This window comes from Rhinolophus sinicus, chromosome 8 (assembly GCF_057876585.1).
Source record: "Rhinolophus sinicus isolate RSI-liver-muscle chromosome 8, RSI-T2T, whole genome shotgun sequence".
NCBI classification, from domain to species: Eukaryota; Metazoa; Chordata; class Mammalia; order Chiroptera; family Rhinolophidae; genus Rhinolophus; species Rhinolophus sinicus.
Genome location: NC_142508.1, coordinates 69,856,372 through 70,000,550, shown reverse-complemented (window position 1 = coordinate 70,000,550; position 144,179 = coordinate 69,856,372). Strand labels below are relative to the sequence as shown.

The following is a 144,179-nucleotide window of genomic DNA, read 5'->3' as shown; positions in this document are numbered from 1 at the left end:
GTGTTTTGTACACATGTAACAAATGAGAAAAAGGAGGTTATTTTCACAAAAAGATATAAAAAAATCTTTCTGCATTGGTGACAGAACCATAGTTAAACGTCAGAATTTAATTATTTGCCTGATCTTATATACGTGCTTTGTTTTCTCTGTGACTTAGTTTCTTTATTGGAGAAGAAGTGAAAGAAGCTAAATAACATATAAGCTTTTTCTATCTCTGAGATTATGTTATTTCTTAAGCATTTTTGCCAATTTTCCTTCAAAATCCTGTAGTTGGCCTCTGATTGTTGATCTCATATCATCACATGTTAGAGTAATTGACTATGTGTTTGCAACCGTCTCTTGAGCATTTTGTAGAGTGATTGATAGGCTCTCATCTCTCCAGTGACTGAGTGCTGGCGAGAGACTCTGATAGTCCTTAGAGCTAGAGGAAACCAAAACTGTTAAAGCATGTGGTCCTCATCTTTCTTGACCATAGGTCTCATTTTCTGGGTCACGCCTGGATCTGCCTTTCAATCGGAAGCACACACACTTATCCATTAATCAGCTATCACAGGAGAGTGAGGGCAGAGCTCAGACTATCACTCTCTTTCTCGTTAGCAGACGTTATACTCTACCCTTCGGGTTTATTTTTATCATGATTCTTTTGGTAAAGGAACATCAACACCTAATTTCTCTGTTAATATTGATGTGTCCACATTCTTGAAACCAATTACTTCAGACAGTTAAAGTATTTAACCAATGCATAGAAAACCTCAAGGAAGTTAACATCAGGATCTGTGAAAATGCTTACGTGATGCATGGTGGAAGGCGTCTTGATCATTCGACAGCTGTAGGGACAGAGGTGTTTCGTAAATCATTGCTACTCTTTGAGGAAACCGATTCAAGAAAATGTCATTTGAGTTTGTATTCAGTGAAGGGTGCAAAAACTCAAATAGTACTGTTTCCCTTTTCAAGATAAGGATCAGAGAATGGGTCGTTCTTGTCGTGTAGGCATCAGCTCCAACCCGACTGTTCTGAAAGTACTCAATTACTAAACGCCTCCAATTTCACTTAGCAAATGTATCTGGAATCCATACCAGCTCTTCATCTCTACTACCACTCCCCCCATCCAGCCTACCATTAATTTTCACCCAGCTGTGGCAATAGCCTTATAACTAACTTATTATCTCCAGTCTTGGCCCACACCCAGCATTCTCTACAGAAAGGCAAACGACTTCTATCATGTCTTCTCCCCTGGCCTTGAGTCCTTCAGTAGCTTTTCATTTCAGTGGGGACTCTGGGTCTTGCCTCTGGTTCACAGTGGCCCCTAGGAACTGCCCTGCCTGCTATTCCATCCTCACGCTGTTGCTGCCAGCCCTGCATTTACTGATTAGCAGGGCATCGCGGCTCAAGACAAAAGCGAGGAGAGCATTTTGTGTGACCTCATCACTTAGGAATACAGCTAAACTAGAGAGATATGTCCCAAGCTGAGCAAACAGCTTGAATCCCCCAACAGCAAAGCATCTTCAGGAAACAAGAAGAGACTTTGTGGTGCTATAGAATAATCACAAAAACAACGTGGAGTAAATAAAGCCAGAGACATAACTAGAGGACAGATGATGAATCAGTTTAGAAGTTATAATAAGGAATAGATGATAAGATAGTGTGTATCATTGAAACGATTTATGTGGATAAACATTGCATGCCTGTAGACCAAGTCCAAGAGCGTCCTGCCATTATCAGAAACCCCCTCTGTATGCCTGAGGTCAGAGCAAGGGATGTGGGTTGCATCAGACTCTCCGAACCCTAAGTCTCTGTGACAGAGACATGTCTGCAACCTGGATGCCACCCCTTACTCCTCTGGAACCCTGCGCTTCATCTGTAGGCTCATCCTTTCCTTAGACATGGTGATGTCATTTATGCTATAATAGCACTCTTCAAGCCAATTTAACAAAATTTCCTTTGAAAAATCTTTTAAAGCATCTATTTCGTGGGGTAGTGTGCCACAGTTTTCCCCTAAAAATGTCCCCCGAGATGTGTGATGTGGTCATTGTGAAGTGAGCCCCCCTTACATGCTCAACCTTCCTCCTCACACATAAATATGTCGCCCGGCCCTTCCCACCCAACAGGGATTCATCCCAATCTAATGACTGAGAGAGGGATGAGATGTAAACATTCCGATAGTTTAAAAAAAATGCAGAATATAAAATCACTGTTGAAGAAAATAGTAGAATAGATATTATCTGGCAGCTCCTGATAGATCACTACGTGAGTGGCAGTGACAATAATTACAGTAGGATTGAGACAGAGGTCAGCGACGTCTTTTTTAAAACGATGGAATTGGAGCTGGGTCTGAAAATACAGGCAGTATTTGAATGGACAGAGAAGAGGGGGTATTCTTGGTAAGTGGGTCTGCATGCTCACCTACTTTAAGCAGATGATAAATTGCATCTAATATACAATGAGATTCACTCTCAGCCAAATTATGCAGCCAGCCATTCCAATAGGACTTCCCTAGCTGTCAGGGGTGTCGGGGGTTCCACAGACTGAACAAGTGATGGGCAGATTAGAGGAGACAACAGTGAAAGGCCTGTTTTCTTGTTATACTCAAGAAAGGCATCAGGCTGGAAATCTTCAAGGGAAAGATGTCATTAGAATGGGGATAAGCTGTGTGTGAGGCCTCCTGACATGGTCTTCTCACTTCCCACATTCTCTTTGTGTTTAGCCAGTACTTACTGAGTGACTACTGTGGGCTAAATTTGGGCATCATTATTCTTTAGCTGCATCTGAACATACCCTGCTAGATCTTAGACAGGTAACACTCAACTTAGACACGCTTTCTTTCATCACTTTTTCAGTGCACGTTTTATCCCACTTTAAGCGCAATGAGAATGACGAACAGCAATTGTCTTTGTAAATAGCCCTTGACTTGAATCCTAGCCCTCCCCCCTATTATCTACATTATTATCTACATTACCTCTATTAATTTCTTTATGACCTCTCTGAATTTCAGTTTCCTCATCTCTAAAAGAAATATTTAAAAAAGTAATCTCATGCATCCTATCAGCCATCTTGATGGGTAAGCGAGTTCTCCATCATGAGTGTACATAAAAATGCCTGGGAAACTTTTTATTAAGATTGAGGCTCATGCCCCATCTTCAGAGATTCTGACATAATTGAACTGGGTGGGTCCTGAGCATCAGCATTTTTTACGCTTTTCTCCAGGTGGTTGTAACTTGTCGCCAGAGAGAGAACCATCGAGATAAAGTACATAAAGTGGTGAGTGCAATGGTTAAACACAGAATCTCAGTAAATGCTAGCTAGCGCTCCTTACTTTTTTCTCCTTTTGATATGGTGACTAGAAAAAAATAATATTTGAAAGCTGTTTAATTCATAAAAGATTTGTGCATCTGGAATGTATAAACACTTTCAATTCAGTAAGACAAACAACCCAATTAAACATGGTTAAAATAAATAGATATGTAGATACAAAAAATGAAATACATGGATAGAAATGCACAGGCAATTAATAGACTGTTAATGCAATTAATAGTGAATAATTATCCATTACAGAAATACAAATTTGAACCACTATGCACTATCTGAAATAGCTAAAATTAAGAAGACTGACCATACCGACCATTGATGAGAATGTGGAACAACTGAAACTCTCATACACTGTTGGTTGGAATGTAAAATGGTCTAGCTACTTTAAAGAACATTTGGCATTTTCTCAAACTGTTAAACTTTCATCTACTGCTTTTTTAATCCTAGGTATTTACCCAAGAGAAACAAAAGTATCCATTCACACAAAGACTTAGTACTATACAAATGCTCAGAGCAGATCTATTTGTAATAGCCACAAATTTGAAGCAACGCAAATTTCCACCAATAGATGAATGGATACAAATATCGTGCTACACACCCACAAAGAAATTCCACTCAAAAATAAAAATATTGATACACACAACAATGTCAATGGATTTAAAAATAATAATGATAAGTGAAAGAAGACCAACAAAAAGTAATATATACTGTATGATTTCACTTATATGAAACTCTAAAAATGGAAGTTAATATAAAGTGACAGCACATCAATGGTTGTCTATGCAAAGGGTAGGGAAAGAAAGGGAGAGGAACAGATTACAATGAGGAATTTTGGGGGATGACAAATTTATTCATTATCCATTATGGTAATGGTTCCATGGATACATTCAAATATCAACACTGATCATTTGTACATATCAAAATGTAACGCAGATGGTATGTCAATAATACCTCAATAAACCTGCTCAAAAAATAAAAAGACAAAAAAAAAAAAAAAAAATGCCTGTGGATGAAGTGCTGGGGTTGAAATACAGGGAAAAGACTCATCCACATAAGCTGCCTACCTGTTGCAATTATAATGGTTTTCAAAACCACTTTTTGTACTTACATTGCTCTTAACAAAACTATTATAAAATGAATAAGATGTATTTTATAGCAAGATGTTTTAGTTATCTATTACTGTCTAGAAAATTGTCCTAAAATTTACATGCTGAAAATAAAAAGACTTATTATCTCCGCTCAAAACCTGAGACTGGCATCGTACACCCTGGGAGTCCTGACGCACCAGGCAAGAAACCCAGCTATACTGAAGCAATAATGTTGCAGAGATCACAGGGAGATATGTTTTAGAGAGAGAAGGAAGTGCACAGGGAGTCCCAACTGTTCCAATTTCAGTCATTTGAGTCTTTCGGGACCAGCAGCGCATAAACAAGCGAGAACATCTTCTGATGATTCTAGTCCCACCCTTGGAACTGACCCAGCTAATATCTAATGGAACAGAGATGAGCTGTCTCTGCCAACTCTGGTACACGTTAGCGATTCATGAGCAAAATCAGTGCTGTTTCTGTTTTAAGCCACCACACCGCATGGTAAATTATACACAGCATTAGATTAACAGGAAGATATTTTGGTACATGGAAGTAGGATGACACCATAACAAAACCTAAAATATATGGTTTGGGAACTGGATGGTAAGTAGAAGCTGGAAGAAACTTAAGGAAGCAATTAGTGCATATATAAAGAGCCTAGAAATGGCTGTTAATGGAATTCTGACAATCCCCTAGAATGCCTAAGATGGGGCAGAGAGAATTCACTAGGTCAAGAGCTATATATGAGGTGCTGGGGCCAGTGTTCCTGGACTCCAGTCAGAGAAATGAATAGACCGTCGTTAAGAATGCAAATTTTATTCTAACTTCAGTGTGAAGCCACCAACCAGTTTGAACAATGACTGTAAAAAAGCTGTGGCATAATTTATACTCTAGAAGGATTACGCTGGCTTTTACGTGGAGAATAGGTCTAATTGCTTGAATTTGAAATAGACTGGTTAGGAGACTGGTGGTATTCCAGGTGGGCCATGCTGGAGCTCTGACTATGGTGTTATTGAAGGGAACACTGATTGGATGGATGCCCTCAGGATATGTTTTGCCGATAGAGACAGTCTGGACTTGATGATCAAATGAACATGTACCAGAGAAAAGCACCTCCTTTTATCTGAGTGAGTCTTGAGAAGGTTACATGAAATAATGGGTGTGTAAGGGCTTTGTAAATATAAAGCTTTTTGGAAATTATCATGACGTTTCCTGACTATGAACATGTCAAAAACTCAAAGCAGCTTTGCCTGACTGTGCTTCCAACTTGGTCCTCCACAGCACAATGCGTCTTGTTCAATAGTCTTACTGCATCCACGGATGCCATATAATGCTTTGCCTGCTTTATGGTTGAATACTGACTATATCTAAATGGTATCTAGATTTCCTTTGAATACTCCAAACTGGTATTTGATCATTTCATTTTCCTACAGAAGATGAAACATTATGATTTTCAATAATCCATAAAGACAGACATTTGTTTCCTTTGTGAAACTGTTCCCTTCAATGATTATTCCTCACATTAATCATAGTAAAAGCAGTGCTTAAGGTAATCTCTTTCTTACTGCAGATAATAAATGTCCGCTGTTGACAGCCAAAGTGTGGAAAGGTGAAAGGCAGGGTGAGCTCTCTGTGTTTGTGAGATAAACAACTGTCAGCATCTCCCACGAGCGTCGTGATCCTGTGAGGCCAAAGTTGCCTCTTTAGATAACAATGACAATAAAACTAATTTTTTCTCTGCCTGATGATTCAAAAAATTGCACTGGGGATATCTACCCTATAATTTCTGTCCAGAACTCTAAATTTATTAAATGCCTGTACATTCATAGTTCATCTCGCTACACTGAAGAAATTAGCATCTGGAATTGCATTTCCAGCTACTCTCCTTAAAATCATTGCTGACGTATTGGCCCACTGAAGTCACACAGTTCTTTCCTAACCAGAAATTACCAAGATCCTAACCAAATGTGAGTTTAATCTAGAGTGCAAAAGGTATAAAATGCATTTGAGTAAGAAAAAATAAGTGTTTTCAAGTACCATTCCTGAGGGCACACTTTAATGGTTATATAGCAATGCATTCCACTTGGTATTGCTTGCAAGCAATGAGGAGAAGGGGACTAACATTTATTTAATGCTCATTAGGCCATTGCACTTTATGAATGGTTTCCATAGATTGCCTCATTTCATTCTGATAAAAGCTAAGCAAGTTAGCTGTCGTTATAAAGCTTTCTATGAGATATTTTTTACATGCGATTTGGAAGCAGGACACGTGGCTCTCATCGGTCATGAATGTTTTGGAGGTTTTTACAAATGTTGCCATTATTAAAGATAGGTGTGTCTTATTCTCAGCTCCTGCTTTCTCTATTATGTCAAGCTAGACGATGCGTAAAGATTTCAATGGGTTTTTAGGTAATTTTTTAAAAGGAATTTTAACAGTTTTAAAAATAATGTTTTGTTCACAGTGCCACACATGTACCACAAAATGTCTAAACTCCATGAACATATGTCCCATCTCCTGCTCTAGAATATGCCTGCCTAGAAAACTCTCACACATTCAAGACCCAGATCTCATGACCCAGACCAAACATGTTTCTTTCTTGGCTGACTTCCCTAACCCCTGCAGAAAGAGCTTACAGTCGACCCGCCACACACACCCTCACCACACACATGCACCCCACCTGTAACATACTGCAGTAAATTAAATAATTGTATGACAACCTATTTGTGTCTCCAATCTTACTGGGAGATCTTCAGGGAAGGAACCATGCATTATCCAACTTTGAATCTTCATGCCTAGTAAAAAGTCTAGCACATAGTTGTTATTAAAATAATCTAAAATAGTCTTTGCTTACTTGATCAATCAATAAGCACATACTAAATTTGAAATATTATAGTGCCTCATATATCTGATATAGCTTTATTTATGTATAAAGATCTTTAGCTGGGTAAGGAAGACAACACAAGTGCAATCAAAGAGAAAATGTTTATTTTGTAGGCAAGGAATATGGCCCTGTTCATTTTGTAGGCAAGAAAGTGCTCATTTTGTAGGCAAGGAATATGGACATTTTAGATGTTTTCTAACATGCAGAGGGTGCCAAAAAAATGTATGCACATTTTAAGGAAGGAAAAAAATAACTATTAAAATTGTAATACTCAATATATACTGATAACAAAAGATGAATACAAGTCATGTGGATACATTTTTTTGGTACCCCTGGTATGTGAAAGTCAAAATCTGTGCCCTAAACAATAACATAAATGCATTTTGATGAATATATAAATGAATGGATGGATGGATGAATGAATGAATTGATAAAATTCTTATACAGAGTGAGACATATGTAAGCTTAGTTCTAATCACTACAGATACCAGACATTACACAAGAGACACATCACTTTTTTCTTTGGAAAAAATGGAATAAATATACAAAAGTCATGATAGATTAAATACTATGAAACACACTCATTACTATTTGTAGCAAGGAGTTGCCATGTTTCTTTTCTGACATATGGAGTATTAAAACAATATCTTTCCTAAACTGAAAATTCTTTTAGGAAATGTGAACAGTTAAATACTCCTATCACATTGAGTTTCAAGGGAGGTTGAGAGGAATTCACTAAAATGGCTAATCTTTCATTCACCAATGTTAACACTAATAATGATCACTCCATATTATACATATCTTAATCGGTGCTTTAATGCACAATTTCTGATCTTTAAATAAGATAACTAGCATAAGTCATGTATTGTAGCATATGTGGATGAAAAAATCTTTTTCAGAGACATGAAGTGACTTGCTTGGGGCTATGCTACTTATAAGAGATAGAAGTCTCTGTAGCTATAACAATAAAGACCATGCAGAGAGATACACAAGGGAGCCAAGGGAAGAGAAAAGGAGGAGATTATGGGTGTGTTCAAGATCAGGAACTACTTCCTAGCAGACTGATGTTCCCCATGGGATCAATCCCACAGGATCAGAAGTAATTCACCAGGAAAAAAAAGAATGAGAAGGAATTCCAGGCAGAGGAACTACCCTGTGCAAAGTCACTGGTGCATAGGAACAATGGTGAGCTAAGAACCTTCCTGAGTTCTGTTACCCTGGAGACAGAGTGGGCAGATAAATGATGGTGGATGATGCCAGAGAGGCAGGGGCAGTTCTCAGAGGGTCTTATATGCCATGCTAGACTTTTTCACATTTTACTTTGCTATCTGTGAGGCATCAGTAAAAGGTTTTGAGCAAATTATATTGGTGTTTTAGAAAGGCTATTCTGGTAGCATGGGTGAGTGAGGGAGGGGTGGTGAAATTAGGTGGTAAGGGGGTCACTTAGAAGGGTATTGGAAGGCCAAGTGAAAAAAATTGACAGGAGAAAATCATCAACACTGAACCTTGGAAGTACTTGTAGGTAACGGAAGGACAAATGGGAACTAGCTTTAAGAGGGAAATTTCACATGAGTTAATAAACTTTTATATGGTTGAAAACAGGAAGGAGACATTTAGGAAGTACCCTGAGTTTCCACATGGGTAATAGCAGAAACCTTCACTATGTATCAGGTGAAAAGTTAAAATGTGGTAGCATTCAGATTATGTTTACAAGTGCACATCCATCCTTTAATTTAAACATGTGTAAGATATTTTAACCATTTTATCAATGGTTAGCAGATATCTGTGACTACAGAAAAGAAGAAATTGGAAAACTTTCTAGCTCTTCTCAAGGCTTTTATTCTGCACTTGAAACACGAAAGGCCTTTAAATTGTACTTTTTGAAGTGAATTTTTGTGTTCCACCTTTCTGAAGTGATAGTCTGAATTATGCGCACTAGAGATACTTCCTTTCTTTCAAGATTGTTCTGGGGTTTTTTTTGCCATCAATGTCTTATCCACTGGCTATCTTTATCTTTTTTTTCCCCACCATGATTTAGTCCAACTAACCTTTTAAAACAACCCCCTTTCTGTCAATTCCAAAAAATGTATTCAATTGCAGGTATTAAATAAATATTTCTCAACATAAATGAGAGGTGTTAGTGCATCAGTTTCCTTTGAAGAATTTTCGGTGGGAGGAAGGAGATGGGATAAGAAAAAGGTTGTGACCTCTACAATCTCCTGATGTAGCTACCAGCAAGAGTTTATACCAGGAGACTTATCAATAACTCTTTAACTTTACCTATTGTTTTCCATTATGTATCCACCAATAATCAATGGCTGGGAAATGACACATTTGGGCACAGTTGTTTCCTTTGCTTCTTTTATTTTTAAAATGACTTTATGGTGAGCACACCTGGCTACTTGTTCAGAGTTTTCAGTGGTGGCTGCTTTAGGTTAAGCTGTCTGACCGTGTCTGTACAATCAACAGTTTGCTTGCAGGAGGACACACGTAGTAGTTAATTTAAGTTCTAGGAACTTGATGGATAGACATGTGGGAGATAGTGTTCAACTGTCGCACTTTATGAAACAGCCAGGGATATTAATTGAAAATCTAACACATTACTTTATTTTGTGTAAAATATACAAATGCTCTTTACAACTTTGACATTTTAGTAATCACTTAGAAAAAAAAATCCTGAGCAAATCATACGGGAAGATAGTCATCTTCCATCCTTAACAAATCTGACTGCTTTGGAAATAATCAACTCATAAATATTTAGCTAATATACACCCAGAGCAATGGATTGTGCAAAATTAAATGCCTCATTGAAACAATTAATTTCAAATGCTATGATTTATTAAGCATACTTTACTGGAAATTTAATAGAAATATGGACTCAAAGTGATTTGAGCAGAGGATGTTGGCTCTGCCTTTGATTTCTGGCCAACATATATTTTTACCCTGCAGGTAAAGCTCAAAAAAAGAGCAAACTTCCAGTAAAGCTCTCTAATTGAATGTGTGGGTCAGAGTTTGATGAGAGGAGGCAATGGCCACAGGTTGTAAAATAGACTAAATAAATAAACAAAAATGAAGTAATCCTTCCGCATTTCACATACCTCCTGCAGTTAAGCCCTCAGAGAGGGAAATGCCACTTCGGTAAAAGCTTGTTGTCATCATCGGTCCGTTTCAACAAAATACAGCTTATGCTCCTAGAGCATCAATAAGCAAATATATCCCCCAGGCATCTGTGAAACATTCAGTCCTGCAATTTCCCGTAAGAAGATTTGTGCCTGGCCTCCAAGCAAGTGGGTCACACAGCATTGGAGGCCTCGTGAGTGGTAATGAAGACCCTGTTGGAAAGCTGGAAGGGTGAGGGTGGAGTGGGGACAAAAGAGCAGCAGGGGATGGAAAGGTGTCTACTCCGTTTCTTGGTTTGATCCATCTCACTTGGTGTAACAGAAAGGGCACTGAGGTGAGACTCTGAAGACATGAGTTCTAGTCCTGATCTAGCGGCTGTTGATCTATCTCAGGAAAGTCACTCTGTTAGACTCGGTTTTCTCACCTGCGAAATGAAATGAGGCAAATGGACCAGATAACTAAGATTTCTTCCAATTCAAGCACTGATTGACTCTCTGACTTTGAATTATAATTTTCTGTCTTCAGTTTTACAAAAGTCATTCTTTTAAAAAGATTAGGCTTAAACACAGCTGATTTTCAATTTCTAAATGTTTATTAATGATCAGTGAAGAACTAGATGAGTCTTGCGTGTGGTATGTTTCTCTTTTGTGTTCTTAAGTCAAACATTTCTAAATCAAACCAAGCTCTCTGATGATTTTTATTATGATTTCTGAAACATATTTTTACAATAATTTCCCCAAAATATTTTAAATCACGTTTTCAAAACTTAAGATTCTTTACTAGATCTAAATTTTGTTGATATTTAATGTTTTTATTCTTCCATTAATATGCTGCATCTGGGATACAAACCCGTTTCTGGCTCTACAACCAGTATCTTAAGCACCAAACAAGATGCATCTATCTTACCTGACACTGGCTGAGTGTCTTCTTGCCAGACATGGGGTGGATGGTCTAGGCTTTACTGTTTTCTGAGTGAATGACTGAATGTGAATAGATGTTTGTTTCCAGTGACCTCACTACTTCCTGAAAGTTAGTAAACATAACCGGAACACAGGTTCCTGTATGACTTAATGATGCTGTTTTTCAATTTACCTAAACAGAAAGTTGTACTGTTAGTTCTAAACTTTAAGCATATGGGCAAATAATGTTCTCTAATCTCCATTGCAAGGAGGGAGATGCACAAATATACACACGCAATCACACAGAAGTGGCTAAAGCGTGGGAAATGTGGGTTTGACCTCTTGCTTACTGGTTATATATACATGATTTTTTGTTATACAGTTTCATCTATTTCTATGAGTGAATATTTTGTATTTTTTTTTTTTTTTGCTAAACAGGTAGGGAAACTGTGTGTGTGTGTGTGTGTGTGTGTGTGTGTGTGTGTGTGTGTGCGTGTGTTCAGTTTTGGGTGACACTTAATGCTTAATATAGGATATTCCACCAATATCCACATCTAGAGTTTCTCCGAGTTTTCTTTTAGGAGAGCAAAACATACTTCATAGTATAAGCATGAGGCTAATGCCATTGTCACTAGTGATGTCATAACATTTTTCTGTTAGTTGGTTTTGATGACACTCATTAAGCTTAAATCATCAGGTCTGAATTTTAATATGGTGAACAGAAAAAGGTGTACCCTTGCTTCTTAGCCCTTTTCCCCCCATAAAACTCTTGAGATTAGGACTTTTGTACAATAGACTCTTGTTTGAGAAGTGATTCCAAGGCGCAACAGTGGAGGAAAGGAATGCGCTGATGATGAAGGAAGAAAATCCAATCCAAAGATGTATTATTAAATTGGTCTACATGGCAACAAGGGCTCAGGTTTGAAAGGTAAGCTCTGAGGAGCTGAGCAGAATATGCCTCAAAATTATCAGCCTAGAGACAGAATACAGGCGTTTTACCTACTGACTCCTACTCTCCCTTACTCAAAGATTCTCCAAGGTTTATTTCAATCCTTTGCACTTTCAGGTTGCTGCATGCTACCGGGCATAGCCAAAGCTGGAATTAAAAAGTTTACTGGGACAATGTGAGTCAGGTAGAAGAAGCATTCCACGTCTTGTCCATATTAAATAACCTAAAGTTCATGCTCACTATGCTTTAATTTTTTGTGCCAGAAACGATGTTATGCGTTTTATTGATGTTCTGAGGACTGAAACATTATTATTCCCATTTAACAGATCATGATCCAAGGCAAAAGGAGAAAGATGAGGAGGTGGAAGAAAAGGAGAAGTTAGATAACTAGTCATAAAAGTAAGCTGTGGAGTCAAGATTAAAACTCAGGGTCCAGAACTCACCTGCTTGAACACAACACTACACAACACTACGTCATAGTGTGGTTTATGAGAGGTGAGATATCATAAGGGAAGAGACTATCACTGTCAGTCAGAAGTGTCCATGTGTTACATCATAGATAAGGCATAAGCCACTGAGCTATTAGGTTGGTGCAAAAGTAATTGCGGTTTAAAAGGTTAAAAATAATTGCAAAAACCATAATTACTTTAGCACCAACCTAATAGAAAGTGGATTCAAGTCACGACTCTAGCACTTACCTGTTATTTAAACTCTCTTAATCTGGGAGTCTTCCTTCATGTTATATTCCTTCAGAAGCCTTTTTCTGCACTCAAATTATTGACTCAATAAACATTGTCTTTATATCTATTGTGTGTAATGCATTAAGTTAGAACATACCGTGTTTCCCTGAAAATAAAACCTAGCTGGACAATCAGCCCTAATGTGTCTTTTGGAGCAAAAATTCATATAAGACCTGGTCTTATTTTACTATAACATAAGACTGGGTTTTATAGAATATATAATATATAATATAATATAATATAATATAATGTAATACTGGGTCTCATATTAATTTTTGCTCCAAAAGACGCATTAGAGCTGACTGTCTGGCTAGGTCTTATTTTTGGGGAAATGTGGTAGTGTTCCACCTCAGAACTCTTGACATGTAGGGCCAGATGATTGTGTGGGTAGGGCTGCCTTGTGTACCGTAAGATGTTCAGCAACATCCCTGGTCTCTACCATGTACATGCCGGTAGAACACCATCTTCATTTGTGACAACCCAGAATATCTCTAGACATTGCCGTATGTCCCTAGAGGGTAAATACTAGCCTCCCAGCCCCAGGAAGAACTGCTAAGTGGTACTCAAGACACAACTATGACATAAATGTCTCCTGAAGCTTGTTCTCAAGAAAATTAATACAGTTTTTGCAATGTAGTCTCCAACCAGAATTTTGGATGAACGTTTATCTCACAATATAGTAAAAATTAAACGGCTCACCAGAGGTTCCTTAGCACTAAATATTGATCAGCAAAGAAAATGAATTTCGTTTGATGCATTCAGATCCTGGTTATTTTATTATTTAGATTCCCCACCCAAAGCTGCATGATCTGGAGTCTGTCATTTCACTTTCATTATTAAACAAGTTGGGAAAATAATAACATTTTCTCATTTAACCATCATAACAAAACCCTGTCAAGTAAAACACCTAACTCTGTGATTAACACACTGCTCAATAAATGATGAGTATTGTCGATAACAATTACTGTGCTTCTTAAGAGAACGAAATATAATTTTGAAAGCAATGTCTTTTACGTAAGGATTTTAGATACCTTCTCGTCCTCTAGAAATTTTGTGGGGTGCTTGCAGTCTGTCTTTATTCCAGAATAAACTCAAGCAAAGTCAATTTGATTCGATACACCAAGTAATCATTAGTTACTTTCTGTTATGAAGATTAAATGAGCTTGTGTCAGGCATGTGCTAAAGCTGTATATACATGAAGTAACTCTCCACAAATGCCAAAGGTGTTTCGCCTGTTTCTTCTCTCCTTCCCCTTCCTTCCCTTTCCAACACAGGGTGGGATACTTTGCGAGGTATTTTAGGACATCCACAGCTGAATAATACCTGGGCTTTTATGGAAAGGAGTCCGTAGTATGGTAAAGGGATACTTCTCAAATTCAAATTTACACATGAGTCAACTAGGATCGTAATAAAATGCAGATTCTGGTTTTGTGGATCTGAGGTAGGGTCTGAGATTATATTTCTGTCAAGTTCTAAGTGATGCCAGTGATGCTGGTCTGAGGATAACCCTTGAGTCATTCCGTAGTAGAGGACAGTAGTCATGCTCTGAGGAAGAAGATGATCTATCAGTCCTTCTAGCTGGAAAGATGGATCATGGCTTTGTAATCTCATCTTCCTGTGGCCGCAGACCAAATTCAGTTAATGCCTGGCACATGGTAGGACCTCCGTACCTATTCAATGAATAATAAGATGAGTGAAGATTAGTAGATGTTTGATTAGTTAGTTAGTTAGTTAGTTAGTTAGTTAGTTAGTTAGTTTGTTAGTCATGAAATCATGGCAAAGGAGTCCCAGGATGTGTCCGATGAGGACCCTCCGACACGGGTGTCTAGAACAGTGGTTCTCAAAGCCTGATACACTAGAGCAGCAGCATCTGTGCCTTCTGGAGACTTGTTAGAAATGCACATACTTAGGTCCCAGCCAAACCTCCTGAAGTGGACCCTTGGGGGAGGGGCCCCAGTAGTTGGTGTGGTAACACATCTCCCTGGTGATTCTGAAGCATGTTAACCTTGAGGCTTGAAAATGCAGGTATTAGTTCAGATTATCCGGAGTTTAGCGTATATGAAAAGAACAAAAAAGCCTAAATGGAATTATAACGTCAAGGACATAACTGGTATCTCAAGCATCCCATTCATTCTAATCATAGGGCTGACATGACACGAGATTCCAGATTTGTTTTCTCCCCTCCCTTCATTCTCAGTACAGGAAACAATTTATGTCTCCCACTGAGGTACAGTCTTGCTTCGTCATAGATTTACTGGGATAGAAATCCCTCATGAGGACCAGGGAATTGAGACCAAGGAGAGCAGGACCTCAGCTGAGCAGAGGCAAGGAGAGGCTCAGCAGAAATACTGTAATCAGGCATGATTTACAGATGAGAGGATGGCTGAATGAACCAAACCAAGGGATGGATCTTGGGAATACAAACGTTATTAGCCCAAAGCCGGAAAGATGGAAGAGAAATAATAGAAGGGCTGAAGATAATTGTCAATCTAAAAGGAAAAGATACAGTGGCTTAGGAGAGGAGGAGTCTTCCTGACCTGAAAGGGACATTAAGTTGAAGATTAACACTAAGCACTGTAATTCCATACTCAAATGCCAGGAATCCTCTCTGTGTCAAACCTGTCAGCAGGAACACAAAGAGTCCTTCATTAATAGACAATAAAGCACTTGTTACCCTCTTATTGTTAAGTATAAATGGAGACTCTTGTTGTTCAATTCTGAGTAACTTCTTTAATAAAAGCTACGGAGAGTCTTAATATTTAAATTACTCAAATTCATACATATGAAATGTTTCCCAAATTAGCAGATGGCTGAAATGAATATTTTCTAAAGAGCTTGGGAGCGAAGAGGGGGGGCAAGGTATAACAGTAGTGAAGTAGAAAGAGACCCATATTAAATAATATAAAGAGTGGTAACCCCAGTTTTGCCATGGTCCCTGACTATTGGTGAGTTGCTCTTCCTGTCTTGAAGCTTCTGCGTCCTTTCATTACAATGCAGGTCCTTACTTTTCTACCAAGCCTTAATGTTAAATACGACACTTCAGAGAATTATTTTAAGATTGCAAAGGCCCAGGCATAGTTTTATTGGGAAAATTAACCTGAAACCAATCTTACCCTTTTCCCTCTCCTAGCTGTTCGGTTCTCTGATCTTCTGAATTTTTGCTAAAAATTCATAACTTAGCTATATAGATTTACACACTTATAAATTATTATCATTTCTTTTGAAGTTATTCCCCTTGAAATATCTAACTATTTTTCTTCGAAAAATTTAGGCTATCACAATCATCAGTATCATCAAGTAAAATGTAAAATCTCTATCATTCTGGGAGAAATGTATGATTTATTGATGAAACTGCAGGCTCTACATAATTTTTTCATGTTTATTTATGTGTCCTATGTCTTTATTATTTATTGATAAGTAAATAAAAGGACAAGTTTTGTTATCTTTGTTATGTACTATTTGCCTTGAAAGAAGACACTGAGCCTTTTGTTTCCTCATTTACAGCATAACCAAAGTGTTTATCATAAGAAGAGCTAATATTTATGAGTGCCTATGTGTGCACTTATTTACATTTATTTAAATGCAGTATTTTCCCAGACTCATCAGATGGTGAGAGAGTTACTTTCCAAATCTTCTGGATGAGTAAGCCATCCAGATGCTTTTCCTGGAGTGTTTTTTCTCTTCCCCATAGCACTCTGCTTCCACTTCTCATGGGTGTTGAGCTATTAAAGCACTCGCTGAGCAGTCTAAGTCCAGAGTCTTTATTCTTAACCACTACGCTATGGTCTGCATGGAATTAATCTTATCAAAACTCTTGCTTGTCAATTTGTTCATTGCTTCCTTTCTATAATGTGATACGTATTTTCTCCAGCATTCGGCATGTGTAATTCCTAGTATTCAGTGGGGACTCAGTAAATGAATATTGAATAAATGTATTAAATACTTATAAGACAGTCTCTAGGTTTAAGGAGAGTGACAAATTAGGAAACAGAAAATGTGTGATCATTTCTGTGATAGAGAGAAGTGCTTTAGGAACACATTGAAGGGAAAATTGATCATGCGAGGAATGACGAACACCCCATTCTTCTCACAATCAATACCCTGGGAGTCATGACCTCAGACAAATAAAATAGATGTGGCATTAAATAATTCAAAGTCAACACAAACATATGGTCCTTCACTCAATTAGCATCCATTAGAATATATCTGAGCTTTGACTGATGGGTTAGAGTTAGCCAGTAAAGAGAGGGGAAGGTCCAAGCAGACACATGGATGCATTCATGCGTTGGAAATTTCATCTAACAGCCTGGTTTGGTGAATGATGCAGAAAAAAAGTAAAAAAAAAAAAAAAAAAAAAAAGAGAGAGAGAGAGAGACAGAGAGAGAAAGAGAGAGAGATGGTAGGGAAAGCAGGAAGATGTTACCTGTCATTGGTAAAGAATTTAAACTGTATTCTAGAGATCAAATGTTCCAGGAGAGGAGTGACAAGCTCATAATTTGGATGTGTGAAAAATCACTCCAGGAGCTGTGTGCAGAATGGATGGAAGAGGCTAGGCTTGACATGGAGAGTATGAAGAGAAGGCTATTAAATCGGCTCAGGTGAGAGATGATGGAGTTTGGAATTAAGGCAGCGGCACCAGTAAGAATGGAAAGAAGGGATGTGAGTGAAAGGTAGAGGTATATATTTTTGTTTTTCATAAAAGTATCATCCCATGCCCAGAGGTAAGAATAGAGGAAAATGGTTGACCACGCTACAAGAAATGTCCCCCAAAGTGCTGATAACGCACAGTAGCCGATTCCTTGGCCTGTCGCCTAATTACATTTTACAGTCTCCCTTATTGCCTTATTAATTGTCCCTACTCTTTTTTAGCAGCATAAGGCAAAATGAATTTCAAAATCCAGATGTGTGGAAGAAGTATCACTAACCAGAGCTTCAGCAAGTATTAAACTCCTACTAAACATATTTAATTTAGAATTAATAAGGTTGTGGTATGGAAATTAAATCCCCCATGATTGCCGAGGAAGAGCACCTATCGAGGTATAAATATATGAAAGATAAATCTACTTGCAATGTAATTAATTCAAATCTGCAGAACCAATAAGTGTGTGACGATGTTCCTATTATTACATTACACTTGTGAGGAATGCTCTGGAATTTAATTAGCATTTACCCATACAACTAAAGAAAATGAGATATTAAGCCTGCTATCTAATTAACTAGCTATAGATTGCCTGTTAAATAAATATTAAATGTATAAACACTTGAGACCAGGCTGAAAATGTGGCCCTAACTAGATATCCATTTTCTCATGAGTCTTTTTTTTTTTTTCTTTCTTTTTGTAACAATTATAGTTAATTCCAAGAACAAAAACACACAGAGGCTTCCAGTGGGATCTGTATGCTGTGTTTACATGGTGTTTTGTTTTGTCTTGTTTTGTTTAGCTCAATTAGACCTGGCTCTCACCGCTCTCTCCAAAGTTAGGCTGCAATTTGAACTATGAGATCACATGCGTTCTCCAAGCACATTGTCACAACACTCTGATCAGCGATGTTAGGATGTCAATATCCCCATTTTACAGGTAATAGGCACTGAAATGTGGACATTTCATCATCAATATGATTTGTCCAACATCATGCAGCAAGGAAGCGGTACATGCTTTATCACTTCATCCCTGCTAAATACCCCCTGCCCATACAAAGCAGCCATAACGATCCTGGTCAGATGGCATGCCTCTCTCCAAACTCCCCAGTGACTTCCCATAAAGAGTATACGCTTTCATCTGTAAGGTTCCCCATGATGTGTCTGCTGTTAATGTTCCTTCTGAGCTCAGATCCATTACTTGACTGACCTCATCTCCTGCAACCGCGCCCCCCTGTCTCCTTGTTCACTCTACATCTGACCTTCCGTTTTTGCTGTCCCTACACCATTCTAGCCCCTCAGCATCCTGCACTACCTCACTCTTTCTGGTAGTTCACATCTCTGCACGAATGTCACCTTAGCTGTGAGGGCTTCCTTGATCACTTTTTATAAAAGCGCGGTCTCATTCCCACCGCTGCCTGTCATCCTCACTTGTTTATTTTTCTCCTACCATACGATGTACTATAAGCTTTACATATTTATTTGTTACTTATCCACCCCCCTCTCAACTCCAATAGAAAGTTCACAAGACCAGGGAGTCACGTTTGTTCATTACTGTGCCCCTGGCACATAAGCTGGTGGTGCCTGGCACATGGCAGGTGCTCACTGAATATTAGATGAACAAATAAACAAATGCTCTGTCAACAATAGCATTTATACCACACTAGACGGTTCGAATGCCACGCTACCTCTCAAAGGTTGAATCGTACAGGCCTGGTTTGTATTCATTATACCAAGTTGTCATTTAAATCCAATTTACCGACTGTTTACCATCCCTAGAATGCTATGCCTCCGGAGAGTATTTAGTTCACAGCTTAAAAATCACTTCTCAGCAAGACTTCTCTGGGCCACCCAACAGGAGAAACGACCTGTTTTCTTAGGTTGGAGTTCTAGGGCTTCTGACTCATTGCTTCATGCGCTTTCTCATTCTCTCTCTGTTGTCATCCTGTATTTCTGTGCCTCACATTACCTATAGAATAGGTGTTTGGCACTGATTTGGGAGGAAAGAAGCAAGAAAAGGAAAAAAAAAACAACACCCAAAATATATCAAGTCCTGATTGTGAATCAGACATCATAGCGTGTTGATATCATCTGAACCTCAGACCAATCCTGTGAGGCAGGTGTTACTGGTACCTCTTTACAGGTAAAGATATGTGATGCCAAGAGTTTAAATGGCTCGGCCAGAAGTGACAGCTAGATCCAAGAGGTGCACATTTGTCTGATGCCAGAACTTTGTTTCAAGGCCCCACCGCTTTCTCTCTAACTTCGTAAGTTATCTGATTTTTAGTCATAAAATGCTGCTCTCCAATATTCTTTTTCTCTTATACTATTAGGTTTTATTACACAAGATAGGCTGAATATAGAGAGGATTAAATCCTTGCTTTGAAACACACAGAATGGAATTTAAAAAAGGAACGGAATTGCACTTTGGCTCACTGTCCAAACCATCATTCTGGAAGAGAGAAGGAGTCCATAGATCAGAATTAGTAGAAAAAGTAGACCAGATATTGATTCATCTTTCCTAGGCCACCACGATCTGGCCCCAAACCTGGGTATCAGTGAAGTCTAGGTTCTTCTGACTCCTCCTGACCCCACATTTATGAATCCAGCGGGACATGGCAGAGTGGGGGCCTTGAGGACTGCCTCTTTCCTGCCAGCAAGAAAATTTCACCAGTGTTTTTCTTATCTGAAGAGAGGATTAAAATAAAACTATAGCTCTTTAACAGGCATATGATTCCAATATGAAAACAAGCAAACACCTGTAATAAAATGGGAGAAAACCCCATCATGCTAGACGCCGTGACAGTATCGTCTAGAGTACATTCCACCACCTTCCAGCCGCCACTCCACACACACACACACACACACACACACACACGCGCGCGCGCGCGCGCGCGCGCACACACACACACACACACACACACACACACACACTGATTCCTTGTGGTATGGAGATAAGGTCTTTTAGTCAAAGGAGGGATATAATACATACAACTAGTAGACTCAGAGAGCAAAGCTTCTTTCATTGCAGTTAAGTGCCTTGGCCATTTAATGTCATCCATTTGGGGACTACGGATGCCAGTTTCATTGACTTAGTCAACATATTTATGGTCTGTCTATACTACACCAAAACTTTTGACAGTATCTTCATTTTGACCTGTATTTCGGTGCGGCCCCGTTCCTCAGTACGAATAAAGCACATACTATTTATTTTTTCGTTGTGGTGCTAAATGCTTGATGCTCATTATCTCATTTATTTGTTTTTATCCTCAGGATGTGCATAATGGTTAGTTATTATTATCACCATTTGGTAATGAATATACATCAGCCCAAATATATTAAACACCTTGCTTACGACTGAGCATCTAGTAACTGTTGGAAGGCTAGCTCAGGTCTGTGTGTACTTGCAATCACTGCCCTCCCCACATGGGACTTATCCTAATCCCATGATGCATAATTAATATTCTTTACAGCTGTTTTATTTCCTTTGCACTCATCTGTCTCAACTATATGAGTCCCTTACTAGACTGAGAGTTGTAACAGACTACTGATACACAACCTAATAGGATGCCTGAAACAGAGAATGCCCTAAGTAAGACAATCCGTTTATTATTTGCCAGGGTTATCTAAAGGAGATACATAGAGTTAAAATGTTTAGAGATGACATAGGAGTGATTGATCTTCATTTGCTGTGGAGCAATTGAGGAAAGCTTTTCAAAGCAGGTGGCATTGGAAATGAGCCTTGAAGAATGGATAATGATCATAATAATAATCCGTAATGCTCGGGAAGGTGGAAACAGTGGTTAGAACAGAGGCAGGCTGTGTTTAAAAGGGCATTCTAGCGCCCTTCTAAACCAATAAACAAACAAAAATAGTCTACCAATGCTGAATTTCCCAATGTATCTGTCACTGCACTTCAGGTCTTTGAAAGTTAGTGTTTATAAAGTGAAATGCTGGAAATCTGAGAGCTGTCAGGAGTGAGGTGGAGAAACAGTGGCGTCTCTCCTGACCCAGCATAAACTAGAACACACAGATGGGGAAAAGGACGTGCCGATTGTTGGCTCGAACGGTGTGCAGTGAACCAGAGAGTGATCCAGTGTGACAGCCTGGAATGTGTCAGAATGGATTAGGGACACAGGTCAAAAGTGGCCGCAGAGTGTCTCACTGGCTGACAGTTCCAGAGCAAAAGTCCAGGGGACAGCCCCAAGAGGTGCAAGGGAGGCAGTGGGACCCGCAAGCTATCCTGTGAAGGCTGCAGCAGGTGGGGCGGTCCTGGCAGCGTCTTCCCAAATATGCTCCGTGCATTTGCCTGAGGGCATAAGCACATTCTCATCAGAGGCGTTTTTTGTTTTTTTTTTTGGTTTTGTTTTGTTTTTTTTTAAAGAAGCAGGGGGTGAGGTGGTAATCAGGTACTATAATTAGCTAGATTTATTTACTCTTCTAAACCTTGAAGCCGGACTCCTTACAGAAAAACCTCAATAGTTTCAGATACCACTCATCTCACTTTCTACAACCTAAACTGTTTATAAGGGGAGAAAACAAAACATGTTGGTGGAGGAGGAGATGAAAATGTTGGCAGGCATAAAATTGGAGGCAGCAAATGGCAACTTTGGTTTGAACGCTGTCACGGCAACCTGTCTCCGTTTAGCTAGGCTTCACCAAGTTATCTTCACCGACTTTGTGCTTGTCCTGATGTGGAAGTGTCCCTTCTTTCTCCCCAGCATCCAGGGGCACCGTGATCCCCTTCACCTCACTCAAGTGCTCCAGCATTGAGGAAAATATTCCCTTCTGTGTTAACGTTGGGTGGGTTACTTTTTCGGGCAGGTGAGGGTAGAGATTTCTAAAGGGAGGAAACTAAAATCAAACAACCACCAAAACAAAATGGAAGTAGAGAGCAGAATGCCTCTGCACACAGGACACCTTAACCCTGAGACAGACTGCATGGCCCTTCAGCCTCACACAGATTCCACATTAGGGGTGTTTGCATGCTAAACGTCAGGTCTGCCCTTCCTTTCCAATTCAGTGTTGTTACAGCAGCAGCCATTTCCGACAATTTGGGCCTTGATGGTTTCTCTTCTCTTAGACTGTATATTTTCGGTTGGCTTGGTGGTACTGGTGGTGTTTTTTAACAAGGAAGGAAGAAAAGCGAAAACTGAATCTGGCAATCAGCTATTGAACATCTCTTAATTGTCAAGCAGTATGCATGCTAGTGTTTTGTATATGTTATCTCCTCTGCTCAAATTCAGTTTTGGGTGCTGAGTTATATAGAAGGCTCCATGTAATTAATTGATTACAATATGCAAAATGGAATATGTATGAGTTTGCATAGCACCTCAATGAATATTTAAAATTTTTAATTTCCCCCTGTGTATATAACTTTACAAAGTTTTGTAGGGCAGTTTTGCCACTCACAATGCCAAGCATTTGGCTTAATGATCATCTGGGTTGAGGTTTATAACATAATATAGAAGATGTTCTTTCCTTGAGCAATTACACACACACACACACACACACAGTCACACACACACACAGCAGGGATGCAAAAAATGTATACACATGACTTGTATTCATCTTTTGTTATCAATATATATTGAGTATTACAATTTTAATACCGTTTTTTTATTTCTTAAAATGTGTATACATTTTTAGATATATAAAATGTGTATATATACTTGATATATAAAATGTGTATATATCAAGTGATGGATTGGGGACAGAGTTTTAGACTTAGGTTTGTCCCAAACTCACTGTATGGCCTTTGACAGAGCTCTTAATCCGCCTGCACTGCACATACAGTAAGGATGAACTATGTAATTTAATCCACGATCCCTCCGTGAACAAATAGCTTGCATCATGAGCCCCAAACCCTCAAGGCGTGATGCACTTATGCTTTCTTGTGATAATGCAGTTAGATGAGTAAACAGCAAAAGCACTGGTGGAAGTGAGAGAAGAAAAGAGAGGCCGGGGATAGATAGACGGGTGAACGAATGAGCACTAACATTCACTTAATGTGCCATGGACTCTCATCCTAATATTTTTTTCAAAGCATCACCATGTCTCCATTTTCATGTTTCTTACGCACAAACATACCGAAACTCAGGGAATTTAAGTTAACCCGACCGCACACAAAGTTGTAGTCAAGAGGGATTCAAACCCTCCTACTGATGGCCCTGTAAGCCACTCTCAGGTGACTGTTGACCGCTGCCATTTTTCACTGGAAAAGTACTGGGGTGCTATGCGAATGAGAATTAGTCCCTGTTTGTGAGAATTCTAACACTCACAGGGAAAAAGTTCCATGAAAATTCAAATAAGATAATAATTTCTTTGGGTGATAAGATATAGGAGAAGTGAGTGGCTTTGGTAAGAGCAACATACGGAAAGAGGGCACCCCAAAGTACAGAAAATATAACACTTTGCCTTGGTGGTGGGGTAATATTTCTATGGATTCTTGAACTTTGTGGAGATGACTGTAGAGCTATTTTTTTTTTCCACCCTGCTTGGCATATCTTCTTTCTCATTCTGCCAGACTCTTACATAGTAATTAGGCCCACAGAGCCCTTCAGTGTGTTACATATGCACCCCTTCCAGCTGAGGATAGAGAGCGTTGCATACTGGAGAGCCAGTGGTTCATAACTCAAGGAAACATGCTTCTGTCGTGTTGCCTTACGCTGGGCACAGACAAAAGTCTGGCACAATATAAACTCTGCTGTATAATGGGTTATGTTACATATATCAAATTACGAAATGCACAGTTCTTTTTAAATTTCTCTAAAGGGCGCCCTCTTATCATTTTTTATGCATTCGAGGGCTATGGTAGATATAAATTTATCATTTGAAATTCAAATGGTTATAGTTATAAAGCTGCTGACTCGTAAAAACAGGAAATCTAGCATATATCAGGATCTGAACGCAATGCATGAATTGCTGAACTCTTATGATAATTTCAATAAATTATTGAATTAGCTCTGTAGTTTTACAAATATGCTTGAAAAACGTTCAAATGGTTATAGCAATGAATAAGACTTTTTTTGGTTTTTTGCCCTACTTGGAAAATAAATTTCAGCTGACAAGCAAGTTTGAAACATAGAAGCCACTCATCAGAGAACAATAAAATTCAATTATTTAAATTTTGCAAGGTTCACTGGAAAACTAACTTAAACTTATTATTAGCAGTCCGCTTTTTACTGCTCTTCAATAGTCGAAATGTTTATTGACTTCAACATTTTTTCACACACACGCACAAAATAAAAAAACCTTTAAAATTAAATCTAAAGTTCATGCAAAATAGTTCAGGCTGATGGAATTTTAAAGGATTTAATTGTGACCATAAGAAATTGGAATTGGAAAGAGACCCGGGACTACAATGACAAATGCGATAGAAACGCATGTCAGAGATCATTTAATATTTTGCTGACATCTGTACCATCGATTGGTTCTATTTAAGTAAATATGGACCAATTGGGTCAAAACGTAAAGTTGATTTGAATCTGTCTGTTCCCTCTCATTTTAATGTGTAAGCAATATGCTAGGTTTTGCTAACACTTCTGAGTTTGGATGACTCAGGGCCTCCGACTGACTGATTTTTTTCACCCGAATTATTCTCTCTTGCACGTATTTTAATAGAAATACTGAGCTAATTCAGCATATCTGGTTTAGGAACCACTATTTTTCCCTTTGTGGCTTGAATTCATTAGGTAACTGCTAATAGCCACATCATTGAACAAATATCTCCCGTCTCTCTTAGTTAATGCATTTATTTTTCACTGGTATAACTCTACACCACAAAACAAACCCTTACAAAGCACCTCCTCTGTGCAAGAGATACTTTGACTTGCCATTACCCTTAGACTCATTTGCATTCGCCATACCTAAAAGCTGAGCTTCCTTCCTACCCCATTTTTATCCTTTTATCCACTTAGGTGCTTCTAAGAGTAATATGTAAGTGAAACATTTATCTTAATCAGATGAAAGATTATATTAGTGGGACTAAAGATGTCACAGTCAAGGACAAGGGTTATTTAATGTGTTATTTAATGTAATAGTTTTATTTAAATAAGTTCAAAGTTTGTCGACACAGCCACTGGCATGAATGTTGGAAGTTGATCCATTACGTAGTTTTCTCAAGTCTATGAAGGAGGCAAGAAATAATTTTCTAGCTCCATGATTCACTCGAAAACGTTTTAGTCCAGGAACTTTCTCAAACTCCCATTTGGCAAAAAACAAACAAACAGGATGCTTATTTAAATTTAAATGTCAGATAAACAAGGACTAATTTCTAATGTAAACATGCCCTGCACCATATTTGGAATATTCTTATACAAAAACAGACAAAAATGTGTCTAATATTTATGTAAGGTTCAGATTTTACTCGGATTTTGTATTTTATCTGGCAACCATACACAAAGTCTAAGTAGAGTTATAAGATTCAAAGCGTATCTTTTGATTTCAAATCCAGGATACTTTCTATTATGCAACGCCATACTGGCTTAAGCCATAGCAATTCCCAGCCAAAAGGCTATAGCAACTTAATATCTGTAATTTTGATAATTAGCAAAGTGGAAAACATTGGTACAGTTACGTAAACAATACTACCTGCATCCAATGAAAAATAATTATAAAGATTCAGAGTAGGCCCTCTTTCAGTGTGATCTCTCCAAGGCACAATCAGATAGCATTTTTCATCTCTTTTCATCTTGAGTGTATACTCCATTATCATTAACAAATACAGTTGATTAAATTAGTACAGAATTTGATTAATACCTATTACAACCTAGGGAAAAATATAATAACCTTGAAAATCCACAATGTGTTTATCATTAATTTATTAGTAGTATATATTAAATCTATTTATTTGTGAATTACAATATAATTTATTGCTTGTTAGGGGACCGTGTTTCCACCTGAAATAAAATATTCTGTCCTAAGCGACAAGGCCAATGTCTTCTCTTATATTGGCATGCTATATTAATCATCGTTCACCACCATGTCTCATTTATGAAAAAATGTGTATAGTTTGTTTTCAGTAAAGCACTCAATGCCCTGTTCAGAGCACACAGTTTTGATTATGTAATAAAAGCTCTGTCTTCATTTTTGATAAAAGTTTCTCATCTTTTTCTATGTCATTAACTTTAATATCAACTCCCAACCCATTGTGTCCTTAAAACATTCTTTGATGTGAAACGTTGGCCTTGGACAGGAACCAGTATTGCAGCGTGATTAAGACAACGGCCTGGAAGGTAGACTCTTTGGCAAATCTGTGTGCTTGTGATTTCCATAGTGTGCCTTTGGCGAGTCAGTTAACGGCTCTAAATCTTAGATGCTTTAGATAAATTAGACATTAAGACCCTACTTACTACAGATACTGTCTGACAATCCTTGCAGACAACCCTAATGGAAAAGAATCTGCTCCATAGTGAGCACTATGGTCATGATTTTTACTATCTTTCTTCACCTTATGGAGCGAGATTTGTTCTTTTTTTTCTGGAACTCCTCTGTAAATTCACTCATGAACACAACACCTTATTTATTTATCCTTTCATTCTATTGGAATAATTTCCTCCTGGTTTCATTTATTATTATTATTATTATTATTATTATCATTATTCTTATTTTCTGCATTCTGACCACATCCATTCGATTATTAATAATATTAGTAATAATAGCTAGATGAATGCGTAAATAGGTTTTTGTATTGGGCATCAGCAGAAGGGAAATAAAATCTATTTGTTTATGTCCTGAGAACTACTGATTATCTGTGACTCAGTAAATGATAGCTACTATACCACTCAAACAGAAGAGAGGTCTATCTTAAAGGGCAGCCCTGGGATCCTAGCCCTTCCCACTCCTTTTCCTCAACCCCCTTCCCTAATAGCAGTCACTCAATCTGCTGCACCCCCAAGTATACTTTTCAGTGTAGCTCAGTTAGCAGTAAAATAGAATTATATATGGAAAGGTAAATTGAGCCCCCTCATAACCCAAATAGAGTTTGTTAGCATTTTTTGAAATTATAAGTTTTTAAGAGTTCTAAGGCCTTAACGCAGGTAAATTATAAATGAGATTTGCCTTCTTGGGACAACTAAATTGAACACTCCATATCAACTCTTAAAAGAAAGAAGGAAAATACAATATTCAATGAGCACTCACAATATGCTAGCTCAGTACCACACATGGTTACACATCACATGTCACAGGAAAACAAAACTAATGAATGAGGTGATTCCTTCCTATCTTAAAGATGAGTCAGATAAACTGAAGTCAGTCATTTGTGCACATGGAAAAGGGATTCTCTCCACCTCATAGATAAAACATGGAGGGGCAAGGAAGTAAAGAAATCTTCACAACCTTTGTCAGGTAGGTGTTAAACAAGCCTAATATATTATAAGTATCAAGCTCATAGAAAGGGACCCAAAAAAGCCAGTTCCAACCCCAGGTACTTTCCATATTCATAGCGGGCACACTCTGCATGGATTACTTCCCCCTCAAAGGGTGGGTGCACATGCCTTAAAATCAGGGGAAATGGCTCCCATTCGGAGCATGTCAGCAGCAAATGGGGTGTTTTCAGGAAGTAGAAGCAAACCACAGAGTATGCATAAGTACTGTGCAAGCCAAAAGCCTGGCAGTGACAACAGTCACTCCTGCATTGGCATTCAGACAGAAAAGTGCTTGTCAAGATCAAAATGCTAATCAGAGCTTGCTGGGAAAGTCAGTTGTTCCCAGCTGCAGTCAAAGCAGCAGTCGCTTAAAACAGCTGTACAATAAATTAGCACCTAGTCTTAATTGGACTCTCTGTGCAAGAGTGATCAGAAAATGGTCAGAAATAAAACCAAGGAAGTCTATGTTGCATAAACATCAGTATTACCACAATTAGTTCTAGAGAGCTTTACATTCCCAGGAGGCATTTAGGTGTGATGCAAAGAATTAAGAGCCAGACTGAATGGGGTTCAAATCTCAGTAATAGTTTTGCCTCTGTGGGTACGGAGGTAAACTTTTATAAAATATCTGTAACAAACATGTATAAGGATAAAAACTAACTCACATGTGTTAGAGATTTATTGCTGTGTAACAAATTATTCTGAAATGTAACAGCTTAAACAAGTACAAACATTTACTATTTTGCATCGTTTCTGAGGATCAGAACTCCAGGAATGGCTTCGATGAGGGATTCTGGTTTAGAGTCTCTTATGTGATTGTTGTGAAGCTGTGAGAGGTAGCTCCAATCATTGAAGACTTGACTGGAACTGGAGAATGTGCTTCCAAGCTTACTCATGTGGCTGTCAACAAGACTTATGTCCTTGCTCACTGTGGAGTGAAACCCCAGTTCCTCATGATGTGGGCTTCTCCATCGGGCAGCTCACCACAGGACCACTCACTTGTCCCAGAGTGAATAATCCTAGCGAGAAAGAGGAGCCCAGATAGTAAGAAGGGGCACGCACAGAGTACCGTAGACGGAAACAGTATGACCCAATCTCAGATGTGGCATACCATTACTTCTTCCATATTCTATTTATTTGAAGTGTCATTAAGTCGAGTCCCACTCAAGGGCAGGAGATGATACAAGAGCATGAATTCCCTGGAGTTGGGGATTATCGGTCTGTTTTCGAGGCTGCCTTCCCTAGCATATAGTGCACCTAACACATAAAACATAAATGTCAGCTGAAATCTGAAAGCACTTTGAAAATGGTTTTCTACACTTTTGTTTAAATATGCAAAATGAATGTGATCATTTTTAGTATGTGTTTTTTTGAGTTTATGTAAGCTTTTATGTGAAGTTAAAGATTTATGGTGGGTACCTAATGAATATTAATTCTTTTCAATCTTCTCCCTCATAAATTTCAATATGCCTTGACCTTAAAGTATTTTTATAATGTATTTGTTGTAATATTTAGTCATCCTTTCAACAGCCTAAATTAACCCACTCATTCTCTGCATCCAAAAAATATCTATACAGAGGGTGCCAGAAAAACGTATACACATTTTAAGAAAGGAAAAAACTATTAAAATTGTAATATTCTATATATACCGATAACAAAAGATGAATACAAGTCATGTTTGACTTCTGCAATTACAGTGAACTACTGCTTGAGCAACGTTGACTAAAGTGTCCACCTGTATACATTTTGTTGGCACCCCTGATATACACACACACACATATATATACACACACACACATATACACACACATATATGTATGTATTATGTTTCTCTTAAATGACTATAAGGAAGAAATCAAGATTAATCCAATGTACAAGTTTAAAGTTCAAAAGAATGAGGGTTTTCTCAACCATCGTTGTTTTAGCATTAATGTCTTGTTTTAATCTATAAATAAATCCTCACCTTATTACATAGGTTATTTTTATCCATGAAAAATGGTGATGTTTATTAAACTCTGCACCCATAAGTTTCAAATCCAGATGAATGGCTCTGTCCAATACAATTCCCTCGTGGAGTTGTAGGTAAGGAGAAGAGGATCCCAGGATGCAGACAATGAAGACCTTGACATCATCACCTTGTCAACACAATGGCTCTGGCTGAACCCCTGCCCCTCACCACGGTATTTCTTATTTCACGGAACAGCAGCACCATTTGCCTGAAAATGGTGTTACCTAGGACTGCTCTCTCATTTTCATTCCTGACATCCAATCACATCAAGTCCCGCTGACCTTATTGTCTGCGTTTTACTTAAACCCATCACTTTCTTTGTCCATCCCCAGTGTTCTTTCCCCAGGAAGGAACTAATTGTAGTGCGAAGTACATAGAAAAATTCTCTAATTATCCCTCCTTCCTGTAACTGTTTTGCTCTTTAATCCAACCTCCATAGAGCTGCCACTTAAGCCATACGAAGACACTTGTTGGATACAATCTGTCTTAGTTAAAAGGACTTAGCCCCCACCCAATCAAACTCCATAAGATGACATGTAAAACATTACAAAATCTGGTCCTAGACTGTCTCTCCAGCTTTAATTCCACTACTCAAACAGAACACACACACACACACACACACACACGCACACGCACACACACACACACACACGCACACGCACACGCACGCACCCCTTTTTGCTACAGCAAAACTATACTGCTTGAATTACCTGATTTCACCTCACTGCCTTATTCTTTATTTCATTTGTACATGCAGTTTACTTGGGCTAGAATGTCACCCCTTTGCTGTGTCCCTGGTAAACTTGTATTCTTTCTTCAAAACCCGATAGATGTGTGGATGTTCCTGTTAAGCATGCTGGACTGCTGGACTGCTTTCTAAAGCTGAGAGAGTAAACAACTCCATCCTCACTCTAATGCTATACCTTGTAAACATACGAGTATTACTGTTCTTCTAAGCCATTGGTAATGTGTTGGCTCTAAGACAATTTTCTGTACAAAAATATTCATTTTGGGATTAATAGCATATTTAGCCTGCCTTTAATATTTGAATGTAATAGATGGCTATACATGTTAGAAATATTAAGTTGAACCATATAAAATTTTTGTCTTTGAAAGTAAAAAAATAGTCAAATGCTCTGGCAATTTCATCTGGTCACCACATTAGATAAACCCTTCTTTCATGGTGCCCTGGGGGTGTGTTGTCTACAGGTCAGAAGGCACATTATTTGGTAAAGAGTTGGGAGGTGTGTGTTAATATTTTCGTGTCGTCTTGTGGAAGAAAACCTGACTTATTTTAAATAACATTCATTTAAAAAGTGAACCACCGAGGTCAATAGACACAGGTTATCTAGAGATAGATTGTATACACACACACACACACACACAATGGAGCTTTAAAGGAAACAAATGGTATGAGGTGTGCGTGTGTATGTATACGTACACATATATATTTGCTGTGGGTGGGTGGGTCTTGTGTTTAAGAAGAGGTTAGTTGGCCACATTCAGGGTATACTTAAGAGGATAATAAAAAGTTAAAGTCACCATGAATTATAATGTTTATGCTCTAAAAAGGTATTAAGCACCTACATAAGATGCTTTTTCAGAATTCTCATCTTACAGACTTCAAGTATCCAGATGGTATCTACGTTGAAAACTCCATGAATGGTTCTGCTACACGCCCGTTTACATTCATCGCTAGTCTATAGATAACGAGAGAATAGCTATAATAGCTATCTCTATATCAATAGATATAGTTATACCAAGCTTCATCTATATTTATAAGTATGTCAATATATTAAATGTGATTCTAGTTTCAGCATGAACTCCTTTTTAATTCAGGAAGCAAGAGACATACAGTCTGGTTAACCAAGCTGCTGGAAAGTAGCCCAGCCCTGTCATATGGGTTGGAAAATTTATTTGAGGTGGGGAGGAGGGTGTAGAACTATTTCTTCTTATCCCATCAAGCCATTTGGCTGCCCATCCATCTGTAAGGTGCCTAACAAACATCTCCTCCCTGTATCCCTCCCTGAGGAGAATCTCATGCTGATCAAAAGCTTCTCAAAGTCCTCGGCTCTTCCTACCCTGCAGGGATGCCCCTATTTGGCCAGGCACTCAAATCAATTTGCCTTTGCTTAATCCTCCAGGGAGGTGCCATACAGGGAGTCATTTTCTTGATGCCTGAGATTCATCCAAGGATATGACACAGGTTCAGTATTCCTGCAAGTGACGCATGTGCTTGGCTCCCGTTTACAGTGGGTTTGAACTGTTCATTTTCTGTCATGAGGTTTCTTGGGTTGCTTCTGGCTCCAGATTTGCTTTGAAGCTGATGGACCATGCTTGCATTTATTTGATAAACATTGAGCTCCCAATACATTTATAGAATGGAACTATAAGCTGTGGGCAATTAAAAAAATGTTTTGAAAAAATGAGTTATATGTACTCCATGACCTTAAGAAGCATTTAGGTGCCTATATGTAAAACATTATTTATTGGTAAGAGTAAGGCTTAACAATGTAATAATGTAGCATACAGTAGGCTTCAATAACTGTTGAATAAATTAAGGAGGTACTAGAACAGAACTGCCATCATACTATTGTAGAAAGCTAGAGGAAGACGCTTGTTTTAATGTTGTGGAACAGAAAACACTTCTATCTTCACTTCTCTAAATGTTGAAATCTAACATCCCTTGCAGGCTCACCTTAACCATAAATGTGGAAATGAAATATCTAAGCAGAGGTTTTTGCCTGAATAAAGTAGAGACGTGGAAAAATGATAAAACTGGGAAATGATGAACAGATTGTGGAATTAGAGGGGTGGGAGGCCATCAGGCAGAGTTAGTCTAAATATAAAATCATGAGATAAAGACAGATGGGGGAGGTGACAATTAAATAACACATCTCCTACCAAAAAAAGGAAAGAAAAGATACTCAACCACCAGTCCCTTAATTTCTTCTCCATTATGTGTTTCCTCATCTTCAGTAAGGCTTCCTCCTCTGGCCCTTACATATCTCTCAAAGTTTGAAGCATTACCTATAAAGCAAATGCTCCCTTAGGAGAACAGATAGCAGAATTGATTTCTGTTTCTAACTAGCCAGGCCAGACTGCCATTATCTTCTTCCAAATGTGCTCAATTCCATCCTATTTCATATTAGAGTTGGATGGGCCAATGGATTTGCCATTTCCTCTTTAGAATACATATTCCTTGTGGAAGGTTGACGTGTTTAATAAATCAAGTAAATGGTGTCAAAATCAACTTCCTCTGTGCACAGAAGCAGCAGAAAGTGAAAACGGTATTCAGCAGCTTGGGTGGGTGAGTCTTTATATTACGCGCTTGCAACTTAGATCCATAAGTCATTGATCCTCAACATATTTATGTTGCATCTTTAGAAAATATTTTGGATCTTCTTGCTGTATCTCACACACATAGTCGTATGTGAGTATTTTTTTGTATTGAAAAATATGTAAGTGTGTCTTGCAGTCTATCTGATGAGCTTGGTTATCTCACAGTTGTGTGTACAAACTAACACACATAAAATTTTCAGTGGTTCAAGAGGTGAAGTAGGTTACCCAACTCATCAGAGTTCTTGTGGATAATCATTTAGAATTAAACCTTTACAAGGAGAATGTCCTTTAAAGAATTAATTTTTCATCTTGTGCTGTTATGCCTATAGTATTGCATACTTATTAATTCTCATTGGACCTCAAAATTTGGCTCTCTCTTGTGAATGAGCTCTATGATCAACTTGGCTGGGTTTGGACTGTTCAACTCAGGTCACATCTGGGTCAAGTACGGGGAAAGAGGAACCATGTAGATATGGTGTAGGTATTAGATTAGGTAGAAGCTAAGAGTAAGTGATTCCCGTTAAGGAAATATTAACTTTCATTCTACTTCTACTTCCTCAGCCATTGCCACATTTTATGTTTCCAAAGTTTCCAACAGGTGCATTGGCAACGGAGTCCAGAGAACTTGCTATGCACTGGCACTTATTACTCGTAAACACCTAAGAAATGCTAAATGTTGCCTAAGCACTTTCCTTGTTTGTAAAGCAAAGGTTTTCTTATTACCTCCTTCAGAAGAAAATTGTGAGAATTAAATAATCTAATGCATCTAAAATTTTCAGTGGCTCAGAAAGGTATTCTGCATTTAAAATCCCATCATTTAAAATTACGGAGCTCTCGTTTAAGCCAGACAATTTACTAGGCATGGAGGGGCCAGCATAGAATACACTATATAAGAACCCTGCTTTCATGGTGATTATATTATAGTGAATAAAGACAATAAATAATAAAATAAGTGAATAATTAAAATTAATGGTAAAGGATATATAAAGAAATTCAGATGCTAGAATATAAGCAAGTGGTCGTGCAGGGTCTTCCAGGAGAAATTAACCTTAATTTGAGATTTGATTGAACAGAAGTAAATCATATGACAATAAACAAGAAGAGTGTTTCTAGTGATGGGAATATCTGGGCAAAAATCCTTTAGTGTCAGAGCAAAGACCAGAAAGAAGCCATTGTAGCTTGAAAGTTGTAAGGGGTAGAGGCTGGGATGTGGAGTGGTTGGATGTGGAGTGATAGGGTATGAGGCACATGAGGTAAGATAAATACACATGAGCCATGTTATGCAAAGTTTGTAGGCCATAGTATGAGCTTGAATTTTATTCTAATATAAAGAGAAACTATGGGAAAGGATGGCATAATCTGACTTAAGTTGTAAAATAATGTCAATGGCTTCTGAGTGAAGAAGAAATTATAGCAGAGCAAAGTAAAAGAAGAAAGGCTATAGCTTCCACATAGGTGGGCAGAGAAGATGGGTCGAATTAGACTGTCAACAGTAGAAATGAAACATCTTTGCTAGAGAACAGCGCTGATCAGTAGAACTCTGTGACAATGGAAATGTCCAATATCTGAGCACTTGAAACGTGACTTGTGTGACTGTGAAACTCACTTTTTAAATTTTATTTCATTTTAATTAATTTACATAGAAATAGCCAGACATGGCTCCTGGTTTTTCCACTGAGTGGTGCCACTCTAGAAAGTGACCAATTGGAGTCAAACCGACATGCCTTCGAAAGGCCATGTTCTTAGCCACTGCTCTGTGGTCCATCACTTAAAAGAGGCATGGCAGTAATTTCTGAGCTGCTCCATTTGTAACTATGTGTTCTCTGACCCAGAGAAGGCTACTACTAATGCAGAAAGAGCATAGAAAATGTCACCCAACACTTTCCCACTGTTAGCACATCTGAGGAGGCCATTCTGCCTTTCAATCCCCCTTTGGATCACAGTGTGTGGTGTGAAGAGAGAAGGAAAGATACAGTTATTTTCTAAGAACACTTAGTTGTCCTAATAATGTGTTTAGTACCCAAGACCTGCTTTAAATTTTGAAGAGGTTGCATTTAAAACTGTCTCTTCCCAGTTGATAATTAATTTGTGGCATCATTATTAGGGAGAACAAATGGCTTCTCTGAGATGGCAGAAATGCAATTAGATTGTCACAAACTGTCAGTTGTTGAATTTGGGTGTGATTTTTTTTTAATGCATCCTTTATATAAGCCTCTGATGCTAATAATAATAGAAAAAGAAATTGCTGTGTTCTTTTTAGGAAAGGGGGAATAATTACGAGCGTATTCTGTTATATTCAGAGTGAGAGTTGCAGCGAGCAAGGTGCAATAAATATTGGAGTTCTCCAGATTCCCCTTGCGTAGTGCCTGCATTTAGTAAGAGCTCAATAAATATTTTAAATGAAACAATAAGTGAATAATGTAATAAAATAAAGGCCTTTAAAAATAACACTCCATAATGAGTATCTCCAAGTTGTGCCCTTCTTCTCAAGTAATCTCATTTGTTTGGTGTGTATTTGTTCCAATATTTCTCTCAAAACTCCTTGTTTAAATTCCTTTTGGAAATGTTCTGGTATCCTCTAGATGATTAGTTAAGATCACATATAATTGAAGACCTAGAGAAGGTTCTTAGGAACTCTGGAAATTTAGAACGTAAGGGCTGAAAGACCTGTGACTATCCCTGCAGTGTAAGCCTCCCCCTCGTGCCAGTGAGCAAACTGAAAGTGAAGGGATCAGTGCGACTGACTTCCAAGTCCTGTGCCCTGTTCTAACACCCTCTCTGATGGTCAGGTGTAAGCCCTGGGAAGAGCAAAAGCCCAGCTCCATCGTGTGTGTGAATAGTGTAGGTGATCAAATTTGGAGATGTTTTTCTTTGCTGAGTGATGCAATATGATTATAAACACAAAAAACGAGCTCATAAACTGGGATAACAGGAGAGTTTCAAGTTATCCAGAGTCTAAGCAGTGCCATTGGACTAAGTGAACATGCCTTTGAGGGAACTATTCCAAAGTGGGAAAATCCCTGTAACTTTGGTTTCTGAAGACTAATCCCATTGAGGGAATGGAGACATCCTGGAGAATCTCAGCAGCAGCCAGCAATATCTAAGAGTTATTCGTCTGAAGAGAGATACACACTGAACCAAGCACAAGTCCACTCAGCTGTTCTCTTCCTAGTAATTTGCAGGAATCTTCTACTTCACCAGTCCAGGACTAGAGCTTTTGGGATATTAGTTTATAATCAACGATATCCATCTTACTCGTTTCTTTGTTACAGACTCTTTGCTGTTACTTCAAATAACCTTTGACATTGAAGGAAAAGAAGGATGACAAATACTAATTTAGTTTCTGTAGGTTTTAATCCTAAATTCTCCTCCAGGTAAAGGAAGAAATTCGATCATTCAAATATGACTCTGTGGGATCGGCCTGACTTCACATAATTTATTCCATAAATAATTGTGGAGCTGCTGTGAGGCTCCAGGTCTTGAGCCAGATTTCAGTATGGCAGAGCCTGGGAGAGATGTGGTCCCTATCCGCAGATAGCTTTTAACAGGTATATTGCTTGTAAGGGGAGAGTCTACCTCAGTCCCGATATTGTCCCCTAGAAACTATGGGGCTCATACTGCACTAAAGACTTCTGTTGCTCATAAATAGTTAGGTATTTATTAAGCACCCAAGGCACCTCATACACTGAATTCTACCCACACAGCTAACAGTAGCCAGGTAACACTGACTACCAAGAGAGTAGCTCTTCTCCAGTGAATATGAGTCTTCTCCAAGTCCTTCATCTCAGATGATTACTTGCTTTCCTGAACTCCATACTTAGATATCCAGTGGGAAGTTGAACATAAAATACAGTTATCTCAAAATTCATATATCCAAAATGGTACGCCATTTCTTTTCTCTGAGACTCCTGTTCCTACAGTCTTCACCCAGTAAATGTTTTCACCACTTACTCAATTGCTTCTCATAATACCCAGGAGTTACTTCAACCTCTTCCTTTCTTTGCCCTCCACATCCAGTTCACTATCTGTTTGTTGTAAGTACGTTTTGAAACATCCGCTGTGTTCCCCCTTCATTGCCACCATCTTAGCCCGAGCTGCATTATCACCAATCTGGATCCCAATAGTAGACAACTTGTTGCTCTTTCTCTTCTACTCTTGTCTGACTACAGCCATTCAACACATAGTAGAGAGAAGGATGCTACTAAAAGCAAACCTCTCTGAAAAAAACAATTGAATCACCATCTACTGTGTTTTTATTTAAAGTTCAAATTTCAAAACATGGCCATCTCTCATCTAACTGTAAAGGACACACAGCTCTTTCTAACCTCAGTGACTTTGTGGTTCCCCTGCTGGTAACACTCCTTCTAGGTTTCTCATTAGATTGTCTGGTTTCTTAATAACACTGAGATTTCTTCAGCAAAACCTTAATTGACCAACCCTATCAAAAATGTAAAGCCTCCAATAAAATAAACCAGTCACAGGACAAATACTCTATGATTCCACTTATATGAAGGTCCTAAAAACAACAACAACAACAAAAACAAAAAAACAAGTCCATCTCATAGAAACTGAGAATAGAATGGTGGTTACCAGAAACTAGGGATAGGGATGTATGTGGTTCAGTGGGTATACATTTTCAGTTATGCAAAATGAATAAGTTCTAGACATCTGTACAACATTGTGCTTTTGGTTAATAATACTGTACTATATACTTAATACTGTATTATATACTTAAAATTTTCTTGAAGGTAGATTTCCTTTTAAGTGTCCTTAGCATAATAAAAAAAAGTGGGTTTTTTTGTGTTTTTTTTTTAATAAAGCCTTCCTTATTACTCTATTGCATCACCTCTTGATTTCATTCTTTGCAATTCTCAGTATCAAAAATTATTTTATTCACTTGAATACCTATAAGAATACAAATTCAGTGGAGACAGAGCATGAGATATTTTGGTTCTCTTTTTCCCAGAATCTAACTTATGGACCAGCACATGATGGATGCATATTAAGTATTTACTGAAAGAAGAAATGAAAGGATCTTTGGCTCTGGCTATGAAGACCACACATTAGGACTACTCTTTGAGCTGTCCCTGAAGGTATGTCATTATTACTCAGGGACCTTCTCATTTTCCTTCCCATTGGAATTCCACAAGGAAGCAGTCCTGCCTTCAGAAATTGGCCCATTGTGGCTGCTGAGATTCAGAGACTGACGCAACCCACCTAAATACAGTGCCTTGTGTTCAGTGATTTCAAAATAGCCCTTCCACGATTATTAAAGGCCTTCACTCCAACAAGTCACCCCACAAATTAATTTGCTAGTTTTTGATCTTTATTCATGCAAATTGACTCAGTACTGTAAACATATACAAATGAATGCTCAGGCTTCCCCTTGTCTTCTCTGCACACTGAGGCAGCGCTAATAACAAGCTTTGCAGACAGAAACAACTTCAATAAAGAACATGGTTAAGACTGCACTTTCAAACTGACCAATTTTCTTTTTCAAAAGGAATCTCAACGCTTGTTTAAAAACGTGATGTTATAATTCCCTGCCTACCTTTTCCCCCCAGAAAGACAGAATTTGACATGATATTTCAACAACAAGAAGTTCTGGAATAATCAGACCATAGCACTGATCAGCATGAGGAGACATGGGGTACAGTCAAGTTGTTTAGTGTCAGCTACTGCAAAATGTGAAACTCACACAGGGAAAGTGGAAGTGGAATCACTTTTTCATTGCTCTCTTTGTTTCCTCCTCTGGGATCCCAGTGGAAGGCAAACTAGGGACAAAGGCAGAAGGGCAAACACTTTTTCATGGTCACTAAATTATAGAACACATTTTTCACAAAAACAGTATGTACACATAGCATTGTGCACGTCTAAAAGAGTTTTCCATTGCGTCATCTCAATAAATTCTCATCATCTTCATACCAAATGTCACCTAGCTCCACATCAGGACAAAGTGTCATTTTTTATCTTGTAGTTTATTTAAAGTACAGAAAAAGATCATGGGGAAGTCTCCTGAATTTTAGGAAAAAAAGATGTAAGTTAAAAAATGGAGCAGTGGTGGAGAGCATTTTGAATTTAGTTTTAATCTTTAATCAAGAGTTTGATAGACAGGAAAGATTCAAGTAACATATATAAAATGAATGATTAATTCACGAATATGATCATTTCACTTTGTAGAGAAGGAAACTGAAGCTCAGAGAAATGTAGATAGATAGCTGTCATCTTATTATATTTACACTGTTGCTCAGCACCCTGTCAGATAGGCAAATGGAAACACAATTTATGATTGAGGAAAATGAGTTTCAGGGAAATTTTTAGGGTTAAATAATGTAGTGTATACTTGTTGAACTTACAAGGCATATAGTAAATCATGCTTCATATGATTTCACATTATCTTCATTGTTTTCAAATTCCTTCTTTTCCCCAATTGAAAGAAGAAGAAGAAAAAACAAAAAAACAAACAAACTAAAAAACCTCTCTGCCTCCTCCATTTTCAGTCTGTTATAAATTCCAGTAAAATAATCGTAGGCAGATGCTCATGTTTGATGTGGTTTGTTTTTGATAAGTTAGTTTTGGTAAAGATCTAAACATCACTTCCATGGAGGTTCTAGATTGTCTTTGAAATTTGCATTTTACTTCATAGAACTGTATGGTTTTAAAAATACAAAACATTTTCTAAATCAGACAGTGATCTCTTTTTACTAGTAATCATAAACTTTTAAATGTCTAAAGACTAACCTTACAAAGAAAACACTGCAGCAGGTATGCATGTGTTTAATTACTTTTGTCAAATATCAAACTGGGCTTGGAGGGCCACTGTCATTTCATACCCATGACACTTAAAATCAGAGTAGAAAGGACTACCCCTTAAAAGAAAACTGTGGAAATACCAATTTTTTTAAAAAAATTTCCAGCCTCAGATTTTATTTCTGAAGTAGATCTTTTTTTTTTTTTCCCCATCAGATTGTTTTTTCCCACATAAAAGTAAAATATTTATACTGGCCAATATGGTAGCCACATGTGGCTGTTGAGCAATTGAATTGTGGCCAACGCAAATTGAGATGTGTTGTGACAATAAAATACACACTAGATTCCAAAGACTTAGTACAAAAAGAGTTCATTAATAATTTTTAATATTGATTATACTCGTATGTTGAAATATAGAAATTTTAGTGTATTGGGTTAAATATTATTAAAAACAGTTTAACCTGTTCTTAGTATTTATACGCAGGCACTAAGAATCTTAGAAATTCATGTGCAGCTCATATGGACAGTGCTGGTTTAAACATTTTAGAAATGTATTTCAAAATGCATTTCTAAGGAAACGGAAAAGGTGTAACTCTTTGTCCTTACCATATACCAAAACCCTCTTTGCCTGAAACACGTTAAATATTAATCTTCACTTTGCACTTAGAAACTTATTCTGCAGTGTCTGCAAGTTATCTTCGATACACCATTTATTTCAATAATTGTGGAGAAAAAAATGCTCATAAAAGTGCCATTTTTCTCTTTTCATAGAATTCTAGTAGAGATAAAGATAATGTGAAAAGTCTTCTAAATTTTATAAATAATTAGGATAAAAGAAGATGGAGCACATGTAGGTGAGGGAGAGGAACTTTGTACTTGAAGAATTTTTGAGGCTCATTCCCATATTTTTTCATAATTCTGTGAGCTATTTGATTTAAGGAAAGGCTCACAGATATAATACTCAAAAATGAAAAATTACATCTATAATATGGCTTATATAGGGGAGAGGGAAAAGGGGAGTGCAAAGTAATGCATGTTGTGTTAAAAAAAAGTAATTTCCATTCATTTATTTTAGCTTTTACTTCCATTGCCTTTGGAGTCAAGTTCATAACATGCTCTTTGAACCCAAGGTCCATAAGTTTAGTACCTATGTTTTCTTCTATGCAGTTTATTGTGTCAGGTCTTATGCTATATGAAACTTAAAAGCTTCTGCACAGCAAAAGAAACCATTGACAAAATAAAGAGGCCACCAACTGAATGGGAGAAGATTTTTGCAAACAGTGCCTCCGATAAGGGGCTAGTATCCAGAATATACAAGGAACTCATGCAACTCAACAACAAAAAAACAAACAACCCAATTGAAAAATGGGCAGAGGACTTGAAGAGACATTTCTCCAAAGAGGACATACAAATGGCAAATAGACATATGAAAAAATGCTCAACATCACTAATCATCAGAGAAATGCAAATCAAAACCACAATGAGATATCACCTCACCCCAGTCAGAATGGCTATCATCAACAAGACAAACAGTAACAAGTGTTGGAGAGGCTGTTTAGAAAAAGGAACCCTTGTACACTGTTGGTGGGAATGCAGACTGGTGCAGCCGTTATGGAAGGCGGTGTGGAGGTTCCTAAAAAAATTACGAATAGAATTGCCATATGACCCAGCAATCCCTCTCCTGGGTATCTACCCAAAAAATCTGAAAACATTTAGAGATAAAGACACGTGTGCTCCAATGTTCATTGCAGCTTTGTTTACGGTAGCCAAGACATGGAAACAACCAAAATGTCCTTCGATAGATGAATGGATAAAGAAGTTGTGGTATATATACACAATGGAATACTATTCGGCGGTAAGAAAAGATGATATAGGAACATTTGTGACAACATGGATGGATCTTGAGAGAGTAATGCTGAGCGAAACAAGTCAGACAGAAAAAGCGGAGAACCATGTGATTTCACTGATATGTGGTATATAAAACAAAAACAACAAAAGAACAAGACAAACAAATGAGAAACAGAAACTCATAGACACAGACAATAGTTTAGTGGTTGCCAGAGGGTAAGGGGGGTGGGGGGTGGGGGGTGGGAGATGAGGGTAAGGGGGATCGAATATATGGTGATGGAAGGAAAACTGACTCTGGGTGATGAACACACAATGGGATTTATAGATGATGTAATACAGAATTGTACACCTGAAATCTATGTAATTTTACTAACAATTGTCACCCCAATAAATTTAATTAAAAAAAAAATAAAATAAATGTCAACACCAAAAAAAAAAAAAAAAAAAGTAATTTCATGTCATCACTGTGGGTGGATTGATAAATTATAAGTAATTTCTATTTACCCTTATTATTTATATTTATAAATAAATGTAGGTTTATTTTTCACATTTTCTGCAATCAAGATATATTAACTTTATCCTAAAGTATTTCCTTTAATACAATGCAAAGTATTTCCTTTACTAATTGTCCACAAAGCTTTTAGTACTAGTCAGCAACCAGTAGGGGAACTTGCAGTGATTTCATTCTAAGAGCCCAGATCTTCAAGGGAATAAAGTTTCCCAGTGAATCTCACCAAGGTAAATCACTACTAAAATTTTCTCTGTAATTACATGCACGGTTCAGTGTCTGCAGCAGAGACTGTAGGAGCCTGAGGCTGTGTCCACACAGTCTGGTTCCCAGGTAATTTTTCAGCTGTTTCTGTATTTTCCTGTGTATAAACCTCATGTAGATCCTGAGGGTCAACTCCCCTGGGGAAACTAAACCTGCAACTTTGTGAATTGGACTTGGATGCTTTAGGATATTTTCCCTACATAACACCAAACATTATCCTTTTAACTTGAAATGCAAAAAGTGGTTCAGGTAAATTTCAGCAAAAACAGACTTCAGAAGGGTTAAGAATAGCTTTTGTCACTCCTTAAGCAAGATAAAATGGATCTTTATACTTCTTTTGGCAAAAAAGATTCGAGGCAAAATAAAAATTTTTTTTAAAAAAAATCTTCAAAAACAGAATAAAAGGAAATGTGGTGCTTTCTATGGGAGATATGGGAAGGAATTTTTATCTAAATGGATACAATACATTTCAAATAGAAAAATATAGATTTCCCAGAGCATTTGTGCAAGAAAATTGAAAGAGTAAATGAGGAGTCAAAGTCATCACAAATAAGAAGGAGGCATTTCACTTGAAAAATGTTAATAGAAGTAAAACTTATGGAATATATCAGAAATTGGCCTGCAGACTGACAAGCAGAATTGGAAAAATATAGGCAGATGCCTGCTAAGGTTCCAAACATTGAAAGCACTGGAAAAAGCTCCTATCAGGGAACTTAGACGATTTTCAGCGAAGTGAAAATGAAAGCTTCTGAGAGGTACTTACAATGAAAAATATCTCTTAAATATTGTCACAGCAGAGAATTATTTTATCAATGTAGAGTTTGGACTGTTGGCTTCATAGCCTTCTAGCCTTAAGGTTCTGTGAGTTTATCTCTCGCTTCTATCTTGGATTAGAATTAGTTTAGATTATTCGCTAACCAACTAACCTACCTCTCTTTTTAGTCATTCAACAGATGTTTGTAAAGCGTCGACTATGTGTCAGTTCTTACACTGGCCCTAAGCAGTAGTGATGAACAGAATACATTTTGTCTTTCCTTGCAGATCTTGTAAGGAAAACAATATATACATAAGCCTCCCATAATTACTTGTTAGTAATTACGGGTCTGATGATAGGAAGGAGAATTGTATGATGCATGTGGTCAAGTGCTGAGTAGGGAGACCTCCCTGAGACAGTGGACATGGAATTCAGGTCGGAGGGATGATCCGGAAGATGTGGGCTTGTAGGATGCTCCAGGCTGACAAAGCAGCACAGGAACCAGGAAGGAATGGGGATGTTGTCAGGATTTAAAGAAATGCACATGAAAAGAAAGAAGACAGAAAGGGAGGGGAGGGACAAGGAGATGGAGACAGAGGTGAGACCAAACCATCGTTAAAGATTATACATTTTATGCTGCATACAATGAAGTCAGAATGATTAAACATGTTTCTGACAAACAGAGGATAAGGAGGTTTACTATGTAATAACGACAGTTACTGAGCGTTTACTAAGTGATTTTACATGTATCTCATTTAATGAGTTGATTCATTAAGCCCGAAGAGAATAAATTGTGATTTAATATCTTTGGGGTAAACAACTTGAATACTTAGTCCTACAAAACTGAAGAATGCGTAGTGTTTCTTCCTTCCTCTTGGCCGTTCACGAGGTTTACTGCCCTAGTAAAATTCTGAGAAGTTTATGTAAATACTTTGACTTTGTTTGTCCAATGTCTGCCAAGTATCCCGTGGATTTTACATTTTGAGAAACATTCTTTCTTAAGTGATGAGCTAAAGAATTTGTAAGAAATCTGAAAAACATCTGCCAAAAACGTTAGGTAGAATGTCATTGGACTTTGACAATGTTGAAAGGAGGGACTTTGGATGAAAATGATTAGAACTAGTAAAAATATAGTATTACAAGCAACATGAATCCTTAAAAATACAACTAAAATGTCATAACTCTGCAATCCAAGGTTTTAGAAGTACCATCATTCCTTAACCATAAACATCAGATTAAGAAGTGTTAAAACTCTGGGCTCCACATGATGTATCTTGGATGACAGCTCGCCTATCCAGGTAATCTCACAAGTAGTTGGGGCTCATCTTTGGAAGTAAGAATCTATTTCCAATCCCTCTTGAAACATGGCAGGGGACTGATGAATCCGATGCCCGAAGCCACTTGACATGGGCAGAGAAATAACTCCTGCCATTGTTCTGGCCACAGGCCCTCAGAAACTTTATAGTTCCAGGAGTCTTGAGAACAAATCTTCCCCAGTCTGCCAAAATGTGTCTCACTGTTTGAAAATCTGCAAGCACACATGGCTGCTAGCCTCATTTTCATGTTGGACCCCTTTGAGGAGGGAAATTCATTGTCCCTCAAGGAATCCACAAGAGCACTAACACACTGTGGTTCCTTGGGCTCCTGGCACACCCCGGATTCTCATGAGGGATCACCTTAAACTATATTGTGGAGGGATTTGTGATTAAATGAATGAGAACTAGAGTTTGACAACAGTAAATCAGCAAATAATCACAGGCATGGAAGAATATATGAGTGCAATTTCCCAATGCCTCATATATCTGTATTCGCCTTGGCAGGCTTCGACACTCCCTGAATCGAGCTAGAAGTCATCTTTTATACCTGAGACACAAGAACAAGAATATTCCCTTTTGTTTATTCTTGTACCCACTTATGCCGCTGTACCCACAACTTTCCACTTCCGATGCTTCTGATACCCTTTAGAGCCCCAAATATATAACTTGTGTAAGGCTGTAGTCTGAAAATTTGCCCAATTTTTAATACTAAGATAATATTCGGTGGACACCATAAACCATCATGTAATATTTTTGATATACATATATTTATTTTGAAAGATTTATTCTTTAGACAAACTAATTACATTTTATGCAAATTTAAGACACAGTTATATGTGAAGAATGCCATGGCGGTAGGGATCGTTTCTACAGTGGCATCATTTCAATTTTCCATAACCATGTTTAATTATTATATTTTGTTTAACCATGATAAAAAAAAAAAAAGTTTTAAGACGTGTTAAAACATCAGAGCAATGGACTGGTTCACTGATAATATGCAGTTGCTATTACTTATAGATGCACATTTGATAAACTCATAGATACTCTCATGTCTCATTAACCCTACTCGAATAAATGGAAGTTAAACAGATTCTAAATGAAGGCCATGCATCGCCTTAGAAGTTGTTTCAGAATATCACCCAGGTATTTTTGTTTTCTCACTTCTGTATTGATCAATGGGAAAGGAAGACTCCGTACCTCACTGACATGTCCTCTTACCGTCAGTGTGGTTAGACAGGTTAATGAGAAAAATCACAGACCATAGTCTTAGTTATGGTAGGTTTTTTAATAAGCTTGCTGCTGTCCTTCAAAAATTCCCTCAAATGCATTTATTCTTCCTATCAAGGGATATTCTTTGAAGGTTTTAAACACTTCTTTGCAGTTTCTTGATATACTTTTTCCTTTGCAACACCACTTAAAAAAAAAAAGTATTTCTTTCTATAGACCTCCAAAACAATTGATTATTTTAAGACAAACAGTCACCATAAACATTTTGAAAGTTGGATTATAAATATAATTTAAGTTTAGGCAATTTGGCCGAGGCCTTTACAGCCTGGAAACACTCTGGGTTTTGTTTTAGTTTGGTTTTTGTTTTCATTGTTGTCTCTTTATTTCAGCTGCAATACTTAATTTTTGTCATACATAATTTCAAATTTTGTTTAAATGTATACAAATGTAATTCTATAAATTATTTATCCTTCAAAATTGTTTTGAGTGTAGACGATGTGCACTGAAGATGCTACAGATACGAGACAGACATATGCATAATAAAAACAGGAGACATAATCCTTACTTTGAAAAGAAGAGGACTAGGAATAGGCTACAAAATAATGTGTGGTTTAGAAAATATACGAATCTTAATACAGAGAAATTATTTCTTGAATTGTTGCTCAGGAAAGCTCTCATGGGGGAAGGCATTTGAATTTGGTGGTAAAAAAGGGTAGTTTGTGCGTATGAAGGGAGAGGTGATATATTTCAGGTGAAGGGATAGTACTAATAAAGGTAGGAAGCATGGAAAATATGGAAAATCAAGCAATTTGTGTTAGGTGAGTTAGATGCCTTGAGGCATGAGATCCTTGCAGGGCAGCAGAGGGATGGGTGACAAGAAAGCCTGAGATTCTGAAAAATGTAATGGCAGTCTGGATAAACCGTCAGTGGTCTTTATAGACATGCAAGTAATCTGAGGACAGCATGGAAGAAAGAGACATGGAAAGCCAGAGACACTGAAGATGACCAAAGGCTAATTTGGGCCTATTCTAAAAGTTAAAGAATAGAGATAATGGGAGACTGGAATAGGAAATTAGAAAGAGAAGTAGAGAAGCCATTCTACCTATAGAGCTATAGGTTTGTCAATTGCCTCCCTTCTCCCTTTTATAACATACATTCAAAAATGAAGCTGAGGATCAGAACCTGAGCCACAGGAATAAATATATTCTGTTTAATGCAAATGATGAAGTTGGAAAAAGTAGTTTTGACTAGAAGTAGTTTGAACGTTAGAGTCTAGTTTGAACGTTAGACGTAAAGTTATCTGTGGGGTTTTATTCATGAGTATCTTTTTATTAGGCATCTGAAAACCAGAGGCTAGAGCACTTGGTGGAAAAATAATAAATATTTAGCTATAGGCGTCATTTGATCATGTAAGAGAGTTAAACCTACAAGACTGAATATGAAATATAAGGAGAGAAGCCGCATGGTGCATCTAATGTTACGTGGATAAATCCGGGAAACGGAATAGGTTTCTAGTTTCAGCTTCTACATGTAAAGAACTTAGAGTTGTCATTCCTATCCTTGCAGCAAGAAAAACATGGACATATTGAACATCAGCCACTTCTGCACCAATCAGAGAACTGATCTTGGAGGACAAACTACCAAACCCAAACCTAGAGAAACAGGAGGAACAAGGGAGATACACTGGAGATCTACTTACCAATAGGTGGAAGCCATTGGAGCATAGACTGGTAGGTGCAACTGAACGATAGTTTTTGACAAATCACTGCAGGCCGAATGTGAACTAGCTTGAGAGTGAGAAAACCTTAAGGTCATCGTCAGGGTTTTCCACACTTTTATAGCCTTTGTCTCCCGGAAGCCCACCCGCGTCTGACAGTGAAGGTCCAAGAAGGATACCTCGGTGACTCTCTGATGATGGGGAGGTAGGCAAGTGGAGGGTGGGGAGTGGAAAAGGCATCACTGAGAAATATGTTCAGACTCTTCTTCATATCAAAGGCCTACTGTCGGGAAGGGGAAGAGGGATGTGGGGGAACTTTGCCACAGCCTGATCAAAACTAGAAGAGAAAGGGCTTTAGTTTCCACTCCAGCCACTGCTGTTCATCTTGTAGAGTGTATGAGGGAAAAGGAAACACAGTCAGTAGGAGTAAGGAGGTAAAAAATAATAATAAATAAAAGAAGGAGAAGGAGAAGAAGGAGATCGGGGATGCTGCAGCCAGGAAAGGGAGTAAAAGTCAGGAGGAAAAAACAAACAAACAAACAAAATCCTTTACTAATGATGTAGAAACACTTAAGGTCACAACCTTGAGACATAGGTCCACTAAATGACAGGTCTTTAATTGGACAATTATAGAATTGTCCATCCCAGCACCGTAAAACTACAACAACAGAGACCCAGTATATTAATAGTGGATTACAGATGAAGGAGCTGCAAAAAACAAACAAACGAAAAAAACCAAATATATATGTGTATATGTATATATATACTTTCTCTAAGGAGAAATACAAAGGGAAGCCCAGAATAAAGAGGAGTAACAAACAAACAAGCACCAAGTCCTTAGAGAAAGTTGAAGGCTCTGGCACCTATAGTTACAAAAAACATTATCCTCATCCCAACTCTTAGCCAGATGAACATAAAAATACTAAAGATCTCTATACCTTAGTTCCAGTTACTTGATACACCATCGCAGTTTTCAACAAAAGTACTCAAAGACAGGCTAAAGGCAAGAGAAAATAAAATCAGAACAGACAAAGCAGTTATCAGACCAAGCTCAGAAATGACACCGATTTTGGAGTTGTCAGATAAGGATTTTAAACTATCCGTTTAAAATATTAAGGGCTCTCATGAATTCAGTGAACTCTTAAAACTCAACAGTGAGAAAACAAACACCCAATTTTTAAAATTGGAAAGCTCAGAAGAGACATCATACCAAAGCAAATAAAAAGATGGCACATAAGCATATGGAAGATGCTCAGTATCATATTTCATTAGAGAAATGCAAATTAAAAATAATGATGTATCACTACATACTTACTCAAATGACTTTTTTTTTTAATAGCGGTAACAATTAATTGCTGAGGATATGAGCAACAGGAACTCCTATTTACTTCAAGTGCAAACACAAAATGGCACAGTAACTTTGGGACACAGTGTGGCAGTTTCCTGCAAAACTAAGCATGGTGTTCGATATAATCAAGCAATCACACCCATAGGTCTTTCTTCATCTTATTTCATAAGTTATGTCCACACAAAATCTGCCTGTGATTGTTTATGGCAGCTTTCTACCTAATCACCAAAAATATGGAAGCAATAAGATGTATTTTCATAGGTAAATGGATAAACAACCTTCGGTGCATCCATGCAACGGAACAGTATTCAGTGATAAAAAGAAATGAGCTTCAAGCCACATGGATACATGGGTAATCTTAATTGCATACTATCATTGTGAAACAAATCCGTCAGAAAAGGCTACATACTGTAAAATTCCATTTTTGCATATTCAAGAAAAAATGACACTTTAGATATAATAAACAAATCACTGAATGCAAGGGATTTGAGGAAGGTATTGAATTTGTGATGCTCAGGAGATTGTTAGGGTGGTGAATTAATTTTATGATACTGTAGAGGTGAAAGCATGACACTTTTTTAAATCAAAATCCAAAGAACTTGATAGCACAAAGTTTGATCCTTGATGTATGCAAATTTGAAAAATCATTTAAGAGGTCAGAGGACTTCAAGTTTATACTACTAGGTACAAACTAACAAAATCTGAAAAAAAGCATGATCTTTATTTAATAATAATGTACCAATGTTGATTCATTTATTATGACAAATATACCATACTATTTGTTAATCCCAGGAGAAACTGAGTGTCAGGTATATGGGAACTCCGTCTACTGTCTTCTTACTTTTCCTCTAAATTTAAAACTATTGTAAAAGAGAGAGAGAGAGAGAGATTGAGATTGAGTAGGAGAGTTCATAAAATTAGAAAAAGTTTCCTAGGAAGTCTTTTGACACTAGATACAGAGGAGAAACATTAAAAGTAGAAAGAAAAAAAAAAGGTAAGCAGCTGTGTCAAATAGTGCAGAAAAATTAACTTGCCATGGGCAAAATTATTGATAAAAATTTACAGTAAATAGAAAAACTCTTGCTACTATGAAACTCTTCTGTCTGGCTGTAGAGTAGGTCTGTTTTCCTAGTGAGCACACCACCAAGTGAAAGATGTTTAAATAAATTAATCACAAATCTCCCTATTCCTTCAGCCTATATGTTGCTTTTAACTATTTTCAACACACTGAATTATTGATTTCTTGAAACCCAGGAGAGGTTGGTTTCTGTGAATCTGAATGGGAGTCTGACAGCAGAGCCAGTCTCCCCGCGACGGGGGAAGCGGAAACACAGCACACAGCCTGTGTCTTCCAGCTGGCAGAATGCGAAGGAACAGAGGGGGAGAAAGGCTGGCAGTGGACATAGGGAGCCCTGCCAAGTCTGTGGTTGCACAGTTGAAAACTCCATGTGCTTCCCGTCACATAGCAATATTTTCACACCTCGTGTGCCATTAATTAAGCTCTCTTTATCCTCCTGAATTCATGAAAGAGACCCACATCCCTGAATGTTGAGATCCATTTGTAATGGGGGCAAGCGTGAGATAGATTCAATATTGGATGGCTTTCCCTTATCCATTTTCGTGCAGTAGAGCTGAGGGAGCTTTGAAGCACCATATATATTTGCTATAGCAATTGATCTTTTCACAGAGCTGAACCTTTGGGGAGTAATCATTCAGACCATCTGTCTGAGACTGGGTCATAAATTGCATATTTTTTTCCATAGAATTTTATTCGGTAGCATTAGTATGCATTGAGTAGTTATTAGCAGACTGTGACTTGAATAAATGAGTTCTACGAGATGTCCACAGCACTGTGGAATTTCAAAAATTATAGCACGAATAGACGTACATAGAATAGTTTAATTTACGTCCAATCTGGTCACGGTCTGTAGTCCTCATTTAAGTTAGTTGCCTAGTCAAAGGAATTATGAATAACAAGGAGGTTTGGTTTTTAATATTGTTTGCTTCATTATTTATTGTTCTTTCTAAAATAAGTATTTTCTTTTCGATTTTATTTTACCTTTTTTGTTTTAGAATAATTATTGATTCATGGTAAGTAGTGAGAAAATGTACAAGAGGTCTCAGGCACCATTTACCCAGTGGAAACAATTCTTAATACTATATATAGTTTAATATCAAAACTAGGAAATTAATATTAGCACAGTTCAGGAAGCCTATTCAGATTTTACTATTTGTGTGTGTGTGTGTGTGTGTGTGTGTGTGTTTGTGTGTGTGTGTGTGTGGAGAGAGAGACTTGGTGTGTTCCTATTTCTAGACAATTCCATTGCATGTGTTGATTCCTGTAACAACCAGCACATTCCATATACAGCACGATTCCATCACCACCAGGCTCCTTTGTGCCACCTGTTATAGGCACACCCACCCTTTCCCTATCTGTAACACTTGGCAACCACTATTTTATTATTTCAAGAATGTTATATAAATAGAATCCTACACTATGGAACCTCATGAGATTGGATTTTCTTACTGAGTATAATTCCCTTGAGATTACTTGTATAAATAAAGTAAGAAATCTCAACTGATTATTAGAATCCCTTAGGTCACTTTAAAATTACAGATTTCTGAGCCCTGACAGCACAGATTTTTGGAGATGAAGAATGTACCTCCAGCTTCCACTGGCTAAGGATGCTCATGCGGTGTCTGTCAGAAGACTGGTTTCTTAAAGTAAGGCAGGAAACGGGAAGTCTCCTGAGAAGATAATCTCTCAGTCTCTCCTCCCTAGATATCTATGTAAGGGAGCAAAATATAAGAGCTAAGATCTTAAAGACAGAAGCAGTCAGTGATCACGGCCAATGACAAACTCTCTGGGGTCAAAACAGAAAGGCAATGAATGTAAATCACAGTAAGACGATAACTGAGGAACTGGACAGTGTTACATGGTCTTGCTCTTGATCGGGTTCTCCCAGCTCCCAGTAGTACTTTATCTCGTCTCTTCTTCCTCTGTATTTTCAGGTGAGTGCCTAGAGAAAGGCCAGTGGTCAGAAGGCTTCAAATTGACTGGTCTCTTATGGAAAGCATAGGTGACAAATGTATTTATTGATTCTAAGTCTACACTAGAAATCTGATCTACTCGATAGCAATCAATTTTCATTATTCCCCAAAATGAGAAAGAATAGGGATCATGGGATGAAGGCATATATTTTTTTAAAGATTAGCCTATACTGTATGTAATAATTCCTTTGAGATCCACAGAGACAATGAGATATAAGAATTATTTTTTTCCTTCAGGTGAGTCTCTCTTTAAGAAGAAACAAAGGAAGGGAAGCCTATTCATGTCTAAAATATTTGCTCATTACCAAGTGGCACCCTATATGCATATTCGTTAGAGAATACACTTCATGAGGCAGGAACAATATCAGTTTTATAATGCAAATGCATCCCAGAAATTAGCATGGTGCCTGACCCATGATAGGTGTTAATAACATGCAAATAAATAACACTCTGAGTTAGTAATTATCTCCATTTTATGACAGAGGGACAAAAGATTAATATATTAAAACAAAATGGCCAATGTCACATAGTTTCTAGACATGAACTAAAAGTAGTACAGAAAGATTTAGAGCTCTGTTTGGGCATCCTCACAAACTGAATAGTAATCGTTTATCTGAGTGGTTTTCTGAGTCCATCCAGACTGACTTAAAATCCATAAAGAGCAAGCAGACTGTTTGGAAATGCTGTTGTTACTATTATTAGAGAAGACACCAAATTCCAGATGTGCGATTTTTTAGAAAAATAGTGGAACAGGCTTTTGAGAACATGGCTCTGTGCGTGGCTTACTATAAAATTGTGAGTTATTTGATGGCAAAAAAAAAACAAACAAAAAAAACAAACGTATCTGTCTCGGTGTCCTTGCTGACTAATACACGGGCTGGCACACAGTAGGTTGCATGTAAGAGTGCTGTCCTAATTTGAATTGTTCTAAGCAAAACCAAACATAAGAACCTGATGGGAATGTCTTTCAACATTGAATCAAAGTTTCTTTGTAGGGGAGACACTATTTCTGTTGTTGCTCTATTGGTTGTTTTTGCTTTTTATGTGACATGATCAGAAGAGATGAGTTCTTTCATCTATCTTTCTCCCTCATACTTGGACTTTATCCTGAGATGTAGCCTTTAAGATCTTTCCAGACCATTTTTCCATCAGATATATACAAATCGCTGAGTCCGGTATTAGGAACTCAAAACTAAAATCTGTTGGTATGGATGGATACCAATTCATTATCCACCTCCACCCCCAGGATTACAAATTTGACAAGTGGTAGAAATCCAGACTTGAATTCTTGTAGTACTGGTGACAGAAGCAGTCGCCAAATCCCATTTCATGTCTTCCTACACATCAGAGAGATAAAATATTTCATACTCGGGTGGGGCTTTAGGTGTCTGAGCCACTATTGTTATCCAGTGTAGGATTATGACTGTGCGAATTCCCTGACTAAGGGTCAAATACTCATCAACAAATTGAAACATTATTTGGAGTAATTACTCAGTGAAATTATAGATTGTTGTAAGACCATATGTATGTCATGTTAAAGGGAGTGGATTTCCTGTTATGGAGAGGGAAATTAATACACACAAAGAGAATTGTAGCATCAGGTATGCTACAGAGACATCTACTGAACGAATCCCCACAGATATTGTCTCTTAAGTTACACCCAGAAACTACCTGATAAGCGTGATCACGATTGCCATTGCTCTTTATGGGAATATGAGTGCATGATTTTATGAGGCCGCTTCCTTGCATCATTAATTTTAATGCAGCTTTGCATAGGGAGATATTTTTCAGATATTGTATAATGCACAGCAAGGCCTATGAATCCTAAATAATAAAGCTAATGTTATTCCTCATGTAGGAATTAATAAACGATTCTGACTTAAGATTTTAGTTAGTAACTTGGCATCAACCCCCGCCCCCCCCAACACGGGATTTACTATCAACTCCGAAATAATTTTCATAAGACAGAAACCCTGCACAGTTTTTGTCTTTAAAAAGTACTTTTGAGAGCAAGGGCATACTGAAAAGGAATCATTATTTAAGAGATCACAGATGAGTTTTTTATGATTAGCCATTTTGTAGTATATAGGAAAATTCACTCAGATAACACTGAGACATAACTCTTTTCTTTAGTTTACTTTATGTTCTTATTAGTTTGAAAAAGTAAGAAAAGTCCACAACTCATCTTTAATAAATAGTAGTTAAGGGAGGACGAGCTTGTAGAAGTGACATGTGAAAGAAGACCACCAGATTGATCACATAAGATTCTCAAGATAAGGAGGTCAGAGCCTAATCTATGCACCCATAATATATGAGCTTGGTTTGCATTACACAGTGAGCTTGGGTATCGCAATGGATTCATTTGGGTAAATCGGAGTCATATGTTAATATTCTATTATTGCAAGCTGGGGGCTTACGTTTAATTTGATGCTTTGCATTCAGAAAGGAGTGCTGCACATTGGTTTTTGACCACATCTGTCAAGTTCCTAGATGGAAAAATTTGAAAGGTATTGGCTTTATCCCTGAAGAGTTTAGTACAGAGCAAATGCCTCCCTTCCGTTCCTGTTTCTCTAGATTTGAAAATCAAAGGCACATTGGTCTCTACAAAATAATCCTATTTTTTCTACTTTTGCCATTGGAGATTCTCCTTGTTTTCCCAACTCACTTGGACAGTGATACCAAGAAATGTGTCCCAATTCTAACTCCGATTCATCCTTATGCTTCCAAAAATCTGCTCATGTGAGCAGGAGTAGGCAGATGAAAATGGAACGGACAAGGGATTTGCAGGGGAAGCAAGGGAGGGATGGAGGGATGAAGTGAAGGGAGGAAAAGAAAATCACTTTCTAAAATGTGTTACAGTTACATCCAAGGAGGGAAAAGAAGTTCCATAGTCATAAAAGTGCATTCTGGGTCTCCAGCATAGGACCTTGACCACAGTATTAAAAACGAGATAATTCATGTTAAAGCAAGGACTTATGTTGCTATATTTATAGGCTATATTCACTGATATTGACTTAAAATTTACTTATTCCTTTGCATGCTACCAGATGCCAAAACCAGAAATTTTGTAGATTAGGCTGGTTAACAGTGATTATTGAAACATATGAAGGCAATTATTTTATTCTACTTGTCTTCTCTTTTACAGCTAAAATATCTTCAATGTCATTATCCGCCTTATCAACCCAGCTCAAATACAAGGGTTTAATAAATGTTAACTCCAAGTCGTGTATTGCCCTCACCATCTTTTTACGCTTTATTTTACTTAATCTTCAAAAATCTATAGAGTAAGTATTATTGTTAACCTTTCTGAGTGGTAGATTGTTTGCAAATATGGTCATAGTAAGTCCCCGCCCTATATCTTCCATATATCCACAGCTTTGTATAGTTCCTTCACACACAGATTCTGGCCTTGGGCCTGTTACTTGCTTTGGCCAGTGCTCATTATCTGATTGTTTGTTTGTTTGTTTGTTTGTTTGTTTTTTAAGTCTAAGCCACTTCATGATGATCTTACTGGATTCTGTGAGTTATAGGTTTAAGATTCTGTGTGTGTGTGTGTGTGTGTGTGTCTGTAATCTTATGGACACAAAACTATGCATCTTGAAATATCTTTTGATGTGGAAATACCCATTTTGCTAATATATTTGTAGATATGCAATATAAATAATTACACACATAAATGTTTCTATATTGTTAGATACCTACATTGTTCCCAAGTTAACAATATAAATAAAAAATAAAGGAACGTATATGTCAACTATAATTTTAAAATAAACAAATGAGTAAAGTTAAAAAAAAGAATCGGGATATTTTGAGCACCTCTCTGGATTATGAAATACATTTTTGAATTTATATACTGAGATTTATATGTATAGATATAGTAGCCAAAATTTAAGTAGACACCCTAAAATTGGCATTTGTTTTCCAGTAACTGATTAGTAACTTATTTTCGGCTACTTATTAATAATATTAACTCTTAGTGCTAACAACAGCCCTATAAGGTAGTTATTATCTGCATGATTATTATCTGTAAATGAAGAAATTGAGGCTTAAGAAATGGAAGTGATTTTTCTATATTCATGCAGTTAATAAACAGTAAAATCAAGATTTGAGGTCTTTTCCTTAGATTCAAAAGCCCATGTTATCATCTCAGACATCTGTTGCAGGTGTTCTGCCAGTAACAAAAGTGCCTCATTGGCTTTTGAGGCGCCGTGCATCACTCCTCACATTCCTCGTATGAAAAAGAGGCTAGTTTCCGTGTCCTCCCAGATCACGTGGTGAGAAGATTGCTCTGTAGTTGCCAAATGCCCTTGATGAATATGAAAAGGACTCTCTGTGCCACGACACAGCCTCTGCCCTTGGACGGGTCACTAATTGCTTCTGCTCCTCGATGTCCTCATCTGAAAAACTGAAATATCCACGTTAATAAACATTTGTGAGGACATGGCTTTATAAATCCATGTTGTTACATTATGAGTTACAATCCTGGGTTTTACTCTATTAACATTATATAACCCCTTTATATTAGCTTTATATTATTTCATAATCATAATTTGTCATGGGTATTTAAAATACATAAAATAGTTCGTTAATTCAAGAAAATATTTTTAAGCACCTATTTTGTTTTTAACATGTTTTAAGTCCTGAGGGTTTTTCAGTGATTTAAACATGGAGGTATTTTCTGCTCTCATGGAAGTGATATTCTAGTCCAGAGAAGCAGATAATAAATAATTAGTTTTATAATTAATTGCTCATACTATTTATACAAAGTACTTATTATCATTGAGCCTTAATTTTTTTATCCATAAAATGAGGAAAATAATATTCATGTCTAACAGCTGTTGGGATTTTGGGTGGTCCTGCACGTACTAAGTGTCTGGTACAATTATTTGAGTAGCTAATATTTCCTTTTCTTGATATCATTTTAAATGCTATTTTCAAAGCCTGAGTGAGATATCACTTTTTACTTTGCCTGAATATGAATAATATCTTAGTGTCCCAAAAATATAGTTTACGATTTCTGTACAAAATCATTTTATGTTCAAAAAATAAAATAAGAATCAACTGCATAATAATCCCTTTCTAGCTCCACTTGAAAAAATGTGCTGCAAATTCTGTGACCCTCTCACATATAGACTCTCTTTCTTCTACAACTCACAACATTTTATAAGCAGCGCAGCTACCTCAGACTACAAGCCGAACTTCTACCGGTAATCTGTAGTGTGCTATTTTTTGTACTCTAACTCTGGGTCACTCCATTTTTTAGTAACCTGGTGGAAATGATGCATATTACTCATCACTTTCTCACTTTCTCTGTTGAGTAGTCACTGAGTCAAGGGGTAGTCACTCCACCAAGGGAACCTTGGAAAAAGAAAACACTGTTTTGCTAAGTAAATGTCTAATAGGAGCCATTCAGGCATAAAACTGTGTGGTCATAATGACATACTAGGGTTTCTAGAGCTCCAGGATATCAAAACATAAACTATAACAATAATTGTATCACAATGTAGAGGCATCATAAGCAATACGCCATCATGCATATGAGTCTAAGTGTCACAGTTTTAGGTGATCTGAAGGCGGCTCATGTGGATATGTTTTAGTCTTTTGGTGGCTACACTGGTATTATAGTTACCACAGGATCAGAAAAGCTCTGTGAAGACAGATTTGTCTGGGAGAGATTGGCATTAAAACCCACAGCATAAGGCCTAAGACGTATATAATGTATGTTCAATAAACATTTATTGAATGAATTAATCAATGAGGTACTTGTGTCACAGCGCTTCATTAATTAGCTAAATTTGACAAAATTATCTCATTTAATTCTCAAAATTGTCCCATTTGGTAATATGCTTACTCTACAAATGAGACAGTTGTCAAATTGAAGAGCCATCATTTGAACACAGTTGTTTCTGTCTCTAAAGCATATGGTATATTAATCTTCAATTCAACTAGATTATATTCATTATTCTGTACTATTCTTGGAATATCCAAGATCTCACTATGTATTCATTCATTCATTCGTTGGAATCTGTTAAGTAATCACAATGTGCTATGTTTTATAATTGTTAGAACACATTGGTGAGTAGAAACAGACATAGTCTTTGTTCCCATGAAGCTCACAGTCTGATGGGGGAGACACTTTAATCAAATAGTCACCCACGTAAATGTAAGGTTGCAATTCTGATTGCTACGAATGAGGTCTGCATAGTGCTCAGAGGTTAATAATAAGGAAATCTGGCATTATATGACGGGTCAAGGATGATTACACTTTGAAAGGATAAATAAAGTGACTCAGTGAGACTAGGAAGACAAAGATTTCCAGGTAGAGGTCATATTAATACAAATGCCCTATGACAGAAAGGAGTAGTGTTGTAAATGAGAGATTGAACAAACTTGTAAAAAGAAAGTAGAAAGAGAGCATTAATGTAGAGAGGTAGGCAGGGGCTGGACTACGCAGAGCCTTCTCTAGGGACTTAGCATTTTCAGCTTCATCTTTGGTGCAATGGCAAGTCATTCAAAGTGTTTAAGCAAGGAAAAGATAGAAGCAGATACATGCTTTAAAGAGAAAACAATGGCTGTCAGTCCCTTCTTCCCAGATATAAACCTACTTAGAATAGGCGGCTAATTAATGGTTGGGATCACTCTTGGACTGTAATTATCTTTGCTCTCCTTTTGCCCATCAGAGGAGGGATGGAGAATTATCTCCATTGATGTTTTAATCACTGGAGAACCGTTCCACTTGATCAATGCTCAGAGTTCTTTTAATGCTATCTACTTGACAATAACCAAAATTCCCCCAAGGGTCATTCTTGCACTCTGGATACAAATTTCATAATTATTAACAAAAAAATTCCAACCCAGACTTTGTTTTCCCAAACTGAAAGGTTGCTTTAAAAATACTCTAACAACATGGAGTTATCAATGGAATCATTAATTAAATTACCTAATGATAAAGTTTAGGAATCCATTACAAAAATAATTAAAGTAATGAGACTGGCAGCATTTAGAAGATAGTATAAAGAGAGTAATTCTGTGCAATGGCACCTGTCCCTGGACACACTCAATAATTACAAACACTTAAATGCATTATTGGTTCCAAAATGGCCCCGTGTGGAGTTCAAAGGAGAGAGACTATTCATTCTCCCGATACTATTCTGAATTCCTTTCCAGCAATAAGCTATGCGTATTAATTTATAAGGATACACTAAAGTTAGACCATGCAGGTCTAGGTATTATTTTTAAAATATAAAACCACTGTTGAGTCTTTAAAACAAAGACAGGTAACTTCTTGGTCTTTGGACTTATCCTTAAGCTGCATCTGTTCATTGGATGGGTTTAACATAGCTCCAATATTTCAAATCATCTTTTTCCCGACTAGTAAAGGTCAACTTTTTTTTTTTTAAATAGAACTTACAAAGTGTGTGTAAAGTCCTTGTGCTTTGGTATCAGCCATGCATTCGTTCAAATTTCAACTCTGCACACTCGGGCAGAAGGGGTGACCTTAGGTCAAACTGTTTACCTCGCCTTTAAAAGTGAGGATATCATTCAATCTACATCATTGGCCTTATTTGAGAAGTAAATGGAATAATTCACACAAGGCGCCTAGACCATAAAAATCATTATCATTAATTATTAACTTACTAAGTACTTCCCAGTACTCAAGAGAGGTATTTTAAAAGTTTCTGTATTATTGTTTGTTAAGGTATTTTTCACCCTTGAATCAATTTTTTAGTATAATACAAGTTTTAAAAGTGTCTCCGTCTCTTCCCTTTATTTTATGACCAAAGCCCTATCTACCATGATGTCTCCCTTTTGATCTTGCCAGCCATTGGCTGTAAGGCAATGTCTGCCTAATGCCAACTACCATTATTAGTCATTCCCCCTTTAATACAGGACTCATCCTCCTTCTAGAATTGATAATCACTAAGTACTGTGGTTTTATTCTCACTTTGATTCTATTACTTTTCTATTTCAAGAAAGAATTTGATGTGGATTAAGATGACATACGTAAGTGTGGAAACAAATAGAAACACAGCCAGACATGTCATTAGAGAGTATGAGCCTCATCCGTAACTTTAAATGTCCCCAGGGATAATCTGCTCCCACAGCCAGAAAGACTGTAAAAATACATGCTTTCATGGCAGCCCTCAGCACTTCAGCTGCTCAGCTCTCCTGCCAGCCTACTTACAGATTGATTGACCATCTTGTCCTCTCTGGCTTTACACAGCCATTACTGCAATCCCTTCATAAAATTTGGTAACTTTAATTTTGATCTATCTTATCTGTTTGCACCTGAAACTATTTGTTTCCACTTTTTTGAGTCGGGCATCTCAGTAGTTAACCTGGGCTTATGGTTGGGGAGTAGACTTACTTTACAGAAGGTTGGAGTGGACTTTGGGTCAGCCCATTAATTCTGGAAGCTGAGTTTTGAAGGGGCCCCTGTCAAACTCAGAGGCTGTCTGCTGCCTGCCCCATGGGGTAATCTAGCTCTTCAGACGCTTGCCTGACTTGGAGTCAGAATAGACATGCATCTACTTTGATATTTTATAGAATGAGAGTTGCAAACAGTTGAAAAATCATTTCCCATTTCTACCAACCAGCAGTGTACTCTTTTGTATTATAAGCTCCATAATTTAGAATGCTCAAATAATAGAAATCTATTCGAATGACAGATTCATCCAGTTATTAGGAAAGACAAAAGGGATGCACTTTTTAAATAAGGATGTGACAGGATTAGAAACCAATGGAGATCATCAGAAATTTGAGGAAAAAATATATTTTCCCCCTCTCAGTTAGCAATTAAACAGCTGTATTTTGCACAAGCTAAAATTGATACCAGGAATACAGTGCTCAAGTTGCTTGAGCTAGAAATAGAATTGAATATAAGTTATGAGGGAAACAGTCTTCCTGAAAGCCCATAAGACTATCTCACTCATATCTGGTCTGTGTTTCCATATTAATGGCTAAGTGAAATTTTTCCCTTTGCTTATCTGATTTTCTCTTCTTCCTCTTCTCTCTCTTTCTCTCTCTTTTCCTTTCTTCCTTCCTTCCTTCTCCCCTTCCTTCCTTCCTTCCTCCCCTTTTTTCCTTTTCTTCTTTATATTTTTCTTTAATAAGACAGAACTTCAACAGAAAAAAAAACCAAAAAGCCTAGTCATAAATATTTAAAGCAATAAAAACTAGTAGATAAATACACAGACTTAGGGAAAGAGAACTCCTCGGAGTCTTGGATCTTCTCAGATCTATGCAGCTCTCCATTCATCTACCTAACTCTTCATCTATGTGTACACTTTCTCTAAATAGAACATATGAGGATTAATTTAACTGAAATAGTAGCCTTTGGATAACATTCTTTTATCACATTGAAGTAGTCTGCCTCACGTTTGACTAACTTCACTGAAAGAACATATTCAGTTATCTTTGGAATCAATTAGTAAATAGAGAACACGTGTGCGCGCGCCAATCTACAGTGCTCTCCGGAGCTAACATTTGATAGGACACTCTGCTTAGGACAAGGTACTAAGGCTAGCTTTGTTTGATCAATATATTAAATATTTAGAAAAATAGAGGGTAACAATGAGTGCTTATATTATTGTTTGTCTTTCATTTCAGGAATGATTTTAAAAACTTTATGCATGAGTAGAGAAATAACAGCATCTTCTGCCTTCTGAATTGGCTCATATTTAGGGGGAGGATGAGACCGTGATGGAGGAATAGGGGATCCGTCTCATGCATTAACACAAAACCACTCTATGAAATCCTGCAAGGAAAAAAACCTATGCACAGCGTGTTGTATGACAAAACGTCCATTAGCCTTTTATTGTACCAATGATACAGCAATTACTCCTACATTCGCAACGTCCTTTGAGTCACTCCGTTTTGAACGATATCTTAATAATATATGTAATCGCATTTTACCTGTGGTAGTAATATTATTGATCTAACACCATTAATGTCCGCAGCATTTTTAAGACCCATTACCTGCCTGTATAGTAGCCCTGCCTGGCCAAAGTACATCACTTTCTCTGTTAAAGTTTGTCAGACAACAACACAAAAAAAGCAATTTTACCTGCTACAGTGTCTGTCTGACTGCTTGATAATGTCAGTCAATAAGTAAGTTCAGTTCCCTATGGTCTCTGGTAAACAAGATGTCTGCTCCATTTCAGATGCAAACAAAAAGAAAGGAGCCAAGATATGGGTAGATCAAAATAAAGTGTTTGGGATGATATTTAACGGGCATTTTGGAGAAGATTGGGGGGTTGGTGGTAGAGATGCTGAAAATTATGTCCCCTAAAGAAAACATTGCCTGAATAACCCATGGCAACAGCAGTGCCGAGGCCTGGGGGAAAAAATAAAAAAATTGAACACAGATAGGAGATTTGTTTCTTAATAGGGTTGTGATGAAAAGCTATTCGAATTGAAATAAACTTTAAAATATTCACAGGAAAAAATACACCATTTTACTGTAATCATATCTATCATCCATCTTAAACTCTAATAAGCTTGATAGTTAAATATTATTGAATATTTTTGTGTGCATATCTACTATCTAAATTTCCATTTCTACCTGATGAATGAAGGGCATTATGAAGACAGTTACTATTTTTAATGAACCTTTGGAGTGATTTAGGGCAATTTTTAAAAAAGGCTCAAAGAAATGTAAGGCATTTTAATCTAGTGAGCCAGAGACTTCATGAGTCATTAAACCTCAACAGTCATGCCCACTGGCTTGGCATCTGAATGGACTCAGTTTGGCTCATAATTTGTCCCTGTTCAGATTCCCATTTGAGTGTTGATATGAAGGAAATGGCAACTTGAGCTTGGGGCCAAACTGTTATAATAGTGCAATTTTATGACAGTCATCCATACTCACAAATTGGTCACAATTATCACCTGAGCTGTCCTGGGATCAACATCTCTGTCTGGTTCCTGGAAGACAAACGCTGTCCCCTGATTTCCTTACCCAGTTATATTCTATAAGGTGGGGGCCCCTGTTTTTTGTTTATTTTCCTAATAATCACTAGGTGTCTGATGTTCCTCCCAAAAATGCAAAATATAAAAGTTAGAAAGAAAAGAAATATAAGAGCAGGTTCATACGAACAGCATTTTTCTTTTTTCTTTTTTTTTTTTTTTGTACCGAAACTATTACAATTACTAGAATAAAAGATGTTAACAGCTTTTAGAGATGACTATATGACCGGCACTTTGAAGCTTTCAGGTCTCATCAGGAAAAGATGAAATACTCAAAAAGGTTTATAAAGAAATCCTTTTCAAAACAAAAAGAATGTAGTTGAAGGAGCCAAGAAGGGGTGGTGAGGCTCACATGAGAGACTCACATGACACATGGTGAGAAGTCCTCGTCACCCAGAAGCCTGAGAAGCAAAGGAAAGGCAGCTGATATTGGAGGCCAAGGAGAGCTGGCCTCCTTGGAGAAACTCAGGCACCGCTAGTGGGAAAAACAAACAAACAAACAAACAAACAAACACCTGACCTCTCTTTCCTCTTATTCTACATTTTGGGTAAATGGTTCTCATTAGCTAAACCTAACAAGAAGCCAAAGAGCACTGGGGGCCCAGACTATACAATTCATCGAGGTCAGCCTGCTGGGGCATGGAGCAGTGAAGAGAAGGGCAGAGAACGGACTGTGAGTATTTACGAGGAATGGAGAAGAACCTGCAGGATGCTTGCCCTCAGTTACATCCCAACACACCCTTAAGAAGACACCATATTTCAGTTCAGGAAATCGAGACTCAGAGTGGAACTTGGGTTCCACTAGGGGTCAACTAGCGGTGCTCAGGTTCAATTCCAGCTCTGCCTACCACTAACACACACACACACACACACACACGCACTGACTTATATACACACACATACATGTGGTATCTATGAAAAAGATTGAGATACCGACAATTGAATAAAAAACATTCATTAGTTTTGGGCATGTCTTGAAATGAAGAATTTTATAGTTTAATAACATTTTGAACGGTACTGTGATTGACTTTTACAGCTATACCACTGTTGGGCCTGGAAAGAAGATTTATCCCTACATGTAGACAAGAAAATCCAACTCAAAAAGGTTAAGGACGTGTGTTTCCAGTCATATGATCAATGTGAGAACTTGCACTCAAATCCTGGCTGCCTAAGCTTTAGTGCAGTGTCCCCTACCATGCCACATTATTTAACATGACTTGTGCATCAAAAGAGGTGGCATTTTATACTCATGTCATTATTCTCCTGTAGTTCCTGGCATGTAGTAAACATAGCACACCCCTCCCACACGTCATGCTTCACATAGTTGCAAACTCTATTTTCATAATGTTTATGTGTTTTGATTTGTGGATAATTCGTTGGCCTACAAAGCAAATATTAATATATTATTAACTGATCCCATCATGCAACTGATGATGACCTTTTCAAAAATTGAGATAAGCTGATGAGAGCCACCCCACGCAAAATAATAAAGGTCACTCAGATTTTATCATTCAATTTTCATGATGCAGATGTCAAATAAAGCCTACTGAATAAAGTGTATATTTTGAACAAGAGAAAAATGACACCATGAATTATATAGTTGTTCTGCCACAGTGAGTTTTGGTAAATATTCTCTACATTATACGAAGTCTGAGGATTATTCCCCAGAGAGCGTTCTCAAGAGGAAGATTGGCAGTCAGGGTGTCAGCCTCCATATGTGAAATGCCTCTGTCCCATTCTCACTCTCATCCATTATCTGACCCAGCTGTACCCTGAGAGTATCAACAGCCCCACTGTCTCAGTTATTTATGGCTTCGTAATAAATCATACTTGGTGACCTAAAATAATGATGCTTTAGTATTTCTCATAATTCTGTAGTTTAGCTGAATTCAGCAAGGCTGATCTGCTCCACTCGCACTATACTTGGGGGTCACTTATGTGACTGCATTCCGCTGTGAGTTTGGCCAGGACTATAATATCCAAGATGGTCTCACTCATGTGTCTGAGACACAGGTGCTGACGGCCAGGTGGGGAGCCATGCCTTTTGTACATGTGACCTCTCTCCACATGGTCTGTCATCATTCTGTAGACTATATGGTGGCTGGTTTCCAAGAGAGCAAAATCAGAAGCCCCCTAACTCACATGGGCTAAACCACAATTGGCACAATATGACTTTGGCCAAACAAGTTATAAAACCAGAAATAGACTCCACTCCTTGAAGAATGGAGCTGTATGCCCATATATGGAAGAGAAGATTGTGGTGGTCATCTTTGGAGACCATCTCCTACATCTGTTCTTGCCTAAATTCAAGTCAAGAAACATGATAGAGCTTCAAATAGAGCTCACATTCTGAGACACAAAAATGTTTTTGGCAGAAAAACAAGAAATGATATCCAGGGTAAATAACTCAATTGGATAATAACTCAATTAAAAAACGGGCAATGAATTTAAATAGGCATCTCCCCAAGGAAGACATGCAAATGCCCAACAGGTATATGAAAAGATGCCCAACATCACTAATCGTCAGAAAAATGCAAATCAAACCAAAATGAGGTATCACCTCACACCTGTTACGATGTCCGTTATATAAAAAAAGAAAGACAGAAAGGAAAAAAGAAAATAGCAAATGTTGGTGAGGATATGAAGAAATTGGAACCCTTGCATATTATTGGTAGGCGTGTAAAATGGTACACAGTTCCTGTGGAAAACAGTATGGAGATCATTCAAAAAATTAAAAATAGAACTACTGTGTGATTCCACCACCCTACTTCTGGGTATTTATCCAAAAGAATTGAAATCAAAACCTCGAAGAGATATTGGCACTACCATGTTCATTGCAGCTTTATTCATCATAGTTCAGAGGTGAACACAACGTGAATGCATAAAGATGTATACATAAAATGGAATGCTATTTAGACATAAAAAGTAAGGAAATTCTGCCGTATACTACAATGTGGACAAAATTTGAGAAAATTATGCTATGTGAACTAAGCCAGTCACAGTAGTACAAATACTACATGATTCCACTTAATGAAGTATCTGAAGTAGTCGAATACATAAAAACAGGAAGTAGAATTGTGGTTGCCATGGGCTGGAAGAGGGGAGAAATGCTGCTCAATGTGTATAGTGTTCGTCATGCAATAAAAATTCTAGAGCCATGTTGTATGGCATTGTTCTTATTGCTAACACCACTGTACTGTGCACTAAACATTTAAGAGAGTCAATCTCATGTTATGTGTTTTCACCACAATAAAAAACAAGATACTATTAATTACTGTTATTATTGTTCTTGGTGGTGGTGGTGGTATGTGGTAAGTTCTGTTCAGTTTTATATGCCTTTTTTTTTTCTTCAGTTAATCCTCACATCTGCATAACAGAGAAGTAGAGATAAGGAAATTACTCTTAGAAAGGTAATGTACATTTTTAAAAGTTACATCCCTAAGAAAGTTAGAGATAGAATTAGAACACAGTTCTCATATACATTCTGGTACTTTCCTTACACTTTTTCTGTCTGGGGTGGCGGAGTGTGTCTTGAAATCTACATTTTCTACTCTCCTTTACCAACTGGTTTCCAATTATTTTTGTACAGTAGAAGGCAACTGACAAGAATTTGGAGTGTGGGGTTTGGGGAAAGCCAGAATAGCCCCCTTCTCTCTATAGCACAGCATCTTCAGAAGTGACTGCACCTCTTCTGTGTTTTTACTGCCTGCTGAACGGCCCCTCCCTCATGATTACACTGATGATAAAGGACTTCAGCTGTTTAGCTGTGGGAACTCCACCTTTAATTTTTTTTCCCCTCAAGCTATAAGGATAATAATGGCTTCCTGTTGATACTAATCTCTTGGTTGCCCCCTTGGTCACTTTTGTCCCATCAGCATTTCAGACACCTTTGTAATGAGTCATGCATATTAAATTCCTACTATTGACATAGCTTGGATTCTCTTTCCTAACTAGTTCACTGTTCAGGGTTGAGACAGCCAAGAATATGGCAGAGTCAGGACTTATTGCCTCTAGAATCTTTGCTCTTAATTTACTATGAGCTTGCTGACTATGATGTTTACAGATTGGTGATTTTCTTGTTGTTTTCCTCAATTAGATGTTAAGGTCTATAAGAGCACAGATTTAGATATTCACTCTGTGTGCCCAAGACCTAAACAGATTTGGAGAAGCTGCTTATCACTTTGTAATGCACAAGAATTGCTGGTTATAAGATCACATGTCTGATCTAGTCACCTCATTTCTAAATTAGGTTTCTGACTACCTTAGATGCAGACATAGAAACCCTCTTTCTCATCCTCCACTCAATGCCTGGTGCCTTGCTACTTGGGACAAACTTTCCAGAGACTCAGTGCCTGCAGGCTACGTGCTCAATATATTAAACTCGTTCATTCCTCATTGTTGCAGTTCATAAACCTATTGAATCTAAGATAATACTGAATGTTTCTCTAAAATTTAATTTGGACACAATGTCATATCTTGAAATCTTTCATTAAGCTTAAATTGTTGAAAAGAATACCAAAATGGTCAATCGTGAAGATAGATTTGAAAGGGCAAAGCAAGAAGAGGTAGGTAATGAATGTTAAGGTGCATGGAGAATGTTTTAAGCATCTTTGATCATGATCGCATTAAATATCTGCCACATGTTGGGGAAAATGATTTTATATTCATTTGTTTTGAAAAAAAGTGTCATGTATTAAAAGCAATGTTAATGCTCATGTGTTTTATTAAATATTCAAACCACGATATTTTATGAACTTATTCATCCCATAAGAAAATGACTGTAAATCATCTAAACCAGGACATTGCTTTAAGTTATAGATGGCTTAAGGAGACTTGTTTACAACAGATTCAGGTCTCATTTTTGGAAATTATATAGTTTGGAAATAAACCAAACTGTTTAGTTTACCCAAATATTATTTCAAGCTCTATAATAAATATTCTATATCAATATTGTAAAACAATACTATAGTTAGTGGTTGTATGAGCTTTTTAAAGAAATTTTGGTTTTATAAAACAAGCTCAGGTGTAGATCTTTCCTTCAAAAATAGAGATGATTCCTTCTCAAATACAAACTTCAGTTGAGAGAGGGAGGGGGGAGGGAGGGAGGGAGATAGAGAGACAGAGACAGAGACAGAGACAGAGAGAGAGAGAGAGAGAGAGAGAGAGAGAGAGAGAGAGAGAGAGAGAACAAATCTGTCTAAATATTATGGTTGATAATACATTATATTTAACCAATGTGTTTATAATGATCAATATGCAATATGACTGATAAGAGTCAAAACAAGAAAATTAAATTCAATGGCATATTTTGATAGAGGAACCTTAGGATGACAGCATTCTCTTACTCGTAGGATTAATTATTAAATACTAGATGAAAACAGATTGAACCAGTTTAGTAATAACATTCTCTCTCTGTGTGTGTGTCTCTGTCCCTCTCTTCTTCAAAAACTTCTAAAATACTTGTTTCACCTGAAAATTAAAACTCAACTATTAACTTCACCCACTACTGTAGTTCCTCGCTTCCCCTTGGTATAGCTAAGGTGTTTCTAAACCACAATCAAGAGGTGCCCCCTAATTAAATACTAGTTTACTTTGACAACTGCAAGTCAGCAAACACAGATACTCCTAAGTTGTGACTTGTTATTTTCAATAAGATACGGATCACTACTTTTTAAACACATTAGTCACAGAGCATTTTCCCTTTAATTGTGAAATATCAAATCAACAGGAAGGACTTATATTACAACACTAGCATGGACTCTAAGTTTCTCAGGGAGATGAACACTCAAAGCCGTTAAAGACAAAATACCCTATCAATTCAATTGACAATAACAGGTTGGCGCGTCCATTAGTACATTACTATTACATGAATCTATTACATTATTTCCACATATTTATTAATGTCCTGTTTCCACATATCTGTTAAAATAATTTAGTGATTATATGGAAAGCATTCGATATTTTCAAAACCTTCAAAAAGAGAAAATTTAAAAAGGATTATCTTTGCAAGCTGACATGGTAGTTTTTCCATAAGTTTTTTCGTAAGTCAAATAAGTTTTCTTTGCTTATTCAAAGACAATAAAAAGTTATTAGCACAGAGCTACCATCTCACAGATACATACAATCACTTTCTGCAGAATCCAGGAAATATCCAGAAGTTGAGCTGCTAAAACATCTTATCAAAGATTAAGGTTTTAGTTTGGGGATCAACATTTGAGTTGGAGCTGTATGTTATCTTCATCACTAATGTTCCTTGTGACCCAGGCTAAGCTTTCATTTCTTCACTTATAAAATGAGGATGACAACATCTACCTCACAGAGTAATTATTACAATTATAAACCTCATTTTAGAGTTTAGCACATTTCTTGGAACATTGGGAGCTCTTAGTAAATATCAGCTCTTTATAGTATTACGCATTATCTCTTGAAGTCCTCACAGGGATCTCCAGTGGGATAGACTCATCTTCAGTTTGTAGGAAAAGTGATCTGAATCTGACCCATGAATACATAAGCAATGAGAGCTGGGGCTGGGTTTCCCAAAGGGTCAGTATCTGGGAGTTGGCATGCTGGGGTAGTTATGTGCTCAGCATGATGCCTGACAGAATTAACACATAGCAACTTCAACAACAATGCAATAGCATCGTATTTTCGTTTCTTCAGCATGTGTCTTTTCCTCTTATGATTCCTCCCTTTTGTAGTGGTTGTGCCAGACCATGTAGAAAGGCAGCCAATGAGGTTAGTAAAATAAAGGTATCAAAGGAGCCAGAGCCTTTATACCAGGGCATTTATACCAAAGGACTGAGATGTGACAATATTTGACACTCTTATTTCAGTTTTATCAGAGATTTTAAAGCTGAAGAAGCCATGCTAGACATCATATCTGGAAGGTGATTCTGTTGCTTTAAATCTGGCTCATGGTCATTTGTCTCATTGGTAATTTGGTTTCATAAAATGGAGAAATATGGGACTTTCTCTTTATGCTTTATTTTGGCTCTTGTTCTTTATTATTATTTGTTTGAGGCGTATTTACCAAACTTTAAGTGCACATAGCCTTTGTGTGAATAAATCTGCAAATACAACTTTATCCTACAGATATCTTTGCCCATTTCTAAAAGTAAATATATAAGGACAATCATTGTGGCATTGTTTGTAATTTTTATCTATTGATGAACGTATAGATCACCTTCAACTTTTTTTGCCATCTTAACAAAATATGGTACATTAAAAATTGTGTAACATATAGCCTGTAAAAATGAAGTATATCTATATGTTTTGACAAAGATGATTGCATTTACGTAAAAGTCATTAAAAGAAAGTAGTATAGGGTGACGTCTAAGAGAACAGGCCATTGAATTGAACTCTTTGGGCTTACTGTCTGGCTCCATTTACTCAGTGTGTAATTATGTACAGGTTACCCAATGTCTCAGCATCAGATTTCAGCTCTGTTAATGTAACCCTCATCACGATCACCTTAGCTAGGTTTTATATACACTGAAAGGATTAATTCTCGGGAGTTGAGTGGGTAGATAAAAGGAAATTTAGTTTTTACTTACATGGCCATTAAAATATTGAAATTAATTATCACAGCTATAAGATTAATATGTTTAATATTCAAAATAAAATTTGCAAAAGGAACGCTCTGTAGCAGACATCAATTATTGTAACATAAAATCTAATGAATGAATGAATGAATGAATGTATGTATGAACTGTATTTCTAATGGTTTGGCACATTATATACCTGCCATTTTCCAAAGGCTGCATTTGGTGCTGAGGGTACTAAGTATAATGCTTATTCCAGATTTTTTTTTCCTTTGAGATTAAGAACATCTTGCTTTTTGAATTAACATACTGAATCCCCCAACCCATTCAGTGGGTGAAACAAAAGTACCTTGAACATTTCTCGTAGATTTCTAAAAAAACAAGTTCAAATTACAGATTCCAAATGGCTTCAGGTAAACAAAAGTGAAAATTTTATGAAGGGCATTAGACATTTTTAATTAAAAAAAAAAAAAAGACAAACAATACCATAAACAGTAATGCATAGTGTTTGCTGCTAGGAAACTTTGCGATAGTCGTTAACTAAAGTATTTTACCTCATTAGAACTTTGTCATTTTACACATGGGAAATATAGGATGAAAATATTAAGTCACACAACTATGAGTATCCACATGCAAAAGTAATAAATCCAAGTTTTTCCTACTTTAATTGTGATATTATAGAGATTTCTAGTGGTTGCGTTACCCTAGTGGTTTATTCCAGTTAAATGAATCTGAATATTAGTTCAAAAAGAGTCATCTGTGTATATAAATCCAGATGTTATGAAATTTTTTTCTAAGGAAGTATTTTAAGTTTATATATCAATGTGACTTATAGGCCAAGGTTAAAATCATATTCTTGCAACCAATAATAATAATATTGATGATAATAAATAATTGGTCAAGCATCAGCACCAATCTTTACTTGTTAAAATATATAAATGTAAAAAAAAAATGTTTTCTTGTCCAGTTGGAAGTTTGTAGCATTAATTTAAATCAATCTAATTTTAATTATCCTGAAATGTTTGCAACAATAAATGCCTGAAGATGATAAAGCAAATACTTCAAAAGCCTCAAGGAAAGAGATGTGTCACCTAACCACTGGGGGGCAAATGGGGTAAAAACTGCATAAATGAAGACTCTCATTTTCTAAGAGCTAGACCTTTCATAAGCAGTTAAGTTTATTAATTATAATAAAAATCAGCAGTACAGTGTCTGAGCACTTAGAAGTTGAATGGATAAATGATGATCCCAGCTATTCATTCATTCATTCATTCAATTTATTTATGGTTCATTTATTTATTAAATATTTGTTTATCATATTGTGCCCAATGTTGTGCTAATTGCTTCAGAAAAAGCAGGAAATCAGACCCATTAACACTTATACCATCATTGGATTCTGATCTCCCCAAAAAGGACTTTGCCTTTTGGATTTGTTTGGATGCATTTAAGACTGTCAGTCATTGTCTTTCCATGGAAAGGTGGCACACTCAAATTAGATAACTTGAGGAACCTGTTCTAACAGGCTATTTGAAAAGGCTACAGGTAGCATTTCGAAAAATAAATAATGGATTCTACAATTCTACAGGGCTTGTAACAGTGGGAAGCTAGTACCACCTCTAGGCTTGAGGGAGGAGGAATAGGGAATCACTACCAGAATGCTGAGAGAAGCTGATGAGAGTGGGTGCTTTCTCAGGAAACCCTGGCCATGAGCAGAAGATGATAGCCAATCAAGGAAACTTAGTAGAGAAGGCACCCAGGACACGAACGTCTCCACTTCACATTCCCATTACCCTCGGATTTCCCTCCTAGGTCTCCCATTGGTCTAATTCAACCATAATCTAGAGCATCAAAGACCCAGGTGATGCCCTACAGAAGCTTAGCCCTTTGGGACATAGATCAAGGTAAAGATAAGTACAGAAGGTCTGCATGTGAGAATGGAGGCGATTCAGCACACGAGGAAGGCATTTCAATACATAGAACTGAATGTTCCTCACATGCATACAGGCAGGCAGGCGGCATTTTCTCCCCTCTCCCACCCTCTGCACCCAGACTTCAGGGATGTGACAACAAGCTAGAGCAATAAAACTGAAAAAACAAGTGTTGTTCTCATCTTTGAGTTGCATTGTTAGTAACCATTTTTAGCACAATTGTGGTCGTGATCCCCGAAAGGTTCATCTTTGTTTTGTTGAAATTTCAACAGTCTTCTAATTAGTTCTTTATTAACACAATGCACCCGTTCTTCTAGAGGGGTTGCTTAGTGGAATGAAGCTGAATAGAGAAAAGAGCAGCAAAAATGGTGTGATGTGACATGAGGAGACTAGAGGGATTAGTTTCCTTCGGTTCAAGGAGATTTGGTTTTGCCTCAATCAACTAGTGGTGAAGGCCAGTGAAAGTGCCCCCATCTCGATAAAAGGGCACATGTCTATTGAGAAAATGAGGACTGATTCAATATTAGTTTCTTTTTATTTAAATTAAAGTTTACTGAGGTGACAATGATTGGTAAAGTCACATAGGGATCACTTGAATATTCGAATGACAACTTCTGTCCTTTTTCTTTCACACAACGTATCTTGAACCGATGTTAAAAAGTAGCATCCTGTATTTTTCTACACTCCAGTGTGTGTGTGTGTGTGTGTGTGTGTGTGTGTGTGTGTGTGTGTGCCTGTATGTAATGTGAGGACTGAGCGTAAGATTCTGACTTCTACTTAGTGAAACTGTGATATTGGTGCTATATTTAAAATAGTTGTTGTTATGTTAAATTAACTGAATCAGAAGGTATTTTTTTTCAAATGTTACATGAGATGAAACATGTACAGCCTTTGTCAGAGGCTGGTATGTACCAGCTATTTCTTAAATATTAGGTTCTAAGTGGGGATAGGAAAAATAGACTATTTTCTGCTTCTTCATCTACACACGTATGATTCAGCTGCATCCATTTTAAAGCATTTCGAACACTAAAGTAACAAATTCATAACAGATGTCAAGCGGTATGATATCTCTCACAGATACCTCTATGAGAGCTGAAAGCAAATTCCACCTATTCAAAGGGCAAGAATTCCACTTTCAGGAAAGTGCACTTACGAGTGGGAATGAAATACTCGGACGCTATTCTGGTTAGCTACTTGGGAAGGAGGAGGGACAAGCTGTATGAAACACTTGAGTAATGATAAGTTCAATACAGATATGCGAATGTCATTAAGATATTGTCTTTGTATTGAGACAGATATGAACTCGAATTCCAGCTTCATCAATCATTAGTGGGTAACCTTGGGCGAGTCAATCCCATTTCTGAGTCAGCTTCCCAATCTATAACATAAGTGCTTTTTTCTTACTGTCTCATGGGAACTTTGAGAGGTTCAGAGATACTTTATTTCTGTGCTCAGTGGCTTACGTAGGTAATCATAGAATCATCATCATCTTCCTCTTCATTATAATAATTACATATTGAAAATAGTAATATTTGTTACACATCAAGAATGGCATTAAGTCTGCTGGACTTAGTCACTTAACCTTCATATTGTTTTCTGTAATACGCTTACAGGTGAGGACGACATGAGATAATGCTTGTGGCTAAAGCAAAAATTTTAAAGAAAGTCTATCTGACATGACCGCTTGGCTTGACTTATCTTCTTGATGGAAACATCACAGATACCAGTCACTACTGGAACTATCCCCTTGCCCACGGGTCTAATAACCGCTATGTCTGGCCTTCGAAGCTTCCTTTGGGATGCAGAATATGTCAGGAATCCTACTTTCCCATTCTTTCTCTGATCATTTCTATTTCTCTAAGAGAGGTTTCTCCTCACTCATTGCACATGTTTTATTGAAATTTTTTTTGGTTAACAAATGTACTAATAACACCAACCAATGCCATCATGCTAAATCTATTAAATCTATTAAATCTAAATCTGCCTAATAGCGAAACATTCATGCTGATTACTCAAGATCCAAAACATACAGGTAGATGTGAAGCGCCAGGTGAAGTCTGTACATACAGAGGGGTGTATTATGAAGAGTGACCTGCACCATAGGTGGTATAGGGAAACCTCAATTTTTTTTTTAGGAGAAAGAAAACAATTTTCCAGTTTTATTGAGATATAATTGGTATATAACATTTAAGGTGTATAAGGTGATAATTTGATACTCTTACATCTAGTGAAATGATTGCCACAGTAGGGTTCATTAACACCTCCATCAATTAACCATTACAATTTCTTTTTTGTGGTACCATTTAATATCTACTCTCTTAGCAGCATTTAAGTATATAACACAGTATTATTAAGTATAGTCACCATGCTATACATTAGATCCCCAGAACTTACTTATCTTATGACTGGAAGTTTGTACCCTTTGACCAGTATCTCTTCATCTCCCCCACCCCCCACGCCCAGACAGCCACTATTTTCTAAGCTCTGCTTCAATGAGTTCAGCTTTTGTAGATTCTATATATAAGTGATATTATATAGTATTATTCTTTTTCTGACTTATTTCACTCAGGATAGTGTTCATAAGGTCCATCTATGTTGTTGCAAATGGTAGAATTTCTTTATTTCTCAAGGCTGAATAGTATTCTAAATAATGGAATAATATTATATATCATATTTTTTTCAGATATTTTGTCATTAGCAAACAGAAAGGCAGCTGATTTTGAATTCTGTAATGCACTAGGCCAAGTGTTGATAGCCTCCTTTTTGCTTTCCCAAGTAGGAAGCTGAAGCTCCACTTGTGGGCTGTCCCTGGGTCGCAGATTTGGGCCAGCTTTCTGAGCATGCTCACTATCCATCCCCCAAAACTCGCTCTCATCTAAATCGCACGAGCCAGCGTGCTTTTGTGGGAATGTGTGGGTGAGGGGGGCAAAGTGGTAGGGGTGCCTCTGGGCCAATAGAGGAATCATTAGGGGAGGTGTCTTCATTTTAGGAGGAGCCACACCCCTTCAATGACCTCTGAGGGTCCTGCCTGCCACTCTCCCAGCCTCTTCCTGTCCCCATCGTTCACCTCACGACCCAGTTCTCCAGGGGAGGCAAGAGCAAAATGAGCCTGTTTGGCAGCACCCCCCACAGCTGGGGAAGCCAGCACTCACCCCACATTCTGTGTCCCCACCACCCTCTGGAGAAATCGTGGGCCAAAGAGTTCTCTCTTGGCACTGGAGGAGGGGTGACATGGTAAATCAAACTAGCCCTCTTACCCTCTCCAGTGTGTACAACTTGTGTTTGTTTTAACAGTGTGCTGGAATGTCTCCACTGGATCCTGGACTTCTAGAAAAGCCCTATCCTCTGAGGATAATGGTCTCAGTGAGTTCTCCAAGTCATCCCGGACTGCTGCCTAGAGAGACTGGAGCTGATTCACAGCCCATAGCAGAGTCCACACTCAGGACCAAGGTCTGTCTACCTGATACTCGATGTACAGGTAGGTGAGGCTTCTCCTGGGTCCGTTGGTACATGGTGATGAAACCCACTGCTTCACAGTCACTTTTGTCTGCAAACGGATATCAAATCGTTGTTGTTGAGTGGGTGATACCAGTAAGGGATGCCCTCTTGCTGTCACTCCTTAGAGAGAAACAATTTTATTGTTGAATAAGCGTTAAACTAAAATGGGATGCACACCCTAGGCGATAGGCTAAAAGATTTCCTAGATAGAAAGCATTCTCATCCTGTTATATAGTCTCAGAGATACAACCCATTACATACCTGTTCTCAAAACAAACGATACATAGTCCTCAGTAGGACTTCACAGCTCTGTTGATTACACGTAGTTCATCCTAAATTCACTTGGTAGTTGAGATGACCATCTGTGTTAGGTAATTGGCTTTATCCAAAGGAAAAGCAAACTTCTCATACATTTATGGCAAGAAGTGGTTTTGCAACTTGGGTGGAGGGGACCACCCCCAAAGTTAGGCTCCTCCCCCTGCGTGATCCTCCTTGTTAATTACATTTCAATGATATTGTTTCCAAGGTCTTGAAAAAGACATTCAAGACCTTGGGCTATAAAGCTGGTAAGAGACATATTTAGCCCTTTGACAGATTTACATACGTTTCAAAAAGACAGAACAATAACTTACCAGTTCTCTAAAGTAAATGCTCTTTTTCAACCAGGAGAATTAAACCTCTTGCTCTCACTTTGAATCTGTCCTTACAGCACACAAATATATGCATGTGTGCACACACACATGCACCTACATAATTATAAATTTTATTTACTCTGAACCATTTTTAAAGCAAATTGAAGATACCCAGCTATAATATATTTACTAATTTGCTCTTTCCTAGAATATGCAGAAAGTAGTGTCAGCATTGTTAATCTCTGTCACTGTCAAATAAGAAACCTGCAAGCTACAGCTCAATGTGTGTTTGTAATTCTATAAATATTATGTTCAAAAGTGATTTTCTGTTTTCCCCTTTCAGTAAGGTTATATTATCCATTTAAAATATGGTTTGATTCATTTCATTTGGGTACAACAAGGGTTTGTACCCAGCCTCACTGATAATATAAAAACGCATTATTCTTGAGTGTGCAAAATAGTCACAGGATTCTAGAAGTCAGAACTGTACAAAAGGTATTTTCAGAGAAGTCTTCATTCCTTCTCCACATTTCTTCTATCATTTTCACTTTGTTCTCACCCACTGTTTTTAGGTAAACGATCTCACTAGTCTCCATTTTGTTCTTCATTTTTTATTAAAAAGGAGCAGATACCCATATATTTTTCTGTATCTTCTTCTAAAGATATACTATGTACTTTGCTTTTTTACTAAAAAAATCTATCCCAGCAATCTCTCCACACTGGTTCAGATAATCTCATTTTGTTTTTTAGAGACATAGTAGTCCCTTGTGTGGGTGTACCACCGTTTTGACAACCACTCCATAATGCAAGGATATATAGGAGATTACAAGCAATGCTACAATGAATTACTTTGTGCATATATATATCTCTGTATTGTTGAGTGTAATTTAGAGCCGATTTCTTCTCCTCATAGCAAACATAAGCAGGTATGCTATTTATACAGAGCAAGCTGAGATGCGGGCTAGGACCCCACAGGCCATTCCTACACTGTTTTTTCTCGTTTTCAGAATTTACAACTACGTAATCAATCCTTAAAAGTGGTCTGAGTGAAAGAACCATGAGGATCAGGGCCTTGCAATGTTGACATAGTTAGAGAGATTTGCAGGCATGTAGGAGGTCCATCATGGGTTGCCTCCTATATCTTTCTATGTAAATACTCCATGGCACTTCTTGAAGGTAGGGTAGGTTCTCCTCGTCTGTCCTACTTCTTCCATCAAAGCACTTGATTTTGTGCATTGCAGTCATAGATTTTCTTGTCAGTCTGTCTTTCCTTAAGATAAGTGTATCTTATTGAACTCTTCTTAAATGTCTGGAGCTGCTTTAGATTCTTGGGGATACAGAGATGAATAAATGCAGGTGAATGAACATAAGGAAAATAATAAGAGTCAAGGAGGAAAGGTAACCTGTACCTCCTTCATCTGAATTTAACTATCTCTTACCCCAGATGCTTAGGACAAAGTGGTACTTATTAAAATCATTTCTCCTTTCTCCTCCCTGGATGTAAGGAGCTATAATCTCCTCATTAGCCAAGAGAACCTGAAGCAAGTATTTCAGAAACTGCATGTAGAGGCCGATTCCCCACCTAGAGAATTAATGTTTTTCTGCCTGAAACTACATATTATAATAAGAAACTATAAACAGACCTTGAGAGTGGAAGCAAGACTTTCTGATGCTGCTCTTGTAGAAGTTGCATTGATAATGATATACGTATCATTGATATGGTCATTACTACATGAAAGAACAGGCCAAACACATTTTCACTGACTGCATTAGAAAAAGAGATACAAGTTCCAACTGCTTAAGGATATAAAATATGTAGCCTTTGGTTTTAGGAGCAATTTAACCTTAAGCAAAGTGTGGGTTACTCAGTAGAGCGACTCTATGGTGGCGGTGACGTTTGTTGAATAAATGGCCTTTTGTAATCTCATTGGTCCTTTCTATGGAAAGCCGTAATGGAAAGGAGTTTGCCCAGGTTCCCTTAGTTGAAGGATTTCCCTCCTGCCCACCTCATCTAGTGTTTTGAGACTGCCAATCATAGTGCCAGTTGTGGTTGTGAGTATAAAAGAGTGACGGCTTGGCAAACATGGTATGCTCTGTCTCCACAACTATTGGTCCAAGCACAGTAGACATGACTAGAGTAGCACTGTTCAGCGTCATTCCAAAGTATATATTCTAGTAAGTCGGGGAAGGCAAGTTCCAGAACCATTAAAACCTGGTGCTACTTTTTGTCATCTTCCAAACTGCGTGACTAAGGTCTGTCTGAGAATGAAGTCTTCACCAGAGAAAGAAGCACCTAGAAATGTAGGAGATGCAGAACCCTGAAATCGTTATTAGTCCACCTGGATCCAGCTGAGTTAAGGGAAACTATCCCTTAACCATTGAGTTACCTGAGCCAGTAAGTCTCTCACCCTTTCTGCCCTTCTATTTTATTCCTATGCAACTTTCTAAAATTAGTAGACTCTGTAATCCATCAGAGAAAGACACCTTCTTTAAAATGTCTCAGGCAGCATGAGTGAAAATAAATATCTAGACTTTCTTTTGGTAGTTATGACCTTGCTCTAGCACTCTGACCTCTTTCCTTAGATTTTTTTACTAAAACCCTTTTGTGGATAACATATATATATATATATATATATATATATATATATATATATATATATGTATATATATGGAAGCAAGGTTAAAGAAATGAAATGGACTTAATTCTAGATAGTATTTGGGTCATGAAAGAAGAGGTGAGGGACAAAGTTGTCATTTATTTATTCAAATAAGCAGAGTCAATCAACTAGTGGTTCCAAATTACGTTCCAGAATTCCTTTTAGAAGTCTATAAAGATCATAATGAGACTTTTTACCCTATCTTTAAAATCAACTTTTCAGAATCCCAGATGTAACTGAGGCAACTCCTGCCTGACCCAAAGCAACCTCATATTTTTGTTAATATGTGTGCTCTTATTTGAACTAAGCCTGATAACTTTGGCTTCCTCATGTAAACAAAAACGGTTATGATTTGTGGTTTTTATATGCTTTGATTAATTATGAATTGGTAGCCAATTATTATTTAATAAACTCCAAGATTTGGAAGAGCACAGCCAGATGGTCCCATGGTTTCTGACCTTTATATCCCCAACAAGGACCCTTTTATTATTTTCTTCTCTCTTTTGAAATATTTCAAAATAATCCAAGGAAAAGTATGTGCTTGGTGACCTATAGATTGGAGTTTCGCTTCTCTATTTAGAAATAACCAGTTGAGTGTTCCTTTGAACCTTAGTTTTATTGCCTTTAGAATGGGGTTGCTGGTAAACACAGCACAGAATTGCTATAACATACAAATGAGATATTTGTTTGGCCCGTTGTTGATGTTTTATACATGTTAGTTTTCTTTGCAGCTCTAAGATTGTTTGATATCCTGTTTCTACCTTGACTGTAGTATACTGCAAATCATGCGAGACCGTAGACATCCAAAGGATTCCAAAAACAGTGCTGATTTATTGAAAATGGGTTACTCAAAACTTAGACAGATTTAGTAATGAAACACTAATGGAATTTGACATGGATCATATAAAAGCTAGAAGACTAAGACACATCATTCACCTAACAAGTACACCGAAAGAGAATGTCATGGTTAAGTAGTGCAAAAATACCCAACTGTCGCAAAATGTCTGGGATGAGAACCTTCATTGAAGGTCCCTTAATGAAGTGTTCACATTTGAAATTCAAGAAAGCACAAATTATCTAACTCTGTTAAAACCTTTATTATGTATGGCAAACTGGTGTGAAACCTGCAGGAATTTACAGGAAGATATAGCAGTGAGTCTTCTCCTTCCCATGAGGCCACTTATGTCAAAGTAAGACTTTTTCAGAATGGGACAAGGAGAGTAGGGATTTTCTGAAAGATCAGACTAATGCTTCTTCTGAGATCTAAATAAGATGAAAAGGATGCCATTGAAACCCTAACCTACTGACTTGCCTTTAAACAAAGCAATGTTCATGTGTGTCACAAGTTATCCAGAAAACTTAAAAGCTTTTGCAGCAAAATTTGGAAATGACTGAAAACTCACAGAAGCCAAACATCTTTGTAAAACTGGCATGTAAGTACAGAGATGCTCAAAGTAGACCCACACTTTCCAATTTCAAGTTCTTTTCTACGGCTAATATGAAAATCATATTGCTGATCCATTCAGAACCTGAAGAAATCCATAGACACTTTCCAAGACTACTTCATGTATGGACACATATGCACATTTATTCAGGGATGTTAGAGAAGTAACCCCTGGTTTATTTGTTATCTCATAATGTTGATAATTGTGTCAATCTGTTAATAAAGTTTATATTAATAATTGGCCTCTACAGGCCATATCTTTCACGGCCACAACCCCGAAGGGGATTAATGGAAGAAGTCGAGACATCTACTTGGTTGAAGGATCCCAGATTTCCTTTCATCATGTCCTCAGACAGGGGTGGCAACTCCTGAAGCATGCGAGACCCAGAGCCCTGGGCTCAGTTCGGGTGCTGGTTTGGACTCCAGGCAGCCTCACCCACTTGTCCCTGCTGGCCTGGTGGCTCCCAGCGCCAGAGAGGAGTCTTAACATTTCCAGAGAGATGCTCTACAGTATGGATGCCCCTAGGTACAAGGCCCCGAAGACAGGCCCCATCTGTTAGATCCAAGGCAAACACTGTGTTCAAGAATTGATGCATCTCTAAGGGAGAGATTTATACTAAATAATCTGCCAGCATCGTGACAGAGACATTGTTTATATTTAAAGTGTACAATATGATGATGTTCTATGAATATACATTGTAGGATGATTACCAAAATCAAGGTACTTAACATGTCCATCGCTTCACATAGTTAACCCTGTGTGTGTGTGTGTGTGTGTGTGTGTGTGTGTGTGTGTGTGTAGTCTAAAGCTTCAGTTTCATAGAAACAGACACTAGAATGATATTTCCAAGGGTCTGTGGGGAGGGAGAAATAGGGTGATATAAGTCAAAGGGTATACATTTTCAGTTATAAAAAGAATAAGTTCTGAGGATCCGAAAACATGGTATTTTTACTTAAAAGTTGCTGAGGATAGATCTTAAAGCATTCTTACGACACACACACACACAAAGAGTTAACTATGTGAGGTGATGGACATGTTAATTATTTTGATTTTGGTAATCATCCCACAATGTATATTTATATAAAATCATCATATTGTACAATTTAAATGTAAACAATGATGTTTGTATGTTCTTCGATAAAGTCTTTTAAAAAGCTATTGAAACCAAAACTTTGCTGAGAAAAAAAAAAAATTCTTGCTTCTGTTGTGTTGGAAATGGGAAAATTTCTGGGGTTTTTTTTATTTTAATTTTTTTACCACATTCTCTTTATAGAGCAAGAAATACATGCTAAGTACTATGCCAGCCATGTTATCTGTATCAGTGGTTTTCAACTAGGGATGACATTGATGTTGTCCTCCAAAGGAGCACTTGTCAATGTCTGGTGACGTTTTCTGTTTGTTACAGTTAGGAGGGTGCTAACGGCATCCATTGGGTGCAGGCCAGAGGGGGGCTGCTAAACAAACTGGGAAGCACCGGATGGCCTCTGAAGCACAGGATGGTTTTCTAGCTCCAAATGTTAGTGATGCTGATGCTGTTTGACTATTTCCAGTATTGTGTAGATGGAGGGTCTCAGTATCTTCATAGCCTATGTGTGAAATGCTCATATTAATTACTCATATCACTCAGAGATTAAAAATAAAAAGGCAGGCTAAGATTCTCTACAAGGTCTATCTCACTCCTTCCACAGCCCCACTTTTTAGCTTTCTTTGTACGTCGTCTTATGCATATTTTATGAGTATAACTTTCGTAGTTCTGGAAGTATCTCTCTGTCATGCCTATGTCCCACCAATCTCTCACCATCAAGTTCTGAAACTTTCCCAACTCTGTCTGTGTTCGTACATGCACTTTGTTTTACTCATGGACTGAGGATTTAGTTTCTATTGTAGAATGGAGCCTTGCAGTCTTTTTTTGAATTGAATACTGGAGAAACCTCAGCTTTAATTAAAATGATAGTATCACCATTTAAAGGCTAAAATACCTACAAGGACACAAGTAATAATAGCCCAGTTTTATGCGGCTTAGCGGGCTGGCTATCGCAAGCATGCTTCTTATGCACTTGGTTCACCGGGAGAAAGAGGAAGGCTATTTTTCTAAAGATATGAATTCTAGATCTGATTGCTTCTGTGAAGAACAGTTAAAGAAGGTTAGACACCTCTGGCAAAAAAAAAAAAAAAAAAAAAAAAAAAAAAAAAAATCACTTTGTGTTGAAAGTTTCATAGTATAACTGCAATATAAGTCCCACTGAGTTTTCCTGAGCAAACGTATTGAGTGCTTGCATCCCGTTGAGGACAACATAAGCCCCAGAGTTGTAACAGGAATAGGGCAGGTAGGGCCCGTTGTGCATCCCATGAAAGGTACCCTCAGACAGCTTGGGAAAAGGCAGGGAGTTAGAAGCAAAATCTAGGTTAAAGGAAAAACATAGGACCTCCCTAATTCTCATTCTCAGCTAATAATCTTGCTTCCTTTGTCACCAAGAAAGTACAAGGAAACCTTCTGCTTGTCTAAATCGTCATGTGTCTCCATCTCTATGTATAGTCCCCTATATAAGTCTGCATCTTCTCCTGCTAATTTAGATTAATCGTCTTGTTCTCACATAAGTCAGTGTGCTACATTCTAACCCTTCTCTTTTCTAATTTTCAGCTTGTAGTAATTTTTCCTATTTCTTTGCTGCATTCCAAAACCCAACACCCTGTCCTCTAGTGGATTTTCTCCAAGCTCACATTAAAAACACTTTTAACGTGCTCACAATAAACACTTGTATTGCACCCCCCGCCCCCTCCCCATAGCTCCTATTTCATTTCTTTGTGGCATTTTGGTCAAATTCCTAGAAAGAATGATCAGTGATGCCCTCCTTGATGAATGTCCTCCAGCATTCTTATCCCCCTTGCAATAGCCCATTGTTCTCCACTGTGTGGATTACAATCTAATGCTATATGTTTCTTTGTTGATTGTTTGATTTGTCTATAGGAATGCAAGTTCCGTGAAGGTAGGGACTTCATGGTTTATTGCATTCATTGCTATATCTATACTCAGAAAACTATTTAGTACATGATGGGCAGGAGAGAAGATTGAAGTAGGATTGTATATAGTAAGGAGAGAGTAGCGGGGCCATAATGGAATCAGAACAAAGAGCGTTCGTTCAAAGACATCACGATGACTGCTATGGCTATCTGACCCTGGCATTTCACCTCCGCTGAGGAGGTACAACTGTCAAGCAGTAAGATATATTTGAATCCACAACCATGTGTCACCTTCATGGGAAATGCTGGAAAACTTATACATTTGTATATTTTGGGAACTCCATTTCTATGCATCTTTTCCTCCATTGATTCACACCATATGTCTTTAGGTAGAATTTGGAGAAAAACGGTGATCGTTTAAGCTGTTACAGTGCTAGATATTTGCTAATTCCAAAACAGAGCCTGCCTGGGGCACAGGTCTGATGGGCCTGCCCACCATTTAATTTGCGGATGGAGCCAAGCTACTTCCAGAGCTAGAACTCATCATCCAAGACAAAGCAACCAAAGTCAAGGTTAACCTAGAAGCAAAGCTTTGGTTTTAGATGCCACACTATTTTCAGAGAGTATCATGCTGCTTTGGATATCTAAGCGTTAAGATGCTTTCTGACCAAGTTGGGGACACACCTTCCTTCTGCATTAGTCTGTTAATGGGCTGCCAAAATAACAGTTTTATGGACACAGTAGCTTAACTCAGCCTCCATGAAACCAAAACTCCCCCCCTCCACTGCGCACCCCCCACAGCCCACTCACAGAAGTCACCTTTCCAAGCAGTGTTCTCTAGCCAGGCCAACAGAGGTTCAAGGGGGCTTCGAGGATTTCAATTGCTCTTCAGTGCTGGTCAGAGTCCCTCTCACACACCCTTACATTGGTTCCTACAACCTGCTAAGGTGCCTGTGGGCTACATACATCTCTGTTCCATCTGTTCCAGAGGGGGGTAAAAAACTGTCTTCAAGAGCAGCAAAACCAGCCATCGAACACAGGACCAGGAGCCCGAGACACCATTCTTAGAAGGCAGACATTCATATGCACTCCCAGGGCACCCAGGCCCTGCTGACATCTCAGTACAGGCCTTGGCAGCCAGCGTGCATTCTCTGGCCTCTTCCAAACATCTTTCTTCCACAGAGAGCCATTGGTATTTATCTATAAAGATCTTCAACTCCCAAGGACTCAGACTTTAGTCTAGGAGTTCCTTGACCGCGTGAAAGACCCCCAATGCATGCGAGAGAATTCCCAGTGGAAGCAGCGACAATGCCAAAAGTGCAGATGCCTCAATCGACACCATGAATAAGTCTGTTTGTTTTTCACTTGGTGTCAACTGTTAGTTCACAGCAGCCAGGTACAAGCTGTAAACGCAGAAGAAACGAGAAAAATAAAACGTAAGCACATTTGAAAGAGCTCCTGAGATCTCCCAGAAATTCTTGGAACATGGGCATCTTTATCTTGGCCTAGCATTAGAAAGATAGGGGCAATTATTAGCAAAACAAAATGTGCAGAGGCGACAGGGTACTCGCTCAAAGGAGGTCTCATCCTCAGTAACACCATCATAAACCAGTTGCAAAGTGTAAATCTACAGTTTACATGGTCAGTGTCCCTATGCAGAGAATCTCCATCATTACATTTCAGTTAATGTCTATTTATATATGTACTGTTTCAAAAAATATGTATCTGTTACACTTCCTGCAATAAATAATTAAAGTGATGCAACAGATAAATTCATAATCAGAATTTTACTTGAGGAGGAGATTATCAGGAAAAAGGTGCTGAGAAGATCCTAAGAGATCCTTTGCTTCAGCGCCAGTGAAATCTTAAGGGACTGTGAGGGGAATGAAAAGAGTTCACGTCTGTGCTGGTGACTGGCAGGAATATGCTTGGCGTCCGTCTCAGTAGTCAGTGTATTTCCATAAAGGGAAGCACCTTTCTCTGTCATGGTTCCCTGATGGGGCAACTTCCTCCAGCATACCTTGTCAGTGTCTTCCAGTAACACCTCCTAAAAAAAAATCTCTAGTTCATGTGACACTTCCCCTGCCTAGACTTCTTGGAATGCCTACTATCTGGAGCATCTGATTATGAATCTATGCTTTTGATTACGTCTTTTTCTTAACAATGTTTCATGAAAATAACACATGAAGGCTAAAGACTGGCAAAATCTCCATTCTCACTGAAAATGGGAATAAAAAGCAAGTAGTTTTGTTTTGTTTTGTTTCTTTTTAAATGGAAGAGTGGAGTTCAGTTATTTGTTTCTTGTTTTTCAATTTATGTTTCTTTTTCTGACACCAGAAGCCTCTGTTTCCCTCTCTGCTGGGTTGCCACCTGTCCCCAGCAGATGCCTTCTTTATTAATCCTTCAACAGTGACCATTGCCAATTTATTACCTGAACTCTCAGGGTTCTTAGCAGGAAAACTTTCCTAAAGTCTCTCTCTCTCTCTCTCTCTCTCTCTCTCTCTCTCTCTCTCTCTCTCTCTCCCACCCCCCCTTCCTCCCCTCGGCCATTTTAGTTCCCTTGATGTAACCATCTTTCCTTCCCTAGGCTACATTAGTGGGGGGAATAGGATTCCAAAATCCCAGGAACACTGCCTCCTCCTCTGTGATTGGTTTTCTGACCTGGAGGAAAATGGTTTGATAAAAAAAGTTAAAAATTAGCCCCATCCCCCTTTACACTCTAGGGGAAAACAAAGAAAGAAAACTATAAGAAAACTAAAACTACTTTACAATTATAGATTAGAAGTAATTTAACTACTTATATTATTTAATGTTATCAATTTAATTGCATTAAAATGCAGTAGTTTTGCATTTGTCGTTACTTCCTTTCAAATGACATCAATTCCATAGAATAGCCTCTGATCACTATTCCTCTTTTTGTCTGCCTTGGATATTACATGATTGTAAGAGCTAGTGATTCTTGGACCAGCTTATCTGAGAAAACTCTCCCTAGTACCTCGTGGTACCCACCCCCTTAGATGGAAAACACTGGGATCTGTGTCTGTTTGTGAATTTAAAGAGGCAGGAGACATATTTAATCACAAGTCGTTAATCCCAATTGAGCTTCATTACCATGTTACCTTGAGCTAATTACTTAACTTCTCTGAGTCTTACATTTCTAATCTAGAAAATGGGAATTAGTAATACTGCACCTCAGAATTGTGTGAGATTTAGAAACATAAGTGAGGTCAAAGGCATCTCGTACACTAGTTTACATATAATAAGAGCTCAGTAAGCTTTAGATCTTAATTACCCCATATTTTAACACAGTCTTTTGGTACTTTTCTATAAAGGATTATTCCATTGTTCAAACAAAATCTTTAGAATTATTTCATTATGTTTTGGTTTGTTTTGAGAACTTATTGAAATGATGAATATAAATGTAAATATAATCCCTGACATAAATTAAGTTTTCAATAAATGATAGCTGTTATCTTCACTATCTTTACATTACATAGCCACGCATTTCACTCTTTTCTCCTGGATAAGTGTGTTTGAAGAGACAAAGATTCCTCTTGAACCAGTTGATCCATCAGCTGATGGATCTTCCTGTGTCACAATTGGAAGTGTTGGCCCAGATCCGGCATAAAATAAAGAATAGAGAGATCCGTGGCATGAAGACAGGAAAGGTCAATTGTGGAAATCAAAATGTGCCCCAATTTTCCTTGTCATTCTTCACAATCTGTACAGCTCGTTGGGAACATCCTCAAAGGCTTGATGCGAAATGAACAGATGTCCTGCCTTTTAATTTAATTTCTTCTTAATTTTATGCAAGGACTAACCGTTTTTTTCTTAAGTCATTTTTATTACAGTTCATACAAGGAAGAGCTCTTGCAAGTAATTACTTCATAAAACTTGAGGGAATAAATCACAGAATTTTAGGATTAACAGAAAATAAAGGTGTGAATTTTCCTTACATACCAGGAGAGAACCTCCTGAAATAATCAGCTAAAATCCTAAGAGCACTGAAAGAGGGACTGGAGTACCATGAAAGATTTCCTTTCCCAAATGCCTTATTTGATCTTCTGGGGAAACTGAGGCCAAATCAATTAAGTAAATTACCAAGCACACAACTGATAGGTTATAAATCTGTACCATTCCTAAGACTGAATCTTCACAAAATCTGAAGATGAATACTATTAAACTCTGAAAACAGTTCTAGAACTTGCTACTGGAGATAGGTATTTGCTAAGATAGAACTAAAGCTATAAGCCTCAAGAGTAGTGATGAGGGTAATAAGGATTAAACAATAACATTTGTATGTACCCAGTTTTAGTTTCTACCCATCATTGTACTAGGTATGGTTAAAGTTTTTGTTTTGTTTTGTGTTTTGGTTTTTTTAACCACTGGAGTGCCATTCCTACTGTCTTCCTCCCAGATGCGTGGAAGTATTCTAAAGTGAGAGTGGAAAGCGGTGTGTGTGTGTGTGTGTGTGTGTGTGTGTGTGTGTGTGTGTGTGTTTGGGGGTGGGGGGATCAGTGCCATTAGATCCAAGCTCAGCTATTGGGATTGACCCCTTGGGGAAACCATGAAGGAGCAGGCAGTTGATAGCGTATTCTAACTCTGTTCAAGAACTGTTTGCTACAGTTCAAAATTTCGGATTTAGCTCTGCCTCCTTAGAGAGTACTATTTCCCTTCTGAGATAATTTCCCTCAGGCATACGTGGGGGAAAAAGAATTTTTGAAAAAAGCATATCAGCCCATTTATATTTACTAGAGTGTAAGTATTTGTCAAAAATAACTGAGCTGTCAATATACTCTAAAAGGGAGCTACTAGGAATTAAAATATATGGTTATATAGGGTTGTGAAAAGCACAATAAATTGCACAATAAATCTGATCAGAATTTACTTAGGGGACCTTCCCACTTTGAGGACTTACCTACTCTAGGCTAGAATGGCAGAAAAATTAGAACCATTTAACCAAAACTGCCTTCAAGATAATCTAGTTCCACACTAAGTTCTATATTTACAAAGACCCAAAGAAGTGAAGTCATTTGCAAAGGTTTTATTTACTGGCTCAGGAAAGATTAGGACACATTTTATTACCCCAAATTCAGTGCTATGTTTATTAAGCCAAACTGTCTACCCATATATTAGTTACAAGAGAGACAGATGAATACATTTTCCAAAAATGAAACTTTAAAGAATACCTATATTTAAAGAAGCAAGAAAAGAAGACTTAAGTGGTACATGGAAACTTAGAAAGAAAAGATGAAATCAAGAGATCTAAGGATAATCAATTTTAGAAAGAAGGACTAATCAGCATACAGAAACTGACAATGAAAGAAATAATAGGACAGTAGACTGAAGATATATGGGTTAGAAGGATATCTTGTCTTCTACTCTTCACCAGTCTATTTAAAGTTTGGAGAAAGTGGTGAGGAACATGATTAAAAGATACATGGGTAGGAAAGTGACCTCATGTGATTATTTTTGGAGTTCACTGGCCTAAAGGTAGAAGGCCGTCACTCATTTGTAGCCAGTTGTGGTGTACAGAGGTACTGGCCTAGTTTTGCCAGGTTGTCTGATTTTTCTTGAGAAGCAGAAAATCTGGATTGTTTTATGATACATTCCACATTCTCTAGAAGCATGTGTAGATAAAATAGAACATGTTTCTTAGTGGGTTCGTCTTGTGACTAGCTCAAGCGCCGAGGGCATTGTTGTCAGTATGTGGTAGTTGACAGTGAAATCTCCAAATAGTCTGTAGACTGGATTATCTCTTATTCCCCCACGTTTTCTAAGAAAGGACTTCCAGAGAAGTACAGTGGGCCAACGATGGAAACCTCATCAACACTAATAGTAGGCTAAAGAAATAGAAGTCTGAAAAGAAAAACACTAATAGAAGTGTTTAGACTAAAGAAATAGAAGTCTGAAAGAAAACAGAGCTGTGAGAGAGAAATAAAAAGACTCATGCAAAGTAGAGTGGAGACAACAGCATTTAAAGGAAAAGGTACAGCCAACTGCATCAAATTCAACCAGCTATTCACAAAAGCATAAATCGAAAATAACCTTTGGGTTTGTCAATCATTAGGATATTGCTGGGCACTGTGCCAATAGTTTGATGTAAGATTTCTAAGTGTTTGAAAGAGAATGAGGTTACAGAACACACAGAAATGGTAAGCATCCCTTTACGAACTAGAACTGCGTGTAACTGTCTGCTCCTCTTCCTACTGTGGGTCCAGTGAGACCCAGGGCTTTTTGATTAGGAAGAGATTTGACTCACAAATGTTGTCAAGAATCAAGACCCTCAGCTTTTAACAGATCAATTTGTTTAGAGCAAAGGTGACGTTAAAGAGACTAGGAGAAAATAAGGGAGGAAAAGCCACTAATGTGAGCCAGCAGAGGGATTTAAATGCCAAACTCAAAACTCCAACCTTAGTATGTTCCCAAGTTTTACTGAGCAACCTTCATGTATATTCATCGTGTGAACACTTGACACAAATGATTTCTAATTCTTGTAGCGATATTGGCCGTCTCGTCATCTTTACAATCGGCACAACATTAAAGCTACACTGTAGCAGCCACATTTGATCATCTACATCGCATCGCTCAGACCAGCCTCTGATTCTGAGTTACAGCCATGGCAGACGGTTCCCATGGATTACAGGAGAGCTGTATCTGACATTTCTGTCATCTCTTTCTCTGGTTTTCTACTTTGGGAATGTTTTTTCCAAGTTCTTGAGCGCTTGCTCAGCTGATGTGCTGGGCAGCCCAAACAGATAAGGGAATTGGCACGCTGAATGGTCAGCCTCTACCAATGGAGAATGGGAATCACCATCAAACGCCTCCATATCTCACCCTTTAGGGTGATCTATTCTGCACGGCACCTCAAAAGCAGCTAGTAGGATTGAGCCCCAGTTATCTACAATAGAAACTAAGTCCTTGTATCATGCTCTACTTTTAGGAGATTTCTAAGACACCCAGGGCATCTGGGTAATTTTTTCTAAGGTTCATTAGATAAAATTACATGTGGCTTTCAGAGTTTGCTGTTTATTTCACTCAAATGTCCATCTTCTTTGCATCATTCCTGGGCAAGTCTCCACCCAAAGACAGTGGAAGGTTTTTGAGAAAGACAAAAGAGGTTTTCTGGATTTTGGGGGAAGATATCACTGGCACAGGTGGGCAGAATAGGGTGGAAACAGGGATCCCCTAGAAGCAGAGGAACTCATTAAAAGGTAGTTGTGTGTTCTGCCAGCATATTGTTTCTTACCACACAACCTCACAACTGAGAAATCTGTAGACTTCACGTGGAGGAAGTGGCTCTCCAACTTTGCTTTCTCAAAATTTACTTTCCTTTTTACAGGAAAAGCAGACTCCTGGGTCCTACAGTTTACTGTGTTTTCCCTAGGTAGTCATTGCTTCCTTTGCAATTTCAGCAGTATTTTTTGATGGCTTTGACAGTCAAACTCGCCTGACATTTCCAAAGCAGTGTACAATGAGGAAACAGCTGAGTGCTTGATTTTATAAGTACTTTCAAAGAAAAGAGAGGCATTCTCTTCCAGCTTTGTCATTCCCTATCTTAATGAGCCTTAAATCGATAGATTAACCAAGCCAAACTTATGAGATTTTGCTGTTAAACCTAATAAAGATTTTGCAAATGTATTTGACATAGCATTTGGGTGCCCAGTTAAAATATTGAATCATTTGAGATCAGGGAAGAAGGTTATTAAAAGGAACATCAGGGCACTGAAGGGCAAAATACCTTTGGTAAAGTATTTGAGACAAACATGTAAATAATGAGTAGCACAAAATTCTACAGACTGGCAACATGACCCATATATAATATTAATAGTATCCATGTGGTTCATGTGAATGGGAAGCAGCATATATGGGTCTTCTTAAAAGAACTTAGGGAAAACATACATAAAATAAAAACAACATCGTTATGTTCGACCAGAATGTTTTGTGGGAGAGTGGACCCCATTCATTGGAAACTCCCTTTGTTCTGCTGGGTTTGGCTGCATGCAGCTGTGCCTGGAACAGATGGTAGCGGAAAAAGTGCAGGAAAATGAATGATTTTTCCTTATCGAGTAAGAAGACACTCCTGAATCCCCAGTGATCCATGTGGGAGTGAGGAAAGAAGAGAAATGGGGACAGAGAGTGAAAGGAGGACATTTTAAGAGGACATCAAGTGGGCAATTATGACTGAAAAATAGTTAAACTTTTTTCATGGCGAGAGCCAAAGTCTATTTTAAAAGCCATGTACATAATGGGCATTTTGAAGTTGTTATGTTTGGGATGTAGGCCTATTTCCTATTATGTCCCAACTCCCACAATCCCAGCAGAAGCCCATTTTTATATATACTCTAAAATGTATTGCACTATACAATGCCTTCTGTGAAACTGGATTTTTAAGGGTTCTGAGGATAGGGTTTCATTTGATACTTTTCAGAACGGACAACATACACAGATGCTAGTATAGGAGAGGGATCAAAGTCAGGCAGGTGTCGTCTCTTCCCCATTCTCTACTCAACATGTGTTTGCTGAAATCTACCTACTGGAGAGTTTTGGATTTCCATAGGGATTAAAGGAGAAAATTTAGCAGATATACCAATAAAAGAAGCCAAAAAGCCCCAGCTGACATATAAGTTACATAGGTATTAGTATCATGAAAATACACATGACCAGTTAAAAAGAAAGAAAAACAGTAACCAGAAATTCACCTTTTCTCTATTTCCTGTAACTATCATGAACATTAACCACGAAGTGTGATGAGATGTGGAAGGGAAAAGGTAGAGCCATAGATTCAGAGTTAGAAAGATACCTAGTGTAGTAGTTTCCAAATTTAATGCTGCTTTAACTTTTTAAAGGACTTTATAGTTTTTGTGGTCTTGAATATAACATCCCTTGACTCTGAAAAAAAAAAAAAAAAGGAATACTGAAATACCTCTTGTGACTTTGAGGAGCTCAGCTGGAGAATCATAAATGCAGTTCAATACTCACATTTTACAGATGGAGAAAAGGAGATCCACACAATAAATTGCTTCACCCAAGTGCATACAACCTGGGAGGGGTAGAAGTGAACTTAGAAACCCATGTACGTTAGATTCAATGCGTCCTTTCTGTAGCATATCACTGTATCTATCCTACCTAATATCTATGTGGATGATAAACAATCAGCTCAAGATCTTTTATGTTTTTGTTTACTGCTGTTCCCCAAGCCACCAGCTTCAAATGAAGCTCCTTATAGTTGAATACAGAAAATCTTTGACTAAAATAATTTTAGTTGCATTTGCTCTTTAAGTATATATTTTCAATCATATAATCATTATCATTTCCCGGCCTCCACCACAACTCTCACTACCACCACTGCCATTATCATCATCTCTATTTTATAAATAATGTACAACCTCTAATCCCTCTCCCACAAAGGATGGGTGCCAAAAAAGAGGCTCTGTCTTGTTGGCACCGAGTCGTGATGGTGAAACAAAACTCAGCCAGGGAAGGATTAGATTGCTTTGCATGAGAAAACAGAACAATATGCTCAGAAGGAGAATGAAGGATAAAGGGGAGAAGAACAGGATTCAATCATCAATGGTAGCCAGAGAAATTAGATGGAGGAGGAAGAAACTTGAAAGCGATCTGGGCAAAGACGGAATGGGATGGAAAGAAAGCTGTCAAAGGAAGTAAAGCATATGATGGAGATGTTGAAGGTGGTGAAGGTGGTGACTCTGGTCAGCTCCTGGTCACTGTTATGTTCCCATGTCTTCCGGTCTGTCCTTTTCTTATGAATCAGATGCTTTAGCCAGAGAGCAGTTCTAGATCAACAATAGCTCTAACCAGTTCAGTGATTTCCTAGAAGATGGGTCATATTTTGAACATAAAATAATACAAGTAAGAAATAAACATAACTGTTCTTACCACGGTTAAAAAAGAGAAAGATAGGGAGGCAAGAAGAGTAGATTGGTACAGGGAACAATGAGTGCCTTCTCTGTCCTCCATGTTTTTTCACTCTGTACCTGAGGAAAATATGACCTAGTGGGTTATTTCATTAATATTACTGGTTGTACTGAAATCCACCTAAAATTAGATAATACCAAAGTTTGTGAAATCCAAAAGTCACTAAGTTGAATTTGACATAATCTATCTATGTTTAAGAGCACACACGGACTGGAAGATGAAAGAAATAAACTTGACACATTCGAGAGATCAAAAAGGTGAAAGCATCTGTCAAGCTCTGGACATTTTTCAAGTAATGAATGTGTTATCGCCCCCATTTTATAGATGAAAACACTAAGGCTTAGGTTTGTTAAGAAGCTCTTCTGTGACAAATCTCAGCTACTAGCCGTGGAGTTTACATGCATGAATAGAGCTCTTACTGCTTTGGCAAAAAACCAGTTGCATTATGAAAATTAAGAAAATAGTGAACTAGCCATGAGTTATTTTTATAGATGTTATAAGATAGGTTATATTGTAATATCACTGATTTCTCCATGGCTGATTTTTAATCCCTTTCATAGTTCTACAGGGAATTCTAGAACATATTTGAAAGTGTGCTAGAAACACACAAATTTGAATCCTAAATTGCTGAAGAAAATGAATCAGTAATACTCAGATTCTCTGTAACTTCTCAAATTGCATCGGAATCAATCTCTCTTTGACTTTGTGCTGCTTTAAGAGGAAAAAGACCACATGCTCAGTTGAGGTGTCAGCCGTTACTGTCTCCAGGGGATGATGTGGTTGAATCCCACCATTTTCTTTAGAAACTGTGTCTAACTACTTACGAGAAACATAGAACAGCACTGACATGTGAGTTTCAGCTCTTGAGAAGTCTCTTAGCACCACATGTTCTCCATGATCAGAGATAATAAAGCCAATTTACAAAGAGCAGAAGGCATGCTGGTGAGACAGGGTAAGATAGAAGGACATTTAGTCACCTCTTAAATTAGTAACTGTTTTTTTTTGTTTGTTTGTTTGATTTTTTGTTTTTCACATGGTACCCTACTACTTTGTTCTTAAAGTGGAGGTATTTCTTTTACACCCTGCTATTGGGAGTGTAAATCAGTGCGTCACTTCTAGAAAGCTGTTGGAAACATGAATCAAAATGTTCATACACCTTGACTTAGTAATTGTAATTCTGCTTTTAGGAATTTTTTTTTTTTCTGAGGAGAAAATCAGAATCATCAATTGATATTTGTGTAAAATGGTATTATTACATCCATAAGTATAATAGGGGAACACTATGAACAACCTAAATTTACCAATGTTAGACATAGAATATTAAGAAATTATTAAAACGGACTTGAATAGACATTTCTCCAAAGAAGATATACAAATGGCCAAGAAGCCCATGAAAAGATGTTGAACACCACTAATCACCAGGGAAAATGAAATTCAGAATCCTAATGAGATGTCACCTCACATCCCCTGGAACGGCTGCTATCACAGAAACAGAAAGTAGCAAGTGTTGACAAGGATGGGGAAAAATCTGAAGCCTTGTGCTCTGTTGGTGGGATTGTAAAATGGTGCTGCCACTATGGAAAAACAGCATGGCAGTTCCTCAGAAAATGAAAACTACCTTATGACCCAGCAACTCACTTCTGGGTATAAAGAATTGAAAGCAAGGATTCCAACAGATATGTGTACACCTGTGTTCACAGCACTACTGTTCCCAATAGCCAGAAGGTGGAAGTAACCCAAATGTTCATCGACAGATGAATGGATAGGCAAAACGGGAAGTGTACATACAATGGAATATGACTCAGCCTTAAAAGGAAAGGACTTTCTAATACTACACTCTATAAGAAGGGTGAACCGTGAGGACTAATGCTAAGTGAAATAAGCCAGTCACAAAAAGACAAATGACTATAGGATTCCGTTTCGAGTAGTGTCTGGAAGTGTTTAGAGTAGTCAAACTCTCAAAATCAGGAAGCAGCATGGTGGTTACCAAGGACTGATGAGACAAGGACGTGAAGAGTTGTTGTTTCATAGGTGTAGAGGTTCTGTTTTGCAAGGTGAAAAACTTCTGGATTGTTTCCACAATGTGAATATACTTAACACCACTAAACCATATACTAAAATATGGGTAAGATCGCATTTTTGTGTTATGTATATTTGATTAGAATTTTTTTTTAACGGGGAGAATGTGAGATGGACAGAGATGTCCTCCTTGAGTCAGAAACATGGGAGCAGAGATCTGGGCATGAGGATTCAGTAAGGGGGAGATCTGGGAAGAACTTTCCTGGAAGGGAGAATAGCAGGTGAAGGTCTCTGAGATAGGGCCACGTTGATGTGCTGAATAAGAGAGAAGGTCAGTGTTCTAGGACATAAGGAAGCAGGTGGGACACTAGACAGATAAAAAGGCCGGGAAGAGTTCAAGAGTTTATGTCCTGCACATTATAGACCGTGCAAGGAATATGAATTCGATTTGAAGAGTGATGGAAAACCAGCTGAGGGTTTTGAGAAGGAGGATAACCTGATCTGATATACTTTTTTTAAGCTTTTGCTTCCGTGGGAAGAGTTTTATGAGAGCAAGAGCAGAACCAGGGACTTCAGTTACACCCAAATACAGAGAAAATGTGACTTTATATGACTTGGGTAAGCCACATCCCCTGACAGGGCCTTAGAAATCACAGAGTTTGACTTTCTTTCCCTTTGGGAGTTGAGAAATTGAGATTCATTCATCAGATAATTCTGTGATTCCATGCAGAAGATCCCGTGCAATTGTGTAACACCCGCAAAATGATGGTCATGAAAATATTTCTCTTAATTGATTTTCCTGTATTATTCCTGCTCCTGGCATGCTTGTTCTGCGGAGAGATTCATATTTAACCATTTTCATTCGGGAAGGATCTGGAATCAGTACTCTGAAATACATTGTCTTATCTCATCTTGCTTTTGACATGAATTCCCTGCAGTTGGGAGGGCTGTGGGCTCCAGCTGAGGAAGCAACTTGGGAGAGAAACTGAACTACAGACCGAGAAAACAAGATCTACATGGAGCTCCTGCTCTTTCTAGTTTTGTCCAAGCTCAGTGCAAATGCAGTTTGAGTAAAACATTATATGATTTATATTTGGAGAAAACTGATTCTAAAATCTAGCTCTGACACTTCGGTGTCACTTAGCTTTATGGGACCTTCAAGTAAAGAATATCAGGGCTGTTTTAGACTCCAAATCCCGTTTTCAATAGTCTTATTTCGGTCAGCAGTGTGTGTGGCAAACCTTGTCCTTCACCAGTAGCTGCACAATATGACAAGGCAGCACGGACATTCGGAGGCGGTCAGAATATTTGTAATCCCAGCCCTGTTATTCTTGATCTTTGCGAAATTGGATAATTTTCTTACACTGACTGAGCCTTACTTTGCTCACCTAAAAATTGATTAATGATGTCTCTACCTCACATAGTGGATCTTAATATTGTTTCCCTATTTTTCCCCTTTTCCCTTTACTTTCTGTGTATAAGTGGGTAGAAACATGGGTCTGAGTTTCCTCACTTTAGTTGACTCATGATAAAAAGCAAAGGATGGTGTGTTTCCAGGCACCATGGCCACAGTCCATACAGGATGTAGGAGAGTGAATGACGTACTTTCAGAAAGCCTTCTCTTTTCTTTATATTCACTTCTCTTAAGAAAATGCATTTTCTCTTAAGAGGGTCTCAAGTTCCAATACTCCATGTGTTTTTTAAAATTTCTCTTGCTGATGCTGTCTCTGTTACTGTAGTAAAATGCATAGTTTGCTTATTCAAGGAAAAGTTGAGAACATCTGTCCCAGTTATCGTGGCAAAGGCAGTGGTGCCCACCCAATACTCCGTCCACAGCCCCACGTCTCCTACACTTCATTCAGTTAGGCAGGAGCATTTTATTTGTTTGGTTTTCTTTTGTTTTGTTTTAATTAAGTACGTTACTTTTCTCTAAAAACTCAGGTACTCTTAATTAAAAGACACAAGAATGAATATTTTAGTAGTCTCTATTACAATATAATATGGGCAAGAAGTTTTGGGGGACGATTGCAACCCATGCCCAAAAGAGATTTAAGATTATTAATTTAAAATACAGTGTGATGTGGTTTAAGAAAAAAAACAAGAACGTGTAAGGCTCAGAGTTAGTTAGGCATGAGTTAAAGATAGAGAAGTACTGAACTATATGACATACTAAGAGAGTTGTATTTGTGTTTGTCTATTGACAAGACTCAAAGTAAATATAATGTATCCCCAGTTGGCGGAGGAAAACTATAGCTTAGGAAATCACGTAATGTGCTTGTGCTGCCCCTCACTGAGCAAGCTTTTATGGGAATTCAGTGAGTAGTAGTGTCTTTCATTTTCTTTCAGGTTTGAATCTTCTTCATTACTTTGCCCCAAATAGTGCTCAATATGTGTTTTGTGATGACAAAGCCAGGTAGTCAAGTCAACCAATTCCACTTTTGTCACGTACATGGATGTGGATTGTACATTGATCACTCAGGAGGGCAGAATGTGCAGTACACTTCCCAAGCCCCCATCCTAGTGAATAACTTTAATTTTGTTTACTAGGAGCTTGAGTACTTAATTTCCAGCCATAGGAATGCTCACTGCTCTGTTGTGTGGGTTTGGGGTGAGGTAAAGACGCATCAAACTTTTCTTTCTCTGTCTCTTTAAGAACCGAGATGAAGACTTAAGCAGAGAAAGTTTTAACAACTTTTTTGTCTTTTCAATATTTGTTGTTTACAGTTGCCTCATAGACCAACTTGATGGGGAAGAATAAGAAACTAAAAATAAACAAGGCCTTTCATTCGCAGAGGTAATCAGTTACATAAGTCAAAGTGGCAGGTCATACGAAGCCTTCTGTGATTCCTTGGGGTTTCTGTCTTATTTCACTGGCTAACAAACAGTGAAACAGTAGGATATATATTTTTCAATTAGGTTGTCAATATTTTGACCAAACAACCTATTTATAACATTCAGGATTACTGTTCTGTTCGCAAGAACCAGTAGAAGCTGCTGTGTGCTGAAAGGCAGTGTGGAGATTTGACACAGCGTGATTGAGTAGGGTGTGCTAACTTGCTTCCCCGGTTTCATCTGCCTGTCAGTCATGCAGGTATAAAACTCTCATCATCATGGCTGATTACTGTGAGAAAACACCTACCTTTTCATATTACACCCACTTATCATAAAGACAATAATAATAGTAATAGTAACAAAAATAAGATGAGATTTAAAAAAAAAAATTGAAGTTCTGAGTCTGTTTACTGATGGGGCGTCAGAATCATACTAGTTCTACCAGAGCAATGGATTAACTATTTCAACACAAAATAGCAATTTATTTTTTTCCAGAGTGGAATGAGAAGAATTGGCTGATTGACCACTTTTTTCTTTCCCCAAATACTATTTAGCCTCCTATGACCACAGTTTTCCTATGATTTGGGGGCAAAGAATATGGACTTTGAGATCCTAAAGACATAGCTTCAAATTCCTACTCTTTCATGTGCCAACCACATGGCCTTGACCTGGTTATTTAACTCCTGAGCCTTATTTCCTTACCTGTAAAATGAACACACTGATATTTAACACTGATGATAGCAGAGAATCAGGTGAGTTAATAGATGTGAATGCAAATTGTTAACCAAAAAGCACTATACAAATGTTAGTAGCTGTTACTGATGTTGAAGGTCAATAATCACCCATGTTACAATTATAGAAAGAGGCATTTGTATAAAGGGAAATATATCTGTTAAGTGAATCTTTAATGCCTAACAATAATAACTTTCATGGCGTTAAACTGCCACTGCCTTTCAGTAAATAAGAATATAAGGGAGATAAATGAAAGGGAGTAGGAAAACCAATGTTTCAAGGATGTGTAATAAAAGGAAGCATTTTATCATAGAAACGTTTCCATTAAAAATCATCTTCTTAATTATTAGAAGGCTATCGATAGCCTTTCAGTCTTTCTCTTGCTTTGTTTTCATGCGATCCCAATGGAGACAATTACATCCAAAAATGTAATTATCCAGTGTAATGAAACTGCCTTTGTTCTAACTGGGCTCTGCTCATATCAAATCCCATCTGAGAAATGAAGATATTAAGTGTCAATAATCAATTGACCCAAATTATAGAGGCTTTGGGGAAATACACACATATCAAGAAGAGAGTAGAAATTTGAGATTTGGTCCCAAGGAACCTCATTTTGATTGTGTAGCATCCACTTTTAGGGATACAAAAATAGAGATAAATGAATACTTCAGCTATTTGAAATGTAAATAGAATGCCTTAGGAGAAATTTACTGAGAAGCAATAGTTAAAATGTCAGTGATACCCAAAACAAACAAACAAACAAAAAATAACATCATAAGAAACTTCAAAAAGAGATTTACTTCATTATTTTTTATTTTTTATTTTTATTTTATTTTATTTTGTTGGTTAAAAAGATATATACTACGTAGTACATCTGGTATACTGACTGGAGGCCACTGCCACACCTCCCATCGTCCATCACTTTACCCCCCTTTAAATGAACTTTGGCCACAAAAGCACAGATGCTACATAAACTGTCTATAATCTGCAAGAGTCGTTGGAACATCATGAACAAAATTTCAGCTGTGCACCTTTACTCCAACTCAGCTTTCCTGGTACAATTTCTCTGCTTCACCTTGAGCCCTCGATGTCATATCCCTCTCAAATATATGGCAGTCATTCAGTTCTTAGCCAAAGAAAACAACTGATACGCTTCTACAAGTCAAAGACAAGCACTGAAAAGGTATGGCGTCTGAAAGGAGACACTGGCTACCTGAAGAAATGTCAGTCCGTGAGTTTCTGCTGCTTTCACTTCCATCAAATGATAGTTTTTTACTGCCTTCCACAATTGCGTATCTCAATTCAGACCTGCATTCCTAGGAGAGAAAATGTGATTAAACTAACCGGTATTACCGGCGCACATAGAGATACATAAATTGGGCAAAGCGGTGATACCCGCCTATCGCCCCAGCAAGCGTGTCAGGCATATGAAGCCAAACACTGCCCATTGCCGTTACGACTGTTCCTTCAGTGTTCTTTCCTGGTGGTGTGTCACATGGGCATGCCATCTAGGGTAGGCTTATATGGGTACTTCAGTAATTTCATTAACATTTGAATATATACTACTTGCTAGGCATGACTAACCCTTGGACTCCAAGTGCTTAGAAGAAGATAGTTGCATTTTCTGTTTTCAGAGTGTACTTTCTAGTGAAATGAGGTATCACTATCAAAAGTCATCTTACATGGTTAGGAACGAAAACATGTATCACGTTAATAAGATCAGAGAGTCTAAACAGGGTTGTCAGAGAAGACCTCACTGCTGAGGGCCAATATACCCCATGTCCTGGGTGATAAGAGGTACCCAGTCAAGTGGAGATTGGGAAGAATATTTCAAGGCAAGCAGTGGGGTCACTGTTGAGAGATGAGGCTATAGCTCCGGTCTGTTTGAGGAATCAGCATGGCTGGGACATTTTGATAAAAGGCGACCATGCAGGATATGAAGTGAAAGAGGAAAGAAGGCGTTCTTTCATGCTTATGCTAGCTTGTGGGGCTGGGATTTGTGTCCAGTGCAAGTGGAAGTTTCTAGGGGTTTTTAAAAGGGTGGTATGAGCCACTTTCTGCTTTGAAAACTTTTCTCTGAATACTCTGAAGAATAGAGATAGTTGAAGAGTAAGAGTAGAAACAGAGACTTGACACATGATTATGATTCAAGGGGGTGAGATGTGGTTGGATATAAAACATATCATAGGGGTGTCATATCCTGTGTTAAATGCTAGAGATTCAGCTGGAAACAAGTCAGATACAGGCCCTGCCCTAACAGGATTTTCTCATTAGCTGGGAGAAGATGAAAATTGAACAAGCAACCATAAGTATCAAGACAGTCTTCTTTGGGAGATATTCAGCAGGGTCTGAGGTGCTTGCCCCAAAACCTAAGCTCTTCTGGGGGGGATTGATGGATGGAGCAGAAGACGTGGGACAGACTTCTGTTTTATATATGGCCACTACGGATTGCGAATAAAAGCCTATCCCTGACCCCTTCTCAGTGACCTGTGTGAGCCCTCTCAGTCGTCACTCAAAGCAAAAGTAATCATGTATATACATGAATAGTTTGAGAAGTTCTCATTCACAGAATGTTTCATTGAAAAGAAAAAAAATCAAAACACTATATTTATGAAAATAGCATGATTAATTGTAACAGAGTGTATAATATTCTGTCAAGTTGAACAGATATTTTCATTAAAGGATGTTGGCTCATTTGGAAATGAGAACTTGCAATATCCACTAAACATATGTTTAATACGAGGGAAGGAGCCATAGATTATGAGGGGAAATGGCTTATGAGACATGACAGCAGTGTAATATAATTCGGTGATTAAAAACAGAGTTCCTAATGTTAACCAGAACTGGGCTAGGATCCTGGATTTGCCACTTCCAGCTCTGTGGCCCTTGGGCAAGTTATTCAATCTTTCTTCATTTGTTTTCTTGTTTGTAAAATAACATGAAATATGGTGCCTACATCATAAAATTGTAATGAGGATTAACTGTGATAACTGAGAATGAGGGCTCATGTAAGCACTCAATACATTTTAGTTATTGTTATTATCACGGTTACAATAATGGCAGCTACTGATGGCTACGAAGTAGCAGAGCAGAGTGATTAAGAATATAAATCCTGGAGCAAACTGCCGTGGTTGACTATACCGCTGTCATATACCATAGATCTTTTCTTCTTCTTCAGATTTCAAAATAACCATTTCTGGACAAAAACTCATTCCCTCCAATTGCCCTTTCTTTTCCAAATTTTGAATTCAAAATTCTTTATTGTTCCTGATTTTCAGTGTATCAGTGTAATCGTGCTTGCTGGATTTTTTTTCGTGTGCCATCAATTTTCAGCCTTTCATGGTATCTTGAGTGCTTCACACAATATCTGGAACATAATAGATGCTCAGTATATGTTTGTTAATGAATGAAATAACAAATAAAAGAACCTTCCAGACACAAAAGCAGCAGACCTCTACTCTGATGTGGGATCAGCATATTCCAATATCCTGGGCTACACATGTGTCAGAAATCTTCTCACCCTTTCCTTTTTCTCTACCTGCATCCTATACCTCTGTTGTGTTTGGGAATGAAAAAAAGAAGAATTGGATTTATATTGCATTGTAAAAAGATCCAAAGATTGAATTTCAGTGAATCTTTTTTCATATCACCGTTGTGTTCAGCCTTGGTTATGTCAGCTGATTTCTTTGTGTCTTTGGCCCCGTTGCAGCTTGTCATCTCAGTGACAATCTCATTACTTAACAAACATTTAGAATGTCCTACCAGATTAGGAATGTGTTTCTGTGAACTTGGGACTCGCAGTTGATGTTTCAGCAAAGCATAGAGGTCAAATCCTGCCCACACTACGGGCAGTTTTCTTGTCCAGAGCATCCCCTGCCTTTCAGCAGCACGTTTTGTTGCGCGTGACTTACCTTTGTTATTCTCGCTGCCTCCATCCCTCCCCAGAGCCACTTCATGGCTCCTCTCTAGGGTGGTGTAAGTAAAGGGATTTGCAGTTTGTTTCTATGCAAAAATAGAAAAACAAAGCAAAATGGCATATCTGAGTCTCTGAAACCTATTTACTCTAATCACAGTATTTTAAAGGACAGGAAATTGAGATTCCAAGCGGAAATTGATTTGTGTGAGGCCAAATGGGAAGTGAGAATCGGTAGTCACTGAAATCCAAGAACTGATTAAGCCAGTTAGTTCCCTTTAGAGTGCACGACCAGAAAACTCAGAAATCACAGCATCTTTGAGGTTGGTTTTTCTAAAGCTGAATAAATAGATACATCTCTCGATTAAAAGAAATATGTAAATATTGATTGAACGATCACTAAAAGTATCCACATGCTACATTCAAAAGAAAATCCCACTGACACACGTGAGCTTCGCCACAAAACTCATGTCTCCTATTCACTACTGTCTAGAATGTTCAACCTGCTTTAAAATACTGTTTTCAAAAGAAATGTTCCTTTGCTGTTATGCTCCTCCCTCCCCCTCAGGCAAAGAATGGAAGGAAATGCATAGCCCAACCACTATAAATAATAATTTTTTTCTATATTCTTTCAGACTGTTATATGTTAACACACACACATATTTATATTGAATTTTAAGTAAAACGTTGACCTCTTTCTCAACACAATAGAAGTGCTATTTATTGTTCTTCAGCTCTATCAAAGGCTAGACACTCCGCTACATATTTTATAAATAAATCATTTTACTAAATCCACAGAGAAACCATTTTAGGTATTATTATTGTTGTCAACTTTAAATTTAAAAACTCCAAAAAGAAAAAAAAAAAAAAAACACTTGAAACTCAAATATATAATTTAAGAAAGCTACCCAAGATCTCATAGTGAGCAGCTTAACACAGGTTTGAATGTATTTCAATTTTTTTGTCTTTTTTTGTTTGTTTGTTTAGTGTTTAATCCCCGTGCCATACATTTTTATATCTTAATATTCATCTCCTTCCTTCTCTCTTCCAAAATGCCTCATTCTTGAGCTGTGTCCATAGCCATACTTGGGTTGGGCAGACATCTTTGGTGTTAGAAGATCCTGTTCTTCATCAAATTTTAAGGATTAAAAAAAAAAAAATAATGAGCTTACAATGTCACTGACTAAAACGTCCCACCTTTTCCCATCCCTATAATGAGAAGATGGAATCTTCCCTTCAGGCCACCCAGAACTCCCCCTTTAATTACCAAGCCTAAAATGACTGCTATTTTCAGAGAGGAGCTCATACTACTGATTGGGTCTGCCTTGTACCGCCACTGACCAAGGCAAAGAAAATGGATATCCTTTTTCATGGAATGGCATTGAAGGTACTTGGGCTTGTGAGTTGGCTGGCCTTATAAACTGTGGCACCTTGGACATAATCATCAGAATGTTTCCATTTGTAAAACTCTGAGGTGGTAACATATATGGCACAGTGTTAATATAAGAGTGGTAAAGCATGTTCACACAGCTATTTATTAAAGCTGCAAAGTGGGTTGTTTTGACTCTCTTGTCTTCTCTCAACCTATATGATGCTTGAGTTTATATTTGGTGTGGAACTAACATGACCGACTGTCCTGATTTGCCCAGGACTGAGGGTACTCTGAGGATACAGGACATTAGGTACCAAACTGGGAAAATCCCGGCTAACCAGAGCAAGCTGCTCACCTTATCTGGAGCTTAATGACATGACAGCAATTGTGTAGTCCAACTCCTGTGATGTTAAACTTTTAGTCTAGGTATATATACCTAGCTCTTCTGTGACACCTGACGAACGTGTGCTTGCCTTATCAGCGTGTGTCACGAAGCATCGATCAGGGTCATTTCCCCTCACAGTCTGACATGAAACCATCTTATCTGGTCCTTGCTGTGGGGGAATCTAAGTGAAATTCACTTATTCTTCTATCACCAACACTCTTGAAATAGTGAAAAGGAATTGGTCTCGTCTATCAACATTTTCAAATGAATTTTGACAGACTATCTGAGCACTGTATATTTTAAAGCCTACAAAATAGTTATTTCCTCCCTTGAGAAAATGTAAAAAGAAACTTGAGAAGAAACCATAGCAAAATCATAAACTAAATACTGAAGAAGCTTTCACATCATGTTCCAGGTATTGACAGATATCAGTGTAAGAGCTGAATTTCTTTGAAGATCAACAAAAGATATGCATTTGGAATCCCCAGCTTGCTAAAGAGCTTGTGAATTCACACGTTAGAGCTGAATAATAATCAAGATCATACCAATATTTTTTATAAAACCCTAATTTTCCATTTTCAACTGACAATTCTATCAGCGTATTCTATTCTGCATCATTAAATTGTCAAGAGACAACTTCTGCTTATTATATTTGAGATACTTTAGAAATTAGTAATTGTGTTTCCATTATGTTCTTTAATGGCACATCGGATCTCTTTCTTTCCCCTTTTTCTTTATTTAATTCTTAGTTCAAAAAATATGTAATACCTGGAATCAAGTCCACATCTAAAGTATGAAGAGATACATCATGTTTGTTTCTGGGAATCCTATAAATGAAGAAAAATGTATGTTTCTGGGACAGACATTTTACAACCAAAATTCTACCTTTGGACATTTAATCACCAGTTGTCAAATAATATGTTCACAGGAAAGAGACAGGAGATGAGAGTCAAATCACTTTTAAGAAAACAGATGGATATCTGTATGCCAGTACCACACAACGTTAATTAATGTAATTGTTTTTCTTAAATGCCCATGGATGGATGAGTAGATAAAAAAAAAAAAAAAAAAAAAAAAAAATGTGTCATATATGTATAATGGGATATGATTTAGCCTTAAAAGAAGAAAGAAATCTTGCCATTTGCTGCAACATGGACGAAACTTGAGGACACCCTGCCAAGTGATGTAAGCCAATCACATGCAGACTAACACTGCACAATTTCACTTTCATGAGGCGAGGTATCTAAAATAGTTAAAGTTGTAGAAGCAGAGAGTAGAATGATGGTTACCTGGGGCTGAGGAGAGTTGCTGTTCAACCGGTGTAAAGTTTCAGTGACACAAAATGAGTAGTTGTAGAGCTGTGCTATACAACATTGTGCAAATACTGAACAATACTGTATCGTACACTTAAAATTTTGTTAAAAGAGCAGGCCTCAAGGTAAGTGTTGTTACTGCAACAACAACAACAACAACAACAACAAATGAAATTACTTTCTTGACACTGCCAAAGGGGAAAAAAAGAAATGAAAAACACAGATGGAGAAGTGGCAAAGCACAGAAGACGTGGAAAAGAGACGGGACAGGGAGTGCAGGAAATAGGAGTTAAGGGAAGCAGCATGAAAGTGGCCTTCAAGTGTCCTGAAGCCCCGTATCCCCGATCCCTGAACACCTACCCTCTGGGGAAGGTGATATAGTACAAGCAGAATGGAATTAGGGGACCCATCTCCAAAGATAAGTCCCAGCTCTGCAACTGCATTGGTGTTGAATCCTGAAGAAGTTATTCAATTATTTTGATCTTAGTGTTCTATTATAATTTCTAAAATGGAAAAAATATATATATATTTTAAATATATATAAATTTCTAAAATGGAAAATATGTAGTATGTATATACACATTATATACATGTGTATAGATACATGTATCTATACATGTGTATATACTGTGTATATATAGTATATATATACACATTTTCCATTTTAGCAATTAGAACACTAGGATAGTATGAAACATGACAAATGACAGAGGAGAGGGTTACAGCGACAGAAGTTTACTAACAGGTAGTAAAATGGGAAAGGCTTCAGGAGTCAGTCCTGGCATTTCAGCAGGGCTTTGAGGAAAGAACAATCTTGGAATGGAAGAATGGGCGTGCGAAGAGCAGAAATTCAAGCAAAGGTGAAAAGGCAGAAAACATAAAACGGTAGTTTCTATGTGGGGTGGAGGGGGGGGAGAAGACCTTTTATATATATATATGATATGGACTATATATGGAATATATGTTCTTTTTATAGGACTAGGGTTGGTTCCAGTTCTATTTCAAAAAAAAAATTATATTGAGAAATGAAAGAGTTTTAATGGAAAAACCGAATTGTCATGCATAACACGTTATTTCTACCAAGGAATGAGTTTCAATCAATCTCCTCAAACAATGATATTTAAATAAATTAAGATGATAGGTATTAAACCCAAGATTGTGGGTATTGTGGGCTAATCCTATTCTTGCTAGTTTGTAAACAGAATAATGTACACTCATGTTGAGAATTCCTCCCTCCTCTACTCATTGCTTCAAGCCTTCCATTTTTCTTTTCTTTCTTTCTTTTTTTTTTTTTTTTTAAATTAAAGGTGGTGCAGTCGGTAATGACTGAAAATCTGATGAAAGCTTCTGGACCACCTGAAAAATGTGCACCTACACATTTGCAGTGTAATTTTAGAGGATACAGGTCATCTCCACCCCATCCCCAGAAATTACCGCTCTGTTTTCTGCCTTTGCTTGAATTTCTGCCTCTCACGCGCCCATTCTTCCATTCCAAGATTGTTCTTTCCTCAAAGCCCTGCTGACATGCCAGGACTGACTCCTGAAGCCTTTCCCGTTTTACTACCTGTTACTAAACTTCTGTCACTGTAACCCTCTCTCCTCTGTCATTTGTCATGTTTCATGCTATCATAGTCATTTGAACATGTAACTTGTCTTCTACCAGTTACAAACTTACGGAAGACCGAGACCAAATGAAGATATTCTAAAACATGTCTGCATGTATTACCAGAATCCCCTGTTGACGGCCACAATAGTTTTTGGAAAGCAGTTTGGTTATTTTTATGAAAACAAGAGGAAAACAGTTTTATATGTTGACCATGTAATCTTTGTGAGCTACTGGAGAATTCTCAGAAGCATCCTAATTGCCCAGAATAAGTAACACTGTAATGAGCATCTTTGTCTAAAAATAAAGGGGAAAAGTAGTAAGTAAGGTTTCCTTTAAACATTCTTATTAGTGGTAAATTTGTGACATATTAACTGTATTGAAAACTGTACTATATCCACAACAACTCTAGTAATGGAGATTATAAAGCAAATAGAATTGCATTCAATTTAAAATTGTGATTTTTTAGGGGTGTGTATATATATATATATATATATATATATATATATATATATATATATATATATGGGAAGAGAGAGAGAGAGAGAGACAAATGGGGGTGCTGGTGTCAGACAGACCATTTAGGGTCATATTGTTCAAGAATTTGGTGAGATGACCAGAACCTCAGTCAGAACAGTACATGGGGATGAGGAGAGCAAGTGTGCCTCTTATTGGCCCATTTACCACTTTTTCTCATGTCACTGACATTTTTCTCACCGTACACTATGGCATTCTTACATTTCTGAGCTTTAGCACAGACCAAGAATTATCTGCAAGTGGCACACTTAAACAGCGAAGTGGCCGATATCAATGTGAAGTTCCCTTTAAGTATAGTCATTGTCACTTAATTGCCATGGAGACTTTGCTTCCTTCCAATGTGCTCTATCAAATGCTAGTTGCCTGTTTTACTTCAAAGGCCACGAATGGCTTCACTGTGCCCCAGCGATTTTGTGTTCTGAAGTATTTGTATGTGTGTCACCGTCTCTGTCACAATTAACATTTTCTGCCACGCTGTCCCTTAGGAAGTTTTATAGTTTCACCCTGTAATGGGCAGAGTCAGCCCCTGCTTGGGGTCTCAAATGAAAATCATATTTTCTTGCAAAGGGCCATGACACTTCAAGTGTTACACAATTAAATTACCCTCTTTGCAGAAGTAGTTCAGGGTCCTGGCTGTTTACTCATATGAGACACATAATTGCCAGATGTAAAATTACCTATTTTTCTTACAGTTAAGACATCCTATAATATCTAATTAACAAAAATCCGTTAAGTACTCTGAAACAAATGTATGATATTCCGTGAAAACAATTTATAGATTAATAATACTAGCTGTTCTTACTTTATTGCTTGGAATTTTCAATAACCATCATTAAATTTGAAGAAGAAAAATGCTGCTGCTTCTTATTTTGGGATCAGTTATAAAGAGCTGACGACGTGAGAAGCAACTTGATCAAAAAATACTTTGTTTATTTAATTAGGAGTTTCCAAAGGGCTCATATCTGACCTCCCCATGCGCCCCCTACCGGTGAGTTTTCCCTGTCGGCCGCAATATAAGGATCTAAAGTCTCAGTCATCAACCAAAATAACTGAAAGTACTTATCTGGGGCAAGGAGGGGGCCCCCTTAGTGCAGAGTTTCCACAGCCTCAGTACTACTAACCTTTTAGGTGGAAGACTTCTTGGCTGTGCCGGACTCTCCTGTGCATTCTGGAAGGTTCCACTTTTACACACTAGATGCCAGGTACACTTCTCCACCCCAAGTACAACAACAATAAAGTGTTATTGGGAAACTTCACAGATGTTCCCCAGAGGACACAAGTGCCTCTCCAGGGTGAGACCCACTGCCTTAGAAGGAACTCCATTTGGATCTTATCACCTGCGTGTTTTCCAGCCCATCTCAAAGATACTATCCCAACTGGCTGAAATGAATATATCAATAGAGATTTAAGATCATTGGTCCTTTTAACATAATGGATAAATAAGAACTTAAATTTAATTATGTGGATACTTCCATTGGTCCCGTCTCCATTGACTATGACATAATGGCTTCACCAAAAAGCATACATGCTGGTTGATAGGAAGCAGAGCCTTAGATGGCACCATAATCAAGACAGGTGGTGCTACTGGATTGGCATCAACAGCCAATCATACTGAACTATAGATGATATTATTCTCCATCGGAAGATTATTCTCAAACAGCAGACGACTGGTTTCAGGACTCACTGCTACAGTACAGAGTGAACACAAGCTGGTAGAGTCTGTTTGGATACCCATCCTTTAATTCCTGTGTAACACCCAAAGAAAGGCAAGCCTGTTTTTTCTTTCTTTCTTTCTTTCTTTCTTTCTTTCTTTCTTTCTTTCTTTCTTTCTTTCTTTCTTTCTTTCTTTCTTTCTTTCCTTATTTCCTTATTTATTTCCTTCCTTCCTTTCTTCCTTCCTTCCTTCCTTCCTTCCTTCCTTCCTTCCTTCCTTCCTTCCTTCCCTCCTTTTTAGTAAGAGCTGATATAAGTTTATAAGTATAAGGCTTATAAATTAGCAGTGGTCCCAGTGGGGAATTTCACAGTTCTGTAACTGATTATGAAACATAAAAATTTATGTTACGATCCTGTAGAAAATTATGCATAGTTTTTAAAAGCCTATTTTCTAGTTGGTATAATTAAAACCAAATTTTATACTTGTACAAGGTGACACATTGTGTCAACTGCTCTTTCTTTTTTATTTTAGTTTGAATGTTTAAATTACACATTTATAATGTATTCATATTCAGTAAAGTAAGGAGTTGCGAGGCATTTGATAAAATGAAATATAACACATCCTAAATTTTCGTAAAGCAGCGTTTTGAAACAAATGGACTTTATCTGATCAAGCTTCAGAATGTGATGTTACATACCTATATAAAATTTACGTAGCCTAGATGTCTGCTCGTTGTATGACTTGGCAAAATTCCCTACCTTATGTTTTTATGAAAGATGAGAAAGTCATAGCCTAGGCCTCATAATAAATAATAGCAATAAGAATGTAGTTTATAAGATACTTGTTGCTTAAATTAATTTGTGTTTTTTTTCCAAGTTACAGAAACCAACTAAAATTGACTATATTTTTTAAATCCAGGTATTATTATTAAGATATCTTATGGAATTCAGGAGCATGAATGATGTAAACAGGATAAAAAAACAGAAACTAAGAATCATGAATTTTTTTCCAACTCTCTGCTATTCAGCCCACAAGAAATATTCCACAAAGAGGACCTGAGTTTTTACTGTCCAGGAGGAGCTGGATTGTAATATCTCATAGCCCCAATTCCAAAATTTTAGGTAGAAAATTAACTTGGACCGTAGGTGAAAGTATAAATTATACCTACAGCTTGTGTGGGGATTTAATATGCAGGATGGCTAAGGGGACTCACTCAGGGAGATGAAGGGAACTGGTAAGAGAGAGTGGAGAATTGCTGTCATTTGGGAAAATTCCTACAAATATTTATTATATAAAGTGTCACTGAAAGAATAACCTGTCACTTGGACCAATCAGTACTCTCATTTACTTATCCAAGTTCTAACTCATATCTTTGGATGTTTCCAGCACAAGTGTGTGCTGGGGTATCGATCTTTTGATTTTCTTCATGCTGATTCTTTTTAACCATCCCCAGCCTGTTCCACACTACAAACAGTGCACATCTGCACCTACGCATGGAAACATCACCCATGTTATATTTAATTCTATCTTCTCATATTGGCTCAATCAGTCACTCTCCTCAGTATCTCTTGTCCTTGTTGAATTGGTTACATGGTTTGCCTCACTCTTTTCAATGTACCCCCTTCCCATTGAGAAAAATCTTCTTTGTACCCTTTTAAAGAAGTTCAGATTATGTGTTTTACTGATTATATGGTCTTAGAGTACTATTTAACACCTTTAAGGTTCAGGTAACATTTGTAAAATGGCCAGTATCCATATCCCAGAGTACAGATCGAATGAAATTATCTGTGTAAAATACTCAATGTGGTGCCTGCTATAACTGAATTACACCCCCTCCCATGGATGTTAGCTGCTGCTACTGCTACTCCTGATAGTACCAGGATGCTTACTCTGATGATAGACTTTGATTACCCCATAGGATTTTGATGGACATGAGATATTCTACTTAGGTCCCCAAGATATCACTGGTCAAATCCTGAGAGTTCTCCAAGGTCTATCTTGATCTTTGAGAAATAGGGAAGTTGTATTTGTTTGAACAAATACAAGTGATCACCAAAATAAATGTAATACATTTCTAATTTTAAGTTTTCTTCAAGTAGAGCATCTTTTTGATCAAAATACTGTGAAGCAGTTCCCCTTCACTGTGCCGCAGGTAGAGCGGGCTCTCTGCTGCATCCCCTCAGTGCCTGGGCTCCCCTCCATGAGCCGGAGGCTGCCTCTTGCTGGCTCTGCCTGGGCTGCTGATCCATGAGGGAGAACAGCTTTCTTCACCCCCTTTGTCAGGAAGGAAATTGGTGCCTCTGAACCATGAGTGGCAGAAGCCTGGGTGCCATAGTACTTCATGACGCTTTTGAAAGTCAAACTTCCAGGGAAAACCCAGAAGGAAATTACTTGCTCATTCCCTGCTTTAAGAAAGTGACAATGACATGTCAGTAATCCCTCAGTTTAAAGATAGAGGAGGTATTTCATGTACATAATCATATCCTGTTTATTCCAGCCTCTGGTTTAACTGAAAAAACAAAACACAACAAAGAACAAGTATCAGGACCATGGGTTTTTAATTTTCTTCCTTTCTTTTTTTTTCTTCTCCCAAGCCAGGGCTATTTCCTTTACATCATGCTAAAGGACAGTAAAGTTATCAGTTTAAGCAATAAATAGACACACATTTAAGGTCACCATTTAAAATTTTATTGAGTATCTAAACTACAGTGGTGTATAAATAGCTATAAGGTGCTAGACTAAACCTGACAATTAACATTTAATCAACATCACATTCAAATATTCGTTTTCTAATGTGTTACATATAAAAATGGGAGGAACAGTGATACAGACCTCAGTAAACAAAAGCCAATCTGGCATTTTGTTTTGATGATAATGAAAGGCGGGGCAGGTAGTTCAGCATAAACACCCTGAATCTGTTGTCTAAATCAGTCTTCGCTTTATTAGCATAACAAAAGGGAAACATTGCATAGATAATTTCTAACCTCCAAAAGAGAATGTTACCGAAGATGCACGGTGAGCACAGGCTGAGTTACTGTTTCAGCTCAGAGGAGGATATATTTAGGCTTGTTTGTAAAATGTAAATTAGAGGAAGCATTATGGTGACATAAATTAGTGGATTATTCAGAACCTGGAGCAGCAGCTCCTCTCCTTCTGAATAGTCAAGAAATCTGATGAAAAAGTATGTGTTTATGTGTGCAACTGTATATGTGTGAATGTGAGTCTGCCATTCTGTGTGCATAAGCATACATGTGTTTGTGTAAATGTGCATGTTATAAATTCAAGCTTTCACTGCTATACATAAAGGCTTCTCAGGTAAATTTGATCTCTGGGTCGTTTCTGGTCCTGATAAAGTAATCACAATAATAATGAACCTTCTTTAACCTTGTGAACGTAGGGGAGAATAATTAGCACTAATTACAGTTATTTTTTAAGCAGACCTATTCCTACTAATTAGCATTGTTTCCATAGGTACTCATTTTTATGGTGCAAGGGAATGGATTTAGGGAATTCAAAGAAGAAAAGTGAAGGGAGGGAGTGAGTGGTCTGGTTCAACTTGTAAAACCTGAGGAGCTGGGGTGGTGCTGCGGATGGTGCTAGCATCTCTGGTAGTCAGTAATCAGGCAGCTTCCTGTAAGGAGTACCATCCTGTGACCAACTTTTCTATGTGCCTCGTAGTCTTGCTTTCAAAGTGCTTTAGGTAACGTCTTTTCATCACAGACTGAAAATCATCCTTCTAACATGGTACCGTAATTGTTGAAAAGGTAGTGTTTTAGAGAATATGCTCAGGGATATCGGGTACCCCATAGTTACATTATGACCACATTAAGATGGAAACAGAGACCATCTTTGTACACCTGGAATCAGTCAGTTGTTTGGATCTGCTCAGCTCCAAATTCCCTTGATCTTTACGAAACAACTGCTTCTCCACCCTTAATGCATCTGAATTCTGTGAATTTGAGTCCCAGCTCCGGCCAGTCAGATCTTTACACCCCCCTGACCAGAGTGAATAGGTTCAAAGGTAGGCATGGGAAACTGGTGAGACCAAAGGAACGTACTTCGGACGGCTGTTAGAACTACTGGGAAGGTTAGTTCTCCTCTGCTGAGCTTGCTAAATTGTGAGACTACAAGTAGGCACTGTCTAGCTGGGGACTCATAACTTCAGGTTTGAAAGGGTAACTAAAGCTAAAAGAGATGGAGATCTCCTCTATCTCTATCTCTGTCTCTATCTCGCTCCATTCAGGAGCCCATATTCAGTCCCTCACCCTCTTGCAAATACAGGGAATGCAACCTTCAACTGTAAAGTCCTAGTTGATAGAGCTCTTTATTACTATTGTATATTTCAGGATTGATTGATTGATTGATTGTAGATAGAAGAATCTACTGTAACATGTCAAGCACAGAGAGATTTAATACAATTATTGAGCATTGAGCAGAATCTTTGGGAAGGCCGTAGGCATTTGCTATGAGCGAGGTTAACAGGAGCAACTTCCAGAGCCCACTTCAGATTGATCTCGTTACAGAGTAGCACATATCAGCATTCATCATGTATGTAAGCCGAATGTTCCAGTAATCAAAATTGAATAAATAAATAGATAGATAAATAAATAAATAAATAAATAAATAAATAAAGTACAGCTGCTTTTATTTGGAGAAGTCCATCTTATTTTCTGTGTGGGAGGCTGCATGGACATCAGGCCGGACTGGAGCTTTACGGGTGTCACCTGCAGCACATGGGGTATCCCGATCCCCCAGTTCAGGGGTCTTTATTCGCACCACTCAGCACTTCCTCAGATGCCTTCGGATATGCTGTGTGCTGTTGGAAAAGGGATTTTTCTCTCAAGAGGGCCGCAGTGTTCTTACCTGTGATGATGATCAGGAAGGTGATAGTGACAAAGACAATTTATTAAGGAAAACAAGCACCACGTCTTGAACGTGCATTCGCTGAAAGGCACTCTGTTAGCTACTGCGTACGCCTGTTGGCGTCTGTCTCCAACTCCTTCTTCTGTCTGTCAGTAGAAGGTAGTCCTGAGAGTGTCCTAACTCGGCTGGTGTCCCCTTTCGCATTTCCTGTGCTGGTGGTGACGGTGATGGAGAAGTGAGGTCAACCACAGCTCCAGCCCCGTGGAGACCTTAAACTTGGCTGTTACAGCTCGGCTCCATGGCACTAACGCACTTAGAGGTGGAGAGCCCCCCCCCCCCCCCCATCCTCTTCCCCTGCGCACAACAGCCCACGACATGTTCTGGGGTTCATTACTACGCCAGGACCTTATTCGGTCTCTAAATAACTGAGTCCACATCGGCAACGCTCTCTCACAGAATCACGAGGGAGGACGAGGTGTCACAGGCAGGGTGCTGACTTCCGAGACCAGAGATCATTGTAATGAAAGATAGCTCGCTATGCGTGTTTGGGGAAGGCTGAGCCATCTATGGAATTTGATTGAGCTCAAATTTCCCATCAAACTTTGCTCATTTTTTTTCTAGCTGTTCCTACACACATGGTAAATTCACATTCCCTAAAATCCATATACATATACATATATATATATATATATATATATATATATATATATATTTATTTATTTATTTATTTATTTATTTTTCCCCTCAAAGCTTCTTTTTATCTTCCTAGCTTCCCACCCCAACCTTGCCCACCAGCTTAGAGACAAGGATAGAAAGTAGGTCCCTAGTCTTCAGGGTTGATTAGTTCTTCAAATTCTTATTAAACGTCACTCATTCATTTTTCTTTCTACCTGAAATCACACTCCATTTTCATGTTTAGTCTCAGAGCCACAAAGCATAATTTCTTTAATAGGTTAAGCTTTGGAAAACTAAAATAGAAGAATTTCCTTCCTGCATCCCTGTCTTATTCCTTCCCAAAGTAAGAAATAGATAACTTTTTTATTTCTTTCTGTTCAAATTGTGGAAAAGGAAAGCAGGAAATAAGAAATATTTTCTTTCTTTTCCCCTAACATCTCAAAACTAGTTCCCTGACATATGCTGGTGAAGACTGTAAAGCTTAAAGGGGGTTAATCAGTCTGTTCAGTAAGTGAAAAAACTTGAATTATGACTCCATTATGATTCCAAAATCTACGTTATTTTAAGCTTCCATGATTAGTTCTACTTTTAACTACCTCTTTGTAGTAGAAAATAGGATTATTTGAAAGTCCTAATGTTCCAGATATCAAAATCCAATGTTTCCCCTGAAAGTTAAAGAGCTGGTTATATGCGACTTATGAACTCATTGGTTGACCTATAAATATATAATTCTATTTCTGTCTATAAATATATGTTATCTCCTTATACTATTTTTATAATCCTTCCAATATTAAACATAATGGTGAAAAATACTGTATCAAGCATATAAAGTTTAGTAAATTTCATATGGACCGTTTTTCTCTGCTTCACAGAGATTTTTCTTTACAGCCTTTCTGAGATCTTCTTCATCCCTCTATTCCAGATATACCTAAGAAAAATAAGAAGGAGGAGGTGGGAAAGAAAAGCAGAAAGTTACATATTATAAATATCTGTTGTGAATAACATGTCTGTAACATAAAGATGTTGTGTGGAAAGAATTGTGCCAGGGGCATAAGTGGGAAGAGATGTCCCACAGATAGAAAGAAAGCAACTATATAACCTACAAACCAGGATGATAAAAAGGGAAAGAAAGAAAAGGTGGTGACAGGTAGGGACATGTATCGTATAGAAAAAAGAATTACCTTTTTCTTTGCCAGAAGGCTGTGAGGAATGAGCCATAGGTAACAGAGGGTGTGATATAGGTAACATACCAGTAAGTTCAAGAAATTCTGGAAGGTGCTTCTGGTGAAACTGTCGCACCATAGAATGCACCTATCACTTTCAGCTGTGGACATTTGGGAAAATGTGGCTACAACTTTACAATCTATCTGCCACAGAGAGTTATGATTTTCATAACTTTATTTAAAGTAAATATCATCTTTCTCCCTAGCATTTTCAACACAGTCGGCCTCTTTGTGGCACAGAAAAATGTGAGGAGAGTGCCTGTTTCTAAGAAGTTTTGTTCGCATCTGATTTACCGAATTCTTGGTGCATGGTTTCCTGCTCTCATTGCTTTTCCTTACCATCCTTGGATCTACCCATAAGCATTTCACATCTGCTTCTTCCATGGGCTCCCTTATATAGCTCACAAGGTTCCCATCTGACTCAATTCCTCACATCCCTTGATTTTGTCATCGTCTGGAGCCGTGGGAAGCAGACCCTTTTTTGACAGAGCCCTTGCCAGCCTGGCTAGTGGACTATGCCTCACTCAAGGAGAGAGTAATTCAAATACATGAAAATAAGAATATCTGTCTTTATTTATTTTATCTCTCAGGAACAAGAGGAATGTTCCTATCTATCAAAATTCCAGAAAGTTCTATACTCATCTATGACATATATGCATAGTAAACACTAGGCCCAACTTAGGTGCATTATCTCATTTTTATGTTCAAATGAACATATGGGTAGATGCAGTTGTATCAGTGTTTCAGTTGAACAAATTGCTCTTGATGACACAGACAAAATATAGCCAAATCCTTTTTCAACCTTAAACTTTTACAGTATTAAGACCTTACAGTTCAAAATTACCTAGTCAGTCATATTTAAGGATCTAAGGAGATAAGATAGAAAAGATGTCAATTTGGGAGGTGAAAAGAAAAACCATAGAGTCTACTCTCTGGTTGATAAGGAGGAAGGGACGCTAGAAATAAACTAATCATGCCATTCTTTGTACACGGGTGATACAATTTAAATGTTTGCAATATGCTCTCTCCTCATTACTTCCTTTAAGACGAGGGGCAAGCACCACTTTCCTCCTAATATTCTGTCTTCTGAAATATATCTCAGTTTTGAGCTCTACATTACTCAGTGAACACTTAGCCCAGACAACTCTAAATTATTGGGTTTTTCTTTTTTTCCTTTGAAGAGTCCAGTCTCTACAATTAAGCTATGATAAATAGAAGACGGCCTAGCAACCGACATTATGCATTGTTAAACTCTAATGACATTCAACTTGGCAACTCACAACATATGAGTGCTCTTGTTAAACTGATAACCAAATTTAAGTGACCCTGTCAGTGAGTGAACTCTTACCCCTTTATTAACTTGTATTTGTCTCCTTTGATACTTAAAAAAATAAATAAATAAAAGAATAGGTCAGTCCCATCAATTATTTTTAGCCCTTTGGATTAACACCTATAACATTTATTATACAGATATTTAAAAGATGAGGAAAATAGGATTCTGGGAATATGGGAAAGTAGGAAGCAGCAGGAACTGTCTCCTAGACAACAACTGTCCTGGCAGAATCTGTCTGAGATAACCACTTTGGAACTCTAAAGTCTTTCGAAGGTTTGCAACTTCCAGGAAAAGTCTTGGTTGGTGATTTGAAGTCGATTTTGGTCATTTTCATCTCTCATTACAATAGTACCTCTTCATTCTCTACCCCAAACCACCACATTGCAGGCAGCTGTGCATACGTTCCTAGAGCACCTTGAACACAGCTTGTGGGAGCCAAGATGGGAATAAAGGACCCTGTCTTCCAAATATCAGGGATCTCTATGATGGTTGCTGGTTCTGGTCACAGAGGTACAGACAAAGAAACAGGCAGCCATTGTTTCAATCCCCCTCCCCACCACCCCTTTTGGCTGAAGTAGCTTCCAGGATGTTTGAAAGGCTAGTGCCCTTTTTTCCACCCTTCATTTCTTGCTCTTTTCTACTCTCAAAATCCAGTCATTAAGGATTAGGACATTCAACAATAACTGCACATTAGAAAGTGATGGTAAACACCTATGGAAAAGCACAGAAAAGACTTTAAGTTTTCATTTTGGGCTGATGATCCTTGGCACACAGCCTATAACAACCAAACAAATGAAACCAATAACAATAATAAAATCAAATTTTTTGAGAAGAGGGAGAATCTGATTTCCAGAGTTACCACATTATTAGATTCAAATGTTCAGTGCTCCTCAAAAAGTCACACAACATATAAGGAAACTAGAAAATATGGCCCATTTAAAACAAAAATAAAATAAAAAATCAACAGAAACTGTCCCTGATAAAAACCTGGTAGCAGATTTAATAGACAAAGACTTTAAAACAACTCTCTTAAAGATACTCAAAAAACTGAAGGAAGAAATGAAGAAAGTCAAGGGGAAAAAAGGAAATATCAATGAAAAGATAAAATCTGAGAAACAGAAATGCTGAAGCTGAAAAGTATAATAGTTAAATCATGAGTTCACTAGAGGGATTCAGAGGTGGGTTTGATCAGGCAGAAGAAAGAATCAGTGCATTTGAAAATAGGGACATTGGAATTACTGAGTCTGAGGAACAGAAAGAAAAAGAGATTGAAGAAAAGTGAACAGAGACTAAAAGACCTTTAGGACACATCAAGAGGACCAACATATGCATTGTGGGACTTACTGAAGGAGAAGACAGAGGGAAAGTGGCAGGGAAAATATAATGGCTGAAAACTTCCCATATTTGATGAACAATATGAATGAAAACATACAGAACACTCAATGAACTGAAAGATGAACTCAGAGAGACCCACCACAAGACAAAGGCAGAGAGAATTTTGAAAGCAGCAAGAAAGAAAGAAATTGTCACATACAAGTGCTCCTCAATGAGAATATCATCAGATTTCACATCAGAAAATTTGGAAGCCAGAGATAATGAGTCAATATATTCAAAGTGCTAAAAAAAGAAGAAGGAAAAATACAAAAACAAAAACTGTCAACCAAGAATCCTATATCTGGAAAAAGTATCCTTCAAAAATGAGGGAGATCTTAAGATATTTTCAGATAAACTAAAGCCGAGGGAGTTTGTGTCCACTCTACCGGCCCTGCAAGAAATGCTCAACGGAGTCCAGCAGGGGAAATGAAAGTACACTAGACAGGAACCTGTAGCTGTGTGGAGAAATGAAGGTCTCAGAAAAGGTATGTGAATGGACAATTACAAAGGTAGTATTACTGTAACAATGGTTTGTAACTGCACTTTTTGTTTTCCACGTGATTTCAGGGACTGACACATTTACAGAAATAAAATTAAGTGTAAAAGATAATAATCACACTGTCACTTTGGTTTATAACTCCACATCTTGATTTGTTTTATATAATTAAAGAGGCTAATGCATTTAAGGGATTATTAATTTATGTTAGTGAGCATACAATCTATAAAAATGTAATCCTGTGACATCAACACTGAAAGGGACAGAGCTGTAAAGGAGTTCCTTTCTTGTTTTAGAAAGACTGTCCTTCACCTCTATAGAATTACTTTTCTTAATAAGTTTTTATAGAAATCCCAAACCCTAGGTCACAAGATTTCTGATAGGTGTTGCATGAACAATCATGCCGATTACTGACTGTTCTATCTTAAATTACAGTGTGGATCCGTGAGTAGTTAGCAGAAATATTCTAATTTTAAAATCATCTACCATGTCTCAGACCTTTTATATGAATATCTCTTTTTGTTTCTTTCTCTCTACAATCATGAGCAATCCCGGAGCTCTAATCATTAATGTCTAAAGCTTATCCAGTGGATTTGGACTCAAGTGTTCAACTTTGGGTGTGGTGACAAGCCATATAACTTGAGAAAGACACAAATTGCCACCTCCTGGTACTTGTGTTAGATTCTTCATCAGCACTGAAGAATAATTTGATTTATTCAGTATCCATAGGTCAAAGTTTCAAAATGTTATTTAACATAGATGAGGGTGATTTGCAGATTAAATAAGAACCTAGTGGATGTTCCAGCCATTCTTACAGGAAGCACGTTACAAAAAAATCTGTTTCCTTTTTCCACTGTGCCTGCTTTCCATCATACATGTCACGGGCTTACCCTCTAGCTCACCCATCACGTTCCCATTCAGAAGGCGAACTGCACCAGTGACTTCACTTAGAAGTAGCACCAGATGTTCCAGTTGCTCCTGGGTAAGAATAAATTAACATTTTAAGTACTAGGTAGTGGAAATGTTCAAATATCATCTGTAGTGTCTGATTTGTAGCAAGACTGTTTAATGGATATCCTTTACTTAGGATGAGCTGTATAACTCTAAGACATCGGAAGGAAGCAGACTGCCAAAGTTTGTCAAGCTAAGAAAAATTATGCCCGCCTGAGGACAGCACTGAAGTGAACAGTTTGATGATATTGTTTTTCCAAGTCTTGCATATTGTATTGATTGAAACTCCCAGGAAGCAGTATTTGATGATTGTTCCTCTCAGTTCACTAGAATGTGGCAATATCCATTAGAGTGGTGAACCCTTCATCTAGCTGAGAAGTGTCTTAATATTTTGGTGACTTGAGTGCCCAACTCTGTTTGATAAAATTACACTGAGTCCATTATCCAACAGATATCTTGTTTATATTGGATTCGGTAATTGGGTCTCTGCCTTAAGAACCTATCTACAACCCCAGTACTTTCACAGCATCCCACAGCTAGTAAGTACTCAAGCTAGAATGTAGTCTTCTAGTGACAAGTCTAGCTAGCTTCCTATTTGATCATTCCACCTTTGGATTTAGGAAAAAGATTTCATTACCTATTTACAAATAATGAAGTGTGACCTTAACCTACATTTAGGCCATTTACATGTGTGTCAAAAGTGTTTGGAAAAAACAACAATAACATAACATGGAGAACACAGAATTTTTGCATTGCTAACTGAAATAAATCACTCATTTGCATAATGTGTTGTCATATTAAGACTAAAGGATGAAAGGAGTCATTGAAAGACAGTACCCAATTTATGATTCTCTTTCTCTTATGAACCTTTGATCTATGATTTTATTGGTTGCCCTGCTTTAAATTAAACTCGAGGAATAGCAGGCACAATGAGCGATTGAAAGTGATAAGCATTTGCCCTCATAAATCTGAAATGAAGACTAGAGGCCACTCACTAGCCTGAGCCAATGGTAGAAATGCTAGTTCCAGTAATGCTTTCAAATTGGTACTTCTTATTGACATTATAATGAGGTAATTTTTTCTTATTTTTAAAAACTAAAGAAAAATTTAAGTACTAAATAAAAATATATATAGTTAGACTAAGATAATGTTATTAGATAAAATTTAGCTGCATCTCTATTCTCACAAGTGTTAGAACCTGACTAATTATACCTTGCTGACAATACATAAAATTCCTTTCAATCAAAAGTCTGAATAATCTCTTCCACCTAATATTTTATCAGAATTTCCACAGGGTTACTTTAAAAAACCCAAAACAAAGCAACGATAACAACAACAAAAGCCAGTTCATCACTTTTACCTGTTTTCCTGTCTCCATTAATGTGTAGTACCTTTATTAGGCACTTGGAAATGCAGATGTGAAGAAGTAGGTGTTGAAAATGCTTGCTAGTATACAGTTTCTTCTCTTTTAGAGTTTCAGTGAGTCACACACAACTAGCAATCACACAATGTGGTATATATAAATATTTATGAGGAAATACATACAGAACACTGTAGAAATCCATGGAATATCTTATTTTTTATTAGATAAAAGTGTGTGAAGTTCTTTATAGAGAGGGGTTGACATTAGATAGATGAGTATATATTGTAAATGTGGATGGAGATAGAGAGACATGTCATGAGTAAGCAAGGAGCAAAAAATTAAAAACCGCTTTGAAAAACTGAAGTACAGCAGCTAGATCTAAGGGCAGGTAGAGATAAGGTTGTATGGACATTGAGGGCAGATCATGGGAGGTTTGAATACCGGGGGTTGGGCCATGCTTGTGTTGATAATAAAATAGACACTGAAGAATCGCCAAGGAAAAAATGACAGGATTTAGCCTGTGCTCTTGGAAAATCAATGTAAGGAGAATCATCTGACGGGGACTTGAGGCAGGGAACTGTTAGGACGCCAGCACTCCTCGCCAAGTGAGAGGCAATGAACGCTCAAACCAAGGCAATGACGATGAAACCTGAGAGAGACAGACAGCTTCAGAAAACATTGTAGGAGGATTATTGACAGGGTATGGAAACTGATGCTCTATCCTGGGAGAGAAAGAAATTGATGGTGGCTCTCAGATTTTGAAATTGTATGCCAGAATGATAGTACAGTTAACAGATAGAAAAAATAGCTAAATAATTGTTTTCAATAGACGGGTCAAGTCCAATAACAAGTTAGTGGCCTTCTGGACCATTCTGATGAGGATTGTGTGGCCAGATCTAAACTTTTTGGAAAACAGCATGACGATGAATTAGTGTGTAATAGACACAGGGTGAGAGAACATTTGCATGGCTATCAGGTGTATTCCCTCCTTGGTGACTGACATGGGAAAAAAGAAAAAGAAACAAGATTCACTAGTTTATTTGATTCATTTCTAATTGGTTGAAGATCTTCAAGATTATTGGTTGAATAGTTGGAAGAGGTTGTTTTTTCTTCTTAGGCTGTTACTGTATCAGAATTGAATATAGAAACAAAGACATTAAAATCCTAGTATGCTCATTGGACACAATAAGCTTGATGATTAGGGTGGAGGCTACAGTTGAAGGATCATTCAATTACAAAAAATAAAAATAAAAAAGCATGTTCTTCGGGTAAAACAAAATCTACATACTCGTACGAGTATGTGAATCCAGAGTTTCCTATATTCACTTTACTTCATGAATCACATTCGCATTTTGTGGGACAATAGATCTAAGCAGATAAATAATGATAGCTGACACATATATAAAAGAACGTGGGACATTTTCTGTCAAATGTATTCTTTATGAACTCAGTGAATGCTCACAATAACCCAATGAACTTAGTAGTATTAGAAACACCATTTTGTAGATGAGAAAACTGAGGCATGAGATGTTAAAAAGTTTGCCCAAGCCCACACAGCTAGGAAATGGTAAAGCCAGAATTTGAATCAGAGTAGTCTGACTCCAAAGACCACATTTCTAGCCACTGAAGTGTAATGTGTTGTACTGTATGTGCAAGCGTTCTGTGTGGAAAGGCACAGCAAATCTTTTCAAAGAAACACCTGTGTGACAGGAAATTGTTAATATGAAACCTAAGGGATATCAAATGTCCGTGCTAGGCAAGTAACTGAAATGAATGAAGCAGGCTGGGAATAGAGGAGAATGGGATCACGCATTTCCTGTCCAAAGAGAGTGGCTGTACCTCAAAGCCAGCAATACTGGCCCACCATTAACAGTATTCATTTGTCTTAGTGAGACACCAGAAATCCAGAATTGTATGGGCAATCCATCTATTTTTCAGTATTGGAACAAGTAAAAATAGAGATGGCATGGGGCAAAACAAACAAAAACAAAAGCAAAAACAAAAACATGTAGTTTGGTACATTTTAGCCACAGACTTCTAATGGAGCAACTTTTGCTCATGGGCGTGGAGCTGCGGACTTACTGAACACGTGGGTCAGATGACACATGTGCTAGGCATCCAGGGTTGGTTTAGACCTGAGGGTGTTTTCTTATTAAACACCCCATAAATCCTGATCCCAGGGACTTGAGATCCTTTCAGTCACAGAATTAGTCGTGTGACCCTGGGGAAAATGCTTCCTCACTCTCTTAGCCTTTGATCATTAGTCAATTTTTGAGAGGAAAGGAAGATGAAAGTACCTTAAGAGTCCCTAGGGTCTTTCCAAGACTAACATTCTTTTTTCTCCACTTTTCTTTCATTTATTTGAATTTTTCAATTTTTGCATTTTTTTTTTTTTTATTTAAAATAAGATTACAAGGGTCTTTCTGACATTTCCAAAACACCATATTATCTATGAATATTGACCCAGGAGAAGAGTAAAAGGCCTAGAATTTGAAACCTCTATTTTCCAGGGGATGGATGGTCAAGATTTTTCCAAAACTTTAATATTTGTTAGATCCCAGCAACACTGAATTGTGACTGAATTCACGAAGAATTTGAATTTACATGATTTTTAGAGCTCCTGGTCATGTGTTTCTCTAATCTTGCTTTGGAGAATTTGTCAACGCTTTTGAACATTTCTGGTTATCACGAGACATGAAGGCTTTTTGGATCTCTAACCATCCCCTACAAAATGCCTGTGTGCAGGAATGTTGTTCAGGACGTGATAACACAATAGTAGAAGAAACAAAAATAAACAAACAAACAAACAAACAAGCACATGACTTCTTTGGGTTTTACAAAAAATACTTGCAGAACCCTATAGGTTCTCTACAGGAAAGTAGAATTAGCCTTACTGTCTACTCTGGGTGAACCATATGAACCCCACATTCACAGACTTACATCATCTAAACCCACTCTGCAACGGAAAAAAAGCAACTTGTTAGGTTTTAGGGTTGTGGATATGCACAAGGAACAAATTTTATCTGAAAGACAAATAAATGTGTAAAGTAGGACCCAGGCAGAAAAACTGGTGGCTTTAAAAGAGATGCTTCAAGAGAGTTTCCTAAAGCGTCTGCTTCTTCCACCCAGAACCTATACACACACGTCATGTAATTTCAAATAAGTATCGCTTGTTTCTTGAGCTTATCTGGACATCCTGCATTTAAACCTTGGTTTGACTTGGCGGAATAAACTGACTTGTAAGGATGTGGGATAGTAGACTCTTTGTAGAACAATAAATTTGTGCAGTCTTCCTTGAGGTCAGTTTGACAATATCTATCCAGAATAAAAATGCATACACAGTGTTTTGCAAGCAAAAACACTTTGAGTTTATTTTATAGGTATATACACGTGAATTATATACCTTTACATGTATTTGTAAGATAGGGAAGGTTTTCAACAACCTTGTGTGTGGGGTGGGGGGTTAAAAAATCAAGTTTTCTATGCATACAATAGGAATATAAAATAGCAGTTATACCTAAAAAGAAATATTGGGGTTCTTTTTTGGGGAATAGACTATTTTCATTGAATATGTGTTTGTACTCTTTTTAATGTTTACTTTGTGCATATATTACTTTTGCTGTTTTTAAAAGCTTCTTAAAATTCACTGAAATAAACTAGAAAACAGTTTGTAAGCGGAAGGTATAACGTGCATTGTGACCATTGAACACAAAGAAACAAAACTGGTTTGAGATGAAGATGCTGGGTATTTAGCTAGGTCCCGTAATTGGCAAGGTGAGTTCTTCTCACCAATTACATAGCAATTCATAATCTTGACAGAGGCATCAATTGGACTCAAACTAGCTTTATATTACACCTCTTTTAAGTCACACCCAAAAGTAGGAATGGTGATTTTTAAGTGGGTGAATGTTAAAGGTTGACTATGTTTTCTACCGAATAAACATTTAATGAGGCACTGTGGACACACAGTACACACGTGTTTCTATCTAGAATTTGGTAATGTGGAATCTAAGTGCAAGGTTCCGCTTGAGAATGTATTCAGATGCTATGAAGACTATGACTCAGACACTAAATACCACTTGAAATACAATCTTCTCCCTTTAGTCTGCAATGAACGTCAGTTATTGCTTCTGATCCCTAACTCCATGCGACGTGTTCAACAATTCCTTCTAGAATGAACGATGCATCTGATTTTCTGCAGTGGTTATGAGTGCTCATATCCATTTTGTTCTCAATTCATTCATTATCCAGTTCTGTGGAACCGTTAATATGCGTTCCTTCAATTCTACCAAAACCTTTTGAGCACTTATATTTACAAACTAATGTGCTCGACGCTGTGCGAATATAAAGACAAATAAGATACATTCCACTGTCATGAAATTTATGTCTAGTACGAGCGGATGTGAGAGCTCCTAAAACCAAATTGTGCTATAGAGCGAGTTCCTGGACGAGTTACCACATTACTTGTGTAGTGCCTGGCATTGGGCTATGCTTATTAAATTAAAATATTCCTAAGAAATCTTCTATAGCTTTTAAGTAACATTTTTATAACAGTTTTAAATTTAAGCAAATGTGAGATGATTATAGAGAGTGTCATATACCTCAGACCCTTTCCACTCCTGTTAACGTCTTACATTACTAGGACAAATTTGTCACAATTAATCAACGTAGCTATATTATTATCACCCAAAGCCCATAATTTATTCATATTTCAATAATTTTTACCTAATGTTCTTTTTCTGTTTCAGGATCCTAGCCAGGATATCACTGTAAATGTAATTATCAGGTCTTCTTAGGCTCCCCTTGGCTGCAAGTTGCTGAGACGTTTCTTATTTTTGATAACATGGAAAGCTTTGAGAAGAACTGGGCAGGTAAAGTTGTAGTGCTTCAATCAGGATTTCTCTGTTGGTTTTCATCATTAGACTGGAGTTTGGATAGTGGGGGAGGAAAACACACTGATGAAGCGTGATTCTCATTCCATCGTATCACGCACACGTGCTAGTGACTTGACTTAATCACTGTCGATGTTGGCTTTGGTCCACCCGGCTGTGTAGTGCCTGTCAGCTTCATCCAATTTAAAGTTGTCACTTTCCCCCGTTTCCATACTGTAATTTTTTGGGGAAAAAGGTACCATGACAGTGGGGGTTATGTTCCTCTCCCTTGAGGATGAAACATCACCATCCATTATTTAGAATATTTCTTAAAAGACTCTGTGAGAATATAAAGACAAAGTCCATTCCACAGGGGAGGCTGTTCTCTACTCTCTCGTTGATTGTTTTTATTCTAACATTTCTTTATAACAGTATAGACTCATGGATACACGTATTTTATACTTTAGGTTATAATCCAAAAGTACTCTATTCTCGCTTTGCCATTGGGAGCCTTTTCAGTTGGCTGCCGTGCCCCTTTGACGTATTTCCATCCACCTGTGTGTTTGTTTCCAGCACGTCCTTTCTGAATCCCTAATACGCTCCAAGTTCTTGTGTATTTACCTCCTTAGTCTTAGAATAAGCCGTTTCTCCAAGGATACTCTGGGTCCTCTTTTGGAAAATGCCGTGTTTCCCCAAAAATAAGACCTAGCTGGACAATCATCTCTAATGCGTCTTTTGAAGCAAAAACTAATGTAAGACCCAGTCTATATTATATTATACTATTTATATTATATTATATTATATTATATTATATTATATTATATTATATTATATTATATTATACCTGGTCTTATAGTAAAATAAGACAGTGTCTTATATTAATTTTTGCTCCAAAAGACACATTAGAGCTGGTTTGGCTAGTTCTTATTATCACGGAAACATGGTATTAGAAATGGATGTCTGTGCACTCGACGTGCTCACTGCTACTAGGGTGTTGTTGCTTCTAGGATCTCTCGGCTGACAGAGCAAGGGAATATGTGTGTGTACACTAACCTGCATACTCGTATATGCATATATCAGTGAATGTCTGTATAGTCAACTAAACAGGAGTTTATGCTGATGCCTCCAGCTCTAACATATTCCTACATGGATCATTGCAGCCTGCTTCCCTTATTGATTGTAATCTCCCACTCCCAAAGTAGGAAACGTGGACCCACCCGTTTACTTGATCGTTCAGGTCCAGCATACGAGCATATACACAGTGTACAATGTGTTCAGAAATGCTAACCATACTGCTGGAGGGGGAGAGATAAACTTTATCAGCTAGAGTGCAGTGCTCATGTACAGCACCATTTGACTTCAGTCTTACCTCCCTACTCACCTGGGTCAGCATCTCTCCCCCACCTCCTCAAGGAGGCATTCAGTGCATTTCTACAACAGTTTGATTCCTTGGTCCCATTCCACATTCCATCCTGGGATCCCTCAACCTCCCAAATAATTGTTGTTGTGATTTGCATACATTAAAGTTCACTCTTTTGCCATGAACGTCTATGGATTTTACAAATATAGTGTCATGTGTCACCAACACAGCACCATATAGAATACTTTCACCACCTTAAAAAACTCCCATGTTTCACCTGTGGAACCTTCTCTCCTTTCTGATTCCCAGTAACCACTGGTCAGTTTACCATTTCTATAATTTTGCCTTTTTCAGATTGTCACATTAATGGCATCATGTAATGTGTAGCCTTTTCAGACTGGCTTCCTTCACCTACACTGTGCATTTAAGATTCATCCATGTGTTTATCTCATTGAATAGGATTCTGTTGCATGGATGTGCCTCAGTTGTTGGGTCCATTTGCCGATAAAAACATCTTTCTTCCATTTTCTGGTGAGAATGAATAAAGCTGCTATCAATATTTGCATAGGGTTTTTTTGTGTAGACATTGTTTTACTATTTTGTGTGTGTGTGTTTTTGTTGTTGTTGTTTGTTTGGGTTTTTTAAATATGCTTAAAGAAAACCTTTAGCTTTAAGAAATTTTCTTGGTATTTCATTGTATTATACTTCCTAACACAAGTGAAGTGCATAAAAGTGCTTCTTAAGTGGTTACTTGTCTGTGTACAAATGCACTTTAAATTCCAAATTCTGCCTTCACAGGTGGCTGTTCTAATCTAATTCTTTAATCTTATCCCCCATTTGATGTTGTACTGATGGTAATTACCTATTTTATTGTCTGTCAGTCAGTTTTATGTAGACTGACGCTGGTAGTTTCAATCAGACAGGATGCTTCTAATTTCTCTATTAGATTTCCCTGCAGAACTTTTTTGAATGGTTTACTAAACTCTAAATAAATTACACTTTCTGAATTAGTTTCCAACTATAACAAGAGTCAAGGAAGGCTATCAGTTGTGTCTGACATGCTCGGGCTTTGTTATCCAATACTATACATCAGACAGCAGACACTTTGTCTCCGAAAAGAGGCCTTTGGTACATTCATTAAAACAACTATGAATGTTGATATGTTCTAGTAAAAGGGTCATTTTAAAAATGTGTCTAGACAAACAGTACATGGGTATGAGAAATCCTGGCCTTTATCGTCTCTCTTCTATGAAGAAGATTCTGGCTCTATCCACTTATCCTGTTTATCCCCATCCCCGATCTCTGCAAAGTATTTTGCCGTTTATTTCTTGTTGGTGTTTTGATGCAGACTCTGGAGACACAGGTGGGGTAGGAAGAGAAGAAATATGATGGCCAGAGAGGGGGCACAGACCCATGAGATGCCGTGGAGTGGAGGAGAGATGAGGAAGGAAAAAAAATGGTGATTTTAAAAAAGATTCTCTACATCGTGCTCAAGAAATAGAAGTAAAACACTTGAGCTAACTTGAAATTATTTCTGCCTTCCCGGTTGTGTTTTCTAGAATGTATGTGACTCTGCCCTGATTTTGGGTCAAGTGGTCTACAGCTTCAAGGAGGTTACATAAGTGTCTCGATGTCTCATTCAATCAGAGCACACACAAGTACACACACACACACACACACACACACACACACACACACACCCCAGTATCCACAACAAGGATAATCCAGATTTACTCTTTCCCCCTTCCTGAGATCATGCCTCATTTCCCCCAAAATAGTTAAAGCAGTGAAGTTCTGAGCTGAGCTCTTTGAGTGTTAAGTAATTGTTCAACTTCTTGCTTCATATTGTCTTTTATGACAGCCTTTGGATTTCTTAATTATTGCATTTTGTCTTTCTCTGAGGCTCAGATAATAAGAACGTAGAATGGCTCACGATTCTTCAGACAGAAGGAAAAATAACAAAGCTTCCTGTGTTATTTTGTGATACAGCTACGTCACCCTTTCTGTCTTTGGAAATAAATTGTTGGCAGATCTGCAATTTCTTCTGTCTGCTCGTCAGAACCCTTGGCCACATGTCACCTATTCCAGCAGATTTTTATATTCAGGGCACAATGCAGCGCTCAGGAAGAATTCTTTACTGATGTCTTCCAGTCATTAATCATTGCCTACTACGTCACTATTAGAGAAACAACTCCGGCGACACATATGCATTCAAGTAAGGCTTGATTGTTTCAGTTTATGGATTATCTAGCTAGTGTGTTTTGCTTTTTAGTTTTTCTCTGCATTCCTCCCCAATCCTTATTTCCTAATCCATTTCTTCATGGGTTTTTGTCACAGACAGGAGACTGGGGAGTGGAAAAGGTAAAAAAAAAAAAAAAAAAAAAAAGTTAGTCTTTAGATGTCTATTAGTACATCTACGCAAAATTTTAGAGATATTCTGTTTGTTATAGAATGAATAGATTATATGATCATTGGATTTTCTGCTGCTATGTCTCCTGTTCTTTCATCTTAATTTCTGAGAAATCAGCGTGAAGGAATGGGGAATGTCAATAACCTGAGAGTCGGACACCTCGGCTTTGAATCCTGGCTCTGTCACGTGGTAGTTGAGGTCTCAGGCAATGATCTGAAACTCAGTTTATTTATCTGTGAAATCAGTTAATGCCACGACTTCCTGCCTGTGTCAAAGAAATATCGGTAGGTTATGAGATCACTGATTTAAAAGCTTTATAATACACACACACACACACACACACACACACACACACACATATACATACATACTGGGGGTGCCAAAAAATGTATAGGAGTGGACACTTTGGTCAACGTTGCTCAAGCAGCAGTTTGCCATAATCACAAGTGTCTGGATGCTGATGGTAACCACTTTGAGCACCTCTTGTAATTGCAGAAGTCAAACATGACTCTTATTCATCTTTTGTTAGCAGTATATATTGAGTATTACAATTTTAACACATTTTTTTCCTTTTTAAAAATGTCTATACACTTTAAAATGTGAGTGTGCGTGTGTTTGTGTCATGTAAACATGTCACTATGTAGACTCAAAAAATGTTATACCAGATCAACCTCTGTGTCAGTAAACCGGCGCCGCAATATTGCTGCCTGAAAACCCACCGCAAAGTTCAGCCACGTAACCACCATGCACCACCATGGCTCTCTGGGCTTGGCTGGGGAAGCTCATCTAGCCTGAACCCAGCTGATGGCTCTAATCCTTGGGTGCCTTTTCTGTGGCCCAGACTGAAGGGGCAGAAGCTAATCTAGGGAAGTTCTTCTCATGGTGATAGCAGAAGTCAAACGGCCAAAGTCCAATGGGTCACAAGCACTTTCCAAGACCCTCCTTGTTATGTGTGCTATTTCATTTGCTAAATAAAGTCACACATCCAAGTCCAAAGTCAAACAAGTCCATTCTAGCTTCAGAGGGAGGGACTGCAAAATTTTATAGCAAAGAGCATGGATACAGGGAAAGGTGAAGCATTGGGGACCAAAATCTTATTTATCCACTTCTAATGATTGACCTCAGATTTTGTACACCCCCTCTAGCTTTCTGACCTTTCCTTGACCTCCTACCATAACACTCACCCTTTAATATTTTTCATGTAAGACCACACTTATAATGCTTTATTGGAATTTTCTATCTACATTGCGAAATTAAATATTTCTGTCTTCATAGTGAAGTCATACATGCAATATACATTTTCATGCAAATGAATTTACAAAAAAATATCCAAAATGATGGCTGACTTTTTTCTTGCCATTTAAGTGGACATAATTCCCTATAATCAAATCATCTATATAACAGCTATATCACTGAACAAATTTGATACTCTTGCCTGCAAACATTTCTAGAGTTATTATATTATACATCGATCTGCCTTCTTATATGTAGGGTAATTCATAGGCACAAATCCAAACTTCTGTGACTTAGATCTTTGTGATATTGTGATGTGTAATTAAATATATATATATATATATATATATATATATATAATATATATATATATATATATATATATATATTATATGTGTGTACATATATATATACATACATATACTTGGTCTTTGTTCCTGATGAAATTGATAAAGGTATGTTTTGTTATGTTAATGAAGTGGCTTTGGGGCAACCACCTAGGTAACCTAAGGCTGGGGCTGGTAGCCAGTGGCCCCCCTGCATGATTAGAGGGTTGGAACTCTGGGGACCTGAGGTTGAATCATAATAACCATATCTGAAGGTGCTGCTGATACAGGCTGCCTCTGCTCAAAGGAGTCAAGCTTTCTGACTGCTTTTTTTTCGTCCTCAGTGCCTTGATAAAATCAAGGCAAAACAATGGGAAGATATGTCTGACTCTACATAGGACCCTAAAACCTAACAAGTTGCTTTTTTTCCGTTGCAGAGTGGGTTTAGATGATGTAAGTCTGTGAACGTGGGGTTCATATGGTTCACCCAGAGTAGACAGTAAGGCTAATTCTACTTTCCTGTAGAGCAGCTATAGGGTTCTACCTTAAAGGTGGAATTCATTTAAAGTTCTGTACATCAGAGAAGTAGTGTATTTAAACAACAACAAAAGGCTTAGAGTAAAAAAAGGGACTCGGATTTGCTGTCAGTCTCCCTGGATCTATGCCTTGCAGACAGTGCATATGGCCAGCATGTTAGAGTTCACGTTAAGAAGCAGTTAGCAACAAAAAATTCCTGGTACAAAACCCTGTCCTACATAAAAACGAATAGGGTTTCTGTGTCTTGGAAAGACAGCCACTTGAGAGACATGTTATTGAGATTTCTGATAGTCTACAATTTAACTTTGTTAATTTATAAATCCACCAAATATTTATGTCCTGCCTACTGTAAGCTTTTTTAATGGAAGAGCCATTCAGATCTTTAGCTAATTGTTTAAATTACATTCTCTGTTTTTAAATTACTTTATAGCAGTTCTTTATATATTCTGAAATACAGTCCTTTTCTTGATTGTATTTGTTACAAACCTTTTTCCCACTGTGTAATTATCTTTTCATTCCCATAATGGGCTCTGAATGAATAGACATTGTTAATTTTAATGTAGTCCAATTTATACATGTTTTCTCTTATAATTGATACTTTTTGAGGTCCTGATGGGACAAAAATTTTATTTATCTCAAAGTCATAGGCATGTTCAGCCATTTTATCTAGTAGTAGCTTTATTATTTTATATCTAAAATCTACCTACAGTTCATTGCATGCTTGTGGGGGTAGGGGAGTAGGTGTGTGAATGGTACAAGGTGAGTAGTAATCAAATTCCTTTTTTTCACTTTGAATAATAAATTAACCCAACAACAGTTATAAAAACTATCATCCTTTTCCCACCGTTCTGCAAAGTAATCTTTGTCATGAAAAAGCACCCAGGTATGCTGGTTTCTTTTTTTCTCTCTATTCTATTCCATTCATCTTTTTACTTTATTCTCAGACTTAATGCTGTAGCTTTAGATCAGTTTTGACAGCTCCTGGTCTAAGTCCTATAATTTTGTCTTCTTTAAGACATCCTTTCTGTTTTTGACACTTTACATTTACCTTTTTTTGTAATAAAATGTTTATCTATGCAAAATATACATATAGGATAGTGCACAAATCAGGAGAGTAAGTTCAATGCTTTTTCAAAAATCGATCGTACTCCCATACCAAGCACTCGAGAACCCCAATTGTGCCTCTCCAGCTCACTCAATCCTGCAACTCTTCTCAAAAGCAATCACTATTCTATTATCTAAAAATATAGATCAGTTTTTTTCCTGGTTTTGAATTTATATTAGTAGAATCACATAGCATGGTATTTTTTATCTCTGACTAATTTGTTCATAAATGTGTTTGTGACATTTATCCAAGATGGTATGCATTCATTGTTTGCTTATTTTTAATATTGTATACAATTTCATTGTATAAATATACCACAGTGTATTTGTGCAAACTATTGTTCACGCCAATTTGTGTCTAGGTTTTTTACTATTACCAATAACACTAATATAATTATTCTTATACATGATGTTATGTATAATGTATATACACATTATTGTGATGTGCATAACTAAGGGTAGAATTTTGGTTTATAGTGTGCATATATTTAGCTTTAATAGTTAATAGAATTATATGTTTTCTAGTGTTACATCTCTCATTCTGTATTGCTTTACCTGACTTTTCTCCAAATTCACTAAGTATTTCTTAAGCTGTGTCTTATCTGCTGTCATCGCTCTCTTTATCCTCTAAATGTCTATTTTTATTAGTCTTTGTTCTGCTTGGTTTGGGTGGTTCTTGTATTCTGTCATGTGGTCTGGTTTTCTAAAAAAAAAAGAAAGAAAGAAAATAGAAGTTTGCCTATTTCACATTAAATACTGAAACTTGTAGGAGGTGCAGATATTGTAGAAATAGTTTGACAACTGTGGAAGATAGCGTATTTTTTCCAGAGGAAATTGGCATTTGCTTCTGGCTAGCACCTGGTCTGCGGGCTCCAGTCAATCCATGTTCTTTTAATCCAAATAAGATTTCAGGTGATTTAAAACTAGTTTTCATATGTTTTCCAAACTGGTTTATTCTGTATGGTCTTTTACTGAGAGGGTCCCCTTTGGTGGTCCAGCTGCCATTATGCACTCATTCTGGTGCTCCCAGGTCCTTTCTTCTGCAGAGGCCCAGAGCTCCACTTTCCCCATCCACGTGAGGCTCTTGAAAGCTCATCTCAGCTTTGCCATTCAGTACATGAAATGCAGTGCAAAATGCTCAACTCAATTCTCAATTGAGTTGATCCCTTAATTCCGTACTTTTCTGACTTGATATTTTCTCAATAACTTCATTTTTTTTTTTTTTTAATTCAGTGTTTCTGGTACTGAGTGAAAGGGTTAGTCAGAACCACCTAGTCCTCCACTGTCTTAAACCCTTAAACACTCCCTTAATCTACAAAATGTGTAAAGGAAAAAAAAATCAAAAATGTACTTTGTAGTCCCCCTCATACCACCACCCCATTTCGCCCAAGGCTGTTAAGTAATAGAGTCAGTTAGACTTAATAGGGAACAAATTAGGTGAATTATTTGTTGCTAGCCCAGGAGATAATGCTCTATATTTTTCAAGGCTTGTTATCCTGTTTAAAGCTATAAGGTTTTAATTATTACTTCAATTAGGTCTTTCAAAACACAAACAAACTATGGGCTTAATCACATTATTTTTTTGCCTTAAGACTCGGATGGACTTTACTGATTTAAAGATGGAGAATGGGTGGTATCATTCATTGAACACAAAGTAAAGGAAATAATGTCACTGCTCTGTAAAACAATTAGGCAAGTAAACAATTTGGCTTTTCTTTCCTTACTTTTGTTTTTGTTTTTGTGTTGGATACATAGGTAGTAAAATAACACATCAGATATTAATTTCTTTTGGGATAATCTGTTGAATATATATAACCTTACTATTTTGGTAGGGATTCTTTTTTAATTTTGGGTTTGGGGAAATGTAAATATTGCCCTCCACCCCAGGAAAAGAATGTCTTGTTCATACGTCATTCAACACTGCATTTCCTTATGTTTCTACTGTTTATTTTCCTCATCAAAGAATATGAAACTGCATATACTGATGTTCAACTGGTGTGAAAATTGCTTCCTCTCTCTCTCTCTCTCTCTCTCTCTCTCTCTCTCTCTCCCTCTCCCTCTCTCCCCTCTCCCCTCTCCCCTCTTTCCCCTCTTCTCTCTCCTCTCTCCTCTGTCTCTATCTACCTACCTGCCTCCAAAACTAGTGCAGGCCATTTTGGAAATATATTTTGTATGGCTATACATTGAAATGGGTCATTTCTCACAGTAAGCTCTTCCTCAAAAAGGGACATATTCTAGTTTCTTGGTTTATAATAAAATCCTTTACTGTGCTGTGTATTAGAAAACTAGCATATAAATTGTGTATTCTCTCTTTTATTAACAAGTTCTTACGCAGAGTCTCTGTCGTCAGGGAGCCTGCCAGCTTGTATGTCTCATTCCTTCCTCATTTATGTGCCAGGCACTGTGATTGGCATTTGACAGCCATGGAATGAATATTCACTTAAAAGAGTGATTGAATGAAAGGAAGGAAATGAATTGCTGATTGCTAGGTGACCATGGAATTAGAACAAAAAGAATTAGACATTTCAGATACTTGTTATCATTATGTTAAACTAACTTGATGTGTCCATCTCTACAGTAAGAATGGCTTTCACATAAGCAAAAGGTCTGGGTTCCCGTTTTAACTTTATCAATGTAGTTGAGGTAGAGTGAGATCAGACACAGATCAAGAAAGAAAAACCAGAAAGAGTTTTGCAGTTTTGTTATGCTCACAATTTCTTGGCGAGAAAACAGAGTTCCCTGCAGGGTCACTCAAGGGAAGACTGGAGTTGGTCAGGAGGCAGAAGGAGGGAGGGGGACTGTGGATAAGAACTTTTACTGTGGTTCCTATGGGATGGAAAGGGAGAGGCAGGGCAAGCAAGTTCAAGATTGGTTAATTTCAATCATTTTGAAGGTCTCTGGGCAGAGGTGCTGTCCCTGCTGGTCTGATACCTGGCCCTGGAGGTATAGTGGCTCTGACTGTGAGAGCCGAACAAGCGAGGTGGTTGGGGGTGTGGACTTCCTCTGCTGCTCTAGCAGGGAACTAGCCAGCCTTTTTAGCCAGGGCTTTCAAACTGTGTCAGGACAGTGCACATGGGTGCACGCGCACACGCACACACACACACACACACACACACACACACACACACACACACACTCACACTCACACAAACACTCCATAGTACAGTTCCTGCATTTATTTTTCCACCTCTGTGAAAAGTTTTCATTGGCTTTGCCAATATAAGCTCCACAGATTTTGAAGTAAAATTAAAATTATGTATATATATAGAGAGAAACAGAGAGAGGCAGAGACAGAGAGAGAGAAACAGAGAGAGACAGAGAGAGAGCGAGACAGAGACAGAGAGGAAAACCGAAGAAAGAGTAAGCGAATGAATGATCTCCTCTCCTCCTTCACTAGCAAATTCTGCTTTTAGATACAATTCCAACATTATTAGTCTATAGTGAATTCATTCCTTTGCACCTGTACACAACTTCATTTTTTTTTTTAGATATATTTTATTCTGACAGCAATAGGAAGGAAGAGATAAGATTAATTTTAAGTAAGGAACTCCATATTGCTGTCACTCTGTCCAATACTTCTTTACCTCTTCTGATAAAAAGAAAGGGGTGAGAAAGATAAATGTCCCAGCTATAAATTGAATATACACCCCCTCCCCCCTTCAAGTGCATATAGTGAAATTCTAACTCCCAGGGTGATGTTATTAGGAAGTTGGGACTTTGGGAGGTGATCAGGTCACGAGAGTGGAGCCCTCATGAATGGGATTAGTGCCTTTTCTAAAAGAGCCTTGAGAAAGCCCCCTAACCCCTCCTGCTATGTGAGGTTGCAGCCCTCGATGAGAGAGCAGGCCCTCTCCAGACATTAAATCTGCCAGAGCCTTGATCTTGGACTTCCCAGCCTCCAGGACCGTGAGAAATAAATTTCTGTTGCAAGCCACCCAGTCTATGTTTTTTTTTTGTTATAGCAGCGTTAATGGACTAAGACAATCTATTTTCAAATAATTTAGAATAACCTGTAGATTAATTGACATGCTACATACTGGATTTGTATTTCCTTTTGTGATGACATTGGAAAATCAAGTAGAAACAGTTTGCAAAGTATGTACAATATCTTGAAGCATTTACCAAAATGAGTCTCATGGATTTTAATTACAGGTTTTTAAAAATCTATCTTGGGTTATTTATTCTTACAGAGAAATTTGATTTCAATGTTACCGGGATTTTTTTCCCTATACACATTAGCCTGGCAAAAGGAGAATGGAAAACAAAAATAAATACATACAAACACACAAAAAACCAACAATAAGTATTACCTTCTTTGACATTTCCTAGTAGAAAACATTGACTTGTCACCTAACGGGAAAATTTATCAGATGGTAACATCCCCAAGACAATTAAATTTGATATTGAATCTGGAAAGTATTTTTTCTATAAATATCATGCTATTATAAAAACTGATTGCTAATGTGGTGATTGACTTAAATGTCATCTCAGTTGCTGCCTAATGTTTGCTTACACATATTGTTGTTTAGAGATATTTATAAATTGGAACTTTACATGGTATGTTGACATAAATTTCAAGTAGAGACATAAACATGAAAATGTGACATCCAATTTTTCAGGTAGTATTGGTTTGCATGTGGATACAATGTATAGAAAACGGCCATGATGGCCACGCATGTTGAATTACTACCGGGTAACCTATTGCGGTCAAAAGGCCAACAGTTGTTGTAAGTCACGTGGACTTACAACAATTTAGCAGGCTTTTAAGGGAAATTTTTGATACTATACTGGAATCCTGATAATGCACAATGTATTTTTTCTCATACTACCAATTATCATGAGTTCATTCATAGAGTGTATTATAATTAGAACACATAACACAGAGTTAGAGAAAAAGAAGTTATGAGATTTTGAAGAGAATTTTGTGAGGACTTTCAAATTTGTTCTCTTTTTACTTGATTATGTCGTTATTCATTCTTACATGTGTATTGAGGTTCTACACGTCACATACAGTAGTAGGTGCAGGAACTACAGAGATGAAATGGGCAGTTGCTACCTGTCAGCATTGCCAGTGTCATTGCAGAACCTACTGACCGTACAAAATGACAACCCACAAGATGTTTTGTTTTTTGGGTTTTTTTTTACAAGCACCTGCATCTTTTTGTGATAGCTGTGTTAACTTATGAACTAAACATAGAGGATGAGTTCTTTGATATGAGAATTCAAGTTAGAATAGTCTTTTGTCTACAGAGCCTTGTCCACCGAAGGATGCAGACAGCATAGATGGTGGTTGCAAAATGTGACAAAAGCAAATGTATGAGTAATGCTGAAGTGTGATTTGCGAAATGGAGACCTACAGGAGATAAAGCCATGCAAAACATTTAACAATTTTGGAAACTAAGAGCCATTGACATTTTGACAGGATAATATCAGGATCCAATTTAATTGTTATACTAATGATTGTGTAACCCTTCATAGGATGAATTAAAGAGTGTGTCAGTGAAGTGTCTGTGTACTTTCCAGTCTATTACATGCCCTTTTCTTGTTCTGTTCTCTTATTCAGCGTAGCTATATTATCCAGAATCCCCTTTTCTCTGACTTCTAGGAGTCTTTGTTCCATAAGATACCTTGGTAGAAATTTGGAAGGGAGAGAGAAATTATGTATTGACCTCCTATGTTGCTTCTGGGTCCAGCTCCCACCAGATAGCCACATCCTTCATGGTTGTCTTTCACACTGACAAGCCCCCGCCATGCCTCTGGCTCCTTCTGGCTGATTCTGAGTTTTGAGCTCTGTATACCTCTGTATTCCTCTGTATTCCTACTGAATACCCAGCTCTATGGACAGTTGTTTCTTTCTGTGGCTAAACTCTGTGTTTTCTCACTGTTCTCTGTTTGGCTTTTCAGTTGTTTTCATTACTAACATGAACAAGTTATCTACCTACCGACCTACCTATCTATCACATATATAATTCAAGTATCTATATATAATTGAAGGGCCTAGAGTTGCTTCTGTTTTTGTGCCTGAAATCTTCCTGACATCTCTGAATCAGAGTCTATAGCAGCATCCACACACATCTCCTCGTCCATACATTGAAAGGCAGTATGTCTTAATATTACTAAAATGCAGAGTCTTCAAATGTAGGTAGAATATATCCAAATAGCTAACTTTTTTTTTTTTTCCTTCAAATTGTTAGATCTTTACATTGACTGTCATCTTAGACTGGACATTTAAAAATTATGGACTGTAGGCAGACTGGTGAGACCACAATAGCCAATAGTTCTGCTTGTCTCTGTTTTTTTGTTTTGTTATGTTTTTTGTTTATTAGCAATGTAGTCTTTGAAAGCTAAGACAATCTATTTACTATTACCATGATTCGTATTCGCCATAGTAATGAGAAGTCTATTTGCTTAGGCCTCCTCTTCTCATTACAACACACTGATCCTTTCTCTGTGAACACATAGGTTTCAAAGAGTGATTCATCTGCCAAATTGCAACTCCGGTTTCCTAAGTGCCTACAGGTTCAGTCAGAAATAACGCTTGTCAACCTCACCATCATCCCATTACATACAAATACACACCTGCTGTATAGGAGGGCAAAGACCTCTCTTGACACATCTGTAGTCAGGGTCGTGGGAGCCGTGATCCCTTGTAATATTTAAAGGGGATTAATTATAATAATTATAGAGTATAAAATAAATAGTGTTTTAATCTTAGTTTAATACTGGTACAATGAAGTGCTTTTGTAGTCATTCTAAACACGGCCATCTATTTCACATTAGCCAGGAAGTAACAACAAAAATAAAGAAAAGTAGCATCTATTCAGCCCATACAGTGTACCAGATGCTATGAAACATGTAAAATACAAAATCTCTAATTTTTCTTCTTTAATCAAAGGAATGGATGCTCAAGGGACTGAATCTATTTTCTGAGGTTAAAGCAAGATGTGACTCCTACTCTCCGACATTCCAAGTCCTGCACTTTCTCCTCTGAACCATATTGATCGTCTCTCGTATTGGAAGTGCTCAAACATATTTATTAAAGATGTAAGTGAATGAATGAAGAGATGAATAAATTATGATATAGCCTCAAGTTTAGCCCTTTCAGCTCTATATAATATATTTTCTAAGCCTTTAGTTTCATCAAGCCAGTTATATGATATCAATTTTCTTGATGACAGAGACTATGACCTATGACCTATGCAAGAATGTTTATGCTAATTGGGAGTATAAAGAGAGAAATGCAATTGCTGAAATAAATGGTCATATAGGCAATCAGGTTGCTACCATAAACTCATTTCTTCATGCAGGACCAGGAGAGTAAGTTATTAGAGCAATTATGGAGCTAAACTGGTCTATATCAGCTCCGAGCAAGGGTTCTGACTGTATTTGCATGATAGCAATTGCAGGGCATGCCTGGATTAAATGCAGAGGAAATAGACTAAAGGTAGAAGAAATTGAGCGGAATTAGGAGTTTAGAAAAGTAGAATCACGATATAAAAAATAAAAATAATTAACATCAAAGGCCCAGTAGATTCAATTCTTTCCCAGGCCTGAAATGATGAACTAATGACCCAGGCAAGTGATAATGTGGGTGGCTAGTAAGGGAGCGGCCTGGTGAAGAGACAGGCTAGTTGTAGGAGGAAGTGGTGGTAGGCCATGTCTTTGATGTAGAACAGGAACAAATGCAGAATATCTATGATAGATCTCACTGGCGACCCACAGAGGTCCAACCCCCTCCACCAGACACAAGAATCAAGAAAATAGCTTCAATAATAACAAAAATAAATACCATCAATGAGTCTCCTTTTACTACAGTTGGCTCTATCTTGCTAAGTCAAAGATGACTTTCCGTTCTTCTCGTGTTTCCTTCATGCTCATACACATCCTGTGAAGTATTATTATTATTATTATTATTATTATTATTATTATTATATAGATGAATAAACTTGCCCCAGGGCTGCTCAGATAGTAACTGGCAGAGGCAAGATTTAAATCCACATCTGTCAGACTCCACATCTCTTTCCATTATAATGTTGTTTTTGAATTTAGGTTGGAGCCCAAACATCTTCACAGGAATCAAGGTGCTTGTTCCTGGAGACATGGTTCATAGGAGACATGGTTATAAGTTGTCAAAATGGGAAATTACGGGATGTTTAGTGAAACCAGCTATAATACTATCTGAGGATCCATGTTTATTTTTTATCCTGTAGTTGTTTATTAGCTATATTCTTATTGGATCGAGGAAAAGGGGGTTCAGAAAACATTGGATTATTCTCTAAAGGGACGATAGGAAATTATTATTAAATAACTACTGTATCTCAAGAACTGCATTACTCCTATTGAATCCACTAAGAGCTATAGAATCTCATCCCATTATACAGATGAGGAAACTCAGCGTCCAAGTGACTTGCTTTCGATCCCACTTCTAATGCCAAAAACACAAGGTCGTTCTTATTTCCAAGCCTAAGCTCTTTCCACAACTGGATGCTTATTAGCTAAGATAAGAACATGGGGAGCAGGGTGCTGTGCTGATAGTTGAATCATTGTACATCCCCACTGTTGCTAGTGTGGCAGCCATTGGACGTCGTTTGTAGGCACCACAGGAGTAGGAAAAGGCCGTGACAAGGATAATTAGGACTTGTCTGATAAATGCTGGTCCCAGAACTTGGGGAACCTAGCAGTTTCAACTGTCCACCTTTGTTCTATGAATTGATTTATGGCATTTTTATTTGGAGCGATACAATATATATAGGCGATGGCAAATAATAATAGAACAATACAATAAAATATCTTTAAATCATTATCAAATGGATACAATGCCCAATAAGAAGTTGGAGATAAATTAAGCTATGCACAATCATCAACACAAGTATAGACAAAGAAACAGACTGCAAGATTTGGGTGTAAAATGAGTGAATGGATTACAATATATAAAAGATTTCAATAAGACAAATTGGTCAGTTTCTAACATTAATAAAAATATGTGAAGCAGTAGATACTAGCTGCTCAGTGTCTCATTTGCCCCGTTCACATGAAAGGCTTGGAAATACTTTGTCTTCATGTCAGATGTACTCCCGTTATGTAGAAGAATATAAAAACTCTCTTATCCTCATATCCTGAATAATAAATCCCTACTATAACTGACTCTTCTGGTTTTCAGTCCATGCCCATCAAGGAACCATCTTATTACATTTTGAATTGAATATATTAAGCTAATAGGAAGAGGTTGTGCAGGTTACTTCAAATGAGCTTTCCGGAAAGCCAAAGAGGCTATCTGCTGTTTGGTTGATAATCATCCCCAAGGTTTATGGATATCGTGAGTCCATCTTTATAAATCCCATCAACCCAGAGAGAGTAAAGTGTCCAAGTCACCGAGAATACAGTGCTGGAGTTCACCCCTAGAAGATGAGGAACTAATCAATGTATGTTTTTCAGGGGACTTTTGTTTTGGCAGCTGTTAGAAGGCCCCTAAATGGGGCCTGAGACATCCTGCTGTTGCCATTTTATATTTTTTTCTTCTCACTGAAATAGATAACATTGATAGATATGACTGATATTCTTAAACCTTCAGTTCATTATACACTTTTCTTAACCTAGTCTTCATCTCTCCAATGAGGCAAAATATTGTCTAGCATCAGTAACAGTCTTTTTAAAGCCCCTTTAGAAGCCCTGCGTTAAAATATATATATATATATATATATATATATATATATATATATTTGCCTCAGTAAACTGAGAACAGAATTTTCTCCCATCCATCCATGCTGCTTGTTTGCTGGAGGAGTTGGCCTGTTTTTCCTGTAGGGGCTTCACTCTAGGGGTGGTCAGGATGACTTACAACCTGGAGCCAAAGAACCAGCAATACAAACTCTGAGGGTCCAGATTGTTGAGACCCCGAAGGAATCCCAGGTTTACCAGACAACGCTTAGGACCACTGTTAATACGCGCGTAGTATTACAATGATCTTGGACAGAGAACGTAGAGAAATTGACCTATTGAACTTCTC

The 144,179-nt window shown here is 37.7% G+C and overlaps 1 long non-coding RNA gene across 1 annotated transcript; it reads left to right on the top strand.

Moving 5' to 3' along the window:
- Positions 1-38,307: 38,307 nt before the first annotated feature.
- Positions 38,308-127,192, top strand: LOC148757600 (uncharacterized). The gene is made up of 4 exons (XR_016022232.1): positions 38,308-38,435; positions 47,576-47,739; positions 75,857-76,040; positions 127,081-127,192. It is a non-coding gene; the product is annotated as an uncharacterized LOC148757600 (long non-coding RNA).
- The last annotated feature ends 16,987 nt before the right edge of the window (positions 127,193-144,179 follow it).